At 40.0% G+C, this 144179-nt stretch overlaps 1 protein-coding gene and 1 pseudogene across 3 annotated transcripts; one reads left to right on the top strand and one right to left on the bottom strand.

Moving 5' to 3' along the window:
• Positions 1-37430: 37430 nt before the first annotated feature.
• Positions 37431-107009, top strand: CD28 (CD28 molecule). 3 transcript variants are annotated; one of them, XM_037043529.1, is made up of 4 exons: positions 37431-38096; positions 100284-100640; positions 100893-101017; positions 106243-107009. In XM_037043529.1, the coding sequence occupies exons 2-4, from the start codon at positions 100313-100315 to the stop codon at positions 106369-106371; spliced, it is 582 nt and encodes a 193-aa protein (XP_036899424.1). In that variant the 5' UTR covers positions 37431-38096; positions 100284-100312; the 3' UTR covers positions 106372-107009. The 3 variants fall into 3 exon arrangements, with proteins under 3 accessions (XP_036899424.1, XP_036899421.1, XP_036899422.1); XM_037043526.1 differs by lacking the exon at positions 37431-38096 and adding an exon at positions 70551-70727; XM_037043527.1 differs by lacking the exon at positions 37431-38096 and adding an exon at positions 87466-87690.
• On the bottom strand, positions 75584-79366 carry LOC118985806 (SWI/SNF complex subunit SMARCC1-like; annotated as a pseudogene).
• Positions 107010-144179: the final 37170 nt, after the last annotated feature.

The following is a 144179-nucleotide window of genomic DNA, read 5'->3' as shown; positions in this document are numbered from 1 at the left end:
AACCTCTGAATTAACCAGAGTAGCACAAGGGGACAGCAAGTCTGTCGTTCATTCAGAGCACATTTGGGAGGAAGGAAGAACAATGGTTTGTAAAAATGGGCCCATAAATAAATGATTTTAATAACTCTGAGTGACTTAGCTGTTCACATTGAGTGACCTCCTCAATATATTATTTATATTTTTGTGTTTTTCTAATATAGCATCTCCCCCACCCCAACCCCTGTCACAGCGTTCTGTTGCCCATTTTCTGTGTTTTAACCACAAACTTCTTGCCACTATCAGTCACGTGGCTCTACAATGAAATATAGATTATAAAAAGAAACACTTCCCACGCACTTATGAAATGATTTCCAGCTGGTCTTAAAAGTGCCTCCAATTCCCTCTGGATGTAAGTGTTTATCTGCTAATGCTCAGCATTCGGGACTTTCCCTGCCGGGTTTTGAAAGTGGGAACATGGAGATAAAGTTGTTTTAAGAGATCAGTATTTGAGGAAGATAAAATTGGATGGAATAAACATCGCACGTGTATAAGAAGAAAGTCTTAATCACTATATAGTGAAATTACATCTCCCCTACACAAACAGGAACATAAAATACCACCAATGCGAAACCACTCACTGTGTCAGAGAACACGAGACTTGGTGATTTTGTGATCAGGAGGAAGGAAGGTGGGTGTTCAGAAGGGTTGAGGTTGTAGGTGGGTGTGTTGAAGTCCCAAGCCATGTGTCAACTCATACAGTGGACCCCAGGTCACTGCGTGCGAGTCCTGTGGGACTCTGTCTGTTTGGCAGAGAGAAAAGGACCTGCCAGGCACTCTGGACACATGCCAGACGTGCTGCTGTGTTGGCAGCTGTGTGGGTTTTTCAGGCCTTGGAGGTGACTTCTTGGGGACTTGCTAACAGGAAAGGAGTCAGGGAGTCATCACTTCCAGGCAACTTTAAGGAACAGGGAGACCCTGGGCCTGAATTTATAGGATTACATAAATATTCATTTTCCCCCCTTTGACCCAACTTGTTCCTCCTGCCTGTAGTGTTAAGTTTATGTGTTACAGGGTTTGTTTAAAGCCATCCAATTTTGGACTTCAACAAGACAAATGATGGCATCTACCAGAGACATAGTGGAAAAATAATCCTCAAAAAGATAAAGTATTGAGGTATAAAGTAATAAATTCCAGAGAAACCCTCCAAACTGTAACTCTGCTTCTAAAAGTCCTCTGACTTTGATGTACCCATCAGCCAAGGGCCTACTTTTGCTTCATTTTAGCTGTTGTGGCTCAATGGGTGGAGCAGGGCCCTCTGCTTTCTATTAAAGGGCAAAGCAGTATGATTGATGTCAGAAGGACTTTCTGAAAAGGATGGAGTGTCCTCCCAGAGCCACCCAGTTTCTCAGCAATAGCGTTCCCAGCTGAAATTGGGGTGGCACTTCCCAAGTAAGATTCCCGAGAACACTAACTGCTTCAGTTGCTAGTATTTTTGTTCTATTGTTTTTTCAACCATTGTGTATGGTAAAAAAAAGAAGTGTGTGAAAAATCCTTGGTTGAATAAATTTCAATTACCTTTCTGCAGGGCATTAAAATATATTTATTGTGCTAATATGAATCACATGCTTGGAATCACTGGTTGCAGAACATAATTGGCGGATGTCAAATAGGGAGGGTACTTGTGAGGAAGTGGCCCAGGCTAGTTTGCATGACTTACTTCTTGACCACCAATGGGTAAGCAGTGTCATTGGATGTCCCCAGGTGTGACTAGGGTACAGGTGTGAAGAAGGAAGAATGAAAGCAGTATAAAATAGAGATAATGGTGGCAGAGTGATCCTGATTGACTTTGATTTCTGACCCCTGTGTATGTAGGATCAAGGGACCTTTTGGGTAATTCATTTCCACTACTCTTGCTATGGACCGGAATTTATTCAGGGAGGAAAATGATTTCCCTGGCTCTGACCAGTGTGGCTCAGTTGGTTGGGTGTTGTCTCACAAAGCAAAAGGTTGCCAGTTTGATTCCCAGTCAGGGCACATGCCTGGATTTCAGGTTTTGTTCACACGTGGGGTGCATTCAAGAGGTACCCTGACCAATGTTTCTCTCTCACATAGATGTTTCTCTCTCTCTCTTTTCCCCTCCCTTCCCTTCTCTCTAAAAATAAGTAAATAAAATCTTTTAAAAAGATTCTATTAAAAAAATCATTTTCTTGACCCTGAATGTAAAACTCGGGAAGTTCTATGAATTTTCTGATTATAATGTCTTACAATTACTTTAAGTCTCATGATCTCCATTCAGAAATTAAAATATCCAGTTGAAATAAGAAGCCACATTCTAATCATTATTTAAAAGTAAGGTGCCTTCTCTGCCCAGGTAGGCCAGTGGCAGACTCTGGTCAGTTTTTTTTCCATCTTCCTTTGCAATAGCTACTGTTTCTGACCTGGGGCAGGGAGAGGAATGAGAAATCAAGGAAATAGGATGGGTAAGTTCTGTCTCACCTGTGATTCTCATAAGATCAGTGGGCTGGCAGTTTCCAGCTCGAGAAAGTGCAGCATGAAAGGAAGAGAAATCTGGGCATGGCTGAGCGGGTGCCTCTGACTCAGGGACCGGCACAAGGCTGCAGTCAAGGTGTTGTCCAGGGCTGCAGGCATTTCAAGGGTCCACGGAGGAGTGATATGCTCCCCAGCCCGCTCACATGGCTCTGGTCCTCTCTGGCTGTTCAATGGAGACATCTGTTTCTTGGCATGTGAGCATCTCCACAGGGCTTCTTATAACCTGGAAATTTGGCTTAATTTTCCAAGGGTTCGTTAGGCCTACATGGCAGGCCCAAATAAAGCTTTGGTCTAGCGTAATGGTTCCCACAAATATGAATTCTGAGGTTTCAATTCTTCAGTTGAAGATCAACACTCCCTGTGGCCCTTTGTTTTCCACAGTCCACTCCACACACTCATTTTCTGCTGGGGTTCTGCCACTGCCAGCTGGTGGCCATGCCTCGCTTCCCTTTAACCCACCTCAGGAGTTCTGCATCTGGCTCCTGAGAGGCACAGGTGTTTAATCCATTGCATCACTTCCCAGACTAGACCCTCTCTCCTGCTGCCGGTCACTACAGCTTTCTCAAATGTGAGTTAGGAACCAGTGCCTCATGCCCTGAAATGCAGGGAGCACAGTCTAAGCTTTTTAAATGGTCCCTTTGGATTTTCTTCCTGGGATTTGAAGTGAAGGGGAAGTACCACTTACTTCCTCCATTGGTGGGGAAGAGGGACCCACCAAAAAATTCCCTCCCAAGTCACTCTGTCCAAAAACTCCTTCTCTTTACTCTCTCTCAGCCCTTTTAAATCTCCAAGGTGAGTCAGGGGCCAAAAGTGATGTAAGCTCTTTTCAGCAAAAATCTTACAAAACTCTGCAGTTGGACTCCCACTTCCTTTAAAACACAGCATATAATATACCTTCGTGCCTCAACTGAAGCTTCAGTTATTGTAATTCCTGTTAAAAGATGTTTGTGCCCATATCTGGATTTCCCTTAGGATGGTAATTTATCTTAGGTTGGTTTTCCAGAAGGGGAATCATTGACTCAGAAGATTTGGAAAGAAGGTTTTCACACTAAACTCCTGGTTGTTTTTCTCAGCCTTGACACTGAGAGGGAATGGCTGGGCTGACTCGAGGTGAAACAGGTTGTTACAGGGAAGCTAGACCCTGTGTTAAGTGGTGCCAGGGTGGGTACTGGAATTTTTCTAGGTACCTATAATTTGCTTACCTGTTTAGTGCCGATAGTTTGAGGTTCTTCTAAGCAACCCCCTGTGCAGGAATGGTTACAGAGGGACAAGGCTCACATTTGCAATGGAAATAAGAGAATCTTAGATGTCAGTGATTAGCGGAGATTTAAATAATGATAGTTAATATTTACGTAGCACTGAGCATGTACCAGGTTCTGTCTTAGCTGCATCGACATTTAGACCTCACAGTGCTATGAAGACGCACTATTTTTATTTCCGTTTTACAGATGAAAGGGCCGAGGCACAGAGCAGTTAAGCAACTGACTCAGTTAGTAGGTGGCACAGCTGGGAGTTGAACCGAAGCACTCAGGCTGTGTAGTGTGAGTCTAACCACTGCATGAGCTGCCTCTGACTAAACAAACCATGATCTGCTGTGATTTATGTTCAGAGGTTTTTGTCACATTCCCAGGAAACATTCTGAGAACTAACCTGATTTCCAAGACAGACAGGTATGAATGTGCAAAAAAATTATAAACTAGTTGGGTGGGTATAGGCTCCACCTTGGTAGTATCTGGCTTTGTTTTTCTTCCCCTTGATGGGGAAGTGAGACACAGTACAATGTGTTGATGCATAGTACATGCTCAGAAAATGTTAGTTGCATGACCGAATGAATGATACAGTCTACATACATAGTAACATAGACGTCTGCTTTCTGCATCTGTATTTTCTATCTCATTATCTTAATCATCATAGCAACAGTATAAACTAGATTATTATTTTCCCTGTATTACAATGAGAAGCTGAAGTTTAGAGTAACTATAGGCTTTATCCTATCTGAGGCCATTCAGCTAGCCAACCACAGATGCAGGTTCTAGACCGTATTGAGACCAGAAAAGTTGGCATTCGTGCTGCCTGTTACCACCAGAACCAGTACAAGGATTATATCTTCTCGGGCACTTTTTTTTTCAGAAGGCTGGCAACCTAAGATGACAGGTGAAGTACCCTCTAAAACCATCTTAACATCTGATTTCAAACTGACGTTTTGATCAGGAGAAGAAAGGGTAGGTTAAGGGTTTGGAAAAAGGGTTAATTCGATGGCAGTTGCAGTCTCCCAGCCATTTTTTCTAGTACTTCTTTATCTGTTGCTCAACAATTCTTTATCTGCGTCATAGATGATCTCTCCCCGGAACACAATAGCTCAGATACCATCTCTGTGGCTAGCAAAACCCCTGGGACATAAAGGTTGAATTGCTGGTCAGCTTGCTGGAGTCACGTGGTCATGCATTCCAGTTCCTGGAATAATAGCTTTCCACATGCATTAATCACTTAAGGCTGTCAACTACGACTGAAGCTTAAGTATTTAACTCTGGAATTCTCTTATTAGTATCAGGCATGTTTTTTTCTGTTCACCTAATGTGTGCCACTTTCTTCCTATGACCTGTTACAAGAGTAACATTAAGTATTAGCTTGTGTATGTCCCCTTAAAATGGTCTACACTTAAAAGGCCCAGCTAGTTTATCCCTATTTAGATGCCTCAAACACCATTCTTGCTATAAAAATATTTCCTTTGTCTCTCCAAACTGATTGTTTATATCCCTTTCATTAAAATTAAGCCAGAGTCATTTCTACATAATTCAGAAAATGACTGGCTTTGTTAAAAAATCCTGAACTCTTTTTTCACACATCTTTTTGAATTAATTACTCCATTATGTTATTTCCACTCTCTAAGCACACGCACAGCAGCTCTGTGAAAGCCTGGGAAGAACTTTCTTTCTCTTGCCTTCTGAAGGTGAAGATGTCCTGCCTCCCGCATTAAGGGAACAAAATCCTTGATGTGGCCTCAGAGGACCTGAGTCCTCCTGCTATCCTGCCGCTCTCTAGAGTGGGAAAGTATTTAAACTGCTCCTGACTTCAATTTCCTCCTACATGAAACGAGAAGGCGTGACTAGGTCAGAGAAAGGGTGAGGTGTGCCCAGGCCAGGCCTCACTAATTACTCCCAGAATTTCTCCTGCTGACTCTCAGTGCAGTTCCCCTGGCAGGTGTCATGGACCCACTGGAGGTGGCACCTAAGGTCAAAGTGAGAGCTAGTCACCATCTTTGGTAAATATACATATTCAGCTCCCACCCCAGCCTACTAGTTCTAACGTTTGCAATCTGGGACAAGAGTACAAACGGAGGCAACAGATTATTTGTCTAAATACTTTCAGGTTATAAATCAAGCTAATAAACTATTAAATAACATATGTTTCACTCTCTCACTATGAAAATTATAGCTTCATTACAACCTGAAATTCTCCTGCTCCTCAGAATTCTATGTTGGAATGTGGGGCGGGGTGGGGGGAATGGGAAGAAACAGTCACTGGCCCTAGCTTACCACTTCTCTCCTAATGCTTGCAAATTACAAAGGGCCTTGTGTGCAAGTGTGATGTCACCCCAACCTACATATATCTAAGCTCTGCTAACACTGCTGTGAACAGCTGCCTCCCTGCAACTCCTTAGGCCTAGGTGTGAGCACTCTGGTGGTGCAGTCCACCTTCAGGATTTGGGCAGGGGACTCTATCAGTCTTGGAAGGCTATTTGGTTAGGGTGTGCTGGGCTTCTGGTCTTGGGCAGGTTATGGCTTTCATGTTGATGCATTTCATAGGCCTTGCAGACTCCTCACCCTGTGAGAAGGGGCATTGTTGAGAGAGGGCCCGAGGGGGTTCTCTAAAGTGCAAGCGTCCTCTGACTCCAGTCTTCTACACACCACACAGTGAGCTCATCCTTTTTGCCTCTGGTCATGTATGACCACTGAAATGCTAATTACTCTGAAATTCAGATTTCCACGGAAGTCAGGGGGTAGAGAGTTTCACAAAGGCAGAGTGGTCCACAGCATCCAACGCAGCACTGAAGTCTAGTGAGCTAAAGGCTGGAGCTTGTCCACTGAGACCAGAAACATGGAGGTAGTTGGTGGCATTATATAGAAGAGATTCAAATACAAGAGAGTTGAAAGGTGAGGCAGTGGAGGTGGAGAGTGAGGATTGTAACCACTTTTTCAAGGAGCTTAGCTGAGAAGGGAAAGCAACATAAAGGGCAGTAGCTAGAATGGAATTTAGGGTCAAATATTTACATATGTATTGACATGTAAATATATATATTTAATGGAGAGAGCATCAAAGAATGTTTATAGGCCGAGAGAAGGAGCTAATAGACAGGGAAAGGTGAGAAGTTTAAGAGAGAAGGGATAAGTGATGATGTAAGCAAGGACTGGCATCAAGAGCACAGGTGGAGGGACTGACCTTGAACCAGAGGTGAGATGATGTATTAATAGTTTCTGAAGATGTAGATATTGACAAATATGGGCAAGTTTGTAATTGGGATGTTGAGGCAGGTCACAATTGCTTTAATTTTTTAACAAGATTTTATTTTATTTTTTTTTTAGAGAGAGAGGAAGGGAGGGAGAAAGAGAGGCAGAGAAACATCACTGTGTAGTTTACTCTCAGATGACCCCCACTGGGGACCTGGGCTGCAACCCAAGCCTGTGCCTAGACTGGGAATCAATCTGGTGACCCTTTGGTTCACAGCCCACACTCAATCCACTGAGCCACACTAGCCAGAGTGCTTTAATTTTTTTTCTTTAATGAGGGGATTAAACCTCATGGAAGTAAATGGAGAATAATGTGGCTTGGGATTGTAAGGAATATTGAGACTTTGGAGTAACTGGTTAGGAGAGAATGCAGACGGTTGCTGATCAATACAGTTAAAAGAATTGTCCAGTGGCACAAGAGCAAAGCTGTTTGTTGGTCATGAATGCCGAGTGGCCAAAATCTGTGAGGTTGCATGATTTATTTTTTTCTGAACAAGCTAGTAGCACAGGTAATGGGCAGAGGAGATAGTCTGTTGAAATGGCCTGGGGCCAGAGTTTTAGTTAGATAATATGCAAAATAATTAGGAGAAACAGGTGTCTATGGGAGTGAGGGGTGCAGGTAAGAGAGCAGGGTAGGTGATCCACTATGAGTGGTAGGCTTGGAGGTTGGATCAGGAGAGGAGTGAATGCCAGCAGGACTGATGGATGCTGACACCTTGAAATCATGGAAGAGCATACGGACCTGAAGTGCAGGCATGAGAGATCTGGATGACAAGGAGTATCTTGGATATAGGTGCTCAAGATTTCGGAGGTGAAGCAGCTACAAGTTGATGACAAAGCCCTGGATAAGGCCATTATAATGTGTGACTTAGGTGGAGTACAAGTGCAGAGTAGAGTGGAGATCATGGAAGTTTGCTGCCAAGTTTGATTAGATTTTATACATTGTTAAGTAAAGAATAATACAGGACTTGAATAAGAGAGAAAAGTAAATAACAACATGTCAAATTCTCTCCTTGTTTAAAACACAAGCCCTCTGGGCATGCTAGTCACTCTACCTTTTCATTTCTATCACTTACAGAAGAAGTGGAACACCATGGGGGTGTGGAGATGAGAGTACAAGGCAGAAGGAGATGGCCTGAGAGGATTACACTTTGGCTCCCGTCCCGGGCTGGCAGAGACTTGTGTAATTTTCAGATGGGATGTTGTGCGTGGCAGTACTGGTCAGGACTAGATCCCACTGGGGAAGTGGGGCCAGTAGGTTCCACACTGGCTTGGCAACTCCCTGGGAGTTGGGGATGTTGAAATGGGCAGTCTCTGAAAATTCAGCTTTGTGAGAGTGGTTCCTTGAACTGGGATAAAACAGGGAGAGGGAGGGAAATGAATTCATGTCTATTAAAGCTCCATGTAAGGCACTTCACATACTTCCATTTAATTTTCATGAATTTTTCAAAGGAAGCATGATAATCTTAATTTTTAAAAAAAATGTCAGCTTGACTTCTGCCCAGATGGAGGTGCAGGTAGTCATACTGTGCCTCCCCGCACAACCAAAATAAGAACAACAACAATTTAGAAACAAAATAACAACCAGAAATGACAGAAAATTGAACTGTATGAAAGTCTGACAACCAAGGAGTTAAAACAGACACATTCATCCAGACCAGTAGGAAGGATAGAGTCAGGTGGTGGCAAAAAAAGTGGTGACACCGGGTGTGCAAGGCAGCAGCTGACAAACCCTGGGTGCACAAGATGGCAGTGGGCAGACCCTGGGCTCACAGGCAGTGGCTGGCAGACCTCAGGAGCAGGGTGGCAACGGGCAGACCCAGAGAGGCAGCGATTGGGAAGTGGGGCACGGTGTGTGAATGGCTGGCTGACCAGGCGGTCCCACATTCGTGCACAGATAAACCCGGTGAAACTGAGGAGTGAGACAAACCGCACAACCCAGGGTCCCAGTGAGGGGAAATAAAGCCTCGAAACACCGATTGAAAACTCCTGTGGAGGTTGAGGTGCTGGGAGAAATGCCCAGCCTCACAGGAGAGTTTGTTGGAGAGACCCACAGGGTCCTAGAACGTACACAAGGCCACCCACACAAGAATCAGCACCAGAAAGGCCCAGTTTGCCTGGGAAAGTGGTGGAAGGGACTGAAATCCCACAGAGAGTGGAGCAAGCGCCATTGTTTCCTCTTGGACCCTGCCCCCACATGCAGCATCACAACCCAGTGGCTGAGTTGCCCTGCCTGGGTGAACACCTAAGGCTTTGCCTGTCTTACATAACAGGTGCGACAAAACAAAAAAATTGCCCCAAATGGAAGAACAGATTATAGGTCCACAGCAAATGCAACTAAAGGACAAAGAGATAGCCAATTTATCAGATGCACAGTTGATAGCACTGGTAATCAGGATGCTCACAGAATTGGTTGAGTATGGTCACAAATTAAATGAAAAAATGAAGGCTACACTAAGTGAAATGAAGGAAAATGCACAGGGAACCAATAGTAATGGAAACAAAACTGGGACTCAAATCAATGGAGTGGACCAGAAGGAAGAAAAAAACAACCAAACAGAAAAGAATGAAGAAACAAGAATTCAAAAAAATGAGGAGAGGCTTAGGAACCTCCAGGACATCTTTAAATGTTCCAACATCCAAAGTATAGGGGTAACAGAAGGGGAAGAGGAAGAGCAACAAGTGGAAAACTTACTTGAACAAATAGTAAAGGAGAACTCCTCCAATCTGGCGAAGGAAATAGACTTCCAGGAAGTCCAGGAAGCTCAGAGAGTCCCAAAGAAGTTGGACCCAAGGAGGAACACACCAAGGCGCATCATAATTACATTAGCCAAAATTAAAGATAAGGAGAGAATCTTAAAAGCAGCAAGATTGAAAAGGAGACAGTCACCTACAAAGGAGTACCCATAAGACTGTCAGCTGATTTCTCAAAAGAAACCTTCCAAGGAAGAAGGGGCTGGGAAGAAGTATTCCAAGTCATGAAAGGCAAGGACCTACATCCAAGATTGCTCTATCCAGCAAAGCTTTTATTTAAAATGGAAGGGCAGATAAAATGCTTCTCAGATAAAGTCAAGTTAAAGGTGTTCATCATCACCAAGCCCTTATTATATGAAATGTTTAAGGGTCTTATCTAAGAAAAAGAAGATAAAAAACACATATAGTAAAATGACAGCAAACTCACAATTATTAAGAACCACACTTAAAACGAAAACAAAAGCAAACTAAGCAAACAACTAGAAGAGAAACAGAACCACAGACATAGAGATCACATGGAGGGTTAGCAACAGGGGAGCGGGAGGGGTAGAGAGGGGAAAAGGTACAGAGAATAAGTAGCATAGACAGTAGGTAGAAAATAGGGGGAGGGCAAGAGTAGTGCAGGAAATGTAGAAGCTAAAGAACTTAAGACACATGGACATGAACTAAAGGGGGGGAATGTGGATGGGAGGGGGTGTGCAGGGTGGAGGGGAATGAAGGGGGGAAAATGGGACAACTGTAATAGCATAATCAATAAAATATATATTTTAAAAATGTCAGCTTGCCTTAACATGATGTACATTTCTATGTGAATGCAGAGTTTTCTTTTCGAGTCCCCAAACTAAACAATGCAGAAATAGAAAGTTTAATAATGCAGAGAAATAAAAAGGCAAGTCATAAGCAGTAAAGCCTTCATAGCTACCTTCTGTTTCTAGACAATATTTTCTTGTACCTTTCCTGTCGCCTTTGTTTAATCTTGGCTTCGAGGCCTATCTGTTTTATCATTTGACAGAATTCAAAGTGCTATTTCTAATCTTCCCCAACCAAATTAATCAAATTGCATGCTTTAAAGAGAAATTTACTTCAGAATCTCTCACAGTTGTGATGAACTGAGAATACTGGATTGAGAATTAGAATCATGGGTTCTGATTCTGGTCCTTGCTACTGACCAACTATGAGACTCAACCCTTTGAGTTCCTGTCTTTAAATCAGGGATAATGACACCTGTGTTGCTTACCTTCTGGGATTGATGTGTAGGTTAACTGAGATGGCATCCATGGAAGGGATATAAAGTACTGAGCAGGCGGCCTGGACTGATGTTCCAGAGCCAGGGCATTTCAGAACTGCCTATTTCATGTCATATCTCAGACAGTGTACAACACCGTGAAACAGGTCCATGAACCTTTATCTGAAAACCTTGTGGCCAAATGTATTTCAGAATGAAGCAGAGGTTTTATGATTTTGGAAAGGAAAAGCAATTCCCAATGGGCATATTAGCTAACACATTTATTGAGGTTTAGGATAGCACCTGGTAATCTCACACATGAATATTTCTTTAGCAAAACATGACTACTCATATTAGGAGGGATAAATAAAGATCATAAATAGCTTTGTCTTTATTTAAGTCAGTACGGTGGCTTGAACAATGGCCACCCTAAGATATCAGGTCCTCATCCTTAGACCCTGTAAAAGTTACCTTATAAGGAAAAAAAAGATCTTTGCAGGTGTGATTGAGTGAAGGATTTAGACATTTTTGCTGGTGTGATTGATAATGTGAGATTATCCTGGATTATATGGGTGGGATTTAAATGCCATCAGATGTATCTTTATAAGAAGATGACACTGGGAGATTTGATGCCCATGGAAGAAGAGAAGGTGAAGTGACCATGGAGGCAGAGTGTGAAGTGGTGTGGTCACAGTTAAGATAGGACAGCAGCCACCAGAAGCTAGAAGAGGCAAGAGACAGACTGCCCCTTGTAGCTTTGGAGAGTGTGGCCTTGCTGACACCTTGATTTTGGCTCAATACAAATGGTTTTGGACCGACATATGAAACTGCGAAAGAATAAATTTCTGTTTTTTTAAGCTACCAAGTTTGTGGTAATTTGTTATAGCAGCCACAGGGAACTAATACAGTCAGGTTTTGCTGCAAAATGACTTATGAAAAAAATGAGGGGTTTTTAGCTGTTTTGAATTTGGGAATTGCAGATAAGAGATTGTGGACCTGCATCTAGGACTGGTACTCAAGAGTCTTTCAACATGGTTGTTATGCTGTCTTGTCTATTCACAGCCAGTCAGAATTACTAGGGGCTAGGTGGGCCTGGAACCACTGCTGTCACTGCTCACTGACCTTGAGGTATGCTGGGGAGAAGGGCAGGGTGAGCCCATCCAATAGCAAAGTTTGAGCTGGAAAGGCAAGGTGTTTCACCTGAGGGGCACAGCAACCTCTGAATAAATCAGGCAAAGGCTGGCTTCAGGGATTCAAGTACAAGCAGGGGATCTCCACAGGCGATTCTCAAGAGTCCAGGTAAATAAACACAGGTAAGAGAATCTGGGTATCAAGGACAGCTCAGAATCAGGGCAAGGGCTAGGACATCAAGGGACATAGGTTACTATAATAGACAGTGAAACGATGCAGACCGATGCAGAAGCTCAGTTGTACATTGTGTGTGTGTGCACGCGACGCTGGCTGGGATACTTGAGGGAGAGAGACTCTTTACTAGAGAGCATCTTGTAGCAGAGTGGGAATGACGATTTGGGAAGAATATGGCCTCTGCCAGTGTCCTGGGCCAGCCTAGCAGCAAGAACAACTCGAGCGAACTCCACAGAATATGACTTGGGAGGCAAAGCAGGAGCGTGGGTTAGCACTGAAGCACACTTGTCACGGGCCAGAACAACAGGAGACTTGGTCAGTAACATCCAGCCCAGAAGAGGGGTGCTGAGGCCCCAGAGCTCTCACGCCAGGCTGGGCCAGGAAACCTGGGCAAGCAGACTATGAGGGGGGTAAAATGATTGGGCCCAACAATGGACAGCCAAAAGGCCAGTGAAGGGAAATCTGTGCTGCTGGGGGTTGGGGGTAGAAAGAACAGCCGCTGATGTTTCCTTGGGCTTTGTTTTAAAATCAACTTCCTGATGATAAAATAGCCTTGTATCATGATAGAACTGTCAGTCTATGATGAAATGACTTAAAATCTCCATTTTGAAGCTAATTAAATTTATCTGCAGGCTGTTTAAAAAGTTATGATCTAACCTAAAGGACCAACACAGGGCCTGGTTAAGTAAACCACGGGCATCACCACAGACAAACATTTTACAGCTATTAAAACTATGTTTATAAAGAGTTTCTAAAGGCCTGAAGAAATGTTTATGTTATAGTGGTGTCTGAAAAAGGCAGGATACAAGACTGTTTATAGAGTATGATGAAACAAAATAAAAACTATGCATGAAAAACAATCTAGTAGGAAATCCATCAAACTGTTAATACAATGATAGCTTCTAGAGTGTGGGGCTGAGAGTAATTTTTGAAAAACCACTTTCCTGCCCTGGATGGTCTAGCTCAGTGGATTGAGCGTGGGCTGCGAATTAAAGGGTCACTGGTTCAATTACCAGTCAGGGCACATGCCTGGGTTGCGGGCCAGGTCCCCAGTGGGGGCCACATGAGAAGCAACCACACATTGATGTTTCTCTCCTTCTCTTCCTCCATCCCTTCCCCCCTCTCTAAAAATAAATAAGATCTTTAAATAAAAAAGAAAACCCATTTTTCTAGTTTTCTATTTTACAAATTATCTGTCCATCGCTTTTTTGCTTTACTATTTTTATATACATCACTTTTTAAAAAAATACACATTTTTAAAGATTTTATTGATTTAGTTTTAGAAAAAGGGGATGGGAGGGAGGAAGAGAGGGAGAAAAACATCGATGTGAGAGAGCAGGGCATCCGACTGGCTACCCTGCACTTTGTGGGAGGGACCCCAGCCAACAGCCACAGCGGTCAGGGCTGCATGCACTACGTTTGTAACAGGGACTCAATACGCTCTCCTTCTGAAAGAGCTACCTCACTGTCTCGAACTTAATCTAAAGCATTTTGTGTTTCAGAGGGCAATAATATCTGCAAAAAAGAAATGGTATTGCATTAACATTTCCAATTATATAAAGTGGAGATACAAAATGCCAACAGATACCCCTCCCACCTCTCCCCAAATCAGGCCTAAGGAGAAACGGGCATATAATTTTCTTCTTCCATAAAACGAAACTGGCAAGAAATCTTAGGCCATGGAAAAGTACTCAGAGAGGATCACAATGTGGCACATGGCTTTCATTTTGCTATTTAAACCCTTTGGCTGCAGGAAGAGGCTGCTTTTAGAGGTGGGTGTGGTAGAGGAGAAGCTATCTTCCATTCTAGCCTGCAGATTTCCCCCAGGGAGAGAATTCTTCAAAACTTCTCAGCCATTATCTCTTCCGGGATGCCCTATCATAACCCTGAGCAGGAGAAAGTGTCTTCCCTGCTCCCTCAGAACCCTGTGCTTGTCACTTCGTTTCACTGATGAGGCTGTGTAAGGATCTCACAGGGACAGAAAATAGGTTTCACTTAACACAGTCTCCATAGCACCTAGCAGAGGCCCTGGCAGATAGGAGATGCTGAATAAATGTTTGTTAAATGAAGTGAGCCATTCTCCAAGTCTGTGAGAGAAACTCTGTTAGCTTCCCAGGACTGCCAGGACAAAGTACAACAAACCGCGTGGTTGAAAATGACAGAAGTTTATTTCCTCACAATTCTGGAAGCCAGGAATTAAAAATCAAGGTGTTGGCAAGGTTGTTTTTTTACTGCAAGGCTCTGAGGGAGGGTCTGCTCCATGCCTCTCTTCTAGGCTCTGGGGTTTGCTGGCAATCCTGGGTGTTCACTGATGCGGGGGCATCGCACCCGACCTTTGTTTCCTGTGTGTGTCTCCTCGGGGTGGCTGTGCCACCATGCCTCACCTTCCCTCTTCTTAGAAGGACATCAGTCCTATTAGATTCAGTGTGACCCGAACTCAACACGACCTCATTTTAATTTGATAACATCTGCAAAGACTCTCTTTTCAAATACGTCACATTCATGGGTCTTGGGGTTAGGACTTGAACATATCCTTTTTGGGAACATAACTCAACCCATCACAGAAGCTATAGGGAATTGGACACTGAGTGAGTGGCAATGGCGAGCTGAAGTATCCAGCGTAACAGAGGGCTGGGTAGAGAGGGTGTTCAGATGCCGTCAGCCCAGTTAGCCAGGGGCAGAGGAGCCGAGTGATCCACATGGCACAACTGGGCGGGAACATGACGGGCCGAGCAAGTGGGTACTCAAAACAAGGGGGGAAGAGCCTGAGTTTCAGAAGTTGGACATTGTTGCCAGGCGTGGGGAGACGGGAATGTTGATGTAAGAATGCCCAAACCTGTAAAGAATTTTCAATTAATTAATTAATTACCTACCTCTTTCTTTATTTTTATTGAATTTATTGGTGTGACGTTGATGAATAAAAATTATATAGGCTTTGGGTGTACAATTCTATAACATATCATCTGTACATTGTATTGTGGGCTCACTACCCCAAGTTAATCCCCCCTTTACCCTCTGCTACCTCTCCCATCCCCAAACCTGTAAAGAATTTTTATAAGGTTTTATCTGAGCTAAAACTAATAACACTTGTTGGAAACTAAGATCTTAAGTGCTCCCCAGAGTGGCGGTGTGCAGCTTCTTTCCGGCATTTGGCATTAAGGAGGGGATATAAGGAAGATCCTGTGAAGGTAGGAGGGAGCACGATGGCGACCGGACTGCAGGACAGTTAACGAGGTCATGTGCTCTCTTGAAGGTGGTCTGAAGGGTCTGAAAAGAGGCGTTTCAAAGGTGCGTTAGCCGACATGCACAGGAACAATGGAGGAGGCTTGCATAAGGCAAAGGTCAACCCTTTATTAAAGAAGTTATGTGACTGGGACATGACTAACCAGCATGACCTGCCCAGTTAGGAATTTATGAGCAGATCATCCTTAAGGCTACTTTCTGTACAACCCCTTTTTCATCCATAGGAATTTCCAGTTAGTGGGGAAGAGGAACAATTTGTTAAAGTCTACTAATGACTTCTAGTTTGCCCTAGGCTGTTTATCACAAGCATGTCTGATGTACTTTGGCTGATAGGATCTACTTGGTGTCTGGTCTCAGATACACATTAGGGGTTTGGGCATAGAACGAAGTAGGTAAGGAAAAAATCCAGCATTTTTCTCTTAGGAGTCATAAAAGAAAGAAAATGTGTTGGCTCTATGTAGCACAACAAAATATGTGGGAAACATACTGAACTACACTCTACAATTGCCCTAATCGTGTATTTTCTGACAGATAAAGCCCATAAGAATTGGTAGCATATTTGGCAGAGATTAAATTCTCATAAATGGTTCTGTGGTAAATTTTATGTGCAATGTGTACCTCTGGGGTTTAAAGAGCCAAGGAAGTTATGCTGCTGTTTCTCTTTGAAACCAGAATTTAAACCATGTTTTTTTTTATTCATTGTCAAAGAGCAATTAATAGTAACAAAACTGGAAATTATCACAGTAAATGAATACCCCAAAGTGAAATGTTTCCCATAAGCTATTCCTTTGTGAGGGTCATTTTCCCTGAAACTCCAAATGAACTGTTTGCTGTTTAACCTGAGAAAGATGTCAGACAGACCTTAACATTTCCATTTTAAGAGACTTCATCTTAGGTTTGTGATGCCTCACTATACATTTCTATGTTTGTGATGCCTCACTATACATTTCTAGTCCAACAATATCAAAACTTATGGAGATTTTCAGACTGGAGTATCAGAAGGTAAAAGGAAAAATTAATGAGTTGAAATGTTCTTGCTTTGATTAGGACCAAGTCATCTGAAGTTGAGTTTAGCTGAAGCAAACATATTACAAGCGGAGGAGAAAGACAAGAAGGAGGCCTGTGGGAATGCTGCAGCGCAAGAAGGAGAAGATCGAGGATGGACATCTATCAAAATTCCAGGAAAGGCTGTTGACGTCCCAGACTTCAGAACAGGAGGGATTTGCAAAGGCCAAAAAAGTTGAGAGCCGGGGCTTGTCAGGTGCAACCAGGGTGTTCAGTTACTTCATGCATGCTTTGCGTCTGTTTTGATAGCCAAGCGTCTCTTTTGTAACCTTGGAATAAAGGAAATATTTGTGCTACGAAAGGCACTGGACTGGATTGTGAGATAGGCCCTGAGAATTCCAGCCTCAAAGATAATTAAGACTCCAGAAGTTTTCTTCTTGAGCAAGAGTTCAAGAAAAGTTTATACTGACTTCTCAGTTGGCGCCAACCAAAAGTCTCAGCACCTTTTTATTTAAGGTATTAACTTACTTGACCCTGAGTTTGCATGCGAAAACTGGCCGAGGAGAGAGGGGGCAATGTGAAAACAGATTTTAAAAATCTGGTTTCAAACTATGCGTGGTATGCTAAAATATTTAATTCTTCAGGACTTGGCATTTAGAGAAGGGGGTGGATTTTAAATAGAGGATGACCAGCTGGCTAATTACATGTTGCCAACATTTCCCTCTGGCTACTTACTGGATGAGTCCTGTTGATGTCAAAGGCAGACTCTGTCCTTTACCCTCTTTCATGGCCAAAATAAAAAACCAAACAAAAAAAACCCCAACCCAAAACAGAATGCCATGCGTTTTATTAAATGAAATGTTCTGTGAAACCCAGAGCAACAAAGCCCATTTCGCTCTCCTGGGGGCCTGACAAGGCAGGTGGTACTAGAGGAGAAGGGTGGGAAAGTTTTGGGAGAGGCTGAAAATGATGAACAATGAAGATTCCAGCTTACCATCCTTTCCATCTTCTTTTAGAGAAGGTATTTTGTGAAGATATTTTGTGAAGCCAAAAGATACTGATGGCACATTCAAGGCTAGGTTTTTCAGCATGAAAGCAGAGACTGACTTATTGAAGTCCTGCTGCCTACGTGAGCCCTGCGGGTAAAGTGAGGGTTGAGATTAGCAGAGTTCATGAGTGTGAAGTGGGGATGGCCTCTTCCCATTGCATAATTTAAAGAAATAAGCCTCCAGGGACTGCTGAGGTATATTTAAAAAGAGGAGTCAAGTATAAAATCGATAGAGTCTTGAAGAGAATGATGCACAAAGGTAGAAGGTATATGAGGACATGTGTGAGGGGTATTTGCTGGATGTATCATCTAAGGCCATTCATAGAGGTCTTTCAAAGAGACAGACTCTAGGAGGAATAGCAAAATCAAATGCTTCTAGGCAGGGACTAGTGAATACTACAAATGTTAGAGAGTGTAAGACCATAGGGAACAGTGAGGACTGTGTCAAACTACAGAATACATATCAAGTATAAAGGCAATTCCATTTAAACAAAAATTAAAAACACAAGGTTGACCAAACAAAATGTATTTGTGAGCTGTATTTTTCCTCAAGGGCCACCAATTTGTGACAGCTGTCTAGTGAGAGCTCAACATAGAGAGTCTGAACCTTGGGGCTCTATTTTTCTGTTGAGAGTGGCTGCAAAACTGCTTTATACAAGGGAAAGCTATTGTCCAAACTTCCTGTCACAATTTAAGATCATGTCAAATTCATTTTTTCCCTGTCCTTTTTCTATGGCCATGAAATGCAGAACACGTCCTTGGAAGGAAGACGTTCATCTTGCAAATTGTCAGAGGGGCTGCCCTTCACTTCCTCAATGAATAGCTAAGAGTAAACACTCCGAATATCCCCTTCCATCCCCCACCCCAACCTCAGGGGTTATCAGCACATCGCTCTGGGCCTCTCCTTAATCTGAGGCACACTCTGCTCTCCACTATGTTCTCTCTGAACCCCAGGGGCACCATAAAGGAAGCCAGTCATCATAACCGTGAGTTTTAAGTCAGTTTTGTGAATGGGGCCAGAAGTTTTTGTTGATTAGAAGGAGAGATTATTTTTTAGCTTTGTGTAAATAAATCAAAACAAATTCTTCTTAAAGAGGGTGCCCCTATGGATGGAAGCTTGAATAAACACGATTTACAGTAAGGATAATATTTAGCCATGAACACACTATGGCTTTTTCAAATCTCTAGGCCTCCAGAGACTTATATTCAGATTTCTCACCTGAGAACTCCTCTGTAAACTTCTCAATAGGGATATTATTTTTAAAAAGAGCTTTAATACATAATATGCATTTCTTCAGCACTTCTGAGGCTACACACTATGGTAGCTCTATGCTACTGGCCTTAGCTTACCCCTGTTAATGTTGCCAGGTTTCCCAGGATGCACTGTGGTGAGGCTAGAGTTTCTGTGCAAACCTCTCTCTGGTTAGACCACAGCCTCAGGGGCCTCTGCCGCAGTCAGACATAAACATTCACAGTCCAGGCTGCCGGAACAAAAATAAGGCTGACAACCAGTTACCAAGCACATGTTGTATACTTAGGAGTGTGTGCATGAAAAGTGAAATAGAAATATGTACCAGATGGCCGATGCCAATGACAGAGCCAGTCTAGCTGGAGTAGGTTAGTAAAGCAGGTTGGAACCAGACTGCATAGGTAGCTTTGCTACTAGACCGAGGACTTCAGACATTTCGTTGGATGTAGGAAGTCCATGAAAGTTTTTGAGCAGGAAAGTGAAATGGTGGAAGAGACTTTCTGGAAGGCTTAACTTGCCTCATCTGCAAGGTGGTTCAGAGAGGGGAGAGACTAAAGGCTTGGAAATCAAGCATAATAACTTGAAGTATTAAACTATCTAGAGAGGTAAAATTCCAATGAGGCACTTAGTTATAATGATGAATAACTAATATTAACTTCATGTATTATTTTTTTAAAGATTTTATTTATTTATTTATCTTTAGAGGGTAAAGAGAGAGGGAGAGAAACATCAATGTATGGTTGCCTTTCATGCGTCCCCTGCTGGAGGCTCGCCTACAGGGAACCAGCCTGCAACCCAGGCATGCCCTGACTGGGAATCGAACCGCGATCCTCAGGCTCGCAGGCCTGTGCTTAATTCACTGAGCTACACCAGCCAGGGCTAACTTCATGTATTATTAACTCTCCATGTGCAAACTACTATTGTACATGCTTTTTAAAAAAAGATCTTATTTATTTATCTTTCGAGGGGAAGAGAAGGAGAGAGGGAGAGAATATCAGTGCATGGTTGCCTCTCGTGGATCTCCTGCTGGGAACTGGCCTGCAAGCCAGGCACGTGCCCTGACTGGGAATCAAACCTCAATCCTCTGATTCTCAGGCTCGTGCTCCATCCACTGAGCTACACCAGCCAGGGCCTATTGTACATGCTTTATAAGCATTAATATTTGCGACAATACTTTGAGATGAATGTTATTAAATATCACTCTTTTCAGATGAGAAAACTGAGGAATAAAGAAAATTGCTCAGAAAATAGGGTAAGAAAATGTCAGCTGAGATACAAATGAGCTGGCTGCAAAGCCCTCACCTTCAACCAGGTTCTACACTGCCATCTAGTCATTGTAGCCGAGCTTCTTGGTCACTGGCCTTGCCCTGCCATTGCAGCGAGCCTGGGACACAGCCTGGGACCATTGTCTGATAGGTTTGCACACAGACCTCTCTGCCCCAGGTGGCACACTTGTCTGGGTGTTGACTTGAAGACACTCCAAACACTTGCTGATGCTTGTATCTATCTCAGAGGATACCTGTGAGCCCAGAAGGGGAAGATAAGGTACACATACTTAAAAATATACTCCCCATGACTCTTCATCACATTCTAGCAGAGGGAGGAAGGAAATTCAGTTCTTTCCTCCCTGTTGCTTTCCATTAGATGTTAATGAAGTCACTTGCCAGGCCTCTTTGGCCTTGGTTCAGTGGTTCTAGGATGCATTTAATTTCAGAATGGGAGTTTTGGAACCCACCTGATGTCCAATTGTTCGGTGTTTTACTGGCATCCTTCAGTCACCATCAGATAAAGAAAATTTATTGTAACTCACACTGACTGCATGTTTTTCTCAAAACTCTTGTGGAAGGTCCCCAGGCATTGCGAGCCTGTCGATAATCCAGACCAATACAACCTTGTAAGAACAAAAGCTGGAATAGATGCTTGCCATTTCAGTTTCTTCTAACACCACCCCTACAAATTAAAAACCTGACGCAGAGTCATCTAGAAAGGGGTCTAATTAGATCATGTTTAAATTAAGGTAATCCCATACAGGCTGTACAGAACAATTTATATAGATATTTCTCACTATGAAACTGTCCTATGTGGAGGTAGCCATCAACTCAGAGGACATTAATTTTAGCTAAGGCTCTACATTTATATATTCATATTTACTTTTTAAATATTGCCTAATAATAAATCATACAGTGTTAAAAGGATTCTGTTATGGAAAAACAGACCATACCTTAATTGTGACTAAATTATTTATAAATGACTATTATCATATTGTATAATGAAGGAACTTACCAATTTGATTCCATATCAATTTCAACAAACATTTATTGGGGACATGCAAATTACCTCACTCATATGACATCGTTTTTTTGCTAGGTTGGATTCTCTGTACTGAATTGTATCAGGAACACGTTGTTTACCATTTAAGCAGGATGCCCTCTGGTCAGGCCTAGCTACATTGTACTGCATCAGCAGGCCAACCCTTTGATGAACTGTGGGTCTATTTTTAAGTTTAAACTTTGGCCAGGCAGTGATTGAAATGGATTTATTTTTGTACATAAGCAAATTACAAAGGCAAGCAGATTTAGGAGTATGGAGGAGTCCTGAAACCACTTTGTTTAGGAAGTTCAACAAACTTATTGATTCAAAGAGAGAAACACCTAAGTCAGAACAGCTGCACAATAGAAGTTCTTTGATTGTCAACCCTTAAATATGCACTGATAAACTCATCATATATCTGTAAAAATGTGTTACTGAGAGAGCTAAGGTTAAGGTTAGGAAACTCATGCAGGTAGTGTTAAATTTTTGAAGTAATTCTTATTTGACTTAGTATGGGTCCAACTTTAGTCAGAAATGGTATTTAAAAAGCAGGACTTTTTTTTAACATTAGAGAAAGTTTATCACATTCTTGAGGAAAAGCTTAACATTTAAGTCACTCTTCCTAATAATTTTGGGTTTGTAGAATTGATATTGATCGAGAACTAAAAATTCCATTTCTGCTTAGGAGCTTTAAAAATTGATTTCAGAGAATCAATTTTAAAAAGATAACCTTCCTCACACCCACATATCTTATTAAATTTTCCTTTACATTATTTTACTGTATTTTATTTAATATTTGGCCCAAAGAACTGAGGGTTTTTTCCTATGTAAACAATAAAATTCCTTAAAATGGGTTTAGGGCAGATGACAGGTTAAATACGATCGATTTTAAAAAGATTCAATCTATATCATATGCAAACATCTTGCAGTGAAACACTCCGATGGTATTGTTTGAAAGACCCCCACTCCTTCCCCACACTGCTCTGGCTGCCTTTCTGCAGTGGAGCCTGGCTCTCAACCCCTTTTCAGGTGTTCGCACACATGTACAGCTGTATCAGCAAACAGACAAACGACTTTCCAGTTTTCCCCTCACATTTAAATTCCATTTTCATAAAATCCATTTTGTAGGTAAAGCAGTAACAGACTTAATAGGACAAATCATGTTTATCTCTTCCAAATAGTTAGTAGTAAATTAAGTTGAAAGAACCAATTAAATAAAGGCATCTCAGTAGGGAAATGCAGAGATGTACCACACTGTCAGGATGAATGACCTTCCACTATGCCCCCCTTTCTTTTGCATTCTGTCTTGCCTTCTCTTTTACTTTTATCCTTTCCTAAAGTCTCCCAGGCACTCATGCTTGTTGATTTTCAGGATAAACCATACATGTATTTTACAAGCAGAGTCATACTTGCTTAGTGGGTTACACCCAAATGCCAGTGAGCGCCGGCTTCCTGGCATTGTGGCACAGAGAATTCTGGGGTCAGAGAGAACCACGTTGGAATCCAGCTCTCACTGGCTCTGTGGCCAAATTCCTTAATTTAGCTAACCTTAGGTTCCTCTTTNTAGGGAAATGCAGAGATGTGCCACACTGTCAGGACGATTAAGCCATTTGCTTCTGGCCCACATTACTCCTTTTATGATCAGAAAGAGGTGAGGTGCTGGAAAGCCTCACCTGATGACCTTCCACTATGCCCCCCTTTCTTTTGAATTCTGTCTTGCCTTCTCTTTTACTTTTATCCTTTCCTAAAGTCTCCCAGGCACTCATGCTTGTTGATTTGCAGGATAAACCATACATGTATTTTACAAGCAGAGTCATACTTGCTTAGTGGGTTACACCCAAATGCCAGTGAGCGCCGGCTTCCTGGCATTGTGGCACAGAGAATTCTGGGGTCAGAGAGAACCACGTTGGAATCCAGCTCTCACTGGCTCTGTGGCCAAATTCCTTAATTTAGCTAACCTTAGGTTCCTCTTTGATAAAATGGGGGTAATCTGCCTCATGTGGCTGTTGTGAGGAAATAATTAAATAATGTATGTAAAATGTCCTAGTATAATCTCTCAATAACTGGTGGTTATTAGTACCCCAATGTCAGCGCTTGCCTTGTGAATGGCTGGGGAAAATAGGGAATCATGATCAACGGCTTCGCTTCTGGGAAGGCAATTCCTGAATTTGCAACATCTTTTGTCAGGAAGTAAGAAAATAGAGATGCAATTTAAAGCGACCTCAAAAATTTGAACGGTAAGATATTTTGAATCAGATCAAGTTCAAAGGGGTAAGTGCAAAAAGTTTACAGGACAATATCAAAATGCTGCCAGGCAGGGTGGGGAAAGGTGGACTTTAAGCCAGTATGACAGCCCTGTTACAAATATCTAAATAAGTGCTGTTTATTTATAAACCAATAAGATAGTGAGATGCTTGTAAGGCAAAGGTCAGGAAGTGGCCTGTCAGCTTTTCCTAGCCCTGGTCTACCCCCAACTGTGGCTACTTTGGGTCTCCCCTTCAAGGAGGATGTGGGGAACTGGCAGAACTCCAGAGAAGAGCGAAAATGTAATTAAAGCTTAGAAAATAAGGACTAAGAAGAAAGGCCAAAAAGCTGTGGGGTTATTTAGCTTAGAGAATAAAGGTCTAACAGATTTGAAGGGTCATTATAAAAAATACATTGGTTGTTTCCCATCTCCTTAAGTAACAGGACAAGAGGCAAGAAGCTTACGTTGCACTCTGGAAGGTTTGGGGCAGTGAAAATTAGTAATAAGGAGGCTTTCCAGGCTCTTACTGGTAATTGTAGAGAAAAAGATTGATGTACACCTATGGGTGTGTCCACTAATTCACATTTCCCTGCAGAGGAAGAATAAAGGTGCTTTTCAAATACTAGCTTTTGAGTTGTTTTGGAAACACACCAGATCTTTTTTGTTTGAAGGCATTTAATTATTGACTATCTAAATCCAGTTGTTAACAAATAAGTTAATAAGTTTGAAGGTATAGAAGCAAATTAGATAGGTTCAGGATGTTATATGACAAGGTCTTGCTCCATTATATTGGTTTTGGCTGACACCAGCTAAAATGCTCTATAAGGCTAGGTTTATTCACCACATCTTGGAAGAACCTACTTTGGTTGTGACTTTTAGGAAGAGTTTGGTAAACCCCAGTGGGGTGTTCATATTATTGCACAAGAAGAAAGCAACGAAGGGTTCCCTGCCTTTCATTTACCCTCTTTAGATGGAGATAGAGAAGGTGGGGCCTGGCAAGTACTGTGAGAAGGAGTCTCAGCTCAGGGTGTGGTGGTGTCCAAGTCAGAGGGAGAGGAGGACATTTGCTTCAGTAAATACACACTCTGACAGTGCTCCCTGCTGTCTTCCAATTTAGGTGGTTGGTGGCTGGCTTCAGTTTGGATACTTCCTCTGCTGAGGCCACACATGGTAAGGATTTAAAAAAACTTAAAATAGCTTTATTTGTAATAGTCCTTTTCTCCTTTCCACCTAGCATTCTTTCTATCATCACTTTTGTTATTAATTTTCAGTCACATCAGTAATATAGCACAATATGTTTGGGGATCTTCCCACCTTAGGATATATGAATGACTGCTTTTTGTTGTTGTCGTTGAAAATCCCTGGGTATAGATATATTGTCACTTGTTTTTTCTATTTAAACATATTTAAGATTAGTGATAATTGTGGAAGTCAGATTAATTGTTATTACCTCTGGACAAGTATTGATTGGCGGTGGCACGTGGGAATGTTCTGGAGTCTGTAAAAGTTCCATGTTTGGTTCTGGTGCTGATTACATGGGCATATACATATAAAAATTGTCTCATTTGTGTACTTTATTGTATATAAATTATACCTCAATGAAAAGTTTTATTTTTTAAAAAAATTATTTTTTAATAAACTTTTAATTTTTGTTCAAGTACAGTTGTCTCCATTTTCCCCACATCATGCCCTCCTGCCCTAACCATCCTCACTCCCACTCTTGAACCTACCTCCTTTGGCTTTGTCCTTGTGTCCTTTATAGATGTTCCTTGATGGCCCTTCCCCTATTTTGCCTCCTCCCCCCACTATCTCCTCCTACCTTCCTTCTGGTTACTGTCAGTTCTTTCTTTCAATGCCTTTGGTTATATTTTACTTGCTTGTTTGTTTTGTTGATTAGGTTCTACTTATAGGAGAGATCATTTGGTATTTGTCTTTCACTGCCTGGCTTATTTCACTTAGCATAATACTCTCCAGATCCATCCATGCTGTTGCAAAGGGTAGGAGCTCCTTCTATCTTTCTGCTGCATTGTGCTAGAATTCCACTGTGCAAACGTACCATAGTTTCTTTATCATTCATTTACTGATGAACACTTAGGTTGCTTCCAGCACTCAGCTATTGTAAATTGTACTACTACAAACACTGGGGTGCACAGGTTCTTTTGAATTGGTGTTGCAGGATTCTTAGGGTATAACCTCAGCAGTGGAACTGTCAGGTCAAAAGGCATTTCCATTTTTAGTTTTCTGAGAAAATTCCACTTTGTTTTCCACAGTGGCTGTACCAGTCTACATCCCTACCAACAGTTTACTAGGGTTCCCTTTTCTCCACAACCTCTCCAACACTTGCTATTTGTTAATTTGTTAATGATTTGTTAATAATTTGTTCATTGTGAAGTGGTATCTCATTGTGGTTTTAGGTTGCATCTCTCTGATGGCTAGTGATGATGCCTTGGCATCCTTTTATATGTCTCTGGGCCTTTTGTGTGTCTTTGGAGAAGTGTCTATTCAGGTCCTTTGCCCATTTTTTAATTGGATTGTTTTCTTGTAGTGGAGTCATGTGAGTTCTTTATATATTTTGGAGATCAAACCCTTGTCTGAGGTGTCATTGACAAATATATTTTCTGATATGTTTGGTTCCCTTTTCATTTTACTGCTGTTTTCTTTAGCTGTGCAGAAGTTTTTTATTTTGATGAGGTCCCATTTGTTTATTCTTTCCTTTATGTCCCTTGCTATAGGGAACACATGGTTGGAAATATTGCTGTGTGGAATATCTGAGATTTTCCTGCTATGTTCTCCTCTAGGACTTTTATGATGTGACTGAAAGACTGTATTTAAGTCTTTCATCCGCCTTGAATTTATTTTTGTGTATGGTACAAGTTGGTGGTCAAGTATCATTTTTTTCCATGTAACTGTCCAGTTCTCCCAACACCATTTGTTAAAGAAGCTATTTTCACTCCATTTTATGCTTCTGCCTGCTTTGTCAAATATTAATTGACCATAGAGACATGGGTTTATTTCTGGGCTCTCTATTCTGTTCCATTGGTCTATGTCTCTGTTCTTACGCCAGTACCATACTGTTTTGATCACAGTGACCTTGTAATATCGTTTGATATCAAGTATTGTGATCCCTCCTACTTTGTTCTTCTTTCTCAAAATTGCTGTAACTATTTGGGGTTGTTTATGATTCCATATAAATTGACAAGTTTTAAAATGTGATTAAAGTCATTAGACTTTAAATATATTATAAAGTATTAAATTATATTTCTGAAGAAATAAGACAAAGATATAGAAGAGTTGAGAAAGAAGTGTGCTAATATTTAAATTACCTTCTATCTTATAAGCATATTACATAATTTCTCCTTTAATTATCAACAACAACTCTGTGAACAGGGTATTCTTTTTTTAATTTAATTCTTGTTCAAGTACAGTTTTCTGTCTTATTTCCCAGCCCTGCCCCCCTCAGTGCTCCCCACCTCCCTCCTATTTCTGACCCCCACCTTAGTTATTGTCCATGTGTCCTTTATACTTGTTCATGTGAGTCCATCCCCTTTTCCCCTATGATTCTCTCCCCTCTCCCATCTGGACCCTGAACAGGGTATTCTTATTCCATTTTTGTAAACGAGGAAACAGACTCAAAGGGTAAGGAAATTGCCCAAATTCACATGTACCAGGGTCAGAAAAGAAAATTATCTTATTTGCGGGAGAGGGGAATGTATCTTCTTCTAGGCTTACACATCATAAAATGATGCAACATAATATATTCCAAAAATAACTTTCCAAATATCGTTATTGAAGTAGTCATAATTCACCTTTAACAAAACATTTTCTCACTCTGGCTGGGTGGCTCAGTTGGTTGGAGCATTATCCCCTACACCAAAAGGTTTTGGGTTTGATCCCTGGTTGGGCACATATGGGAGGAAACGGATCTATGTTTCTCTCTCTCTGTCTCAAAATAACAACCACAAAGACAAAAAAGCTTTTTCTCTGTCAGATCATAGATTGGAACTTGCTTGGTGGATTTGCCATAATCAGAAAATCGTGATGTGTCAAACACAGTGAGCATGAGGTTGGTCTTGGCTGTCTTGTTCCTCAATGTGGAAATAGTAAAAAACAGCCATACACGTACGATGTATATTCTAGCAGGGAAAACAGGTCTATAACTTTTATTCATGTCTACTTTGAAGCACCAAGGAATCATATGTTATTCACTTGGATGACATTTCTAAGGTGATTCTATTATCCTATAATCCAGCTTCATGTGGAAGAATCCAAGTCGCTGGAAAAAAAACATTGTACATTTGTTCTTCTTTTCTTCATTCTTCTTCCTCTTTTACTCCTCCTCCTTCTTTCCCCTTCTTCCTCTCTTCCTCTTCCTTCCCTTCCTCTTTTTCCCAGTGATTATATGCTTATAAACTAAGGAACAAATACACACCTATAAAACCAAATCAACTAAGGAAGCACACAATACTCATTTAATCAATGATATAAAGAAATCACATCATTTACTTTGGGTTATACGAGTCAGATTACTGGCTGATGGAAGAAACCAATTTGTATAAAGATCTCTGGGATTTTGTTTCCTCATGTGCAAAATTAAGTCTCTTCCATGGCTAAAGAGGCTCTAAGATTCCATTGTTTATAGCTCTAGCAAATGTGTTCTTTAGGGTTTAAAAGTTCTCTGGTTCTCAATAGATAACATTTCAAAATAGAATCTTTTCCACTTATGGGAATAAACAGATTATAGGAGGAGTGTGCATTCTTGCTGCATACCTGTCATTACTAAAAGAGCACAATTATCAACCTCTGAAGCATGGGTAAGTGGGTTTGATGTAAGCAACCTCATGCCAAGTGCTGAGGTGTAATGAAACATTGCATAACTCAGTAATGAGAAGAGGAAAAAATTATCAATGGGAGGAGAATGAAAAAATCCTGTTTTTAATAATAAAAATTATAGGAAATGGAGCTTTAAAAAAGTTTAATGAACTAAATTGAAGGGAAATATCCAGAAAACATAAAGCTAGTTTCTATAACAAAAATGATATGGACATTTATTTTATTTTATTTTATTTATTTCTAGTGAGAGGGGAAGGAAGGGAGAAAGAGAGGGAGAGAAACATCCATGTGTGGTTGCCTTTCACGCACCTTCTACTGGGGACCTGGCCCACAACTGGGGCATGTGTCCTGACTAGAGATCGAACCAGCGACCCTTTGGTTCTCAGCCTGCACTCAATCCACTGAGCTATACCAGCCAGGGCTGATATAGCAATTTATATAATTTATACTCTTATATGAATATTACTAAAGTGTCCCAGATCATCTTCTTTACCATTTAAACTATTCTCACCACTTTTAAGGAAATGATGTATATCACCCACAAATTCCAAAACGAACAAACAAAAAATCTTTAACTCTCAAACACATTTCTGAGGTTAAAAACCAAATAATTTTCTACAAAAATGTGTAATTTTCAAGTTTTCCCAGGACCCAAATGAAAGTTTTCAGACACTCAAGTGGCTTAGGTTATTCTTTCATAATGTTTAAATATTTGCATCTTTGATTGCGAGAAATTCCTAAAAGTTTCTCCATCAGTAAATCCTCACCTAGTACATTTCCTTACAGCATATTAAAAAGAATAATGCTGTTTGACACTTTGAAAATTGAACAAAGAGGAAGTAAGTAATTGCATGAAAGAGCAGTGGGCTTAGAGGCCAGTGGATTTGCCCATGGCCTTAGTTCAGGTAGTTTGCTCAGCCCCTGAGTTTTACCTTCAAGATCATGATCTGTCTGTTTCTTCTTTGTAAATTTTACCAATTTTCATTGCTACCAAAAAATTTAAGAATATAGAAGCAGAGTTTTTTAAATATATATATAGTTTACAGACTTGAAAGTCTTCAAATATTCATTAATTTTGGCAAACATGTGTCAAATGTTCTTAATGAGAACATATGTGATATTAATGATTAGTAGGCAAAACAAGTCTTTCCAACTGTTTGCCAAGCCGTCAAAAAAACTCCCTTCTTCCTCCACCCTCTTACATACAATAATTTGTGTATGACTCTATTGTAGCACTTATTTGGCTTTGATTTATATTCTTAGGTGTCTTTCCAGTTAAAATGTTTGCACCCTGAGGGCAGGACCTGTACTGCAGCCTTGTAAAGATCTCTTAAAGTGTGTCTGTCCTTGGTAAACCTTGTGGGTGAATAAACAGCACAAAAATTTCCATTTGCTTCTCTCCCATTTAGCAACTTCCACCTCCCTCTTTTTCCTTGTCTTTGAAATGTAAGTGTAATATTTGCCCAGGGCAAACAGACTTGGGAGGCAACATTGCATAATGAACTTAAAAGTCAGCCTGGTTTTTAACTCTTTGCTCTCTGATTTATTAGCGCTCTGACCCTGGGAAAATTGCTTAGCTCCTTTAATTTCTTCTCTGTAATATGAAGATAATAGGTTCTACTTTATGAAGTGTGCAGATGAAAGGAGATCATGTTTTAAAGACTTAAGCAGGAGATCATGTTTTAAAGACTCGAGGCAGTCTCTAGCCTAAAGCACCAACCACATTATACAACTCCAGGGGATGAATGATAGTGACCTTTGTTCTTTCCTAACTAGCAAGCAACCATTCAGAATAACAACCTACTGAAGCTGTTTTGCCCTAGGACCATTACTGGTTTTCACCAGGGTTGCCTTGCTGTATGTACTTGAGCACATGTGCTTGAGTTTATTTTCCATGTAACGACTGAGTCTTAAAAGCGGGGGAACCTCTTGTCGACCTGCTCACTCAATTTCCCTCAGGTTTCTGCATTTGCTGCTGGAGAGATGGCTCAGGGAAATAGGGCGTCACCCATGTCTTGTATTTCCAATACTTCCTCCCTCCACCTGGATTTCTTGTATATTAAGCCAGTTATAAACAGCAAACACACTTCTAAAAATCTATAAAGCAAAAGATGGCAACATCTTCTGCACATGATCAGCACTTTCAAATCAGGTCAAATATAGCTCCCGTTGAGAGGCAGAATTTAAAAAGTGATGAGCAAAATGCATACTTCATGAGGCCAAGTGAATGTCCTCTTTTGTGGAAGCAAATACACACTTCTTCCTTTTCCTTTAAGGAAGCCAGATTCTGATTCATTTTTTTTGTTTGAGACTCAGCAGAAACACAATGCTTTATTATTTTATAGAGGCTTATTACAACACGATGACAGCAACTATAATTTCCTTCAGGGGGAAGTGCGCCACTTGGCGTTAGGCCAGCCAGGCCCAGCGTCATTTAGCAGTTCTGTGCCTTCTGAGACAGGCAAATACTTTTACGTTTAGGTATTTTGTATTCTTTTAGGAAGAATGGATTTTTTAAAACATTGTTTTAACAGCACCTAAGTAGAAGCAGCAGGTGGATTTTGCATGTGAACCTGGTGTAGACATTCACATAGTCTGTAAGTGATTGCCAGTGACTGTACTACCCACTTTTCCTGAGCCCGACCCAGTCATAAAATCAGTTTGGTGTGCAGAGGGCCTTGTGGTTCTTTTGTCAAAGGAAACCTGTCATTGTAACATTCCTCCTGGATTTCATCATTTACATAGACCTAAAAAATATTTCCTTGTCTTTTTTTTTTCAGGTATGTGGTCATTCTTGCTGTTTACTTTGATGTTATAGGCAGGTAAGTGAAGATCCGAGGGAACTAGCTAAGATCTAAAGCTAGGAATACTTCATACTTTTGCCCATTAAAAAAAAAGAGATGAAGATTTTTCAGAAGCCTTCTGCCCTGCCCTCTACTCCTGTTTCTCGTTATCACTGTGGACTTCTGCCCCAGGGGACTGTGTCTCTACGTCGGAGTTGTGTAATCCTTACTTCCTAGAACTACCTGAGTGCTTACACATAATGCTCACTTCCTTTGTGGACAGGCCCAGTAGCTGCTGTGTGACTGGTCCTGCAGTCCAACAGGAGACACGATGGAGAGGGTGAGAGGAGGAATACTCGGTGGCAAGCACAGCTGGGTAGCAGGGCTTTGATCCAGCAGCAAAGCAAGGGTCGAGCATATTGGAGTCATCTCACTCGCCTTTAGCGATCTGACATGACTTGCTGTAACTACTTCCAAAAACGTCCTGTTTTCTGCTTAGATTGGTGTTGGCATGTGGATAGAAAATGAGAGGTCTACAAGAAAAAACAAAGCATTTGTTTCTTCATCCATTTATTAACTATAAATGCAAATATTTAGTACCTGCTCTTTATGGGTCAGTCACTGTGCTCAATGTGTTACATGCATTCCCTCTCTTAATTCTTACAATAATCATCAAGTAGGTAAAATTCAATCTTTGTTTAGCAGTTGAGGAAATGGAGCCTTTGGAGAGGTTAAGAAACTTGCCCAAGGTCGCACAGTAAGAGGCAAAGCTGGGGGCTTTATTCTGGTGTGATGTCAAGGCTGTGCTCTTAACCACTGTGCTATACTGCCTCCCTGTGTTAACGTGCTTTATCTTTTCTACCCAGCACCCTGGAAGATAAACAGCAGATAAGAAACCAGCTAGATGAGCGGAGGTACTCTGATATGCATTTGTCATTGCATTAATACTCTATCACTATGGAATGGTATGTTAAATTGTTAGGTTTACATGAAACTACTGGGAAACTTAAGTAGGCTTCAGAACAAATGTAATTCAAGCTGTTTGATCTTTAAAATATGATTATAATGATCTCTTTCTGTTGGACTCTGTCTGTCTGTCTCTGGTGTTCTGAAGTGATCTTTTGTTTTGCATGAACAGTTGTTACTGAGCAATACCAGCTGCAGGAAAACAATTCATGGCATTACCGCTCCCCCTCCCTTTCCTCCCCACAACCTCCGGTCCTGGCATGCGCTAATATTTTGAATGAATGTGATTGACAGAGACGGGAAGCTCTCACATTTATTTCTCTTATAAAATTTACTGAAGCAAAAGCTTCTCCAAGAGAAGTACCAGCATTGTATCTGGTTCAGACACAAACCTTCAGGGAGAAAAAGGCTGCCAATAGAATTTGGAAGCTAGAAAGGCAGAAGGAGGAGGAACACATTTGGGAATTTTGAGCACTCTCCTATTTTTGGTGCCCTGAGGGATAGTTACATCTCAAAGCACAAATTAGAGGAAGGACAACTTCTTCGATTATATAATGCCCTCTGTTAGACACATCAGATTTAGGGTTGGTCTAATTTACTCTGACTACTCATTTCTGAAAATTGCCTCCGGGATGCAGAGTCTGTCCTTAAATTAAGCCTTTCCCTTAGTCCACATTCTGTGTGAGAGAGTATGTTTGGATAACCAAAATCTGTATGTGTTCTCCAGAGCTGGAGGTTCTCAGTCTTCTGTGTTCCTAGTCTGCTTTAAAGCAGTAGAATCACTGGCAACCTCAACGAAGGGCTTCAAAGAACCAAAGCACACCACCATCCCCGTTACAATGAAACAGTGTCTCTTGGTGCCCATACAGGTAGCTACAACAAGGGCAGGGCTTATACGCTTATCTTTCCATGCCCTGCCTGGTGTGAGGACAGCTATTTATTACCCTCCCCTTGATGTCTTGTATGTCTACGCATTTCAGAAAACACACAGTCTTCCTGTGTTGCTGGTCCTCGCTTATGCCACAGCTTTTATCTCTGAAAGATGAATCCTGCAGACCGCAGTAACAGTATGTATACTCATTTGAGGCAAAGATGCATTTTGCAAAATTTGGTAAAGGGTTGAGATGCTGGGGTGCGACAGCAAACTGTTAGAAAACCACTGTCTCATGTACCTCAAAATTAAATCACAATAAAAGGAAGAGCAGATGGCCCTACATCTGCTGTCTGAAAGCAGACCATTAGCCTTCTCCTAGTGGGGTAACAATGCTAGGTTGCTTTTTTGATTGAGTGACGTTCTGAGTTGGCTGCCTTGGGGAACATATGGACATGAGGTAGGTTGGTGAAGTCTGGACAGTGAGTCAAGAATTTCAATGGGTTCTTATAGTTTGACAGTTTAGAGGTAGACACATGGGAAATAACATTAAGTACATGTACTTAAAAGTTGGCACTAGTTCAGTATGAAAGTATCAGATTGGCAATTGCCTGATATGCACTTAAAGAAGCTTGTGGAATTATCACTCTGTGTTCAGAATTACCCAAGTGATGTAAGAAAGATTAGGCAAGTTTGTTTTATTCCTATGCACATTAACTTAGGAATTTGACTGGGAAACTTTACTTTTTTCTTAAAACAAATATCTAAAGTTGATATTATTTAAATATGGCAGAGGTCATTCTCCTCAGCTTTCTTATATCGTAGCCAAATTAAATCCTGGGTAGTTTTGAGAAATTGGGTCAAAAGAGAAGGGATGCATAAAACCCAACAAAGTTCATTCAGAGTGAATGATGCACTTAATGCTAATATGCAGCATGACTAGGTTCAAATATTCACTGATGGTCTATTAGGTACCAAGTCTATATTTTAGGCTCTAGGGGTAAAACATTGAGCCAGACAGATGTTCTGCTGTTGTTGATCTTAAATTTTTGTAGGAGAGGCAAATGATAAACAAGTGTACAAATAAATATTAATATATAAGAAATTAGGGAAGAAAAGAGAGTGATGGGGTAGGAAGGGAGCTATGAGTGCCAATTCATAATGGGTAATTAGGGAAGAACTTCTGATAAGGTGACATTCTAACAGAGCACCGATGAGCCATCTAGTTGCCTGTGGCAACCATATTCTAGGCTGGAGGATATGAAAGACACAGAACCTGAGGCAAGCTCCCATTCTGACTCTGGGTTCACCCATGTGACTTGCTTTTGCCCATGGAATGTTAGCAAACATGAAGGCAAGCAGAGGCTTGAAAAGTACGTGTGTTTCCTCCTTGTGCTTTGCATGATTGGTTGTATCCTCTCTTTCATCTCTGCCTGTCATGACGGCATGCCCAGGCTAACCTACTTCAGATGTGTGAGAAAAATGTGGAGAAGAACCAAGACCGTTTAAGCCAGCTGAGGGCCAGCCAACTCCCAAACACGTGAGAATGCTCAGCTAAGATCAGCTGAAGTGCCTCCCTGATGCACATTTCTGACTCCAGACATATCAGTGACCCCAGCTGGGATCAGGAGAGCCACCCTGCTGACCTGTAGACTTAAGAGCAATTATAAATGGCTGTTGTTCTAAGCCTCACAGTTTAGGGATGATCTGTTATGTAGCCTCATTGTGGCATAGTGTATGTTACAGACACTAGTGGTTCTTCCCAGTGTGGCCTGCCTACCTCATTAGCTTCATGTCCTGCCACCCCAAAGCACTTTAGGCTCCAGGTACTTGATATACTTGAAATCCTTAAAGGGGACATGGTGTCTTATGCCTTTTGATATGCTATTCTCTATTTCTGAAATGCACTTCATGACCAGACCTCCTGGACTACCCAGCTCAGGTGCTGCTCCTCTGGAAAGTCACCCTGCTGCCCCAGGCTGGGTTAAGAGCTCCATCCTCCTGCCTGTGAGAGCATCTCTAGCACAGAAAGGCACACACATAGGCTAAGTTTTCTCTCTCCCCCATTAGCAGAAGCTTCCCAAGGCAGAAACTCTGTATTCTCTGTATCCTGAATACAGTGTTTGGCACAAAATAGAATCTCCACACAAACTTGTAAGCTTAGTAAACACATGTATTTACCTTAACGTAACAGAGTTGTAAGTATCATAAAGGAGAAATTACTAAGAGAACAGGGAAGGTTTCTGAGAAAAGGCAGAATTTGAAATGCCTTTTAGATTTATTGGTCGAGATGGTTTGGGAGGTGAAGAACATTTCAGCAGAAGAAACAGCCATGAACAATGAAATGGCAAAGTGGGCCACTGGTGGTTGGCATGTCCGGTATTATTAGAGTGGAGGATTCATGAGCAGGCATGATAAGGGATGGAACCATTTTGTGGGGCTTGAATAACATAGTAAGGTATTTGGGCTTCATTTTGCAGGGGAGTGATTCCATAAGAACCATATTTTGATGGGTTACCTTGGAAGCAAAGTGTAAGGTACACTGAGGGTCAGAATAGAAAGAGACTGGTTATGTGGAATCATCTCTTTGCTTTTGGAACAATTCAGACAAAAGATAATGGTGATAGTGGGAATGTGTAAGAATATACAGGACATAGAAAATATGTGTGGGGGTTGGGAGAGGGGAGATAATTGAAGATGGCTTCTAGATTCCTCTTCTAATGCTGGGAAAAGGAACAGACTTGGCAGGAATGTTAAATCCAGTTTGGACATACTGGGTTTGAGATGTATATGGGTGGAGATCTCCAGCAAGCCATGAGAAGTGTGGACCTGGAGCTCAGATCAGAACTGGTACGTGTGGGGATCTTTTGTCTGCAAAAGAACATAGTCCAGGGAGATGAGAAGGTCAAGAACAGATCAATGCATAATGCCTGTGTTTCTAGGACAAGAGAAAGTGGAGTCAGCATGGAAGACAGAGTTAGAAGGAGAAACTAGAGTCAGGTAGGAGAGATGGTCAACAGTGCAAAGGAGGAGACTAACTGGACGAAGTACCAGTTTCAGAGATAGAAAGATAAACCAATAGAAATGAGGGCTGAGAAGGGACTAGTGAATTTGATCATTAGATGCTATGATGGTATCTTTGAGAAAATAATGCTTTGGTATATTGTTAATGGGGTTTGAGGTCAAATTGCAAAAACTGAGTTGGATCAAATGAGGAAGTGGAGGCAAAAAGTATAGATTCCAAGAGGTTTGTTAAAGAGAGATGAAATAGTAGCTGAGGGTTGAGAGAAGACATTTATATGACTTGGGCATTTGTGTAGATAAATGGGTGGGGGTGGGTGACGTTGGCATAAGGGGTGGCTCAAAAGCTTCCAGAGAAAGTGGGAAAAAGTAGAAATGAGAGCCCATAAAGGAAGGTTTGCCTTTAGCAGGGAACTACTTTTTTTCTGAGATAGAAAATACAAGGGGAACATTCCCCTCCACATTATGAGGGGTAGCCATGGCTGCACACAGTCCATTTCTAGGCCACGCTCAGAGGTAGAATATCACTCTACATGATCAGCCACAGGACATGGTATGACATGTTCATTGACTTCTTATCTTAGAGGTCAAAGCATTAAAAAAACTAAATGTTAGTATTTTAATCTCTGCAACAATCTACTTGTTCATATGACCAAGAAAGGTCAGACTGCTAAGAGATTAAAAAAAAACCCAAACAAAAGAACTCTTCAAAGTACATGGTTTTCTAAAGGGTGGGAAATGAAGCGTGTGATATTTATCAAATACTTATTAGTCCATTATTAACCAGTTTTTTTATGTCTACAAAATTTGGGGGTAATCAGAGTAGGTAGTAATTTTGGTGTAATGTAGATATGACTTTTATATGCTCTTTAAGCTAATCATCCCTTTATTTGGCTTTAGCACTTCATAAAATAGAAAAACATTTTCCCAGTAGTTTCAAAAATAGATCCATAACTGTGTATGTAAATACTCACTTGCTCGTATAATTGAGCCTGAAGAAAATATGTGCACATGAATGTATTTGTACTAAAATTGTAGAAATTTTTAGGTAATTTAAAAGCTTATCCATCAAAATTCTCTTCAATGTGGTTAATGCTTTTATGATATAAAAAGAATATCAAGAGTTGATGTTTGAATCAAGGTTTCGTCTAAAGAGCAATTGAAGTGGGGTTTCTCATTGTGACATTCATTTGGTTTAAGGTAGTTCCATTACTCTGCTCTTAGAAAATATATTTTTTTAGATTTTTTATTTATTTATCTTTAGAGGGGAAGGGAAGGAGAGAAGGAGATATCAATGTATGGTTGCCTCTCATGAGTACCCTGCTGAGAAACGGCCTGCAACCCAGGCATGTGCTCTGCCTGGGAATTGAACCGCGATCGTGTGGTTTGCAGGCCGGCGCTCAATCCACTGAGCTACACCAGCTAGGGCCAGAAAATATTTTATTAAAATATTTGGGTGACCTTTTTCATGGCAGATGCCAAGATAAGGATGAAAAAAAGACTAAGGGAAAATAAAGCTGTTGCAGGTGGGTGGACATTCTTTCTAGTTGCTTTCATGTTATTTGGCAGGAAGTGAACTGGCCATTTCCTGCCTCGTCCCTTGCCTCCTTTCCTTTTGCCCTGACACAGGCTGTAGCTGATGTTCTGTAAGGACAGGCTAGGGAGCTGAGAGGTCCCTCAGAAGGAGGGCTGCTTTGATCTCTGCTGGACCTACAAGTGACCCTGACCTCTTGGGTCATTTCTGTCTTTTAGGGGGAAGGTCATGTCTCTTTTCGAGGCTTCGTAGTTCTGATGGTGTCTGGACAGGGAGAAGACTGTCCCTGCACTCCTGACTGTGGGGTGCTTGGCCTCAAATATCAGTTCAGATTCCAACACACCCTATTGAAGAGGAAGCCTAAAAAGTCTGAATGTTAGTTTGGGCAATGAGAATTGCCCAAATGAGAATTTTCTTTTGTGCTTTACAAAACACCTCAGGGAAGTGCCTTTAATACTGGAGTCCCAATTAAGAACATAGAAAAATTTGGTTTCTTTGATTAAGAAAAACCCAGATGCATACAACAGATAATATAAGTAACTCAGTCTCCTTAAATGCTGTTACTTCATCTATTTAATACATTGAGAATTGTTTGGAGATAAAGCAAGATGTAAGGAAAAATTGGAGAGAAAGGAAAACAATAGTTTTTTTTTGGTCATTACTAGTAGAGACACTAAGATATGAAAATTATTCCTGGGATGTCTATAATTCCTAATAAAATTCCAAGAAAATCTATTTAAAAATTTCAAACAAAGCAAAAGAGGAGAAGAAGTCCACTTCCCAGGGAATTCTCAGGGGCTGACATCTTAATGGGGTGTCACTTAGCTGTCAAAGAGAAAACTAGTATGTCACTCAAATTGAGCTCTCCTACTTCTATTTTCTATAACTCTAAGAGCTGATGCTGAAACTAATGAAGAGCTTCCCATTTTCTTTTTTCTGATGGTTCCCAGGTCAAGTCTCTGTTTCCTCCAATTTATTTTGGTCCTTCTCCTTCCTGTAGACAACTAAGGGTATGAAGCCCTTTCTCTTCATTCCCATCAATAGGGAGGCAAGACCTCAATTAGAAACTACACATTCCTACCCTCTGACAGGATATAATCACTAGTAAGCTAAATCCTAAGGTTTAGTTTTAGACTTCAAGATCTGATGGCTTTGGGGGCTTCATTCTTGATATTTTGCATTTATTATGTATAGCTACTTATATGTGTTCAGACATATCAATTGAAGTCCATTTCTCTCCCTGAAATACTTCAGTGAATTTCAACATCCTGATATAAAGCCCAAGCTCTTAGCGTGCCTGGAATCTTCTACTCTCATTGGTTGTCTGGTTGACCCTTGTTCTCTTTATGTGTTCAGCTCAACATACATCATTTACAGGAAATGTTTCAATAACTGGGATGTGTGTACAGGTGCCTCATCTTTGCTCCTGTATTACTTTGCATATGATAATAAAGTAATTCACTGATTGATTGGTTCAGTAAATATTTATTGAGCACTTATTCTCATTGGCCTAGTATTATAAGCTCTACCAGGTTAAGGTGGCTTGTTATAAAATAGACTTTAATAAATATTTATTAAAATAAAATGGATATATATTATTTTTAGTTTTAGGAAAATGTTTAATTGGTTACTCATGAATGAAATTCCCATTTTGAGGTAATGTGATATGGTTAAAAAAAAAGAGCCCACTGGAGTTACAAGTAGAATAGTAGTTATTGGTGGTGCCTAAGAGCCTAGATTTCAGAGCCAAATGACCTGTGTTTAAATCCTGGCTCTTCTGCTTGCTGGCTTTGTGACATCGGGTCCATCATCCCGTCTCCTGCATCTCACATGTAAGATGGAAGTCATGACAATACCTGGTCCACCAGATTATTGAGAGCAGTAAGTGGGGAAGGTACAATTAAATAAGGTAGAAGTGCATTATAAACTTCATAGTAGTTATTTATTTTATTTATTTATTCAGATTTTTACTTTTCTTAATTTCATCCTTGGTGGTTCTCCTCAAGCTTTAATGTATACATACAAATCACTTGGACATCTTGTTAAAATGTAGTTTCTGATTCAGTATGGCTGTGGGGCCTGAGAGTCCGCCTTTCTAACAAGCTTCCAGGGGATGCTGATGCCCTGCTCCACGGATCACGCCTTGGTCTAGTCTAGAGCTGTGATTCCAGCAAATGTTACTTTGCACCAGCATCTCCTGGAGGGCTTTCGAAAACATGATTGCTGGGACCCACCCCCAGGTTCTGTATCAGTAGGTCTTGGATGGGACCTGATTTGCATTTCTAACCAGTTCCTATGTGATGCTAATGCTGCTAATCTGGGAATGCCTTACTTTGAGAATCACTGATTTATTACAGAAAACAGAAGACTGTTTTACTTGGAGAGTAAATTACTTTGCTATGTTACAGGAAACAGGAATTGGAGATGTAAGACTTACGTAGATTCTGACTCTTAAATTTTAGTTCTGGTGCCTGAACAGATTTAGTACTATTTGAAAAAAAATTGGCACAAATCAGTCCCTTTGGCTTTGTATTTTCTAAACTGTAGCTGTAGCAGTAATAATCTATCCCCAACCTGGGACCTCTGACAAGGATCGCTCTGAGAGCCAATGGGATTTTGGCTCTTGACCAGGTGTCCTCTGACACGAAGGAGCAAAAGAGAGGAAAATATTTTAGTAAGGTTCTCATTAGGCATTGTGAACACTGGCTCATGTTTGGATAGCCTTTGCCATAATAAATAAGTACAGTAGGATAATGGATTCTCTTCCTGGACTTCATGGAACAGTTGGTGCACTTGAAGGACAGCATGAGTTATGTGCCTCTTCAAGGATTTACTCACAGCAAATTATTAACAAAGAGTGGGGAGTGGTCAAATCTGTCTCTAATTAAAGCAAAAATTAGATTTATACAATATCAAAATATACTGAACCGAATCATTCTATGTTCGTTGGTATTGTAGCTCTTTAGAGTAGAGAGATTTTGCTTGCATATTCTAGATCAATTGTCCTCCTGGGTCAGCCTGGTACTGTTAAGCCAATCAATGCCTTTAATTTAAAGAAGAAAACTAAAATGCCCATGGAACAAAATCATACTTCCTTTTCCTGAAAATGGATCAACTATGTATAGTTAACATTTACTATTCCCTCTTCTGTACAGAATAGAGCACTGTGTTCTGGGAGTGAGCTCAAGAGTGGATCTTGTCCCCAAGATTTTTATAATCTTAAAAGAGATGAGGACTTTTGTTAATAATTACACTATAAGTAGAATGGAATACCTGGTATATTAACCACACTACCAATGTGAGGAGGGAATGCAGAGGAATCCATGATGAATTCTGCTTGAGGAAGTTGGAAAAAGTTTAAGGAAGATGTAACATGTTGGGTGAAATTTTGAAACTTAAAAGCATTTCAGTAGACAGAGGCCTGTTCAGGGATTTATAGCAATACAATTACCGAACTTAGAACTGAAGTGTGTACTTATTGCGTCTTGCAAACATTGTAAGGGTTATTTTTCCTCACCTCAGTGGTGCATAAGGCAGAAAAAATGTAAGCGACCTTTACCAAAGGAAATGTGTGTTGCATTTTGTTACGTGAAAAGTCAGTGGTTGCTTAGATATTTTTTTAGATTTCTGTGCCCTGATTACCCTGAGAGCCAATGAGGTTTGGGCTGTTGACCAGAAGGCTGGTTTTTCTATTGGCCTCATGTGCACAACTCTCCAACAGAATTCAAAGCTGACTCTGGTTTAAAGGCTGGTAACTTCCTAAGACACACTTCAACTTTGGGGAACATAGGTGCAAATTTTTCTTTACATCTTTCAGAGTTCTATAGAATATTTGTAGTAAAAAAGTTGGACAGTTAGGAAAAAATGAATGGCCTGTTTAGATATAAATTTTCACTTGATGAAAAATCAAACTTGTCTTTTTGCTCTGTGCCATCACAATTGCTGTGAAATCCCACTAGACTAATATTTTCTTGGCTATTCTATTTCCTCAACCGTTACATTTCCTCCCTATCAGCAGTCTTCGGGTATCATTTCTTTATGCTAGTCAAGACTCTGTACCCTATTGCTCTGACCACTCTCATCATTTTATTGTACTTTTTCTGCCACTTTGTCCTTCTATTGCCTTCCCCATCAAATCCTCAACTCTAGACTAATCAAACATCTGACTAGACATCTTTATCCTTTTACTTTAAACTTGTGTTACTATGTTTAGGTATGTTTCTTGTAGTATACTGACACCTGCATTTTGTTTTTGTATAATCTGAGAATACCTATTTTAAATTGGGGGAGTTTGACTTGCTTATACTTATTGCAATTACTGACTTTTGGGGCACCTTTATATCACTTTTATTGGAAATTTTATAATGCTTTTTCTTCTTTTCCCCATTTCTTTTTTTAGCATCAATTAATTTTTTCTCTAGAAGTATTTCTTCCCTCTCTATTAAAAGCTTACATTATTTTCTTATACTTTAGTGGTTACCTTTATATATTTAACAGGTTTACTTTGCAGGGCCTAACATTAATAAATATTTCTTTTCTTCCTCAAAACAACATCAGCACTAGAGAATATTTGAACACTGACACTCTTGTCTCCCTACTTTATGTTATTGGAATCTAGAATTTTCCACTTTTTTCTTTTTTAAGATTTTATTTACTTATTTCAGACAGAGGAAAAGGGAGGGAGAAAGAGAGGGAGAGAAACATCAATGTGTGGTTGTTTCTCACCCCCCCCCCCCCAAATGGAGACCTGACCCGGCCTGCAACATACCCATGTGCCCTGACTGGGAGTTGAACCGATGACCCTTTGGTTTGCAGGCTGGTGCTCAATCCACTGAGATACACCTGCCAAGGCTAGTTCCACATTTTTTTTGTAGTTCCTTCAACTAGTCATTACTATTTTAATAAAATTTATATATTTCATATAAATATATAAAGACTATACCTCTGTTTAAAAGTATGTCAGTCATAACTAGACAACGTGATGCATTTTCACAAAGGAATTAGCTCATGTAACAACCACCCAGATCAAGGACTAGAATATGACTAGCACCCCAGTAGCACCATTTACTCACCCTTCTCAGTCACCACTTTCCCCAAATAATCATTATCTTAACTTGATCATTATTGATTAGTTTGTCTGAACTGGTGTCAGGATGGCCGAGTAGTCTAAGTTGCCAGACTCAAGGTAATTCCTTGATTAGTTTGTCTGTTTTGAGCTTATATGGACTCCATGTTTGCCTTATTGCCCTCACTATTATTTTTGTAAGATTCATTCATGTTGTTGGGTGTAGTTTGTTTCTATTACTGTAAAATATTCTATTACATGAGTCTGTACCCTTATATATCCTTTCTTGTACTGATAGACATTTAGGTTGTCTTTAGTTTGTTTATCACAAATGTCTGTTATGAGCATCTTTTTATGTGTCTTTTGTATATTTTTTGTGACACCTGCTTTTAGTATACATTCATAGGTTCCCATTTCTGTTGGGTACAGCCAGGAGAGGAATTGCTGGGCTACAAGTGAGTCGATTTACTCTCACCAATAGTGTACGAGAATGCTAGTTGTTCCACATTCTAACCAATACTTGGTGGGGTTAGTCTTAAATTTTAGCCATCCTGGAGGCTGTGAAAGGGTATCTCATGGATATTTTTAAAAATTATTAGGTAGTTGCTGATGGCTAATGAAGTTGATCACCTTCTCATATTTATTGGTCATTTGGATATTTGTTTTTGTGAAGTACCTGTTCAAATTCTTTCTGTAGTTTGTAGTTGTTAATAATGAGCTCATTTTTAGATTGGATTGCTTTTTCCTGTGGAGGTCTGTGTGTCTTAGCTTCTGAATAAGCACTATACAGTGTTTCACGAATGTGCTGTGCTTGCTTCTGCTGAGATTGCAATGGAAAGATTTTTGACTTGGGATTCCAGCTTTTCTGGATAGTAGAAATTTGGACCTCTTACCTGGAATGTGCACATATTTGGTATATCAATTTCTCATAAGGAGAGTTGCTTTTTTTTTTGCCTGCATCCAAAGATTGAGGCAGACAGCATATTTCTTTTCTGCTTCTTTGGGATGGTGTCCAGAGATTTTCTACATTATCGCTGTCCAACAGAACTTTCTGTGACAATAGAAGTGTTTGATACCAGTGTCTTCCAATATGGTAGTCACTGTCTGCCAGGAGTTATTAAGTACTTAAAATGTGTGACTGAGGAATCGAATTGTATATTTTATTTAATTTTACTTAATTTAAATTTAAATAATCATATATGGTGAGTAGCTACCACCCTAGATAGTGTGGTTCTAGACCAATTTGTATAGGCTGGGCTACCCTTTGAGGATCTTGGATATGTGAACTTTCAAATCTTCTCTTTATGCAGAACCTAGAGCACATTTCCTGTTCTTACCCTCCTGACCCCAGTCCCAGCACCTAGGTCATACTCTTGGGCCATCGTAGCATTGATTGGAGTTGGCTTTACTTTCTTTCACTGGTTAAGCTCAGCCATGTACTAGATATTTTTGCAACATTGTATTTGAATGTTCATAATGGTGAGAGGGATACACAAGAGCTCAATCTGCATCTCCAGCTTTCATGCACTTCCTATGCCACTTGCCAGTTATACTTTGCTACCACCACCCTGTGGAAACGTCCATCGCTAAGGGAAGCTCCATAGTGTTCTATGTAATGACTTAATCCTAGCCTACATGATTTGTGAGAAGCTTTGACTTTGTTGGCCTCTGATTCCTCCTTAAAGCAATCTCTTCCCTTGGCTTCTTTACAAAGCACCATAGTTTTCTTTCTACCTATATTGATTCTCCTTTTCAGGCTTTTTCTAGGACTTCTTTTCTTATGCTCTCCCCACCCCATTCCTATTATTAAGGTGAATCAGTCCTCAGTTTTATTTATTTTTTCTCACTCTACATATCTTTTCATGCTTATTTTATTCAAATTTCTGGCTTCATTTATATTTTATAAGCTTATGACTCCCAAATTTATTGCCATTTTTGAAACATTAGCTGATATATCTCAGTATTTCTTGTACCATCTTTGTTTACCACTCATTCTTGCAAAAACAAAATTAAACGATGGACTATAAAGTAGCAGGTTTTCCTAGGCTCACAAGGCTCAGGAGAAAGTGACAGGAGTCCAGTAATGAGACAGTTGTATGGTCTGTCTAGGCAGACATGGCTCGGACCCTAACCTAGTGCTCCCTCGATTTGTTTCCTGAGATAATTGTGGGGGGCTGGGAAATTGTGGGATATTGGCATGAGGAAGATTTTAGACATATTCTTTGGTCTATTTTCCGGGTGAGTAATAAGTGGCCGAGATGATTTTAGAACCCAGGTCTCCTGGAGAGGACCCACTACCCACTACCATCTCAGAATCTAATAAGGTGGTGCTCTTCCTCTAAATTTGAGTTTGGGTGATTTAAGGAAACTAAGGGAAATCCCTATTTTTTGATGGGATAATAAGTAATAGAAAACACCAGGAGATTTCTGTTATATTAATTGTTAAAATTGGTATATAATTGTATAACATCTTCTCATATGTTGTAACTGAAATACAAAAAAAAATTAAATATACTTTTTCCTGTTTCCTCCAAGGGTCATGTGGAAGACTATATAATTCAGAAGACATATTTCTGCAGTGAATAAAAACTTTCTGTATTTAAACCAATTCAAATCTCTTCCTGCCATCTAGGCTATATCTAGGACACATCTGGACATTTGAAAACACCCAAATTGGACTTTTCCAGTTTTTAGCAGAACATTTAGTGAATACAAATACAAAAAACTTACTAATCATCTAATCATTTTAAAAAAAGGCAACAGCACTTCAGTGGGACCTGTATCGCCATAGCACAGCCTTTATTTCTTGCACCGTGTCTGACTTGCCCCGTGTTGGTGGAGGAAGCTGATGTTCATAGGGTGTGGTTTTTGAGGTTGCCACATGGCCTTGCCGTGACTTAAAATATCCCTTTCTGGCAGCCAGATGGCCCGGAGAGGCACGAAACGCAGGGTTCACTGACCTCAGAACTTGATGCCTTAGGACTGGAGGCTCTTTCATGATACCTAACTTTCTGTTTCTAAATATCTGGAACACTCTCAGCCTTAACCTGGGATCTTGCTCATTTTCTCCTTCCTCCCTTCAGTGAAAGTAGAAGGTAAGGACTAATTTTAGGCAGAGAAAGTGAATGCTGACCTTTTATCATTTCCCTGAGAACACTAATCTTTTACTACTTTCCAGAAGAAAGTCTCCCTTCTTCAGCCTAAATCCCTTGGAAATGGCGTGAATAGGAGGCATGGAGAAACCTAGTCTGGGAGTCTGCAAATAGACAAACAACCTCAGATATACTATTTAGGTTAAATTCTCCACTGTGTGTAGATGCATAAAATGCCATTTTCTTCTAGGTATTCAATGATAATGTCTTGAATAATTAGAGAAACATCTCTAATTCCTTCATCTTGAAGGAAAAGGCAGAGAACATTACTTGGAGAGGAGAATTTTTTTTTTCTCTTTGTAGAACGGAAAAATGAGAAAAATTGGTTTAAAAAGAGAAAAATATATTGCTGGGCAGATTTTATTCACCAAAAATCTATTTAACACCTACTACATGCCAGAGATGGCTCTAGGTTCTAGAAATATAATAACCAGTAGACTAGATAGACAGGCTGCTTGGCCCTGTGGATTCCCACTCTAGTGGAAGGCACATGGCAGAAGTCCCAGCCCCGTGAGCGTGTCAACAGGGATCAGAGATTTCTCTGAAGGAGTGGTGTTTAAGCCAGGAACTGAAAGTGGTTAGATGGACAAAGTCCTCCATTTAGTTTGGCTTCACTTTCAGTGGTCTCATTCCAAAATGAAACAAAACAAAAATTCAGTTTTAAATATTTTATTTTTTTCTATGCTTCTATGATTGCCTGTCTGAGAGAAAATTCTGATTTCAGTAGAAAGCAATTGGATTGCTCCTTCTTTCTCTGCCTCTCGCACAGATACTTATTAGTTCTCATATCTTGGTATGTTATGATCAGGTCTGTCACTCCCTCTAGACTGAGAACCTCTTAAGGTCAGGGATATATTAATCATTTCTGTTCTGGCATATTAGGGCTCTGTGATGAGTAAAGAGCAACATCAAGATGGGTGAATAAAGGAAATAGATGCTTTCATAGCATCATTGTTCATTGTTGAGAAAAGTCATATATCAAAATATACTCTCTTCTATCTAGTTTAATCTTTAATACCTTTTTGACCACCTACCATGCGCATGCCCAGTGTGTGTCCTGAGGATATAGTAGTGACCAGAGTGGGCACGACACCAGTTCTCGTGGAATATCTCATTTCACCTCATCTCATCTCATACAGTCAGATGGAAGAAGACAGACTATGTATGAATAGTCACTCCAGTATGTAATTCCTAACTCTATCAAAAGAGACAACGGAGGTAAAAATATTGAAATAAAAGATTTTGGCTGAAAATGGTAGGAAAATTTAAACTTTCATCAGATTTTTAGATGCCTATAAGAATTATAACTCATATTTTCTCTCCTTCTATTCTCTACAATAATTAACTTTTTAAACTTATGATGCAGAATTTCTGTAGGGAAAAGGACATGAATTAATACTTGTTTCAACTATTTTAGCTGCTTGGTTTGGCTTGGCTCAAGTGTTTATGGAAAAACACTTCTTTTGGGGGGTTGGTAAACACCAATCTAATTTTCCCCCAAATTATTTCCCGATGGTCTTGATATTTAGTGAGTCAGAACCTGACTTTGCATGAAAGTTTTGGAATTCTAAAAAATTTCCAAACGTTATAATCAGGGGTGAATGTTCTTGCACATGAAGAATATGGAACGACAAGTAGAAGCAGGAGGCAGAAAATATGAGGAGCGTCATTTGCATTCTCCTCCAAACATCAGGAAGACTACTCACAGAAGCTTATGAAATAATTGCACACAGAATAATCTGTTTTTTCTGGTTTCAGATCTAAGAAAATAACTTAAAGTAACTTTTCAGTATTAGAAATTGAACACTGGAGGAGCAAGCTAACCTCTTTAATATAGCAGGACAACACATTTTATTAAGTTGGTGTTTCATAGTTCCCTTGAAAGTTATGGGTATATATATTAGAAGAAACCCTTCAGCATTTTGTCCTTTGTGTTCTTCTCTGGTTTACCTTTTTGTCCTTTCTTTTATTTGTCTCAGTTTTCCCTGAATGATGAACCTCTGTGAACCATGTGAACCTCTGAGCTTTGTTGCTAATATTAATAATACATGTGCTATTGATGGTAAAAAATGTGCAGAGGTGAGAGGGCCCATGAATGGTATGATAGTGATGAAGAATACTTTTCACAGGTTTTTTATTTCTTAGGTCAAGGAAACTGCTAATACTCTGTAAAGGAAAAGCTAATTTGCTACTGTAGATTAATATTGTGCTATTCTTGATGAAAATCTTTAGTCCTAATCTGGTGTTTAATTGCTTACCATTTTAATAAAAACATGAAAGTTGAATTGGTGAGAATAAAGATAGCACATTAAGAAAGACAGAATAAAAGAAATAAAAAAGGGAGAATTGTGAACCACTAGTGACAGCCTCACCACTAAGGTAGGCCACTTCCCCAAATCAATGTCCTGGGTTCCGCTTGTCAGACACAGATAACAGCCAAGTAGGAACCGTGTAACAGAAGCAGAGAGCAGAGTGGTGGTTACCAGGCCAAGGAAGTGGGGAGATGTTAGTCAAAGTGTGTACATTTCAGTTATGTACAATGAGTAAGTCTAGAGAGATCTAATTTACAGCATGATGACTCTAGTTGATAACACTCTTTTGAGTATTGAAAATTTGCTCCAACAATGCATTTCAGGTGCTCTTACCAGACACAGACGGAAGCTAACTATGGAGTGTGATGCTGTGTTAATTAGCTGGACTGCAGCAGTCTTTTCAAAATGTATATCAAATGTCATGTTGTACACCTTAAACATATGTAATTTTAATTAAAAAGGAATCATGTACAAGACACCCTAAATCATATGCCCTAAATCATGCAGTCTGAACAGGATAATTGTCTCCAAGGAGGTGACAATTACTTTCTTAATGTATTAAGCATAGATATAGAGTATAGAAACAGTTATACAGTACATCTATGATATTAACATTTCTTGGTGGGGGAGCAATTAGAAAAAATATTTAAAAATGTTCCTTAGGGGGAAGGCAGTAATGAGAACAAATGGTGGAGAAACATTGCTTTTGATGGTATCTTTGTGCAATACATAGAGGAGATACCGTATTTTGCCATGTATAATAAGCGCTTTTTTGCCCAAATTTTTGAGGGAAGAATAAGGATGGGTATTATACATGAGTATTACTAATTCCATATCTCTATAAATGTTTCTAATTCTCTAATTTATGCTTATGCATTAAAAGTGTAACTCTAGAAAGCAATAATGATATCCATGTGCAAAACAACACCTGGAATATGATAAGTTGTTTCATTTCTAAATATAAATAAATAAAATATTTAATCAAAAAATTAAAGGAAAGACTTTTTTCTGGAAAGATTTTTTCTTGAAAGTTTGGGCCAAAAATGTGGATGCACATTATACACAACAAAATATCTTGATTTTCTTCTGGGTGAAGCAACTTAATCTTAAAGAATTTGATATTTGTGTTATAGCACAATTAGGAAATGACCATGATAACATAAAGCCAAAATGGTAGTGTGGCTAATAAATGATGAAAGAGCCTGAGGCAAAATGACAGGTTTCTTTCTCCATAGCCTCCCTATAAATCAATGACCCTGAACCAAAACTGACTCTATATCATCAGTAAAGAAGTAGTAGGAGGTAAATTCTCTTTTGCTTATTTATAAATGCCATGTACAGAATACACAGTTTTTCTGTATACATGTATGATAGACATTCTCTTAACTGACTCCCTCTTGACTAACTTGGCAGATTAACAGAGGTTCTCCATGCCTCCTGTGTTGCATTCTGGTAGAGGTCCATGGTACTAGTACCTCCATGGTACTTTGACCCCCCCGGGCTAGTGGGCCGCACATGCTTCTCTTCTCCCCAGGTGAGTTAAATGCTTACCAAGAGTTGGTTTGGTTTATTCCCAAACTTGTTAATTGCACTTCTTACTATATTTTATTTTATTTAGTGAAACAGCAGGTAAGTCAACTGCAAAAAGGAAGAGGATTATTGTTTCTACAAAACCCAAGTTGAGTGCTTCAAAAAGAGTCAATAAGGAGAGTTATACTTCAAATTGAGAACAAGGGGGTTGTATGCTTGTCCTGAGCCATGTTCAAGTACAGGTACAAAGATGTTAGAGCTTTGGATTTAGCCAGGCTTGGGGTTTGCCAGGGAAGCATGACAGACAAGATTCAGGGAGTTAAAGGTATATGTGCGTTAGCAAGTATAGTGATGGATCTTAGACTTTAGACTGCACAAGGAAGGCAAATAAGCCATGAAGAGTGTGAGAGAAAAGATGGTAGGCTTGGTCAACTAGAGGGGGTTGAAATAATAGGGAGAATCATCTGAAAAAAATTAGGTATTGTAATCGGAGAGTGGAATGTTAAAATTGAGATTACAGCGGGAGTGCAGTTACTGGTTATGACAAATAGGACTGGTTGGCTGAAGTGTTGTAGATAACAATCCAATGGGGTAAATAGAAAAGATATGAGAGAAGGTGGATTCAGGATGGCAGCAGAGTAAGTGGTAGCTCTCCACCTCCTACCAGGATCAAACTTGAATTACAACTAAAATATAGACCAGTCAACCTAAATTACCAACTGAAGACTAGTTGAAGAGATGCCTTATAACCAAGGATTTACCACACACTGAGACTTGTAGAACAGAGACACCAAATAGGTGGCCCCACTCCCATGGGCAGCATCTGAGATTCTGGAAAGGTCTCTTAGTTGCAAAGGTTCTCCCGGAGAAGAGTGGGATCTTAACCCCAGCCCAGACCACCAGAACTAGGAAGAGGCACCCACATAAAAACTGGCTGTGAAAATTGGCAGGGATTCTGTCCACCAGAAAGAGACAGGAGTCCACTATAGGTACGGGTGCCTTCTTAAAGGGCCAATGCACAAAATCTCATTCACAGCCACTCACCCTGGACTTCTGTGGAGGGAGGACGGAGCGCACTCGAGTTGTGTGAGGAGAGACTGGGCTTTGTGGCTGTGGGAAGAGAGCTATGGGAACAGTCATTAGGATGCATGTCACTTTTTCACACCGAAGTTACCATCTTTTTGGAGTGCACACAGCATCAGCCTGGGAGAATGCAATAGTCCCACCCTCTGGACTTCTTGTCACCCCACCCTGCTTGTGCCCTGCTGAGGAGTTAGCTGCCTGGGCTGGGTTGTAGAGGTCTGGGCAGAATCAGTGGGTGTCAGTGACTAAGTTGTGTGGCTTTGGGGTTAGGGCTGTTCCCCTTCACTTTCTTGTAAATGTGACTGGTGCCTCTCCCTCACAGGAGATTCACTAGAACCATCCTTTGGGCTTCTGCCAGCCTCATCATCCTAACTCCTGGTGGTTTCACCACGTTGAGGTCTGGGCAGAATCTGGAACAGATTGTGTGGATCTGGGAGGAGGCTACTCCTCTTACCTTCCCTTAAATCTGACCAGCACCTCTACATTAAAGGAGATTCATTAACCTCATTCTTCTATGTCCCAATGGTCCCACTCTGCTGAGATGGGGCTCTGGGTAGATTCTGAAACAGATTGAGTTCTGTGACTCTAGGATGGGGGCCATTTTTCCCTTGTATGGCCAACTAAATCTTGGTCTATTTGAGCCTGATAAACTCTGCTCACCTCAACCTGATGACTCCCTGAGACCCCACCCCACCACAAAGGTATGTAAGCACCCAGCAAGTTGCAGCTAGATTTGGTATACCCTGGGGCATTTGCTGAATGTCCTTAGACCCAGCACTGGCACCAAGTTTGAACTTGTATCAATCTGTTGAATACCACTTGCCCTTACTGGTGACTCACTGATAACCTACCTTATACAACTCAAATACCATCAGAGGCTCTTTCAGTGGCTTAGCCTAACAGGCAGCTGGCAAGTGGAAGCAGGTGAAGGTGGATCTTGGGATTCCTTGGGAGTTTTGTTGACTTGCTCCTAGGCCTGTTGCTTATAAAAGTCAGCTTTGATGTGCAGGTTGGTCCTTCCTGTGTACACCTGGCCCAGCAGAGACAGACACAAACTGGATCACTTTGTAGCTCTAAACAGGTTTCCCTGGGCCAATCACAGGCAGCATCTCACACTGGCCTGCACCAGAGTCCCTTCCAAGAAGCCCCAGAACAAACATACCCAGTGGCCAGCTTGAGACAAAATCAGAGCAAGATCCTATTAGATTCACAAGCAGCATATCCAAAAGTAGATCTCAGCAGGCACCAGGCTCTGCTGAAGTGAATTCTGCTTTGTGTGGTCAGTACCTGCACAGCAGCTTGTGCACTGTGGTTGGGGTCAATCCTCACTGTCAGCCAGCCTGAGGTGAGGATCACCAATGGGCCAATAACAATATAGACTCAATTACAATAGTAGGGCCCACGTAACCCACACAAGGGACACACCTGGAGCCTCCAGCTCAAGTGATCCAGGAGACGGCACCCCTGGGTCCCACAGGGCATCTACTATATAAAGCCGCCCTACCAAGACTGGGAGTATAGCAGATCTCCATAATATAAAGAAGTAAACAAAAAGAGGTAGCCAAAATAGGGAACAAAGAAACATACCCTGAATGAAATAACAAAAAAATCTCCAGAATGAGAGCTAACTAAAAAGGAGGTCAACAACTCATCAGATATAAAATTCAAATAAATGGTTGTAAGGATGTCCAAAAAATTAGTGAGAACTACAATAGCGTGAAAAAGGACATGGAAATTATATAAAAGAACCAGTCAGAAAATGAAGGATACAATATCTGAAATGAAGAATACACCAGAGGGTATAAGCAGTAGCTTGGATGAAGCTGAGGATTGAATCAGAGATGTGGAAGACAAGGTAGCAGAAAACACCCAATCAGAACAGCAAAAAGAAAAATATGAGGATAGTTTAAGGGATTTTGGGGGCAACATGAGGCATGACAACATCCGCATCATAGGGGTACCAAAAAGAAAAGTGATAGCAACAATTTGAGGACCTATTTGAGGAAATAATGGCTGAAAACTTCCTTAACCTGATGAAGAAAAAAGACACACGAGTCCAGGGAGCACATGGAGTCCTAGTCAAGGTAAACCCAAAGGATCCACACCAAGGAATATAATAATTAAAATAGCAAGGGTTAAAGACAAAGAGAGAATCTTAAAAGCTGCAAGAGAAAGATAGTTACCTACAAGTGACCTCCCATAATTTAACCAAGGATGTAAAAGACCTATACTCAGAAAATTGTAAGATACTGAAGAAAGAAATCAAAGAAGATACAAGTAAGTAGAAGTACAGACCATGTTCATGGATAGGAAGAATTCACATAATTAAAATGTCCATACTACACAAAGCAATCTCTAGATTCAGTGCAATTCCTATCAAGGTGTCAATGGTGTATTTCATAAAACCAGAACAAATATTCCAACAATTTATATGGACACAATGTAATACTACTCAGCTGTAAAAAAGAAGGAACTATTACCTTTCATGACAGCTTGGATGGACTTGGGAAGTATTATGCTAGGTGGAATAAGCCAGTGAGAGAAGGACAAGTAGCATATGACTTCACTTACATGTGGAATCCGATGAACAAAATAAACTAACAAAATAGAAACACACTCATAGATACAGAGAACAAATGGACAACTGTTGGAGGGGAGGTGCATTGGGAGGCTGGGAGAAAAAGGTGCAGAGATTAAGCAATAATAAAAACCAACTAATAGACACTGACAAAAGTACAGTGATTATCAGAGGGAAGATGGGTAGGGGAGGTAGAAGAGGATTGTAGGGGGCATAAATGGTGATGGAAGGAGATTTGACTTGGTGTTGTGAACACACAACACAATACACTGATGATGTATTATAGAATTATATGCCTGAAATCTATATAATTTTATTAAGCAATGTCACTCTAATAAATTCAGTAAAAATCCAGCCAATTAAAATATTAAAATACTCCCCCCACCCCAGAAAGCCTCCAATTTACTTTGAAAAAATGCTATATGAGGCCAGGTTTTATTGGAAGGATGTTGAAATCACCAAGAACTCACCCCAGAAATAAGCTTGGAGGAAGACAGTGAGAAGGCTCAGGGAATAAAGAGTGACGTGTGATTCAGTAAGTGACAAGTCAGTAAGTGCCAAAGGTGCTCAGAGGACAGACAATATGGTGAGCTTGTGTGGCTGGAAAAAGTGTTGTGGAAGACTGGGATTATGTTGGGGTGTTCAAGGCTAAAGAGTCACATTGGGATAGACAGAAGACAGGGGAAGGTGTTTCAGGGTGTGGGTCGTAGAATACGCGAAGGCCAAATGACAGGAAGGAGTGTGGTATTTCCGCCGTTTTGGATTTATGAGGTGTGGTGGTCTGGATTGTGAAAACTTACAAATGCTGGACTGGGGATTTTTGTTTTTGTGCTTACTTTTTCTGTAAAGAAATAAAAATTGCTTGGCTACTGCGTTTTAGAATTTTCTCACAGCACTAATTTCTACTGATGTTATTCTGTGAGCCAGAAGTCTTTCTTACATTGGGGTTTTGAGGCTGTGAGAAATTGCCTACACTTGTAAACTTTAGTAAATAGTCAAGCGCATTAAAATATAAAAGGGTAGATGGAAGTAGATTAGAAAATTAGCAAACAGAGTTTGTGTTTGCCCCCGAGTTTACTTGGGGGCTGCATTTTCAGAAGCTTGTGTCTGGTAAACCTCAGAGTCCTTATCTCTGAACCCCGATCTTAGGGCTCTTTATCTTACAATGTCAGCCCTTCAAATTTGTGATTTTTTTCCATACGAGTAAAAGTAAACTAAGTTAATTCTACCACTTCCACTTCCTTTTGACTTTCCATGCACTATTTTTGTAGAGCACAACAATAATTTACTGATTTGAGATGAGATATTGAACAGTTATGAGAACCAGTCTGACCAGCATCTTCTAATTTCTTCAGCTAGAACAACATGGGAAGCCAAGTTATCAGAAAGATTCTAGGTGAGGAATAATCAGAATAAAGGTAATTCTTTCTGGATGATGCAAATGTTTAGTGATATCAATCTATGCATGCTCAATGTGTCCATCTCCAAAAGGGTCTTTTCTTTAGTTCATCACTTATTTTAATCAGGGTCCTAATGGAAATCAGAGTCCAATCAGGGAAAGAGATGGCACACGCAAAGGTTTACTTGAAGAGCCTTTAACCAAAGGGCTCTTAAAAGGGGCGTGTGCAGGGAGAAGGGAACTGAGAAAGATGAGGAAGCACTGAGGGGACTAGTGATGTTGGGATGCTGTTACTGCCCCTCGGCCTGAAGGGATAAGGAGAGTGAGTGGAGTTAGAGAACCCAGCATGAGCTACAGTCATGAAAGAGAAATATCCAGCAGGAGCTGGGGCTATCAGTAGAGGAATAAGACTGCAGTCAGGGGGGCAGCAGACAAAATAAAACCCAGGTCTCTCTCTCTTCTCACCCTTCAGTCTTCTCCAATTGGTAGAACCCACTTGCAAGCCAGAGGGCAAGAGAGCCCAGATGATGGAACCAAAGAGGTCAACCTCTTGAGGTACAGCAGGGAAGAGAAGGGCCAAGAATGAGTCTGGAGAGGACAATGGAGAACAGGCAACACCCAGTTATTCAACTCTGCAGTTCTTCAGAAATTCATGTACTTCCAGTCCCTTTCGAGAGAAGCACTTTATTAAAATGTAAAAAATTAGAAATCTATTTTTTTTGAAAAATTAAGCTACTGTTAGGGTTTTGGAGCAGACTCAATGCATACAACAGACTGGGGGATAATATAAGTAATGGGTGGTAGCTAATATGCCGTGCTTGTGATTGGTTGAGTTAGGTTGGAGGGAATAGCTTTGTGGGAGCAGCTATGAATCTACCAACTGAGCCCAGAAAACTGAATTTGTTTTGTGTAATCAGCACAGTTTCTCAGTCTTCTCCACCTGGTCTCATAGGGCACCAAACCATGTGCGGGAGAGTCTGTTCCTAGAGAAGAGTAGAGAATGTGTGCTTCCACTGGCTGTGTGGCCACCCCACCCCTTTCAGAGGAAGATGGGTAAAAAGGGCAGGCCTACCCACCAGGGCAAAGCTGGAAGTGTAACGTCCAGGATATGCCCTTTGAGATCAGCTCATGTTCAGAGGAAAGTGAGGCTGGACCACACATGCCTCAGTGTTCTTCCCAAACTTATCAGGCAAAGAAGTTTCTCTGCTGCCTTGGGGCAGAGTGAATGAAGGAAATGGGAGGGTCCTGCCTTTTCCCCACTCCATTTTCTCTTTCACTGGTTCATTCAACTTACATACTTTACAGCTGCTGGGAATAAGAGGATGAATGGGATGCGATTCATCCCTAGATGGTAATGAAAGAACAGCATACAGTTACTGAGGATGTTCCTGAAGGCAAGACATGTTTTCACTCATTTTCCACAAAATATTCACAGCTACCAGAGAGACAGATACTATCACTGCTCTTATTTCACAGTGGAAGAAACTAAGGCCTGGCAAGGTTGAAGGATTTGCTCTAAGTCACAGAAATTCGCTAGTGGCAGAACCAGGGTTGAAATCTAGGCAGAGCCTAGGGTTCTTAATTCCTTCCCATGCCATAGGCCAGCAGGGGAGAGAGGCCTGTGAACAAATAATTACAATGTAATGAATGAGGTAAGTGCTAATGGAGGGATGCACGGAGCACAGAGGAAGGACTGAGTAAACAGCCTACATGAGGGACATTTGTGCAATTTCCTCCGTCTGTTGCCAGAAATTAACATACTGAAGTCTTTTGGGGTCTTGATTTATTATTACTCTACATGGATGCAGATACAGAGCTCAGTTCATGGTGCTCTGCTGCCCCTCCCAAATGTAACAGCACTTAAAATAATTTCTTCCTGACATCCTGGACCCTCTCCAAGATTCTGTTCTAGCTTTTGGACAAGGCAGAAACAGGAAGAGGATGTCCTAATGTTCCCTGACTAGAGACCTGAACTGGAATTTGGAATCATTTTCTGATTAAAAATCACTGTTAAAACTCTATCATCCTGTTATGTGTGTGTGTGTATGCATCCATGTGTGTGTGCATGTGTGTCAGTGTCAACTGTATTATGCATCAGGGACAAGAAATGTGCTACATAAAATCACTAAAATCAGCTGTGACATTGGTTGAGTTTCTACACTTCTATAGTTTATAGGTCTTATATCAAATGAAGACAATTTTCTCTACATAAAGTAAAATTTTCTCACCTCAAAAATTCTTTGGCTATAATTTTATCATAATTTAGCAGTAATATATTATAATTTCTGCGAATCACACAAAGCCAGTTATGATTCTGTTTCATTCCTTAATTAGGAATGGTTTCAATTTGGCCCCTTTCTGGCAGCTTACCTTGGAGATACTGAACATCCATGCATTTGGTTTTTATACCACTTGAATCTAGAGTAGGTACCACTGAGTTTATACGGCCAGATTGGGCACTGTAAACAGTTGTCTGCTGCTGCCAAGTGATGGCCTATGCATGCCAGGATATTAAGCACATCCTGTCATTTGGTGTAAACAGCAGGTGGAGTTTGAATCCAGTGAGCACAGAGACCCTCACTCTTTCCTCCTTAATAAATGAAAATCTCTGGGAAGTCCCCGCTCAGGAATTCTCTATTCCTTCTGAAGTCTGTGAGTCTCACTCCGAAACAAACCAAGAAGAGGACTGGATAAATTACTACTCCTCAGCTCCCTCTATTCACAGCGTATTTCTTAGAGTGACCTCAGGAACTCACAGAGAAGTTCCAAGTTAACCTATAGCCCCTTCTTGTACGAGGTTATTCTTTCAGGGCTTCAGGGTTGGAGAAATCCTTCCTCCTGTCCAAAGCTGAAATTGCAGGGGAGCTTTGCAGCCCTGTCCCATTGCTATACCGTTCTCCTGTTGGCACTGTAGAAAGGACAAAGTGAAACAAGGCAATCTTCACAACCACACGGTAACCTCTGGGTCTCAAGGTCATCAAAATCCGTGTCTTTGACCTATGGGATAACTGGTGACACTATTCAGACCCAATCAGATCCATCATCAGGGGAGATTCCCAGGAGGAGGTATAGCCCTGCTTATTGCTGATGTTACCACAGAAAGGCCCATGGGCAATGTAGCTTTATTTCAGTGGCCTTTCACTCCTTAGGCATACCAGGGTATCATACTGGCATAGATGGGCTGAGAAGTGGAGTATATTTGGAGGAGGGCACGTGCAATAGGCAGGAAAAGAAGCTGTGTCTTCTGATAACTCATCCATTATCAAAGGAGTAATCTGAAAATTGACAATTGTGGCAAACCACTGGTCAAGTCTCAATATCAATTCTCTCTTTTTTCTATAATAACACAATCTCCAACATGTAGCTGGAAACAGCCTTGCAGCTCTGTTTGTCATGTGACTAAGTTTGGCCAATGGGATACAAGCAGAGGTGATGCCATTTCTGGGTTGCGCTATTAAAGTGAAGGGCAGGCCCTCCTTTTTTCCACCTTCCCTCTGGTTGGCTAGAATGGGAATGTGAGGGTGATCCATCCTGGACTCTGTGGGTCCAGGGATGGAAGAGCTATACGATAGAAGGCACCTGGGCCTCTGAGCCTCCAGCTGCAACACTAGACCTGGACTGCTTATTTCCAGACTGTTGGGTGAGAGAGGAAAAATCCTCTATTATGTTGAAACCACTGTTAGTCTGGGTCCCTCTCAAAGCCGCCAAGACTTTATCCTAAGTCAGTGACTGGATTTCAGAAGCATAAAGTCAATTTTAGTTGAGAACATTGCCTTTTAATGCAACTCATCTATTCCAACAGGTGATGTTACTTCTCTCAGAGCTCTGTAGCTTTCATTTATGGTGCTGCCTTTTGGGGGCTATCCAGAAAAACAAAGTGCTCTGAAATTAGGCCCAGCTAGAATAGGGAGTGGAGTCTAGACTTTTCTCTTTGACTCAAAAATTCTGCCTAGAACAGTCATTTACTCCAAACATTGCCCTATTTCTCTGGCATTCCTCGTGATTGACACCTGTAAGAGCGGGAGTACTTGATCAGACGTAAGTCCAGTGTTTGAACTTGTTGCTAGGACATCTATGGACTTTCCATATTCTATCCTGGGAAAGAAATATAACTTTTCTTTGATGCCACATTCTTCTTTAGCTAGAAATACAAGGAAACCACTGTTTGCTGTGGGGTTTTGGCAGAATGCTGAAGTGTGGCCTGGATCGGGGAACCCATAATCCAAGAATAAGGCACCATTTATGTACAAAATTGTTGAATTTGGGTAGAAACTAGGTTCAGCTATGTTTGTGAAGCCACTGTCTTGCAGAGTCAAAAAGAGCTTATTTTTTAAGTAAGTGTGTTTCACTGTTTACTGGCGACTCTACCAAAATAATTATTTCCTGTGTGGGTCACTGGGAGTGAGGTAATCCCAAGGAAAATGTTCCATTGTGCTTACTGGGCTGGGCAGTGTGGCAACTTCAGATCTTCTCTTAAAGCAACAGTAATCATGCTGAGTGGTCAAGTCTGGTTTACATGCCCCTGGGAGGGAGATTCATTTTCCAATTGATACTTTCAGGATCTTGTGAGATATGGCAAATGTGAAGGTACACATGCACATATACATGTCTGTGAGTGTCAGGTTGGTTCATTTAAATAGTTTTATAGATATTTTGGAAAGACAATGTATATATGAGCCAAGATAATGCTTTCTGTTCCTGTCAATGTAAAAACAGAACTTACTTCGTACAAGTTACTCATTTGCTTATCTGTCTTGGGCCACTTGAGGGCATGCTTTATTTGCCTTTGCCTCCCAGCCCATAGTAATGAGCCTGTTGCCGAGTGTAATGCTATTAATTAGCTGAGGATGAATAGATGGATTGCAAAGGAAATGAATTTCAGGGAGGGAAATAATACCTCAGAACTGGTTTCCCTGGTATGATGACATCAAGATGAGAGAGATTTCCAGAAAGAGTGCCTGGCCAGCCAGGACTAGAGCATTCCTGAGGTGCAAAACTCCATGGTTCTAGAGAATAAACAACTGTACTTCTTACTGCCATCCTCTGAGGAGTCAGAGAAGTAGGTGTAGAGTTATCTATACCAGTTGTTAGAGACTGGCAAAGCAAGTGTCTGTGGCAGCTGGGTCAACAGGTGACAGACAGTTGAACTAGGCCAAATAGGATACCACTTCCGGTCCACAGAACAGAGGAAGGCTTTTGAATATACATCATCTGGTACTTTGCCTACTTTCCATTGTTATTCTGATATAGGAGCTTAGTATGTACATTACAGATTATAGAGCTTTATATTATAAGAAAGAATGTTTATTACTGATGAATCCACTCACCAAATTTTTATTAAGTGCCTACTTTATGCCAGGCATTGCACTGACACTGAGATACAGAGGTAACCAGCCAGATATGGGGGTCCCTTTCCTTAAAAACTTTAGCCTCTAGTAAGAGATGGACAAAAGCACAAACATATGTATAGAATAAGTAGCAAGTTGCGGTCATTTACTTTTATCTTTTCATTGATTTTTTTGAGTGCACATACAAGAGAGGAAGAAACATCAATTGATTGCTTCCCATTGCACCTTGATGGAGGACAGAACCCACAACCTAGGTATGTGTCCTGATCAGGAATCAAACCTGCAACCTTTTGGTGTATGAGATGATGCTCCAACCAACTGGATGACCTGGCCAGGGTAAATCGTGGTCATTTAAGAAAAATTACCTGGATATTGAAGTAGGGAATAAAAGAAGTATCTAACTTGCATAAGGTGGCCAGAAATGACTGTCAGGTGTAGGCATGACCTTTGGAAGGATTGAAAGGGAGGAATATTCCAGATGGAGGAAAGAGCTCTTGTGAAGGACCTGACACATAAAAGAAACTGGTGTTTTAGAGCATAAAAAACAGTGCTTATGCGTCTGCAGTAGGGTGAATGATGGGGAACGTATGCCCTAAGTGGCAGAAATCCTCTAAGGATTTTTGGATCTACTGTCAAGGACATAATAGCACATGGAGGATGTGGAGTGCTTGCAGAGTCATCAGGGGGCTTGGCATCATTACCCAGAGCAAGGAGTCTGGGCTTGAGTGTGGTCCTCCCACTCTACGTTGGGTCTCATCTCAGCACTGTATGCCCCACCTGGCTGAGTACAGTGAGCATAGTAGAAATGGGAAGTTCACCTAAAATGAGGGAACAAAACAAGTGCCAGTGGAACTACAAATCTTATGATTCTGGCCCAAGTTTCAGGCCCAAGTGAGCAAGCAAATCATGGTTGGGAGTTGCCATCCACACCCACTAGGTACTTGGAACTGGAGACTAAAGAGAATACTGATGTTGAAGTGATCTTTCTGCTCCTGATCTTTCAAGATAGAAGACATCTGAGAAGTGTCCTTTATGAGTGTCATTAAGAGGCTATCAAATTCTAGTTCAGACTGTAGGGCACGCAGTGCTTGCGTGTGTGTGTGTGTGTGTGTGTGTGTGTGTGTCTGTGTGTGTGTGTGCATGCTGATGATCACCAAACGTATTGGCTTATTCGGGGTTTCTTTAAGCAGGGGTCTGACATAATCTTGAGCAGGAAAAAACTTGTATCTTTACTTTTGCTAACATCTCTATCTGAAAGTTAGCATTTCAATGATATATTTAGGCAATAAACCATAGTAATTTTAGCATCAGTAGGAACCACAGATATTTTTGTATCACATTATAGTTGTTTCAGGTATCTCAAAATATCACTTATGCTTATCAGTACTTCAAAATTATAGTAGTTATCACATCATAGCTAGGTCTTGTTACGTAATGTGCTAATAAAGCTCATCTATTACTACTCATGCTTTTAAAAAGGTTTGAAAATTGCATTTCAGTACTCTGGTTTTCTTTGCAGTCCTATGCATTTTATTGTTTGCATTTCAAAACATGGCTATGGGAAAGTTTTGTAGGCTCCCAGACCCCCAAACAGGTCCTTGACATAAAAATTTAAGAGCTGCCACACTTAATGGACAGTCTTGCTGGTTCGATGTACCACAATAGGAATGTTGGGGACAGGCTAGCCACACGTCCACCCTCATCTGAGTCGTGTTTGCACTCTGGCTGAGTAGAAAAAGTGAAGAGGCAGTGAGTACTTGCCAACCCCATGTTTGTGAAGAAACATACATATTTTTATCCACCTTGTAAATCAACTCAGAGGCTGAATTTCTGAGAAACAAAAAGATTGATAAATTAAGACAGACAAGAGAGAGCTTTGAGAGAAAGTACCCATAATCTTGGGTACAAAGAGTACATTTCCACCCACCTTCGCTAAGTAAGTAGAGATCTGGGAGAAGAACAAACATAATTTTCTTCAAACTTGAACCCCCAGGGTCTGGGGAAAGTCCATCAGCCAGCCCCAGCCTTCCCCATTCCTTGGGCTTTAGCTTCGGGGTCCTCAGAGGGACCTCTGTAAGCACAAGGCAGATCATTAGCCAGTCTGCCACCTCCCATGGCTTAGCCACTGGAGGGATGCTATTTTTAGAAAATCTAATTTCTGGTGGAGACATAGCACCCAGCAAGCCCTTTGAGAAGTCAGCCTGGTTTCCCAGAGGTCTGAGGCAGCACCCAGGGATAAGAGACGCCTTCATGCCCCTCTGCTGAAAGAGATGTTTGTTCACTTTTTCAGAGCTATGAGAAATAGGATTCAAAGCTCAAGGGGCCGCTCACTCCACACCATCCTCCATTCTCCACCACACAAACTGAATAATGTTTTCTGAAGGTGCCCCTCCCTTTGGTTCACATCTTCTAGTGGAAGGAAGCTCATTCGGAAGCAATAGTTTAACAAAATGATGGTTTAATGGCAAACAGCAAGGGATCAGGGAAATCTTCGACTCCCCCAAGATCACAGTCTCAGAGCTGGAAGAAGTGTGCTTCTTCCCTTTTCTGCTGTGAAGTAGGTCTTCTCATCTATAACATGTCCTAGTAAGAATGGCTCTCACACAGGGATTATACGAGATAATGTGAGCGAGTGGAAAGTGCCTGGTCAGTGCTCATTAATTTCTAGCTGCTATCACTTCTATTTTCCTAGACAGGTGTGATAGTCTCAAAGGGGTTTTCTCCTTTTTAATTAATAGTGAGGTATTAGTTCATGCCCAGGCCTCTTTATTATCGACTCCTTTCTTTCCCTACAGATTATTTTCTCTCGTGTCTCTTCGGTCTTTCTCTCTGTGATGCCTTCCTTGCTGGAGCATGAAAACATGCTCACTTGACCTGACATGTCCCTCTGTCCCCTGCTGCCTTCTGTCCCAAGCTTTGGGACCTGTCTTCTTACAGAGAGCTGGTGTTCTGCTCTGGGCCCAGGGGTAGCTTAGTGGTGAAGACTCTGCCCTCGTAGGTGGGGCCTGTGTTTTTCTGACAATGTCTGTGACTGATGGGTAAATATGCCTAATCCTGAGGTGCTTACTGTGGGCACAGATCTTAACCACATTATCTGGTAGAACTCTACCAGTAATATTTGCATCTTTATCAGCATGACTCCTTTCTTTCTTAGTCCCCTTTATCCAATTTAGAACTGAATTAGCAGGTAGAAGGAAGTAATCTGTTGGCCTCCTCAGACCCTGACTGTGGAAAAAATGTCATAACGTAAGAGACAGGTGGGGGGAAAGTAGCTTGCATTTCTGATCTGTGTTTATGGCTTGTTTATAGTCCTGGCGAGGGAGCAACAGAGAGCCATGCCTATCCACCCCCATCATTTACCCCTTCCCATGCTCCCATTGAATCAGTTTGAGGTCTCAGAAGTCCCATTCAACACTGTGATTCAGGCAGCTGACATCAATCAACTGGAGTTGATGTAAGAGATTAAACCTTTTTGAAAGGCTGGATCTGATATGCTGATGCCTTCTAACTCTGTAACTGCAGCCCAGACCTGGGTGCTGACCCATATTGTGGAAGTGCCTCATTGTTCTCAGTACAAAGAGCAAACTTCTTGCCCTGGCCCGATTTCTCCTGAATGCCTGTCATCACCCTTGCCTTTGCTCGGAGTTCCTTCTGCTCCAGCCACACTAAGCTCCTCAAAGTTCTCTCAGCAAGCCATGTACGTTTAAACTTTTGCAATATAGTATATCCTTTGCTGGAAGGAAATTCCCTTTCTTCCCCACTACTGGTCTGGCCAATTTTGCTTATTTTCCAAATCATAGCCTCCCTGCCCTGAAAGCCTGTCCAGGCAAGGTAGGGGCTTCTTTCTCAGTGTTTCTTACGGAATGGAATTCTCTGGGAACAAGGGGACAGCCTTGATTTCCCTGGATGCTCAGAGTATATAGAACAGGCCTTCTCCGTTGTGGGCACCGAACGTATGTTTGTTGAGTGAATGAGTGCGTTTTCCAGTTGCTGTATATAGACTTTCTTACTCTTGTTTGTTCTGCATGGAAGCCAGCTAAATGATTCCAGTTTTTTAGAAGAGTGTTAGGACAATTTGGCAAAGCTGGGTAGATTTCATACAATGAACAACAGCATGAGAAATCAGCACAGATTAGATTCCCGATAACAATGAGATTTTCTTGTGTTTCAGTGTTGAGTTTGGCCCCTCACTAAATGGAATGATGACTTAGTCACTCCAGTCACTCCAACACTGAGCACCTGTGGTATAAAGGGAGCTGAGTGCTGTGAGAACAAGTGTAGTCTGGAGTTTTCCTCAAGATCGCGTATAAAAGGCATCACATGCACTGTGGTGTTAATCGCTCTTTCTGGATGGATTCTTAGACAAATACTAGATTTTTCTGGACCTTGCCTCAGGAAATAGCCTCTTATTCCTGCTCCTTATTGTTACTATTGAAGAGGGCTTCTTGTAACATCTGTTACAGCTTCCCCACACCCCTGTCAATATTTCTGGGAGAAAACAGAGAATCTATAGTTTTATCACCTGTACTCACAGGAGACTAGAGAAGGTTGTTAGTGCATGTGTATATGTGTGTGTGTGTATCAAGATGTAGAAGTGTAGTGACTTAGAGAGGAAAAAGAGTGCTGCGTTTTCCAGAACATAAAGAAAACCTTCAGACTTAGAAACTTGGCATGTTTTAGGTTTGTACTATATCTGGCACATAGCAATGCGTAAATGAATTTTAGCTGCAGTTGTTATTACAATTAGCAGTAATAGGATCCAGAACTTAAAAGCAGGTCATTTTATACCCAAGCGAGTGTGGGGAATATGCTCTCCTGGCTCTGCACTCTCTATAGGAAGTAGAGATTGTGTGTATTAGCTGGAGTTCACCCAAGCTACTTTTGGGACAAACAGGATCATGAGTTTGGAACAGAGGTCAACAGCTGTTACTCCTCTGTGGCATTCCGGAGATGTGGACAGATGTATTCAGATTGACCTTCCTTATTCAGTGAGTGTGGGAACCGGGGGTAAGGGGGAAGGGGGAGGGAGCCACAGCCATGGAGAGGGTGAGAAGGCTCCCATGGGGCTCAGTAACGTGAGAGACCATTGAAAGCAACATTGAAGTTAACAGTTTTATTTCCTGGAGTTTCTATACTAAAAAAAAAAACATGTTAGGGGATAAGGGCCTTTAAAATTTTTCTGAAGGGAGGAAAACCAGGCATGACAGTTTTCCCAAGGCCAGGACAAGATTGCACTTCCTGAAGAGGTCAGAGGTTGCTTCTTTACCATTCCACTGATTGCACAGCAGGGAATAGAAGAGAGTCAAATCAGGTTCCATACAAGATGTGGAGTGAAGTACATTCCTCACCTTGCCCTCTCAACCCCAGTCATATTTAATTAACATTCCTGTTTGTAGAAAACATCCAAATGTCTCAGTGGCTTCAAAAAATTAAGAATTCAGCCTGACACAGGGCCCTTGGTACATGAAATAACATCAGCAATAAGGCAGGCAGCTGGTCTTGCATAAGACCAAAGAACATGGCTCTACAAGACCATTCAATTTCAGAATAATAAGGTTTGAGAACAGTGTAGTAGACTTTTCTGATAACAGTATCTTTGGGCCCTAAGACTTGTAAGTTTAGACTGCCACAGTGGCTTAGCCAGCACCGGCATGTTAATAATAGTCTTTCTGGGTCTTTAATATGGTGATTGATGTTTTCAGTATCTGCTACGCCCCTTCTGTTTTTTTCAGATTACCACGTGAATGAATCTGCTGTCCAGGAACTATCCCAGAGCCAGATCAGCACTGATTGCCAGGGCACGTGATGGACCCTTGCTGACAGTGCACGGATTCCTCTAGGATCTCATCAGTATTGATTCCTTAGGATGACGCCAAAGTTACACAACTTTTGCTTCATCCTCTTGATGGGGGTCTGCACGAGTATAGATAGGGTCAGCAGAAAAGCAATGAGCACTGCAACCTCCAGACTGAAGGAAAATGTTGCAAGTCATGTGAAGAATTCTTGCTGAATTTTTTGAAGTTGGTGCTGAAGTTCAGATGTACCTATCAAGAAGATACATTCCTCTTTAAAAATCTTGTTCCTAAGCACTACATTATCAATCACATATTCTAGCTGTTGATTGATCAGAGTTGCATTTCCTTCTGCCATGATGCTTGAATCTAAAGTTTACTTTTTAAGTCAGAACCAATCAAGTTTAAATCTCTGCTTTCCTATTTGCTGTGTTATTGTGGGTAAAATATGTAACCTCTCTAAGCTTCTGTTTTCTTAACTATAAGATGGAGATATTAATGGTACCAGCTTCCTAGGGTTGTTGCAGAGATTAAATGAGATGATGTGTGCATAATGCTTAGCACAATGCCTGCTTGCGGGAAGCCTCCAGGAAACGTTAGCTACTGCTTTAACCACTTGGAGCCATAGGCCTGCCTCTCTCTGTAAGGGGTCAAAGGTTTTAGGTAACCATTTTAAGCTACTTTTCACCATATTCTTCTCATGTGACCTTTGATAAAGCCTCCTAGATTGTTCCTGCAAATATATCTTTCTGTAATATTTGTTTACTCAGTGGGATTAGTTGATAATATGGTAGTTATTTCTTGCTTTTTTCATTTCTTTCAGGTGTAATGTAATATTTTCAGGCTTTGATCCTGCTGGTGTGTGATAATATGCATGGCTTTCTTAATCATCTTCGTGTATTTTTTTAGTAAGTTTTCCATACCAACAGCTGGGGTAACACCAATAGCTCAAAGAAAGAATCTCAGATTTTGTTGTTTTCCCACAATCACCATATGAGCATTTAAATCTCTGTATGACAGAGCTGGAAGGAAAATGAGAAATTAAAATAAAGGTAATTTTCTAGCTGGAATTTAGATCAAAGAAGATATTATCCTGGTAGGTCACTCAATAACAGTTAGAGAGAGTCCTGTCATGGACTACTTGACATTTGTAATTCTTATAGGATGTTGAGTGATACTTTATAGTTTATACTGGTATATGTTATAATAAAAGAGCATGCACCAAGGAGGTATACTATGCTAATTTCTAAAACAGAGTTCTCGTGGTACTCATGCTATGAAGTAAAGTCAATCCACATAAACATATTGAATATATATTCAATGATCCATTTTTGTTGATCCAACAAAATTTTACTCAGCCCCTTATAATAAGTGTGACATGAAGATTTATTAAGTCATTTCTGTCCTAAGAGTGTGGAAATTTATACATCATGTGGGATATGAACAACTTAATGTGTGAGTTATTTTCATCACACATTACATGTGAGGAATTGAGGCTATGGCTTTCTAAGATCATACAGCTACAAAGTGGCCCAACTGGGATTTGCCCCCAAGCCTGTGGGACTTCAAGTCCTGTGCTTTTAGCCCCTAGAATTCCCCAAAGTGTTTTTCCCCCACACCAACTAATTCTTTCACACCAATTGGTTGTCCTACAACTTAATTCATTTCTGACCCCCATCCTGAAGCTGTTCAGGAACCCAACAAGAATCACCTCATTAGAAGAAAAGATGCTCCACTACCCAGGGAATTCCGAGGCATTGAGGAGCTCTGTGTCAGGAACTGAGGCCAAAGACTAAATATCAAAACAAAATGCTCCTACAACTTTTATTGATTAGGGAATTGCAAAGGTTTTAGGAGCTCTTGCCAGGAGCCAAGGATGAGAACAACAATATTATATCACAGTATTACATGCGCTGAGATTTTTTTCCTTCAGGGTCTTAGCCCCAGGCTTAGTTCCTATTATGTTTCAACCGTCTGTAGAATTTGATCATTTGCATTATATTTTTCTCTGACAAGCCATGTGGTCAGGACTTCAGTATACTTGTAGATTGATAAAGGTCATTTGTTTCATCACAATGCACATGTCCTTGAGTTTCAAAATCGTGTGAATTTAAAAAATATGGAATTTCTCCAGAAATATCCAGGTGTGTTTTTATGAAACATAGTTTGATTATGTCTTTCCAGCATCTTGGGTCACTAGCCCTTCTCCTCTCCACACTCTAGTCACACAGGCTAGGTGCTAGATGCTTCTCAAGGGCATGATAATGCACATTTCTTATTCTTTTGTCCAGAAGGAATTTGCAATACTGGGGTGGCCTAGAAGTAAGGAGGCAGGGCAGTGCTGTGAGTCTGGCATAGCAGTTCAAGTTAGAAAGATCTAGATTCTAATGCTGGCTCCACTGAGACTTCACAACTCTCTCTTGGAGTCACTCTTGTCATCTGTAAGATGGGGATAATAATAGCATGTTCCTTATGGGTTGTATGAGTATCAAATTAGACCAAGTGTGTTAAGAGCTCAGTACATAAATTCCAGCTATTGTTTTTAATGGGGAATGCAGTAGAGTCTCAGTACTCAGTGCATTGACGGCTTTAAAGACCTTTATTTAATCTTTATTGTCTCTATTTCTTAGTATATGTGAATGCCATTGAATTTCAAAAGCAAATGTGAAAGGACCCTAATGAAATGATTGGCTTCTTTAGTGTGACATATATTTATAAAAAAAAGGAAGGCAAATGTCAACATTTGTGTTTTCTTTTACTCTAAAGAATGAAAGCCAGATAAGGTTAGTTAAGTAATAAAAATCAGGTACATTTAATTATTGTTTTGTGAGTTTGTATAAATTAGCTAACCTCCCTGGGCTTCAGCTTCGTCCTCTGCAAAATAAAGGAGTTAGACCTTTAATTGCCCTGTTTCTTTCCACTTAAGTTTGATCACCATGTACATAATATTAACAAGAAGTTATACAGTAATCTTTTATATACTCAGAGACAGTTATTCATTTTCTTCTTAGTCTTTTGTTATTAATCATAAGGAAATTTGGAAAGTCTTTCTTTTCACTGTACATATTCTTAATCTCTATAATGAATTCCAGAGCTTCTCTTTCTAGATCTGTGTGGACTGGTTGCTCCAGAATAGGGGTAACCTTTTAGAGAAGGGCCCTATGCCTTCTTTTGATTGTCCCCGCAGGACACCAGGCCCTGGATAAGATATAGGTCCCCCTACCTGGATAAGGGGTCAGAGCCAGGAATACTGGTCAAGTTCTAGAAGTGAATCTTCTCCGGGACTAGGGGCATAACTTCACTATTTACCTTTAGTTTAGAAGTCTGAGTGAATAATTTTCAAGGACAAATTCCTCCAAAGGACAGGAAAATCTTTCAATATGGGAGGTTCACAAAGACTGTGTTAGTGAGAAAATTGAAATGTGGACCAAAGGGGTCTATCAGGAGAGGAAATGTTTTTTGTCTGTCATTCAGCAGATGAGGAGGGAAGGACTTACAGCTGGGTCATCAAAGATATTCACTGTAGTGTTTTAAAATAATAAAAAATTGGTAACAATACTAGGGGATTCTTGAACAATTTATGATATTATTATAGGATAGAGTATTATGTATGAATTACAAATGGTGCTTATAAAGAACACTTCTGTGTTATGGGAAAGTGATTGAAATATAACAGATAAGGGTATATATCTGTTGGAAATTATGAATAAGACATGATGCTAAATATGTAAAAATCTTAATAGAAAAACACATGGAAGTCAATGGACCAGAATATTAAAAGCATTTCTATCAGGATGATAAGTTTATGAGAGAATTTTGTTTTAATGATTATTTTTAACATTTAAAAAGGTAAATGTATCTTTTTCTAAATTTTCTATATGAAATATATCTAACTTTTATAGTCAGAAGAGAAATCAATACAAATTATCTTTTAAAAGACCTACATATACAAACCAAAAACTAGAGTTATCATATAAAACTCAGATTTTCAGGAAGGCAGAAAAAATTACTGGCAGAGTTTTGAGCCAAGTGCCAGACGATGCGAGCAGAGTTGGCCACGTCAGTGGGGTGACCCCAGACCTGAAGGCCTGGCCTGCGGAGGGGCTGCAGAGGTGTGGTGACAAGCCTTGCCGAGTCTGCTCTGGAGTCTCTCTTGCCTATCACGTTCAATGATTCTTGAGGGACATAGAGAACATGTGATACCAAAGGGCTTTTGGTCATCTTACTGCCCCACTAAGGAGAAATGAGGCTATTTGACACTCCCTTTGCTTAGGAGACTTCCTTTTCTCAGTAGGTTGGCTGCTTGCGAGTAGGGCGTGTTTCTCAAAGTTCCTAGAAGTGAGCTGGGGAGGAGGCTTGGTACAAACTAAGGGAGGTATGTTAAATGCTGCATAGGGTTACCTATGTCCAACACAAAGGTTCAGTTCCTAGGATTTATGATTCCTTTCAACACTGATATGGATGTTCCCCAAATCCTCAATCTAATTCTCGCTGTTGTCTTTTTGACACAGTCTATCCCCACCCTGTGAAAATTCCTCCTCTCTGCGAGGCCTTATTCATCATCCTTTAGAATACCTTGTGTGTCTGGATTCCAAGTCCCAATTTTTCACAGCTCTGACCCCTGACTGTAAAGAGTGATTCTAATGAGACCATTATAGAGTGACTGACATTCTTTTTCTGTGACAAGAAAAGGGTGCCTTTAAAAGAAAAGTCTAAAGTCATCAAAACAAAGTATATCCTGTGTGAAATGCTGCTTTGTGGTTTGAGTCTGTGCGGTTTGGTCATGTGCCCTGAGAGAAATAAGTTGGAGGTGGCCGTGGATGGCGGAGACGCTGGGGCCTTGGCAAGCACGTACGTCCTCAGCCCACCTCACACTCTGGGCTCCTTGGGGGAGGAGGGGCTGCAGCCCTGACCCTCCGTCAGCACCATGATCCTCAGGCTGCTCCTGGCTCTCAACCTCTTCCCTTCCATTCAAGTAGCAGGTAAACAATTTTGACTTCTTTCTTCCCCTGGGTTCTACTTTTGAGGCTTTCATTTGGTTTGATTCATTTTGAATCTCAAGCAACTTGTGAAATTTGGGCATTTGAGGTACAATTTTGCTCTAAAATGGTCACCTATTATTTAGAAGCTCTCAGTTCTTAGACTACATGATAATATTTTAATGAATCTCTTTTAAAATTAAATAAAATTCATTTAGCTCTTAGTTGAAAATGTCACATATATGAGCTTTTTTTTTAAGTTATGAGAACTACTATAAGCAGTTTAGTTACGAAAGCTCTGGAATTAGACTGCCTGCCTGGGTTCGTATCACAGATCCTTTTCTTACTAGCTAAGCCCAGCCTAGTGTTTAAACTCTCTAAGCCTCAGTTTCCTTATGTAAAATGGGGATGATAATAACCCTATCTCAAGGTCATGGTGAGGATAAAATGGTATAATCCATGTGAAATGTCTAGTGCAGACAACTCTTGTCTAGCAAGGTAAGTGGTGCTTGTAATTACCATGTCTGCCAGAGTTGAATTGGTATCAAAATGAATTCTGGAGTCATCGCAGAAAATGGAATGATACAAATGCTAATACATTTCTTTCTTTCTTTCTTTCTTTCTTTCTTTCTTTCTTTCTTTCTTTCTTTCTTTCTTTCTCTCTTTCTTTTTCTTTCTTTCTTTCTTTCCTTTCCTCTCCTTTCCTCTCCTTTCCTCTCCTTCCCTTCCTTCCTTCTTCCTTCCTTCCTTTTTTGATAATTGGCTGAAATAGTTTTTTTAGATTAAAATCCTTTAAGTGCCCAGTGCTGATGATGATGAGGATGACATATGTAACACTATTAGAGAACCCTGTTTCAGACGAAGAGATGGAAGAGTAGGAGTGCTAATCGGCCCAAGGATACGCAGGTACTAGTTGCTGGCACCAGGGTCTGAGGCTAGAGCCTGTGCCCTTGAGCGTTGTGCTAGCTTACCTAGCATGATGTGGTTTATAATTTCATAGCTCCAGATACATCCAAGTCTAAATCATCTTTAGAAAATCACAATTCCAAACAGAATGAACTTGTTGCTTTGGTGGGCTAGAGTAAGGTGTCTGTTTAACTTATTCTCAGAGTTAGGAAAGGGTCCTGCTTGGCTCAAAAATTGGGCTGATAAGGGTTGATGGGCATATTTAAATATGGTTATTTTTTTCCTTGAAGATACTTTGAAAAGACAGCATCTTTGGCTCTCTTTCTCATTTATTTGGGTGTGTGAAAACTGCCTTATTTGTTGTTCTTACACATCATGTGCATGTGCTTCAAAGGGTACGATTTCCCAACCTGCACAAGTACAATAGTTACATGTATACCCAACTGTTTTGTTGTCTGATGTGCCAGCGAGAACATTTACAAAATGTGTGTGTATTTATAAAAGCTACTCATATAATGAAAGGCTGGTGTTGAGACAAGTTTTGCCCCAGCATCTACTACCAAGCATTTAGAGATACTGAATTCATTTAAAAAGTATCTTTCAATTTATTTTTAAAAATATTTTTAAACTCTATTTTTAAGAGATCTTTAAAATTTATTATAAAATAATATTTAAAATGTCTTAATTTATTAGTCAGTAAAGAACAGGAAGAAAGAAAAGAGAAGGCTCACGCTGACAGAAAATTTAAATGGATAATTGTACACAAAATATTGTTCTGATGTGTTTTGTGAACAACCATCTGTCATCAGGTCATCCACTGTCCTTTGAAGATATTTTTTGTAAGACTCAAAGATCTCTATTTTTTTTCTTTAGAACATCTATTCAAGGGGGGGGGCAGTAGCTAAAAAAGCAGTTGGAGGGTTCATACACACAGAACCTTTAAACTTTTCAACTTAAAGATACATCTACCTTCCAAACACCAAATCACTCTCCTAATAACTTTTCATATTGGATACTGAGTGGTCATTTAATGAAGCAGGACATGGGTTGGCCTAGAGAGGGCACTTTTGAAATGCTTCTTCCAATAAGAGAACTTATGAGAAAAGACAATGAATGACAATGTAGGATCCATTCTAATCAATGGTGCAAAACCTTTCATGTGCTCTTTGTTTCTCTGTACTTACCCTCTATGAAGAAATTGGAAAGATAAGAAAATTCTCTGGTCAAAGTGTAATTGTCCTCCCTAGGATTATGAAAGACTGTGTTGAGGTGTGTGTGTGTGTGTGTGTGTGTGTGTAAAGAATGGTTGTTTTTTCCCACTAATTTAATAATCCTAACTCATTGGCTCATAGCACAGCTTAGAATTCTAAGCAGTTTAAACCTAGTCCAATTCTTAAGATTTTAATGACACTGTAGAAAGATCTTTATGGCTAAATTAAAGAAGTATGTCTTAGGGAGTGTGAGATCTTAATTTAGACATTTCCTTTACTAAAGTTACATGTTTTCTACCAGATTTGGATAACTGTGCAACTGAGAACCATAATAGAGGACTCTTTTGGACTTCAGAATATGAGTCCAATTTACTGCAGCAGGCCCTTGAAAGGGCCAGTGACTGATGATGGGAGGAGTGTGCATATGATACATAGCGCTGTTCACAGATTTGCAGCCAATATTGGTTTTTTTCCAGCAAGCTAATTATTCAGCATGAAGGCAAAATCAGGACCACACCACTTTTGTTTTCCATGAGAGTATTTATTTTCATTTCTCCCCAAGCCATAGCAAATTTACTGTCAAAATGGCCAGTTTGAACAGTATCGATTTCTTCAAATGCTGGCACACATCTCTCAGCCTTTCTTTTTCTGGGAGAGGCATGGAAGGTAGAAAAACGGTATTTAATTATTTAAGTTATTAGCAAACACAGTAATTTCAAACTTTATTTTTAGTTCAACAAATGACCCTGCTGAGGTAGCTGTACATAAAAGGAAGTGACTTCTCATAAGCAAGTGTTGCTCTGAGGCTGGACTTGGGAAAGTAACATACAAAGATGAACATCAAAAATGCACTGTAATCAACAGATTGCTGTAGCTACATGACAGTCAATACACTGCAGCCAGTTTGACTGATAAAATAATGTTTGGGCAGCTTGTTATTTCAAGTGATCTTGATGGATATTTCAGAAGTATAGATGTTGCTCGAGAATTTTGTTTTCTCTACTACCATACCCTACAAGATACTACTTTTTATTTTCTAAAGGTAACCATTCAGAAAGGCCTTTTAAAGCCAGGGCTGTACAATTAATATCAATATATCGATATCAGGAAGTAGAATGAGTCATTTTCACAGACAGACTAGAAACAGAAATGAATCTGTGGTCCTAACTTCGAAGCTCTCACATGTGAGCCTCTGCGCGGGGCAGGGCGGGATCTCACCGTTTCTCTCTCTTTAGACATAGACCATCCTCCTTCCAAGTGTCTTTGTTCTGTTATCACGATGTAGAAATTCCACATGGCTACTGCTCAGCTGTAATCCTGTGTGAATGTCTGCCTTGGAGTAGTTCCTGTGTGCGGAGTGCACTAAAATCCATCACCCTGCCAGATGCAGTGTGGGGACCTGCACTCCAGCCATCCTAACCAAGTTCCGTGAGCTAAAATGTTCAGCACTATCTACTTACTTTCCCCTCTCTTTTTAAAGTTTATTTTATTTCACTTTTTAAGAGGGAGCAAAAGAATGCACACAGGCAGTGAACAGTGGGGTTGATTCATTGGGTGGCCATTACCTTTGGTCCCTAAAACTTTCCTGGTTAGTGCCAGGAACTAAGGACAAAGCTCACAGCACCTTCAGAAAAACAAAAGCACCCACCCCAATCCAACAACCTGCATGGGAAAGCAGACCTGTGGGCCTGGGGAGGGAATGGACCTGTGNGGGGATGCACAAAAGGCAACCATACATTGATGTTTCTCTCCCTCTCTCCTTCCCCTCTAAAGATAAATAAATAAATAAATAAAATTTTTTTAAAAAAAAAAAGAGGGAGCAAAAGAATGCACACAGGCAGTGAACAGTGGGGTTGATTCATTGGGTGGCCATTACCTTTGGTACCTAAAACTTTCCTGGTTAGTGCCAGGAACTAAGGACAAAGCTCACAGCACCTTCAGAAAAACAAAAGCACCCACCCCAATCCAACAACCTGCATGGGAAAGCAGACCTGTGGGCCTGGGGAGGGAATGGACCTGTGCCGATGCTTGTTGTCCGCCACCGCCCCCCCCCCCTCCCCCCCCCAGTGCTCAAGGCCAGGCTTATGTTCTGTCACTCAGGGTGGACGGCCTCACGGTTCTCACCAGGGAGAAAAAGCAGTGGAGGCCCTTCCCCCACTGCTTTGAATTTTGGTGCATCTGCTTGTGGTAAAAGCCTCCTGAAACTTCACCATCAGCACCATTCTTAGCTTGGATAAGCAGAAATAAGTCTCTTATAATACCTTAAGGTTTGTTCCCATTGGCTATCCCCTCTGCCCATCATCATTTTTTGGTGTCTATTAGCTTCAGATGTTCTCCTTTAAAGCAAAACTTAGGAGAGAGGGGAGAGAGGAGAGAGGGGAGAGAGAGAGAGGGAGAAGAGGATGAACACATTATGCAGAGAGGCATAAGACAAAGCAAAAACTGCAGGAGAGCAAAGATAATAAAGACATAGAATACACACACCAGGACGGGGAAGATGCAGGTTGTTTTTAGGATAATAACCAGGATCACTGTCACCAAGATTTCCTCTGAGTGTTAGCTAAGGACCTAACACAAGGGGAGTCAGGACATGGACAGGGGTGGCGTGGGGAATGGGGAGTGACAAGATCTGTGAGTAGAAAAATCCTGAAAGAAACCCAAGGAAGCAGAGGAACGTAAGTCTTGTCATCTCCACTTCAGCTGGTTTGGCGCTGAGCGTGGATGTTCCCAGCATTTTCCAGGTTAGGGCACCTCAGGGGCGGGTGGGCCTGGAGAGGAGGCAGAGGGACTCCACCTGCAGGTGGCTGCAGCTGCTGTGGTTGCAGCTGCTGTTGCTGCAGTGGCGGCGGAGAGCATACATCCTCTTAGGTGCTGTGAGGATTACCCTGGGTCCTAAAATGTTACCCAGGCATTGGCGGCATACCAGGAGGGGTAGGGCCACTCCCACCCAGGCAGTGGATGTTGGCCGCAAGTGGGGGCGGGGGGGGGGGGCGGTTGCGGGGGTTGGGGGGNTGGAATCAGGTGGCGGGGTGGGGGGGCGGTTGCGGGGGTTGGGGGTGGAATCAGGTGGCTTGGCATGGGCAGTCCAGGCATCCTGGAACCTGGACCTGGTATCTGACCTGGCTGTGGTGGGTGGGGCGGTGGCATCCGGTGCTGCGTCAGAGCGTAGGGAGGGGCTGCCGGTGAGGCACCGTGCTGTGGTGCTTCGTTGCTGCAGGCAGCACCAGGCCAGACCCGCCTGAGTGCTGCTGTCCCCGGGGAGGGTTCTGCGCATGCTGCTGCTCCACGTAGTTCAGCTGCTCCGTGCGGAACTTCTGGCGTTCAGCAAGCAACTGCTGCCTCTGTTCTTGCAAAGCCTCTTTCTCTCTGCCCATGATCATTTCCAGTTCCTCCAAATGCAGCCAGGGGCTTGACTTTGGTTGCAGCAGAAGCAAGAGTAGCTGTTGCCACGGTGGCTACCTTTCCTTCAGAAATTTCATGTTCTATGACTATCTTGTTTCCAATATCACTTCCTTTTTTTTTTTTTTTTACAAGTGCCAGCGAGTTCCTTGTTCTCTTTAGTCTCCTTTTCCTCTGATTTGGTATCCTCACTAACTTCACTACCCTGTTCCTTCTCACTATTTCCTTTCATTGTCTCTGTCTTGTGCTTTATCATCATTTCATTCCCTCCTTTGTTTTCTGCCTTCAGCTCCTTCAAGCTTTTCTGGCTCACGGGGGCTGTGCCTGAGATGCAGTTGCTCTTCAGGCCCTAGGTGGGATCCACTTTCCCAGAGGCTCGAGCAGCTTCTTGTACTTTCTTGACATGAGTTTCAACCAATTCCAATGGTCTCTCCTCCTGGACCCTAAGAAAGTCCTCCAAAGTTGATTTTGCTGCTGCAGATGCCACACGGGGGTCCACCACGGATGTCAAAAAGGCCACAGTGCTCATTGCTGGGTTCCTTGACTGACAAAGGGGACAGGCTGGTAGGTACAGATACGGATCCTCCATGGGAAGCCTCAAAAGCGTGGAGGATGGGTTCAGCCTGAGCATGAACTCCAGCATGGCCTGACACTTGGTTCCAATCATCCTTGCACACCTCCAGGATCTCCAGGCATAGCAGGGTCTCCTGCTCCGTCCAATCTTTTCCAGCACTGGCACCTTTACTCTTTGCTAAGGTTTTCTTGGAGTAAATGTCAGTACGGAGACCAAAGTTCTACAAATCCTACACTTTCCTTGTTCTCAGGAAAATGTAACACCTGTTGAGCAGCAGGGACCTGAAGTGATCAAAGACAGAGGCACAAGCCCAGAGGGGTAACAGCAAATACATTGAAATGAAGTGTAGGAAGAGGACCCACTGCCATGGGTCAACTTTCTGGGTCCACTCAGTAGTGAATAAGCCCCCACTGCTCGGAGAAGGTGTGAACCCTCATTGTAGCACTCACATCTCCAGTCAAGTTCCCCCGACAGGCAGTACTGGTCAAACCTTCTTGGGGTTTAGGCAATATGTGCCAATCATAAATTTTGGTATGCCAGGTATATCTCTGGAGTCTTGGAATTGTTTTTCCCATTGAAAAACTCAGGAAGAGCACACTGTTCGATCACATGAATACAGTTGTAATCAAACCACGATGCGTAGCTAGGAATGATGATGTGATTGGTCTTCTCTGTCACACTGTCTTTACCAGGGTCTGCTGACTGACTGTGATCACCTTTGCTGGGATCTTCATCTTCCTTTCCTTCTGCTGAGACTATTTCTTCATCCTGCTCATCTAGATCGGCTGTAGTTCCTCCTTCAACAGGTGTATTTTCACTATCTTTCTTTGGATTTACATTTTTTTGGAAGTACCACTTTCTCTATGTTGGGTACAGTTGTTAGGTCTTCCATATCCTTGGTGAGATCTTGCTCATCTTCCTCTTTCTGACTTCTGTGCTTCCCATAAGGACTAGCTTGGCCGTTGATTCTGTGGGTGTGAAAGGTGGAGGAGAAGGCAAGTGTTTCCTCTTTTGAGCATTAGCTGATGCTTTTCTATCACTTCTCTCTGGACTTCTGACTAGGTCTTCATTGTTTGTTGAAATTCTTAATTGAAAACCCACAGGCTTCCTGTTCTTGTCTACCTCATAATCCTCCTCATTCATCCATTCACTGAAAACATCAGTGTCTCCAATCCATTTTGCGCGAGTCTCCATGCCGTTTCTGGAATTAGTGGATCTTCAATTTCCACATCAGCATCATTACTATGGACCCAAGTGTTGTGACTATTCTGGTAAAACCCCCAATGTCTTTTTTTCATCATGGGCCTCAGCTGCTCTTCATCTTCATGCAAGGAAGGATACAGATAAGTGTGGTGGAAAGCTCTGGACTCCTTATCAGTAAATGTCCCTTGATGTCTTTTGATGATAGCTTTCAATTTGTTAGCCAACTTCAGATCCATGTCTGGAATGAGGTAGATGTTGGGTCTGGTCAGACAATTCCTCCACAACAGTGTTTTCAATGTTCATAAACATCTCAATGTTATGGTCTATTCAGGATGGATTCAGTAGATCAAACCTCAACCATTCCTATTCATTTTTTACACTTGTAAGCAGCTCCAGGAATGTGACACAAGGTGCCTCCAGTTTGTTGGGTGAAGGCCAGGTAGGTGACCTGCTGCCCAAAGGTGTCTTCCTGGAACTGGAGAAACTGCACCACCAGCACAGCCAGTATTTTATTGGCAGGCGCCTCCGTATGAACATACTTCTTGTAGTGCTTGCCCAGCCAGACCCTCACCAAATCCATCTGGGACACCATTCCTGGGCTCTTCTCAAACTTGCTGGCCAGGCCCTGTCTTTCCTGCAATAAATGACCAGGTCCGTGGCCACTGCCTTGCCTTTTGCACCTGTGCTGCTCACCTCTGGTTACTGCTGCAGCCATCATTGGTGTCTCAGGTCCCCACCACCACGCTTGCCCTGGCCATCGAGGCGTTTCCTATTTGTATCCACACGAATGTGCAGCACCAATGTATGGCTCTTACGGTGATTTCTTTGAGTCTTTTTGGTCAAGGACATGCTGTTGTCATTAAAAAATAAATGTACCCAGAGCTTTCAGTCTGAGAATAGTTGCCTAAGAACTGGTTTCCCAAGCTGGAGGGAAGGTAACCCAGGCTCAGTTGAGAAGTGGTTGGAAAGTAGGTGTCTAACTTCTCGCTCATTACTCTTATTTTGATGACTCCAGAAGAGAGATGTGCAAGGTGGGATCAACTGCTACTCGGTCGCTCATTACAAGATGTGAAAAAGAGATTTGAGAGTTCTTGAGCCTTAGTATTTCAGTGCTAATTTCAGAGGCATTTTAATGTAGTCTGTGCATGTCACCGTTCAGGTAATGTGTGTTTATACCTTCATTCCTGGAATAGAAACGGCACAGTGGGAGAATTTCTTATAACTTTGAGCTGCAACTTTATCTCTGCATCACCACAACTGTCACCTTTTTCATTCGTCATCATCTTCGTTACCTTGGGGACTGTGGCTGCCAAGGTAACCAGGTTAATGGTTCCTGATGGTGTCATCATAGTCACCCACTCACTGTTCACTCTGACCTCTGATCTAATTGTGAGTCCCTTTCTGTAGTATCTGTGTCACTTTTTTGACTCAAATTCTTAAAGTAATGTACTGATTACAGCAGCAACTCCTATTCATTACTCACTCATTCACACAAGAATCTGAATTGTTAAAATGTCTCACATTTTAACAATGACATAGATTTCCTTCTGAAGAACTTAGGTGGCTGTTTGACTTCTTTTTTTAACTTGTGGAGAAGGCAAAGCATTGTGCTTTTAATTGCTGATGGGTACTTGACACATGAAGTGTGAGATCATCACTGTGGCTGTATTTGTAACTTCCATTTGACCAGATGACTGGTCTTGAGCACTACTAATAATCAGGGTACATAGTTAAGATCAACTTTAGGAATATCGGATCCAGGAGGGTTCCATTTCGGAGCCACAGACTATCCCATAGAAGGGGAGAATGGGCACATATGAGGAGACTGTTTCCTTCTACTATGAGGCTCCTTTGGGAACTAAAGCAGGATGTTAGTAAGCGATAGGTCTCGAAAGTGTTAGATTCTTTTCTAATGTGCTTGCTCCTTCTCTGATGCTTTGGTAAGACAGGTCTTCATTCATGTGCTCATTCAGGTATTTACCAAAATCTTCCATGTGTTTTTGTAGGTTCTGTGACAGGTACAAGCACCCACTTTGAGCTTCAAGGATGTAAAAATGAGAATTGTGAAATCTTTCTACAATTTTTTCCTTAATGCACTTCCATAATGATACTCTATTTAGCTTATTTACTTTGTGGAAACCAGTTATAAGCAGAAGCACCCATTTCGTTGTTGAATTTAATCACAGACGTGTAGAGATGGGAGGAGACTTAGACATCGTCTCAAAGTATAGAAAAGGAAGTTTGTTGATAGTTCCTAGAAGATGCTTATGGAAAGATGACATTGCAATGTTTCTGGCATTTTTGGATGATTTAGGCTGGACACGTCTTACTTAGCCAAGCTGTCTCCCTTCATACTCTAATGTAAGATTCTAAACCTTAATATTGCAGCTTCCTACATCTGCATCCTGCATTTATGACCTCCTTGATACTCTTTCCCTCTTGAAATTTCCCTTCTCCCCCTTTCCATCCATCTAAATCCTAATTCTCTTTCACTTCATGTCCTTAATATAAGATTCACCTTCTTGAAGAAGCTTTCTCTGGGTGTTTAGCCTTCATTACAAACTTGTAAGAGGCATTTAAATGGGAGCATAATTTAATGTAACAAATAATTATTAAATCTGTTGTATTTCAACCTGTATCAGGTCTGAAGGAATATAAAAAGAGGGAAAGAAATATAAAGACTTAATTAGCACACAGGAACTGCTTGTGTAATGAATCAATTTCTCTCTGCTTTCATGGACTTTATGATCTAGTTGAGGAGACTATGTATAATAGGACATGATAGCTGGAAAGAGATAACACTTGGAAGTCCCCAGCTCACAGGCCATTTGATGTTTTAATCACTTTGCATGTATTATTCTTGTAATCTGGAATGTCCCCCATGCTTTTCAACTGAAGAAGCCTTTCTGGGACCTCAAATGGCAAAACAATGAGTTTGTTTGCTTCTCAGGATTCCCCAAACTATTGTTATTGTGTTGAGACATTTGTTTTTTTCCTCTAGACTGTGAGCTCCCTGTGGGCAGGATCATGTCTTATTTATCCTTGTAACCTCAGTACTCTGCAAAAGTGCTGGGGCACTGTAGGTGTTCAACAAATATTTGTTGATGGAGGAAATAAATTCCTACTAAGGTGAGGAAACATAAAATAACACTTCAGTGAGATTAACATAGAATAGTAAGCCTTTATGAAGGGTTGGGGATTGAGCTAGACTTTAAAGAAAGTCAGGATTTAAATGAATGATTTTTTAAATAGTAATTGGGGGCTAACATTTATTTTGCACTCATAATCCACCAGGCACTGTTCTACATGGCTTTCCCTGTACCAAAACATTTCTTCTTGCCCTAAATCCTATGAGGTAGTTTCTATCCTTAACCCCATTTTCCATGGGGAAACTGAAGCATGGAACAGATACAGCAACTTGTCTGTGGTCACACAGCTAGTAAGCTAGTAAATCCAGACAGTTTCTCCAGGGTTCATGTCTTACCAGTGCTATGTTGCATGAGGAAGGAGACACATGCAAATAAAGAAATTAAACCAGGCATATTGTTTTATGTTCTTGGAACCAATGGCCAGTCTGAATGTGTGCAGATCTGGAAAGGCAGGGTAGAATCAGGTCGAACAAAGGATTCAATATTAATAACAGAAGTTCACATTTCATTTTAAGGCATTGTGAAGAAGATGAAAGTTTTCAGAAGCAGAAGGGTCTAGAATACATATGGCTTTGGAGACTAGTATCAAGGAGATGTTATAACACTCTGTTGCTTTGCCAAGATGAGAGTAGTAGATACGGATTGGGTGGTGAAGTGGGACTAGAAAGAAGTGATTATTATGAGAGATGTTTTGAAAGCAGAAATTTCAGGACTAAGGGCCTAGTTTTGGATGAAGGCAAAAGAGAGGGAAGGATCAAGAATAATGCCAGGGTTTTTGGTTTAACAGAGGAATGGTGGTATCACCACTTGAAATCAAGATGTTGTGACACTGAGTTTTGGAGGAAAATAGTATTTAGTTTTAGACATGTTCAATTTGAGGTGTCAGAAAAATGTCTGGCACAAAGTTGATGATATGGGAACTAGGTAGGAAGAAAAAGAGTTCTGGTTAGGAGTCATGGTTAAGAAGAGAATGATGGGCTAGTGAAAGAAACAGAGAATGTGTTTGGAGACGCAAGAGGAATAAGGCTAATGAAGTATCATTAAAGTCAAAGGAGAAAAGAATTAAAACAAAAACCAGTGGCTAATAGCATTAATTGGATAAGGGAAGGAGAAGTGAATAATAACTTGGAAAGGTCACTAGTTTGGCTAAAAGGAGGCCACTCAGGACTTTTGAGTTTAGGCAGAATGGTAAGGGAAATAAGACTTCAAAGGATTAAGAAAAAGAGCAGGAAATTACTAACGTGGAAACAATTAAGAACCTTTGTCACCTATGCTGTTTACCATAATATTTTGTACACAGCAAGTATGTAATAAAAGTTTGCAAACTGATAGACTTTATTATGCTTTATCATTCTGTGGAAGGAACAGATGCTGGTCTTGAGTGTGTGCGCGCACATGTGTACTATTGCAGGTTGGAGGGAAAAGAGAGCTATTAGGGAAGAAAGGAGGAGGGAGGAAGTTTCCTCCAGAAGATGAGGAAGGAGATGATTTGGAGCATGGGAGGTTAGAGAGAGGAGGACAAATATCTGAGAAAAATGATGAAGAATGGAGATTATAGGAACAGAGATGTGTTAGGTTGCTGTGTTAAACTTACATTAAAAAGGGCTAGTAGGTTAGTACATACCTTGAGTTTGACACCCATGCAAACTTTAAATTTGCTTGAGCCTTCAAAAACACACACTGTGATTGGGCATGGCTTCAGCTCATGGCTGAGATAACAAGGTTACAAGGTTCAGACCAACCCTGCCTAACGTCATGGGCAGGGCTCCATTTTCCAGTTGGGAAAGTTAATCTCCCAGTGTTTTTTTGAAACAAGGATGTGGCTGCTTGCTCTTGGCTTAGGAAAGGCCATGTCCATCATGTTTTTTACTTTTCTTTTTTCAAACTCAAAAGCTAAAGCTAAAAATTTTCAGTGTAGGGAGATGTGATCGGGAGTTTTAGTCTGTCACACTGTGGCACAGATTTTCTATGTCTTGGTTTTCTCATCTGATGGGGGTTGGGCTTGGAGACATCTCAGGTCTGTTTCTGGCTTAAAAAATGCTTCTTTAGTGGAATAGAAAAGCTCTGGCTTTTATGAGCTCTAATGAGGCAACTCAACCACCCCATCCCTTTGTAGATGCTCTTATGATCTAATAGAGAAAATACAAAGAATTGCAAACCAGCCAACCAGGAAATCTCCTGGAGAGATTGCAAACCAGGATTTTTAGATACTAATGCTTAGAAATGACTACAGGAGTTTAAGGGACGATATTATCTTTGCTCTCTCTCCCCATTTTTTTCTGTGTGATGTTAAGGTTCAATGCAGCAATTATTTTCAAACTTCCAGGCCATGACACTTACCTGAAAGATTCTGTAGTGCCAAGGTGATCCTGATTAGGCTCCTTGGAAATGGAAAATTTAGGGAGAATGAAACATAGAGAGAATAATTGTACTCTCATCTTTTTTACAGAGTTGTTTCAAATGAAGGCTCAGAATTATTGGTGACTGAGGAGGAAAATGTGGTTCCAAATTTGGTTACTGGATTAAAATATTCATTTGAAAATTAATATATTAACATAGGAAGTTCCTTAATACTGCGAGGTTTCTTTCTATCTGTTAGCTCAATTACTATCATAATATTTATGTGGAAAACTAGAAAACCCTGGTTACTTACTATTTGGACTATAGGCATCTTTCTAGGATAATAAAATTTGATTTTTGGAAGTAGTTTTATGGCTATGGGTGTGGGTACCTTTTCATACAAGTTAAGGTGATCTGCCATGGTGTTCTCTTAGACTGTCTGTCTACCTTTAGAAGCGAGAAGACAATTGCAGCCTTTTGAATGACAGGGGCTGGGTCACATTGCACCCCAGACTGTGTTGCTTTGTGTTTAGGAAGTTTCAGTCCTAGTCTGCTCACACCCTGCATTGCTGGGCAGTGTTTCTGAGTGGTAGGGATGATCTATAGTGTAGGCAATGGCTTTTAGCAGGTTTAATGTTAACTGTTGTCTTATTATAGATGGCATCCCAATATACATATCTCCCTTCAACTTTCTTGAACTCTAGTTTGAGATATCTAACTCTTGGACCTTTTCTCTAGGCTGCCTTGCCTGCCACTCAAAACTAACATATCAAAAACTGAACTCAAAAGCTCTTTTTTCCAAATAAATTTCCTCACTTCATTTATCTCATTTTGTCAACAAGTATCTCTACTTTTGTTCTCATCATCTATGTCATTTTTGATTCCTGTTCTTTATCATTGAGCACAGCTGAGCACCAATGACTTGTCCATCATATCTGTCCCCGCTGCCTCCTCTGCAGCTCACACCAGCACTCTTGCAACAGCCTCCAGTGGGTTTCTGCCTTCACTCTAGCTTCATTCCAAGTCCTTGCATTCTGCACTGACGTGCAAACATCCCAAGGTGGCACTTACTTAAGTGAGATGTCTTCAGTGTCTTCCGTTGCCTTGCTAGTAAAATACATGTGCCTTTTCTTGGCATTAGAGGCCCTCCCTGATCGATACCAGTCATCGTCTACTTTCCTATTAAGTAAATGGGATGCCCTGCTTGTCTCCAGTAAGCTCTTAAAGCAAAAGTCCTTTCCTTTACTTTAGCCTATGTAAACTTGCCTCAAACTTCATACCCCAGCTAAATGCCAAAATATTCCAGGATCATGTTGCCTGGCAACAAAGTCTCTTTCATATGACTGTCAGTGAATCTCTATAGAGCTCATGTACCATACATGGCTTTGGAATGTAGCTAATTGTGTACCTGCCTTAAGATTTCTCCTAGATAGCTACATCTTTTACATCTTCCCATCCCCCATGAATCTAGTACATAAGGTCCCATCATTTATTTGCTGAATGAATGCATGACTTTGTCATGATAGTAGTTAGAATACCAAAGAACAATTTTGTGACAAATCAAAATTTATTTGTAGAAAATACTTATTGATTTTTTTGATATTTTTTTTTCACTTAAAAATGAATGTCTAAAAGACAGAAAACTGTACTTGAACAATAATTAAATTAAAAAAAAAGAATGGCCCTGGCTGGTGTAGCTCAGTGGATTGAGCAAGGGCCTGTGAAGCAAAAGGTTGCTGGTTCAATTCCCAGTCAGGGCACATGCCTGGGTTGCAGGCCAGTTCCCAGCAGGGGATGCTTGAGAGGCAAGCACACATTGATGTTTCTCTCCCACTCTTTCTCCTTCCCTTCCCCTCTTTCTAAAAATAAATAAATAAAATATTAAAAGAAAAAAGAATGAATGACTTAGATTTAGATGCTCAGATGGGACTTTTTTGCTAATGAGCTATTTGACCTTTAAGTTATTTTCTGAGAGTTTCATGTAGCACAGTAATTTTTTGAAAATAATAGTTGACATGCATTATATTAGTTTCAGGTGTACAACATAATGATTCCACATTTATATACCTTAAGAAGTGATTACCACAATAAATCTAGTAACCACCTGTCACTGTACAGAGTTATTGTGATATTATTGACTATATTCCTTATGCTGTACATTATATCCTTATTTTATAACTGCAAGTTTGTACTTCTTAATCCTCTTCACCTTTTCCACCCATTCCCCTGCCTCCCCTCTGGCAAACATCAGTTTGTGCTCTGTGTCTATGAGTCTGTTTTTTTTTGTTGTTGTTAGAAGTATATTAACTTTATAGATAGAATAGGTAAAAGTAATTGACATTGTTATTATATTGATTATTCTTTTTTATGAACATAGACCATGTCTGTATTAATTTTAAGTTCTTCATAAATATTCATTTTCTAAAATATCTTTTTTTGATTCTTGCTCAATTTTAATTGTTCCCATCCCCCCCATTTCTCTCCCTGCCCTACCCACCTCCACCTCCCACATTCTTGTTTGTTTGTTTTGTTAGATTCCACATATAATTGAAATCCTATGGTGTTTGTCTTTCTTTGTCTGACTTATTTCACTTAGTAAAATACTCTCTAGGTCCATTTATCTCATTGCAAATGAGAATGATTTCATTCTGTTTTATGGCTGAGTAATGATCTATTTACTCATTCATGGACATTTAGGTTGCTTCCTGATCTATAGTGCTGCAGTGAACATAGGGGTTCACATATATTTTTCAATTGATGTTTTCATTAAAAGGACAATATTGCAATGTTTACCTGTGTAAAAACGCAGATCAGGGTAAAATATGGAGCTCAGATTAGTGCTGACCAACAGCAGTTTGTTCAGTGAATGTATTAATTAGGCTTCTATTTTTATTTTTTCTGTAATCAGTTGTACTTGTTAAAAGTAAGATCTCTTTAGATTTTGTTTAAAATCACACTTTCTGTTAATAGGAGTTAATGTGCTTGGTCTGATTGTTTCTCTTGATAGAGCCACTGCTTCTGTCATGGCCTCTTCTACACAATTTTCTTTCCACGTGCTTCTCATGACTTCCCTCTCCATTGGTCCCTTTATACCTAAGGGTGGTCATAACTCTGCTGCTATGAGTTACAGCTTCTAGCACTACCCCTTGTGGCTCCATATCTTTTCCAACAATCTTTGATAATAAAACTCTCCTCCTGCTACCTAATTTTGATGACTGTTTTGTACTCATCTTTCTCACATCTCTAAGGGTTCAAACCACCAGCTAGAGTTACCACAGCCAGAGATGGCGGAGTCTCTCCTTCCTCCCAGAAAGCATTGGTTTGTCTTTCCAGAGCAAATCCTGGACTGGCCTGTAGGGTAGCCTGCTTCTTACAGGGGCTGAAAGGTGAAAATAGTCAGACTGCCACATGTTGAAGGGTATCCTGGGCCTGAACAGAAAGTTTACGCAAAGGGAAGTTACGGTAACTTTACCAACTCTGTGGTCAGGAGGGAGGTGTTCTTCTGTGTCAGGGAAACCAGTGTCACCTTCACAAAACGTTCACAAACATCATAGGGCAAGATGGGTGAAAACAGAGAGCTTTCATTTTTTTCAGTTCCTGCCTAACATGTTAAATTCTGTTCACTCAGGACTTAGCAATGATTAGGATTTTCCAACCTGATTTTTTAAACTGCGAAAGAAACTCTGATTGAAATGTGCAGAGATGGAACCCAATAAAGTTCTTAAGCGGTTCTGAAGGGAAGTCACTTTGCTAACCAAATATCTATTATACTCTTTCTATTGCTTCCTTAACTTTCCAATGCAGATTTCAGTGTTGAGTGCTGCCTGCTCTACTCTATGTTCAACAGCCTCTATGTGGCATTTTACTTATTTATGGTGCAATGATAAAGAAAAAGAAACACAACATATGTTAAATTAAACATGACAAATAAATGCAATTCACAAAGACCATGAAGTTACGGATTTCCCCAAATGAGGTTTAGACTTAACAAATGACTTTATACATTGACTAATGTTTATGTTCAAATTCTTTTGTATACTTAAGCAAGCTGAAATGAAAGAGGTACCATAGTATAATTATTGCTTATGGGACTAAAATAATTTATAAGAGACATTTCATGTGAACATATTATCTGTAGGCCTTATCTGGGATCCATCTATGACCTTCAGGAAGTCTTTGAAATGGTAAGCAAAATGTTTTATGTATGCACATTAGAGGCAGAGACTGTTTGAAAACGTACTTTCTAAATGTGACCATAAAAATCAAGTCAATTTTGCTGAATTCACAAACTTGGTTTTCTAGTCACTCATGATTTAAGACATTACATCTAAAATCATAAAAATAAATAAACAAACAAAACCTTGGCTTTTTCCACCATTTGACTGATTTTACTTAGAAAATTATTTACTTCATTTGTCTTCAGTTGCTCCTTCTATAAAATGAGGGATTGGCTTAGAATCATCTCCAGCCTTCTTTGTAGCTGAGTAGTTTTTGCAAGATGGAAATCCAGCAAAATGGTAGAGAAAATGGAATCTGTCTTGCTCCTGTCTTTTCCCACTCCATCGACTTCCCTGTTCAATGGTATCTTCCTCCTTAACTCTCACTTCAGACATGTAGTCCCATCCAACTATCAAGCCCTACTTTGAGAGGATATAAAATCAATCACAGAAATTGTGTTGAAATTTTAATGCAACTTGGCAGAGAGAAAAGTGCAGTAAATTAGAAGTCATGGGCTGTGAGCTGAGTCTTAAGGCTCACTAACTGGTCTTATAATATTGGACAAGTCACTTGACCTAACTGACCTCAGTTTCCCACCTGTAAATTGGCCATAAAGATGAACAACTTGCCTATTTACTTTACATATTAATATGGAGTTCACATGAGATAAAACAGGAGAAAATGCTTTGTAGCCTTATATACGTAGGCCATAATTACTAATTTAAATCAACATGTCTCCCACATTACATTTTAGGCTTTATCTTCTTGGAAATCTAAGCATTGACTGAGCTGGTGAACAGGGTCTTTTCAGGGTCAGGGTTCCTTCTCTGGTACATGGAGCCACACCTCACAGATGGTTATTCACTCTACCTGTGCAGAGAGTTGACTTGCTTATTAATACAGTAATTAACTCATCTACAATAGGCAAAAAGGGAAAGATTTTTTTGTTGTAACCAAGCTTCCTCTCCCACTTCATTCTCATGGAAGTACAAGCAAGTTTTAGTTTTCCAGAAGTCAACTATAGCACAAGATTCATAGATTATCTGTGAGAAATCTTTTAGCTCCCACTGCCTAGCTCATAAGCAGCAGATAAGTACCTTCTCACCTCCAATCTTACTCTTCATGTTGTCTGTTGTCAAGGAGGAGTTGTGAGGGAAAGAGTTTTGAGGTTACTGCTTCCTGTCTCCACACTTTTAGCTGGTTTAGCTGCTAGGAAAGGCTTTGAAAAGCAAAGCACTAAATTCATCATCAAAACAACTTGTCAATTCAGTTATAGAAATGTCAGTCAAGACAATTTTTTGATACCGTAAGCAAAAACAGTAGAAGGATTGACAATGTTTCTCTTTTAACCTTATAAGTTAAAAGAGGTTTGACCTACGTAGACTGTGCCTAACTACTCAGAAGAGGGAAAATCAAATACTTATGGGAAAAGGCTAGGTCTACTAAGACCAAATTAGCCTGCAAAGGATGCTTTCCACTCCCAGTACTAACTGGAAAGCATATGGAATCAAACAGAAGTTCAGTATGGGGAAGCTAAATATTTGTCTACTTTCTTTTGAGTCTAGCTATGTCCTTAAGTTATCTGAGGTACTGTGGATTTTCTGAAACTCATAGAACCAAAATACATATCAAAGCCAAATATCACTTCTTGTTTTGATTAGTGATTGCTTTGGCTTATCCATGTCATTACTTCACATCATTGAGTAAGTGGTGTGTATATTCACACGTGCTTGATTCTAAGAAAATATAAGAGGAATCAGAATTCTTATGTCTACTGAAAGTCATAATAATCATAATATATTTGATATCACTTAGACTTACTGGTTCTATTTTTTCTACTACCAAAAGTGGATTTTCTTCCTTCAGTTTCTCCCCAAAGCAGATGAAGATTTTGAAACCCTATGAGGTAGTTTCTTACTGAGGTTTCTCTGGATAACTGACATGAACAAGAGGTTCTATAGGCCAATCGTAAACTCAGGTTGAATCCAAATCTAAGAGGCTGTTAGTCATACACTAACACATACTAAGCAAATTGCTTTGAACATTGTATGTATGTTTTAAGGATCAGCTAATTTGAAAAGCATATATAGAAAAGGAGTTAGTATTGACAGATAAGTTAAACATCTCTTTTTCAACAAATGGCCACACAAACAACATTTTCATGCTCTTTCTCTCCAAAAACATTAGCACAAAGAGTCACACAAAATAAAGGACTTTTTCTAAATAGAATTTCTCAATAGAAAAAAATAAAAATTCTGAGGGATCCAAGATGGCAGTAGAGTAGGTAAATGTTACACACACTTCCCCCCAGGACCAAACTGGAATTAAACTAAAATATAGAATCAACCTGAATAACAAACTGAAGACTGGCTGAAGAGAAGTCTTATAACCAAGAATTTACAAAATAGACCACAACGATACTGGCATCAAGGGCAAAGATGCCAAAGGGCTGGCCCCTGCTCCCATAGTGGCAGCCGAGATTCTGAAGGGGTATCTCAGCTGTGAAGGTTTCCCCTTAGAAGAGTGGGGTTTCAACAGCAAGCTGGGCTCCTCAGTCTAGAGCACCAGAGCCAAGAAGGGGTGCCAACATAATGACTGGCTGTGAAAATTGGTGGAAATTCTGTCCACCAGGGAGAGACAGGCACACTCTTAAAGAGACAAACCACAAAATCTCATCCACAACCACTCATTCCAAGCTCCTGTGGAGGGAGGATGGAGCAGACTAGAGTTGCATGAGGAGAATCTGGGGCTTGTGACTCTGGGGACATTTCTGAAGGGACAGCCACCAGGGTACCTGAGATGTGTTCCTCTCCCAAATGGCACACCATCTTTCTTAAGTGGAGCATATCCCTCTTTATGGTATCAGTCTAGGGACTGCAATAGCCCCATACTCTAGACTCTCTGTAGCCCCACCAAATAGAGCTTTCACCCTGCTAAGGAGTCAGCTTCTTGGGCTGGGATATAGAGGTCTGGATAGAATCAGGGAGTGTTAGTGACTGAGTTGTGTGGCTTTGGGCTGGGGGCCATCCCCACAATTTCCTGTGAACCTGACTGTGCTTCCCCCTCACAAGAGAACTGCTAGAACCACCCTCAGGGCTCCGGTTGGTCCCACCCTCCTGCTCCTTGTGGCTCCACCCTACTGGACAGTCTGAGTTATGTGGCTCTAGGATGTGGGCCATTTTTCCTTGCACTCAGAGCACTCTCTTCACATGTCCAAATCTTGGTCTATTTGGGCTTGATAAGCCCTGCTAGCTTCACTCTGATGACTCCCTGAGACCTAACCCCACCACAAAGCTGTGGAAGCAACCAGCAGATGGCAGCTAGAGTTGGTATACTATGGTATATTTGCTGAGTGGCCTCAGGCCTCAGTGGCACTGAGTTTGAACCTGCATCAATTTTGTGAACACCAGTCGCCCTTACATGGGGACTCACTAAGGATCTCCCTCATGCAACTTGAGTAATGTCAGAGGCTCTTTCAGTGACTGAGTCTAACAGGCAGCTGGCAGGTGGAGGCAGATCTTGGAAAGCCTTGGGACATTTGCTAACCTACTTCTGATGCTTGGTGCTGGTAAAAGCCAGACTCGGTGAGCAATTTGGTCCTTCCTGTGCACACCTGGGCCCAGCAGAGGCATACACAAATTGTGGATTGCTTTGTAGCTCCAAACAGGTTACCCAGACCAGTCACAGGCAGAGTCTGGCATTGACCTGCACCAGAGGCCTTTCCAAGAGGACCCCAAACCAACACATCCAGTGACCAGCTTCAGACAACATGAAGGGGGATCCAATTAGCTTTACAAAGGGCATATCCTTGGGAGATTTCAGCAGTCATCAAATGCAGCTGAAATGAATCCTGCTTTATGTGGTCAGCATCTGCACAGCATCTTACATGCTGTGGTTGGGGTACACCCTCACAGTCAGCCAGCCTGAGGGTTGGTCCTACAGACCAAAATCACAATAGCAGCCAAGACTTAATTATAATGCAATTATAACAGGAAGGCCCAAATTACTCACACAGGGAACATTGCTGGAGCTCTCAGCTCAGATGATGAAGAAGACTATGCCACTGGGTCCCACAAGACACCTACTACATCAGGCCATTCTACTAACACTGGGAGCATAGCAGACCTACCTAATACATAGACACAAACAAAAAGAGGAAGTCAAAATGGGGAGATAAAAACATGCTTTGAATTAAAAAACAGAAGAAATCTATAGAAAAAGAGCTAGATGAAATGGAGACAAGCAATTTAACAGACAGAGAGTTCAAAGAAATTATTATAAGGATGCTGAAGGAACTTAGTGAGAGCTTCAACAAAGAGATAGCAAGCATAGAAAAAGACATAAAGGCCATAAAATAACCAATCAGAAATGAAGACAATATCTGAGGTGAAGAGTACACTAGAGGAAAGGAACAGTAGGGTGAATGAAGAAGAGAATTGAATTGGTAATTTGGAAGACAAGGTAGCTGAAAGCCCACAATTAGAGCAGCCCCACCCCCCTTAAAAAAGAATTATAAATTGAGGATAGTTTAAGGGAGCTTTAGGATAACATGATGCATAACAACATCTGCATCACAGGCATACCAGAAAGAGAAGAGAGAGAGCAAAGGATTGAGAATCTATTTGTAGAAATAATGACTGAAAATTTCCCTAACCTGGTGAAGAAAAAAAAAACAACAAACACTCAAGTTCAGAAAGAATAGAGTCCCAAACAGTATAAACTCAAAGAGGCCCACAAGAAGACACATCACGATTAAAATGGCAAAGATTAAAGACAAAGAGAGAATTTTAAAAACCAGAAGGGAAAGGCAGTTACCTGCAAGGGTGCTCCCATAAGACTCTCAGCTGATTTCTCAACAGAAACATTTTAGGCAAAAAGGTATTAACATGAGTTACTCAAAGTGATGAACAGCAAGAGCTTTTAATCAAGACAACTTAACCCAGCAAGGCTATCACTGAAATTTGAAGGAGAAATAAAGAGCTTCTCAGACAAGAAAAAGCTAAAGGAGTTTATCACTACCAAATCAGGATTACAAGAAATGTTAAAGGGTCTTGAAGAAGGAGAAGAAGAAGGAGGAGGAGGAGGAGAAGGAGGAAAATAGAGGAACATAAAAGAATAAAATGGCAATAAATGTGTACCTATCAGTAGTCATTTTAAATGTAAATGGATTAGATGTTCTAATCCAATGGTATAGGGGACCTGAATGGATAAGAAAACAAGACCCATATATATGCTGTCTTCAAGAGACCCACTTCAGATAAAAGACATACACAGATAAAAAGTAAAGGGATAGAAAAAGATATTTCATGCAAATGGAAATGAAAAAAAAAACTGTGGTAGCAAGGCTTATATCTGAAAGAATTACACTTTAAAACAAAAGTTATATAGTAAGAGACAAAGAAGCACACTACATAATGGGAAATTGATCAATCCAACAGAGAATATATGATCGACACTACAAAGAAAGAAAATTACAGGCTAATATTCCTGATGAACATCGATACTAAAATCCTCAACAAAATATTACCAAACCAGATCCAGCAATACATTGAAAAGATCATACAACCAGAGGGGAGAAGGGAGGGAATTTCAGGGGGAAAAGGTGAAGGGTCTGCAGGAACAATTATAAAGGACACATGGACAATAACAGAGGAGGGGGTGGAATGGGAAAGAGGTGGGGAGGGCTGGGGTGTTGGGCTGGCATGAGAGAAAAAAGCAGAAAACTGTACTTGAACAACAATAAAAAATCATACACTACGATCAAGTGGGATTTATCCCAAGGATGCAAGATTGGTACAATATTTGCAAATCAATAAATGTGATAGACCACATAAATAAAATGAAGGGTAAAAACCACATGATTATATCAATAGATGCAGAAAAAGTATTTGATGACATCTCACATTCATTCATGATAAAAATCCTCAGCAAAGTGGGAATAAAAGGAACATACCTCAACTTATTAAAGGCCATATATGAGAAACTGTAAGTCAACATCATTTTTCAATGGACAAAATTAAAAGCATTTTTCTCAAGATTGGGAACAAGACAGGGACACTTACTTTCCCCATTCTTATTCAGCATGGTACTGGAAGTTCTAGCCACAGCAATCAGATAAGGGAAGAAATAAAAGTCATTCAAATTTGGAAGGAAGAAGTGAAACTGTCATTAGTTGCAGATTACATGACACTGTACATAGAGAATGCTAAAGATCCCACCAAAAAACTACTACTGAACTGATAAATAAATTCAGTAAAGCAGCAGGAAGCAAAATAAATGTTCAGAAATCAGTTGCATTTTATACACTAATAATAAACTGCCAGAAAAAAAACTAAAAAACAATCCCATTTATAATTGCATCAAAAATACCTAGCAATAGATTTAACCAAGGATGTAGAAAACTTGTAAAGTTATAAGACCTTGAAGAAAGGAACTGAAGGAGATACAAATAAGTGGAAGCATATACTATGTTCATGGATAGAAAAAATTAACATCATTAAGATATCCATAATGCCCAAAGCAATCTATACTTTCAACACAATACCTATCAAGATACAAAGGGCACATTTCACATAAGTGGAACAAAAATTTAAAAAATTTATATGGAATCACAAAAAACTCTCAACAGCCACAGTGATCTTGAGAAAGAAACAAAGTTGAAAGAATCATGCTACCTGATATCAAACTATACTGCAAGGCCATAGTGATCAAAACAGCATGGTATTGGCATAAAAGCCAATATACATCAATGGAATAGACTAGGGAGCCCAGAAATAATCCACACCTTATGGTCAATTAATATTTGACAAAGAAAACAAGGGGATAAATTAAAAAATGGGCAAAGAACCTGAATAGATGCTTCTGCAAGGAAGACATACCAGTGGCCAATAGACATATGAAAAGATTCTCAATGTCACTAATTATCCAAAAAATGCAAAGTAAAACCACAACGAGATATCATCTCACATCTGTCAGAATGGCTATCATCAATAAATCAACAAATAACAAGTGTTGATGAGGATGTGGGAAAAAGGCATCCCTTATGCACCATTGGTAGGAATGCAGACTGATGCAACCACTGTGGAAAGCATTATAGAGTTTCTTCAAAAAACTAAAAATGTAACCGCCTTATGATCCAGCAATTCTACTTCTGGGAATAGATCTGTAGAGACCTGAAATACTAATTCAAAAGAACTTAAGCACCCCTATGTCCATTGCAGCATTGTTTCCAATAGCCAAGATTTAGAAGCAGCCCAAGTGCCCATCAGTAGATGAATGGATAAAAGAAGCTGTGGTACATTTGAACAATGGAATACTATGACGCTGTAAAAGAAGAAACCCTTACCTTCAGCTGGGAGAAAAAAGTGAGGGAATTAATCCCCCCCCAAACCCTCATCCCCCGAAAAAACACCTCATAGACAGACAACAATTTGGTGATTACCAGAGAGAAAGGGACGTGGGGCAGATAGAAGAGGGTAATTGGGGGATAAATGGTGATGGAAGGAGATTTGACTTGGGGTGGTGAACACACAATACAGTGTACAGATAATGTATAATAGAATTGTACCCTAAAAGTAATTTAATTTTGTTAACCAATGTCATTGCAATAAATTTAATAACAAAGAAATAAATATTCTGTAACTATGTATGGTGATGGATGTTAAGTATGAGGTCTGTCCAAAAAGCATCCAGCTATGTAATATAAAAAGTACAGACATTTGTTGAAGAATATACAAGAACCATTGTACATAGGACAATGATACCTTGGTTCCTTTCAAAGTAGGCACTTTGGTACTTTACACAAGTTCTCCCAAGAGACATCAGCTGCCTCATCCATCATATATTTTCCTTAATTTCACTGATGGTCTGAAATCTCCTCCCTTTTGAAGTTGATTTTAGTTTTGGGAAAAGCCAGGAGTTGCAGTGTGCCAAATCTGGGTTGTAGAGGGGCTGAGTCACCTGGGTGATGTGATGTTTCCTCAAAAGCCTCTGAACCAGATGGGATGCGTGAGTGGACAAGCTGTGATGAAGCTGCCAATCACCAGTTGGCAAGCTGAATCATCCAAATAGTTTCCCATGGAGAAAAGTTCAAGCTTAATGCAAAACTTGATACAGATTTGTTTGCTCTACTTGCTCAGTCATTTTTTAATGTGATGGCCACACGATACACATGCTCACTCAACTGCATCTGACTAGTACAGTGAAATCCATTGTTAATACATGCACATTCTAGTCTAATTTCCTTGGCTGCCAGGTTACATCCATGTCATGCAAACTGTTCTTATTAGATTAACAATAACTCTTTCTGGACAGACCTTGTATACTTATTGTGGTGATTTTTTTACAACACATTCAAATATCAATTCATTATGTTGTGCACTTGAAACTAATATTTTATATGTCAACTATACATCAATTTAAAAAAAAGAAAGACATTTCCTTCCCTTGCTCAGCTGTTGGAGATGTCATCAACCAGGAGAAAATGAAATGTGTAACCACCAGCCTAGATACTGGGATCTTGAATTGCTCTTCCATGAGAAATTCCTCAACTTGAGAGCTGAGGTAGAATGGCCTGAAGAGAAATCTCAATCAATTTTAACATGCTGAGGTTTGAGTTGGAGGCTTTATGGTGAACTGAAGGAAAATCTATCTTTTAGTTATCTCACTATATTATGCTTTGTGAGGGGAAAATAGTTTTAGAGAGAAAGACCATCACGAAAAACAGAAAACACTGTATTAAGCTCCACAGAGTCATCTGTATTCCCAGGAACATTTTAAGTAATTCCTATTTTCTTTGCAACAATTTCTTAGGGCAGAAGAATGTCTTCTTCATATCTCAGATGTCCAAACTTCACCTCAGTTTCTGAGCCGTCTATTCTGGTTTCGTAATGAATGAAGAAGAGATGTAGGCAAAAGGAAAACAACTTTACTTACTGGTTGGTCTGTGTGGCCTGAGGACAGTCATTGTTAACTCCTTCTCCTCCTCATTTCACTGCATCTAAGCCAATATGGAGTTCTGCTAATTTAGGCTACAAATATTTCATGAATTTATTCACTTCTCTCAAATTGTAGTTCTTTCTAACCTTATCACCTCTTTCCTAGACAGTTACAATTGTATCCTAACTAGTCTCTATCTTTTCATTCTTGGACCCTTCAAATCTACTTTCCATGTTTTTGCTAAAGTAATCTATACAAAACAAAAAGTTGTACACATCACTCTTCAGGTTAAAATTCTTTAATAGATCCTCAGACCTACAGGAGAGATCCCAAGCTATAATCTATGCTGGCTTTGTCAATCTTGTCTTTTAAACTATGGTCCAGCAACAGTGAGGTGGCTGTAATTCCCTATATCAGTCATATTCTTTTGCACCTCCTTATCTTCTCTGCCTCAATTGTTCTTTTTCTCTCTTTGTTTTATTTTCTGCAGAGTTCTCTACCCCAACATACATTCTTACCTTACTCCACCTTTTAAGACTCATCTTAGCTAGGCTAACTTTATGTAATAAAAACTTGTTGAATTAACGCATGCACAATCCTTTAAGATTCAGGTCAGCAGTCACCACCTCCAGGAATCCTTAGCTGGCCCCACAGTTGCTCCCAGAAACCCTGTGTGAGCACTGTGCCACTATTTAAGTAGTTGTCTGCTTATGTCTTTCTTCCCCATCAGACTATGAACTGCCCTAGGACAGAAACTGAACTCTGCTTATCTCTGGGAAATCAATTTTTTTTCTCCTACATGTATCTTGGGAAGGTGTCACACCCTGAGCTACACAAGACATAGTAAGCACACTACTGGAATATAGATAGATGCTATGGAGTGTAGTAACATTGTTTTTCTTCCCGTACTCTCTTCAATTCCTCCACCTCACGGTGGGTGCTAGGCAAAGGACGCCAGACTGGGTAACCATCCAGAGTTTCTTTCCAGCCTTACTCAATTTCCCTGCCCAAGATCCACCAAACCCCTGCCCCCACCCTTTAAAAAAATCTCTGCAAAGAAGTCCTAGTCTCATCTTTTCTCTGATCAGCTTTCAAAGGTGGATCAGGAAGAATCTGAATGCCCGTTACAAGAGAATCCAAATAATTAGTAACAAAAATACAATTCCTGCAGAACTCAGTAAGCAGAAATACAAATACCTAACCTGAACCCCCCAAAAAGGAGGGAAGGTGCTGGCACTTCTTTCTGGGGTTGGTTCTCCCACTCAGAACCTGCCCAATGATTTCTCCTAAGTACACAAAGAAAAAGGCCAAACCAAACAACAACAACAAAAAAAAACAGTTGCATTTTCCTATCAAGACAGGTTGAATTTTTTGGTTCTTTACATGTTTACTTTTTAGTGCTTTTAGGCTATATTTGTTGAATGAAAAATAAATGAAGCTAAAGTTATTGTGGACACACCAATCTCGAATAAGGATTTAGTGAGATGATAGTTAGGCTTAGCTGCTGATAAGAATGATACAGTCAGATCACCATCTTTCATCTAATTGGATATTTATTAAGATCCTATTGTTTGTATAATATACAAAGAAGCATAACATGTGATCCTTGCTCTCAAGAGTCTTGAAAACTAGGGGTCTAGAAGAAATACACACAAATCAAAAACTGAGTGAATTGAAGCATATAAAACAAGAGGCATTCAAAATGTAGAAATTGCTGTACTTTGAAAGTACAAAAGAAACATAAATGAAAAGATTGTAGGCTGATGGCTGTTGGGTCCATTCATTTTCACTGAGATAGTATTATCCGCAATTTAAAAACTAGTGGACCCATAAGCTGGAATTAAATAATTCTGTGGCACTGTCATGAGTGAGTACTTAGAATTAAATCAATCTCATTGTCATTGTATCAATGGCCATTACCTTAGCACAGCTTGTCCAAATATAGTTAATTTACAGAAAAAATTTCTTTGAAGGTAATTAATTCCTGCAAATTTTCAGCTCACTTTTATAGATGTGATACTTTCAACTAAGCAAGATTCTCAGATAGTTGTAGTTTAATTGATCTTTGTAATATATAAAGTGGAAAACAACATTCTAGCATTTTCAAAATGGTGTTTTAAAATATATAGGCGACCCTGGAACAACATGGGTTTGAGCTGTGTGAGTCCACTTACATGCCGAGTTCTCAAATAAATACTGTAAATTATATCCTCTTCTTTGTAATTTTCTTAATAACATTTTTTCTCTAGCTTCATTTATTATAAGAATATAGTATGTAATATATAATATAAAATATATATATTAATCCATTGTTTATGTTATCTGTAAGGATTCAAGTCAATAGTAGGCTATTAGCAAAGCTTTGGGGGAGTCAAAAATTATACATGAATTTTTGACTGCACTGGGGTCGATACCCCTCAACCACACGTTGTTCAAGGGACAACTGTATTTCAACTCAGTCAGTACTGATTCTAGTGGAAATCAATGTCCACAATATTTAATATACAATAAGTAGAGAATCATATAAAACTTATAGGTTGAAATTATAAGACCAATATGTCATACAGACCAATAATCATCCAATAACCAAAAGACATCAAAAGAAATGTTGAGCCCTGGCTGGTGTAGCTCAATGGATTGAGTGTGGGCCTGTGAATCGGAGGATCATGGTTTGATTCCCAGTCAGGTCACATGCCTGTGTTGTAGGCCCAGCACGGGATGCATGAGAGGCAACCATGCATTGATATTTCTCTCCCTCTCTCCTTAAAGATAAATAAATAAAAAATCTTTAAAAAAATGTTGAACCTGACCAAATGGCAAGTGAGTGATACACATAGTAACTGTTTTGAGACCTGAAAAGGGTGAGTCACTAGGCCATGGAGTTAGTGAACAAAGTATGGAGAGAGGAATGCTCACGATGTATTCTTTGGATGCTGACTTAAAAGATCCAGCTAACTGGGAAGGTTTCCGCTTGAGGAAAGGAGGTTGGAAAAGCCTGTGAAGGCCTATGAATTGAGAATAAAAATGAGCTTTTATCTGATAAGTCACTGGTTCCTAAACTTGACTGCAAATTTGAATCTCCTGAGAAACTTTAAAACTAGTCATGCCTGAGTCCTATACCCAGAAATTCTGATTTAACTGAGGCAATTGAGGGTTTGTAGAAGTTCCCCAGGTGATTCTAAAATGTTGTCAGCTTGAGAAATCTCTTAGGCTATAGTAATTTTCAACCCTGACTGAATATTAGCATCAGCTAGGAGAATTTTTAAGATAATACCAAACACGACACACAAAATGGGAGAAAATACTTGCAAATCATATATCGGATAAGGAACTTGATTCAAAACATGTAAAAACCTCTGATAATTCAGCAATAAAAGGGCAATCCAGTTAAATTGGCAAATATCTGAATAGACATGCTCCATTGTTTCATTCAAAGGAGAATGAAAATACCAAGTGGTAAACTTTTAAACTCTTGACATAATTATCTCCAAAAGAGCTCCTGCATCTTTGTCTGCCAAGAAAAGGCCTTTACTGGGGATCTATTTTTTTAATTACTACATTTTGATTTCAGAAAAAAAAGTCTTTATAGCCTTGTTCTAAGCAATGATTGTTCCTTCTCCAGAGAACAAGATTTTGGTGAAGCAGTCGCCCATGCTTGTGGTGAACAACAACGCTGTCAACCTCAGCTGCAAATACACCTACAACCTCTTTTCCAAGGAGTTCCGGGCGTCCCTTTATAAGGGAGCCGACAGTGCTGTGGAAGTTTGTGTTGTGAATGGAAACTACTCCCATCAGCTTCAGTTTCAGTCAAAAACAGGATTCAACTGCGATGGGAAACTGGGCAACGAAACAGTGACATTCTACCTCTCGAATTTGTTTGTTAACCAAACAGACATTTACTTCTGCAAAATAGAAGTCATGTATCCGCCTCCTTACATAGACAATGAGAAGAGCAACGGGACCATTATCCATGTGAAAGGTAACATGCAACTTCAGTGTACCACTCTAAAATAATGGTTTTCAGCTGTAGCCTTGAAAACTCCATCATAATGAATGGTGGGATTGGATAAATCCCAAAGAGCATAGATCAAAGAGGAATTCTATGCATTCTAAGCTGGTGATATTTTGCATATTTTGTTCCCTTTCACATTCTTCCATAACGTTCAGAAGGAAGGAAATCTACTCAAGTGCCACTCCCATATCATTTAATCCATTTTATTCTATTTTTCAGAGAATCGGCTTTGTCCAGCTCACCAAAGTCCTGAGTCTTCTAAGCCATTTTGGGCACTGGTGGTGGTTGATGGAATCTTGGCGTTGTATAGCTTGCTAGTAACAGTGGCTCTTTTTACTTGCTGGGTAAGAGAAGCAGCACTGCTTTTATGTAACTTTTCTACTGCACATGCAATCTGATTGTATTCAAGAATTTTGTCTATGTCATTTATTTTCTGTTTAACATGTGATCTTCATTTTCTTTTTCCCTGCTAGGTTTGAGTAGGTTGTCTTTAGCCTATCCATCCTAATCTGAGGTAAAAATGTGATGGGTGTTCTATTTTCCAGAAGGCACTGGTTAGGTGGCCAGACAGAATAAGATGCCAATTGGTTAAATTAGGGCGGGGGTAGTAAGAGCAGTTACTTTTTTATCCCCATTTGCAATATAATTATGACATATAAAATAGTTTTAATATATACATATATATAAAAATCTAAGCAGCTTGGGAATCTAGACAACTGAAATCAACGAACAACTTTGCTTCAGGGTCAAAAATCATGAGAAATTTGGCTACTGAAGTTATGCATTCAAACCTAGCAAAAAAACTAGGTCTGTTTATCTGAGTCATATTTTTATTTCCTTAGAAGCAGTTGAATTTTGTGAGACCAAGTATGGTGCTGTCATTATGAAACTACAATGAGAATTAGACTTTTCTGGGCTCTCATCACTGAACTGGGGTTTACCGACTTTTGCAAATGTTCATGCAATAAACTTGGTGTATATATATATATACCTTCTTCAATGTTGAATTTTTTGCTGAGGTTTGAGGACCTCTTGATGACCATATCTACTGTTAAGGAGGCACCTCTTTATTAAGGATCTTTCCTGTTCCTTAATAAGCTTTAGAGTATAGAATACCTCATGTACTGATTCCATTTTGTCTTTGAAATTTTTTCTAAAATTTAGATGCATGTATCAGTCATTCCTTCAACAGGAAATGTACCCTTCTAATGGATATTAGTGTAAGAACTATTTATACTCACCATCTATCTAGTATTAAGTACATTTAATGCTTGATGAATGCTTAAATAATAACTTCCATAGAGGTCAAACTAAAGACTTAAGTGAACATGCCTGAAGTATAATATCCACCTTCAAGCAATAATCTATACATTTAACTAGTCTGTACATGGGTCAGATATTTCTGGAAGCCACGTCACGTGAAGCCACACTATTTAGTAAAGTTTTGGTGCTAGGAGGGGTTGGCAGGCATGGTTTTACAGTCATATCAATGCTAGATACAATGTGGGGTGCCCTTCATCTCTTGTTGTCCTGTTGCCAGAGTTTGCCTCTCAGTTGTTCTCCACATACTTCTCCCATTTCAGAAGATCATTTGGGTATTCTGGACATTGGTCATGCTGCCTGTTGCCTAATCTCTGCCTTCTACAGGGTAGGGGACAAAGTAGCTCCTTGTTCCTGGAAATTCTTTATACTAGATATCATCTTGAGAATTTGCCTGCCTTGCCTTCTTCAAGATGCCCAAGCCTGATGGGGCCTTTTTATGTAGTGAAATATTGCCCAAGTTTTTCCTCTGATGTTAGCTGAGTCCCTTTTGTCTTCGCGGATCTGCAGTCTTCATCCAAAGCACCTCCTAGCTTTGAACAACTGTGGTGTTTGCTAATGATTTTATTATTTGGGTTCTTAATTCTTATTTTTTCCTGATCTCATCGAGAATCTCAACTTCTTAAGGTAAAAGCAGTGGCTTTTGGGTTCTCTTCCAGGACAGGTGCTTCTTTGTGATATGCTGAGCTAGGTCAGTAACTGACCTAGGAAGTTGTTCTGGGAGCTGCTTTAACCTTCAGTGGCCAAAAGGGTACTAATTATCATTTACAACTTGTTGTAAATATGCATTAAAATGTCAGTTACTGTAATCAGTCACTAATTTGCTAAGTGACTCAAATCAACCAAAAGGACAAAAGTAGCTTCTCATTTTCAAGGAGTTTTAACAGTTCACTTTCAACTCAGAAACAATGTAGACATTATAAATCTTTGGTGGTATTACTAATTCCCAGTGGAAATCATCTTGCTTTGTCTTGAGAAAGCTTATTTTGGCCTTATTCTGTCTCATAGGATCCCTGTAAACTGGGAAGTTTCAATGTTCGGTGTATCTTATATTTTTGGCCTCTTGTAGTCAATTTGGTTACCTGCTAACTACCCTTTATTTGCATCTCAGACCTAGCTAGGTCTTTGTATTCTTTGACCAAAAGGGTATGAAAAAATATATATGTGTGTATGTGTATATATATGTATATATTTTTACCTTGGGCTCATCTTTTCTTGCTGCTGTTACAGTTTCAGCAACTAGCTCCTGGCTGAACTCTGCCAGTCCATTAAGGATCCCTAAAGTTTAGCCTTTTCCTGGGCACATTTTTAGGATCCTATTTTTGACTGGTCTGCACTGTGCCTTGGTGCAAGTTGCTGTTTTCTGGAACTTCCTGAGGGCTCGTGACGTGCTACCGTAGGCAGTTCTAGGCTGAGTGGGTTTCTGGGAGCAGCTGCAGATTCTATCTCAGTTCTTGACCTATTGCTGACATTTGAATAAATAAAGAGCTTCCCTAGGCCAGGCTGCCACAGATCAGCACCTGCTACTCTCACTCAATCCTCCATTCACTGAATTACCTTGTATAAACCTTGGGTCTTGCTGTTACTCTCAGGAAACAAGTGGGTAAAGGCTGTGGTGAAGGGAAGGGCAAGGGTGATGGGTCCTAAAATCATACAGGTTTAGCAGACATTGCAGAATGGTAAAGGGGCACAGTAGATGACCCAGTTACACAGACACATAAAGTAAGTAGGCTGTAAACACATGTACATATGCTAAGTGCACATAGACACTGGGGGTTCTGTGTAGTCTTCACAGTCATGCGTGTGTCACTTCCATTCTACTGTTGTGTTTAGAGTTTGGGTGGTGATGACTAAACCCACCATTCAATAACAGTGTGAGGGTAAGCATGGAAGTTGATTGCAGTAGATCTTTCATAGTCTTTGTGTGCAACCTGGAGAACCCAGAACTGAGACATCTTCATTTTGGGGCACTCTCTAACAGGTATAGTTTTATTTGGGTATCTGGAGACAAAAACTGTCACTTGGGAATCTGGCAAGGGGAGTCCTCAAGGTGGGAATAAATACTAAAATGATCCCCAGGGTATCACCAGCAGCCTTCTACATTGAGTTGGGGACAGACATTTCCACATCCTTTTTCCTGTCCAAGGGAACTCCTGTCTTTGATTTATAGAACAAACATAGAATCAAGATATTTGAAGAGCTAATTCCTTCATGCATTTGGTTTCCATGACTACATCTCTCTGAATGAATCCCCCAATTATGTGTGTTTAATGCTATTTTCTTCTTAGTTCCAGCTAAATAACCCATCCATCATCTCAAGTCCCAAATGACTAAAGCAGAATTTATAACCTCCTTCAAACACTCTTCTCCTGCTGTTTTGCCTTATGTCTATGGGTGAAACACTGTCTTTCTAGTCATCTAGGCTCAAATAGTGAATCATCTTTGGGTATGACCAAGAAGGAGAAGTCAAGTAGTCTAACAATACTCACGCTGATTTGATGATACATTTTGTAGCCATTGTTTCTTTTCATTCCATGATTTTTTCATGACCAGACTCTAGATTAGGATTTCTCAGTCTTAGCACAATAGACATACTAGGTTGGACAATTCTTTGTTGATGGGGCCTGCCCTGTGCAACATAGGACATGTAGCAACATCTCTGGCCTCTATCCACTAGATGCCAGTAGCGTTTCTCCCAGGTATGACAACCCAAAATGTCACTAGGATATTGTCAAAAGTCCCCTGGAACAGGGAATAATGGAGGTAGACGTGGCAAGACTGAGGTTTAGGAGGTCTGGCTTCACTCACAGAGATGAGAAACACTGGGAGAGGACCAGATTTTAGGGCAAGATCTTGAGTTTTGTTTTAGATATGTTGAGTTTAAAATGACTTTGAAGCCTCGTCCAGAGCTATAGGTTTAGGTAAATAGATGGTAACTGAAGCTGTGAATGTTGATGAGCATGACTAGGGAGAGTGAGGATGGAGTGAGAAGCGGAAAAGGCCTATGGCAAAGCAATGGGAAAGTCTAATACTGAATGGCTAGTTAGAGAAGGATGAGCTTTCAGAGGGGGCAGGAAAGAGTGATCAGAGAGGCAGGGTGAAAATCTGGATGATACCATCTCATGGAGAGCAAAGCGGAAGGGTGTTTCAAAAGGGAGAGAAGAATCAATAATAAAGAATGCTGCTGAGGGTTCAAGAAGATGAGGACTGAAAAAATGTTAGTCGTTTTTAGTAATGCGAAGGTCAGTGTTTTTCCAACCTTTCTTAGCACTTACTCATGCCTCTTTGACAAGGAAGTATGAAGTGCTGAGGTAGAAATACATGGAAATAAGACCAGGCTGAAGTCATTTGCTTGCTAATTTATGCAGGAGTTCGTATCATTCATGTGCAGTGTATCTACTTATGCATCAGGCCTACATGCCAAGAAATAGGCATTTTTTTCCATAATAAAAAATTCCAAATCCAAAAATCTGGATGGCTTTCTATTTAAAAAATTTTGATGGGTCTTTTATCAAATGTATAAATTTTACCATCACATTGATCTGGAGAAGGTGTTCCTTAATCAAAACCTTGCTAAGATTCAAGGAGGTGTAATTAATTCTTGCTGCAGGTTAAATATTGTCCCACTTTCCTCACCCCTGGCAGAAATTCATCCAGGGTGAGCTGAACCTGAGGAATAAAGATGAGTGGCTCTATTGTCTTTATGGAAATGGAAATACATATGAAGGAATAGGAATGTAACTAGTTGTCTAGAACTGTCTTCCCATTAATTTGGAATGCACTGCTGTGAATTTATTATTACTCCAGACCCTGAGGGGCTGAAGATCCTCTTTGGTTATAGAAAAATAGCTGGTTAAACAAATGGCTAATGTAAGAAGATTGCAGTGGGGATGTTTAACCTTTGCAAATGAGGAAGGGCCTTCAAGAGTATTTACTTATCAACAGCAGATATGTTAATTAGACACACTTCTGAAATTCAGGTTCAATGACTATGTGGAGAGTATCAGGGGTACATTTTTCTAAAATACTTTCTTTGATTCAGATTTTTCAAGTTGATTTAAAAGAGTCCAAAGTAGTTAGGTTTGATTAGTCATGATCCAAGTTCAAGGCGCTTAATGAATTCTGGTGTTCAGTTTCCTTTGACAGTCCATGGTTGGAAAAGTTGGCCCCAAAGTCTTAGAACTCCTCCCATGACATCTCCCTGCGTGTGCTTGGCCCCTTCACAGTGACATTTCCTTTTTTTTTGCAGATGAAGAATAAGAGGAACAGGATCCTTCAGAGTGACTACATGAACATGACCCCCCGGAGGCCGGGGCCCACCCGCAGACACTACCATCCCTATGCCCCAGCACGAGACTTTGCAGCCTACCGCTCCTGACACGGACGCCTATCCAGATGCCAGCCGGCTGACACCCCTTCACCTGCTCAACACCACTGCTCTGGATAGGAAAGGACTGCCTCATCTTCAGCCGGCCGTCTCAGGCCCCTGTTAGGCCACAAATGCCAAGTTTTCTTGACCAACTAGACCAAAGAACATTATTTTGAGACTCTGAAGTGAAGTTAAAGAATATTACAATGGCAGCCTAAATCTTGTAGTGTCATGACCAAAATTCAAACTTACTGTGTATTTATTGACTTGACTGAGAGATTAGGGTAGAAAATAAAGTGAGTGATTTTTGCTAGCCTTAAACTCTGCTTACAATTTTACTACTTTCTGAACCCCTGCACATGGCAGTCAAGTGAAATGTGATAATGAAGGACTTTATAGATGGAGAGGGAAGGTTAGAAAATCATTCCCTGTGCTTAAATAGGGGTTTAGGGGGATCGTTTGAAGTGAGGGTTGAAGGGTAGAGAGACTTAAACATTTTTAAGTCATGAAAACACTGCTTCAAAATTATGAAATGAGCCACTCAGTTCCTATTTAATATTTTCCTTTTAGTTTAGAAAGATATAGACATTATCTTTGGTGAATTCTGTTCATATTTAGTCATTTTGACCAATGGAATACCTTCAAAGCAATGTAAAAGCAAACGGACTTGTTTTCCTTACTCCCTGTGGTGGAAATTCAATGTAGTCTTCACAATATGAATAAAAAAATAAAGTGGTCTTTCCACACCAAGGAAGAATATGCTTGGAAATAAGGCCACTTGATATCAAAACTATTTAAATACTATGAAGGGTAATTTGTTTAGCAGCACATTACAGTCAACTCCTGTAGGGGGCTTTTCTGTTCCATATTATTTCAGGTTTGCACAGCTGGTCTCTTTATTGTCTGTGTGGAGATCTGAAGTGGAATGCTGACTGCTCATCCATAGGAGAGCTGAGGACACTGAAAAGGGGATCTTAGTATTCATTTCAGCATGGGGGATGAGTCCTGAGAAAGTTCTGAAGGAGAAAGAATAGAAGGAATAATTGGATTCTTGTCATGTGCTGAGGGGCTGGCCACTGGAAGTTTTCCAGAAGATGGCAGACAGAAGGAGCCCTGGTGAAAGCTTCCACAGAGGGACCTTATGTGCTTTGGGGCTCAGAGCTCCAGAACCTTGTGGGTGCAGGTGCCATTTTATCCTGGAGGTCCATCAACATGGAAAGTATTTTGGAATGAGTGTTTTGAGAAAGCATTGAAGTTCTCAAGATACCCTGTAAGGCCTGGAATGACCCTGGAATGACCACGGACCTTTTTCTACCTCCAGTTTGGGTCAACTGGAGTATGCCTGGGGACCTTGAAGAATGGATCTACTGCAGCCTTTACAATTGTTCAGTGCTTGAATTTATTCCAATGTCAGGGGTGTGTAGGTTTTAGGGTCAAGTAGACCTGATTCATGATCCATTGCTAGTTGGTGTCAGGCAAGTCACTGTCCTTCTAAGACTCTGATTCTCTTCAACTATAAAATGAAGATAATGATCCCAAATGTCTGTTCCTATATTGTAATCTCCTTGAGGCCATGGCCTTAGTTCATCTTTTTTTTCCTACTTGTCCCTGGCACTTAGTACCATGCCTGACATGTAATGTTAGGTATCATTATCATTGCCTATTATATAAATTATGCATAACAATTAAACTGGGCAATGATTTGAGAAAGAAGAGCATATTGTAACACAAATTTAAACCCACCACCCAGGGATGAGGTGTTATAAAATTCAAGAGCCTCCTAACTGCCACCATTTTCCTGTTTCAGATTATTTTCGCTTATCCTGAAATGTACAGCATCTCACCTCCCACTTTTATGTATATAAAGAGGTCTTCTTAATTTTTTTTATATTGTGGGGAGGGCTATGAATATTATAACTCTAGAGATAAAATATTGTACTTTGGTTGATTTTTTAGTGGTTTTCTGTTCCATGAATTTGATTGATCCAGAGATGGCCAAACCTGGTAGTATTTGAGTTACAAAGAACAGATGGATTAAGGTGGCACATTTGCCACATTGCCAGGGTCTTGGCACACAGTTCTTTAATCCAAGTTATCAGATTGGATTGGAAAATTATAGAACTATTGAATTTGTAGAAAGGGCAATGGCAAAAAGTAAATAAATATAAAATAAAAATGGAAAGATTTGATCTTTGGTAATAACTGGTTTTATTTTCTGATGGGAAAAACAGGTTTACTAAAGATGAATCACACTTTAGGTTGTTCTTACTCACTTTGAACAGAACCAAAGTAGAAACGTTAATAGGGAAGTCCTTTTTCACTATTAGTATGAACCAAGAAATGGTTTAAAAACTGTAGTTGGAGCCATGCTTTTACAGTTTCAGGTATGATAATAATGAAGAAAACAATTGCTGCTCTTATTCTAAGAGTTTTATATTTAGTGTTTCTACAAGTTTTTATTGTGAGCTTGCTTATTTTGGGCTGAGCATGCCAATTTACAGAGACGAAGTGCACACTATGTTCTGTACTTAGTGATAAAATTACCGAATTACCATGTGCCTGTTTTTAAATTTGTGCTTTAATTTTGTCTTTCAGAGCAGATAAGCTTCACTTTTAGTTAACTAACTTGAGAAAACGCTATGTTTTTGTAAAGAAAATGGATAAATACTTTTCATAAATCTTTAATTGTAACCTTTAAAAAATACAGACTTTCAAATATTTTCACTTTAAGCAAGGTACACTTATAGATTGGCTTTAATAAAAATTTCTTATCAAAACAATGTCTTACAACCCTAAGCTGTCAAGCAGGGCTTCCCCGTGTATTCTGTGTGACGTGAATCCCTCTCTCATTGGTGTATGCATTCTTTCTGAAAGATTCTTCCTCCACATCACAGGCATGTTCCTATTTCAGGGCTTTTACATATAGATATATATTTTTTCTAGAATATTCTTCTCCAGACATCTCATGGCTTGTTTCCTCATTTCCTACAGGTCCCTGCTCAAGCACCACTTTCTATGCTAGTTAAATTCCCCCAAACTCTATCTGCTTTCTTTGCTTCCCCTGCCCATAGCATTTCACCATCTCTTACTCTAGACTTTTTACTTATTTATTTATTGTTTGTTTCCTCAAACCAGAATGTTAGTTCTATGAGGGACAGAGCTTTGCTCTGTTTATTGCCATGTCCCTGGTGCCTAGAACAGTGCCTGGCATGCAGTAAATATTTATTGAGTGAGTGGATCTCACATGCCCCAATGAAGTAACAGTCAGTTTAAATGTACTAATCCCATTCTGAGAATCAGAGAGCCAGTTCTGTTTTCTAACTTTCCTATTAAAAAGTTCAAAAATTCATTTTTTAGTGAAACAGAGGCAAAAAGGTATACAGTTAAACCTGTTAAAAGAAAACTTAATGGATATAAACTAATTTATATTTTAGAAATTTTTGTGCAGTGAGGAAAACCAATTCTGCTAGAAAGAATCATCTTAAAAAGTCACGCTAAATAAGCCACAGTCAAGAGTTAAGTCGATTTCCAAATGAAGTCCCCAAATCCCTTCTTAATGGAGTATTGACAATATTTTAAACATGCTATTAGTCTAAGACTCCTGAAAATGTTGCCTTTTTAGTTAAAATCCCATTCTACTACCAAGCTGCTGCTTTTCTCTATGGAGTGATTTTGTCTCAGCAAACTCTATGAGGTGCTATAAAATGCCTTGTCTGGCTGTGACTCAAAAAGAGCTCAAAGATGGGAAAGCTGGGGATAGACAATTCCAGCTTCTTCATCTGTCATGCTCATGTCATAACTGAATACTCTAATGGCTCGCAGTAATTCAAAAATAAAGGAAAAACAACAAACAAAATTGTGGCACTTGGAACAAGTTAAAAAATTCAAATCAGACATATTAATCATCACACACACACACATACACACACACAGAGCTATCATCTTGCTGGTAGGGGAAGGCCCTGAATCGTAGACACAAGGGTGGTCGGATAACTCACGTAGCAGCTTCTATTTACTTCATAGAAAATTGTGCTTTCAGGATGGCCTGAAGTCAAATACATGTGCAATGAGTTCATCTCCACACTTTCTCTTTTTCTGTTGTTGAAATGGAGCTCATTAAACTTAATAAAGGTAATTAAGACTTGAAAAAGATGAACCTATATGTTTCCTACTCCAAGAAAGACTGAATTTAGCTAATCACTTATGAGTTCAATAGGACAGACCTAATCAATTGAAAAGGGAAAACCTTGGTAAAAAATCAGCCATTAAATGAATCTGCTTGATAAGCACTCCTTGATTGGGCTAATAATAATGCAAACTACTGTAAAAAGGTTCTAGTTCCTTGAAAGTCAAGTTCAACATGAAATAAAATGCAAACTTCATGAATTTACCTAACAGACCTGCTACTATGTTCTAGCTACATAACTATGTAAATATGTAATTGTCTGAAGCCCTGAATTAACCTTTTTCTTTCTCCAGCCTGATAAAACAGACCGCTTGCTTTTAAAGCAGTGTCTTTTCTCCTCTCTTGTCTTGTGTGGAACAGAGATAATAGATGAGTGAGAAAAATCAAAGACACTTCCGGATTCATCATAAGGGTGGCTTGACCACCACACTAAGCAGCAGCAAATGGGATGGTCTTGGAACCATACCAGACTTTGGTAACTTAACTGTCTCCAGAGCTGAAACACACTGCATGACTCCTGACCTTTCAACAGTGCTTAGAAATTTGGTTCTTTAGGAATGAATCTGAGTGGGCAGACCCCTCACCTTTCTCTGATTTGGTATCCCAAAGGAATTTGTGTTTTTCCTTCAAAGATGCATGGGCTCTGAGCACTCACCACTGTCCAGAGGAGGATGTGGGACAACTTCTCTGTGTGTCTTTCATTCATTTGAAGATGCGGACATTGGGCTCTTCACTTGAAAAATACTTGGGCTAAAATATGAGTGATCCAAGAATATTTCACCTTTTCCAAGATGACCTCATTATTGAGGCCACTCTAAGACTAGAATGCATGCTTCTCAAGACCTGTTCTTCATTGTGAAAGATTTGGGGGCTCTGGGAGTTTGAGAGAACAAAGTCACAGAAAGGTGAATTTATCTTAGAGTAGGGGTGGATTGGATTCTACTTGTACTTCATCTAGCAGAGCTATCTCAATGACAGATTCAAACACTCCTCTGGCTCCAAAGAACAAGTTGTGAGAGCTGGGTGGAAATGTCAGTTGAGAGAAGAGCAGCAAACAGCTCTGTTTTCCTATAGTTGTGGTTTTACATGGTGATGATGACACACGAAGATGAAAATGTGCAGCATGAACTCCAGTTGTTATCTGAGTGAGCATCTCTGCCAACACCGAAGGATATGTGTGGGTGTCACCTGCAAGCAAGTGAGAGAGAGAAAGAAAAAGAGGCCCTGTTTCGGAAAGAAGAGCCAGTTAATCAGAGATCAACAGTGACAAGTGGTGCTCTTTGTTTCTTGAGCTTTACGTTTGATTTCCTTCCCCTCGCTAATCTCCAAGTCTGAATTTACTCTCTGAACTAAATATATAAGTGTTTGGTGGCTGAGAAAGAGGGTGGAAAAGATGGTCTTGAATGGGCATTATAGCCGTTGCCATGGCTATTTAGTCATTTCTTTATTCTCCTGGGTGCACAGTTAGCATTTGCTATGTTAGCTTTGAAAGTGTGAATTTTTGCTACCTTTTGGGAACCTATCACATTTAAATAAGGGTAGATAAATTTGAGGGAGTTATTGGGGACTCTCGTACACTCCCAACTCTGTGCAACTTCTGTTTCAGTTGTTTTATATTTCTTTCTCCTCCCTTCCTCCTCATTCATTTAATAACTATTTAAATGAGAAACTGCCCAGCTCTAAGAAGTGGGCTAGGAACTGGAACTGCAGCAGTAAACAACAAGAACATTATCAACTGCACACCTACCAAATGTCGAGTGTCGACTTTGTGTATCCCCCCACCCCCTTTATTTAACACCCTGCTTCTCAGGGTAACCACTTAGTCTTAGTTATAGGCTCAGACCTTAATGTGGCTGTTTGATAGCCTTTGCCTTGTTTGCCTGAAATTTCTTTCTTTTTTTAATTTTTATTTATTTATCTTTAGAAGGGAAGGGAAGGAGAGAAGGAGAGAAATATCAATGTATGGTTGCCTTTCTTGGGTCCCCTGCTGGGAACTGGCCTGCAACCCAGGCATGTGCCCTGACTGGGAATCGAACTGCGATCCTCTGGTTCACAGGCCCATGCTCAATCCACTGAGCTACACCAGCCAGGGCTGAAATTTATTTCTTTGAGATGTTCTTATTTAACATCTCTAACTCATTTAATGTCTTAGATGAGGAACTGACAAGATTTTTTCCTTTTTTTAAAAAGGGCCAGACAGAAAATATTGTAGGCTTTGTGACCACTCAGTCTCTGGCAGCTGTGCAATGCTGCCATTGTCATGTAAAAGCATCTAGAGGTATGTGAAGAAATGAACATGTCTGTGTCCCTGTGAGCCATGACTTGTGGGTACAGTTTTCATGCCATCCAACATTAATATGCTTTTGATTTTTTCCTGACCATTTACACATGTAAAATCCATTCTTAGCTCATGGGCTGTTCAAAGGCAAGTCGTGGGCTGGATTTGGCCTGCAAGCTGCAGAGTGCTGACTCCTAGCTTAAATCCAAAGCCATGATTTTAGTCGCAAGCTTGTTTTTGAGTTGTAGCTGTCATCCACATTATTAAGGCTAGAAGGAATCAGTTTGGATGTGTAGAGAGGCTTAGTGGGGGTGGTAAATGTTAAGTATCTGTTTGAAAGAAAGATATGGATTAATACAGAAGAAGAAAGAAGAAACTTCATCTGAGGGAAAGTCATTTTAAGCAGGAAAAAACAGAAAATTATAAGAAAAGAGGAGAAGGAGCTGATTGAAGATAATTGCATCCCCTGTACCTTGTTTCTGAAAGCCTAAAAATCTGGGAAATTAAGGTTACTCTTCTCTTAAATCCTATTGGCCCTTTCTTCTCTTTCATAGCCACCAAATGCTTTTAATCTCCAAGGAAACAAAATAAATTTCAAGTCACAGCAGGCAGAGGATGGAAAATGGCCTCTCTTTCCCTGCAAAGCCTCCCCACACAGAACATTCAAAGCCGCCTTGGGGCTGGTGCAGTAGAGATGGGTAACAGCTATCTCTGAATTGGCCTCTCTGTTTCTGCCTATCACACTCCTTCAATCTCTACTTGGCTGCTACTTTATGGGTGACCGAGAGTGAACCCCTCTCACCCCCAATTTAAACCAAGATTAAACATTTCACAGGTGACCGCTGAAATCAGTTTTACTCAGATAAGAAAGGCACTGACATGACACTTACCATTCCTTCACCCCCATTATCCACTCCTGTCCATAGCTGCCGGTCACACCCAAGGTACAAATAGTCCCTGGAAGCTGCCCAGTGTATGTGGGTACCCTGAGCTACACACCCATTTACACCATCTGGGTAATTTAAAAATAGGACCAAATGTAGCACTTAGCCTGGTCTGCCCAGCTAAAGTCAGGAAATTACCTCTAAAAGGTCAGATGATTAATATTATTGTGCCAACATGTTGGATGTTAGTAATGGAAAAAGATTTTGGCAGGATGGATTTATCCTGACTTTGTACATGGCATTCAAGTCCTTGGGCAAACAGTCTCAGGAATTCCAAGACGTTTCATTTTTAGCATTCAAGGCCACTGTGTACATTTATGCATGTCATGCTCTGTACACAGACTCCTAGCCAAAGGGGTAGGGGGCGGCTGAAAGCCAGTCAAGGTTCCCTTATTAAGCTATGTGCCTGCAAGAGCTATGCCCACCTGGAAAGGGCACCTTTCTTTAATGTCCAGCGTGTTGGCTATTGAGGCCCTGACAAATGCTTGTCTTTTTGCCGCTTGGTTACTGGGCTCTTTATAGAATAAATTAGTTCACTATTCTCAAAATAGAAATTATCTAGATTGGACAAAAGTTAAAATAAAACAAAAAAAAAAGGAAAGATTCTTAATACCATAAAAATGTCTTTTGGGGGGGATCTTTTCTTTAGTTATGTCTTCTACTCCAAAGCCATGTACTTTGTACTTTAATTCAGTTTGTCATTTTTTTCCTGACATACCTCTGGTGGGTTTGTCCTTTAGGAGTAATGTGAGAAGAAACTACCTGGTTTGTATCTCAGAGGAAGAACAAGTTTTGTGACCTGAAGAATACTGGGCTTGGGTTAGTTCTTGAGATGTTCCTGGAACTTTTCAGTTAATGGCAGAGTCTACTCTTGTTTCCTAGTTATCAGTACTTGAGAAGGTAGATTAAATTCCCTCAAGTCTAATACCTATAATAGTTGTTACACTCCTAATTAGAACTATCCCAGAATAAATTTTCCAAAATAAATGCCATTGTTTTTTTCCATTATCACATGCCCAAGTGTTACAGATAAATATATTTATGTTTGATATTTGTCATCCAGAATTATTCGAACTAATCTATATTTTTTATAACTTAAACTTAGCATTAATACATTTAGTAATTTATTAAAATTGTATTTAGCACTTTCTTGTAGGAAAATAATGAATTTTACTTGTAAGTTTAGGTTAGGAATCTTGAAAATTTTGTGTAACTTATGGCTTTAATTTGGAAAGCACCTTTACATGATAGAATGAGAAACTATTACATCATTTTCTAAGTTTGGTATTTTCTGAATAATAAACTTCTTGATGACATAAACTTTACATTATGGAATCCTCCATAGTAAACCATACGTTGAATATGACAGTTGCTTAGAAAATCTGAACTGAATGAATAAATGGATGGATGAATTAATGACTATCTTTCATTTGATTATCTGCAAGCTGTTTTGGTCTTTCACAGATTAGATGAACTAGGGGCTAGAAAAGATGGGAATATTGAGGACTACTGAGAAAGATTTATCATTTCTTAAATTGTTAAATGTATTTTATTAATACACATTTTAAGATATTATTCAGATATTCAGAAGCAAAAACTATTTACTCTTTCTTGGCAACAAATGGAATTCTAATACATTCTGGTATCTACGCTCCATGTGCTTCCCGGACATGTCAGGGAGTGGATAACGATTGGTTTAAACCAGAATAGTGGTCCTACTCTATCAGTCATTGTTTTAGGACAAATGACAAAATACTGACCCATAGCCAGGACAGTGTGTTCTGAGAGGGCCTCTGGGAAAGTTTCTCCTTCCTCTTAAAAAGAAATCTGTGGAAATAAATAGTCTTTTTTCTGCCTCAATCATTTTAGTACCAAGAGGAGAGTTAGCCTGAGATAAACATGCTGAGGTAGGCAGAGCAGAAACAGGGAAGGAACCTGGGTCTTTCTGTCATTGTTAAGCTACAGATTGAACCACTACCGAAACTGTTTACTTCAACTTCTTGTCATATGAGACAATAAATAGATTTATTACTTAAGATTTTTTAATTGCATGAAGCTTAAAGTATTCTTTAAATCCTTCAAATTTATTGATGTGCATTAATATTCACAGATTATATTCCTTAGGAATACAAAGAACATGACTCATTATCTTGTCCTATAAACATGCTCAATTATTAGTCTCCGATAACTGTCAATAACTACATGCTGTTCCCACACTCAGGGCAGTGTCCATGTATTTGACACATTAAATTTGGGCAGGTTGCCTCTTTGAACACATTGCCTTTGGGGAGTGTTATAGATTGCAGAATAGCAGAAGATACAAGGCCTCCACAAGAGATCCTTAGGTCTTTCTCCTTCTCTTCCATTATATGAATTAATGAGAAGGAGCACTTACTGGGAGGAGCCTGGGGAATTTATTGTCATATTTTGAATTAAAATGTATGTGAAAAATGGGAACATTGACTTGTTTCTTTACAGTATAGGATAACACACACCAGTAAGTTTTTTCAAGATCTTTAGTTAAATGGTCTCTTTCTCCCACTGTGTTTCTTCATATTAGTCTAAAGTCTGGGGGCCAATAGAAGAGATAACTCTTAGTAGATATAAAACAATAAATATTTAAATAATATATTAAAGTTAAATTAATACTTCAAAATGTATATACGTTTCAAATATAAAGCTAAAACATTACATTGGCAATTTTGGTCAGTGGCTTAAAATTTTTTTTCTAAATGGTAGAATCTTCTCCATTTTTCTTCTAATGAAATCTTACTAGAAGGTTAAAATAGGTGCACTGGGCCTGGACACTCACCCTTCCAGTCTTTCTTAGCTTTTGGCAGTGGCTCCTTAGGCAATACTGATCTTCCTTGGGGTTCCTAGGGTGACATATTAAATTCTCGAGAGGCTTTGGGACTTCCCCGAGAAAGGCTTGTGTTCTGTGAAAAGGACACAAACTGAGCACAAAATGTTTTCTATAGAGCCATGGATACTTAGAGGACAAACAGAGATATAAGCCATAGTCCTGACCTCAGAAATGTATAATCTAGTGGGGAAAAAACTGTTCACAAAGGAAGTATATACTAAGTTCCAAATAAGTGATACATAGATCATGTTCAGAGGTGAACGATTATTGTGGATTGGAATTCCAGATCTCACTCTGAACTGCTCTGAATGGTATTGTACATATATTCCTCCAAAGTTGTGTAGAGTAGATCTGCCTTAAGGAGGACTATTTGAATTTTTAATTTTTGGATATATTGTCAATTTGCTTTGCAGTGAGTTAATACTGATGTATACTCCCATTAGTCATATACAAGAGAGCCATTGCCCTATTTAGTCTCAATAACATAGTGTTATCACACTTGATCTTTGTGAATTTGATAAAGTGATATCTCATCATTGAGTTCATTTGAGTTTCATTCTTTTAATGAATGAGATTCACTATCTTTTAATATGATTAAGAACAATTTGTATCTCTTTTTCTGTGAACTGTCTATTCATATTTTTTATCATTGTTTTCAGTTGTATTGTTGACTTTTTAATGTAGGACCTCTTTAAGAAAACTAGCCTTTGTTTTTAATTCCTTCATTTTAGAGATGAGCAGATGTAAGCTTTGTGTTTCATCCTTTATGCATCAGCATTATTAAGTACCCATTCCATACCAGGCACTGAACTTGGTGTTAGCTATAGCCCCTATCCTCAGGAAGCTTCCAGGCTATAAAAGATGTACTTTTCCCAAGTTTCTTTTGTGTGTGTGTCCATTACAGAGCCATACATAGAGAGTTGCTGGAGGTCAAAGGCCTTTTGTTAATGAGCTGAGATGATTGGATGAACAATAAAATTAAGACAGATATAACGTTCACTTTCTTCAACTGGTTGCTTTATTACCCTTCATGCTGAAAATTCACTGAACGGTGCATGCATGATTTGTGTGCTTTTCCACATTGTTATACTTCAGCAGAAAGTTTTAAAAATTATCAGGTACTTATGCCATAAAATTTATCTTTCCTGCTTTTATTTCACCACAAATTATGTTATAATCAAGAATTTTTAACATAATTGGTGTAGTCTCAGTTGAGATTGTGCCTTGATTTTAAATGGTGAGAAAATAGTCTATAGAGAAATTGGTTTCAGGATTATTTATAGGAAAATCTTCACATCCATGCAAACAACATTTTTTTTGTTGTAATTTATTTATTAAAACTCCACTTTTGTTGCATTTTTGCATGTAGTTTCATTTGGAAACATACTTTATTCTAAATTTCTTTTAAAAATAAAACATCTATACTCAGATCTGTTTATTTTTATAATAAATAACAAATAATAGCTCATACCAAATAGAAGCAGCCAGAACAAATACAGAAGAAATTTAATTTTCTAACAAAGGCCACAATTTGTTCTTTTTTGGAAGTCTTCTGTTGCTTCACTAATTCTTCTAATGTAGTATTTATCTTGTCTTTGTCAAGTCTAATCGCTTTAATAGCATTTAGTTGGCTTTCCCATCATGTATTCAGAACTTGTAAGGTCAAATTTGCTATGTCTGTGTTTCATTAAGATTTTTATCTTTTGGCAGATCCATAAAATACTGTGTATAATCTTTTAATTTTTCCAAAAAATATCATCACCCTCAGCACACATGAAATCATAGTCTCCTGGTGCCAATACAAATAATGAGTCATATGTGAATTCTGTATTTTTGACCAAAATTCTGGCTTGTATACATTTTTGTCCCAATCATGTTAGCATCATTCTCATAGACTTTCCTTTGACCATTGAAAAAGAAAACTCCATTAAAATAAAACCAAAACTGGTTTCTTTAATTTTTAAAAATTGGTTCCTTTAATTTTTGAAGTCTTAGATAAATGATATACTTATAAATATTACAGAATTTGCAATCTACAATGTAATGTCCATTCAGTTGCCCACGTAAATGTTACATACACTCTTAAGTGCCGTCCCAATCCCCCACATGTACAAGTTCTTATTTCTGCAGCTGCTAGAGTGTTTGCTTCTGTTGGCTCCCTCTCCAGGAACTGCTGTCTGCTGAAGGGAGATGCCTAACTCAGGGTTAAGAAGGCTTAAGCCTTCTCCCTGGCAACAGCCTTCCTTCAATTGTGGGTCATTGGAGGTACCTCTACTGGGACAATTATGAAGGGCCAAATCCCTGCTTCAGAATTTCTAGTAGTATTGGCTGAGGCTTCCTTCACTGCCCCTTTCCACTGAGTGATTTTTTTTCTTGTAAAAACTCAAACAAATTTAAAGTCTCAGAGTTTGGTCTCAGAAAACCTAACCTATGATGGTAAAAAACCAGCATCGATATTCATGCATGTTGTCTAGGCTTACAGATAAATTTTGGAGTCATTTAAAATTGTTTAATAGTGTAAAATGTTCTAAAATATGTGGAGCTGTTGCAAATATTGTGCTAATTTGTGAGTACTGCTGGAGCCACAAATTGGAACTCAAAGAGAAGCAAGGAAAAGGATGTGTGGTGGTCATGGGGAGTGATACCTCATTGTATAAGAATCTAAAGCATGCATACCATCTGAAAGGAGGAACTTAAAAAGTTCATTTTTCTTTTCCTTTGATGAAAAGTTTCTGGCACTCAGTCTTACCCAAACTTGGGAGCAGTGTCATCTGAGGTGCATCCTCCAACCTCACTGGCATGTGGAGGCAGTTGCCCAGTGGTTCCAGGCCACAGAACAAGAAACATGGAAGGGTGTTTCCAGAAGTTGCAAATGTCTACAACCCTTTTCCCATGGGGTTTGTGGAGTGAGAAGGAAACACAGGACCCTGAAGACCACCAACAGCTAAAGAAAACCACTAAGGGAGGTAAACTTGGGGAGACCTAGAAGGAGTTGTCAGAGAGGAGGAGAACAGAACTGTTAGGGTGAACTGTGTAAAATTGTTGAGATTTCATCTTAGAAAAAGATTAGTAGACAATTTGTAGAGAGCAGTTTTAGGTTCACTGCAAAATTGAGTGAAAAGTACAGAAAATTTCCCTATACTCCCCTGCCTCAACCAGCCTCCCCCACCATCAAGACCTCCTACCAGAGTGGAACATTTATGACAATTTGTGAACCACCACTGACATGTCATTACCAGTCAAATCCATAGTTCACAAATGGGATTCTCTATGGGTGTTGTACATTCCATGGGTTTTGACAAGTATATAGTGGCATGTATTCCTTGTTATACTATCATGCTGAATTGTTTTGTGGCCCTAAACATTTCGTATGTTCCACCGTCTCTTCCTTTCCTCCCTGAAACTCCTGGCTATTTTACTATTTTTGACTTATAAAAACTGCTACTTTGCATGGTCCAATGCAAAGAAGAAAAAGATCACATTTACTCTAAAAAAGAAGAAAAGTCAAAGTCTGAGAGTGTGGTCAACAGTGTTCATTAAGTTGAGGGATGAAATTGGCTCTTTGGATTAGTCAACAAGGGCCTTGGCAAGACTAGTTGTAGTGGGATAGTAGGGCTGGAAGTGAGGTCCTCGCAGAGAAAACTGTGATCCGAGTGAAGAACAGGACATCAGGAGAGTAAAACTTAGGGTAAAAAGTTTATTTGTGAAGAGAGAAGCTCCCTGGCCCATGCATTCCTTTTTGGTCTGGGAACTCCTTGATGGAATCTTAAAGTCCAGCAAACTATGAAGCAACTGGGCTGTGGTAGGCTCTCAAATGTTTGTTGATTGGAGAGCAAGAGGAAGACGGTTGTTATAGGAAAATTTTGTTGCTGTTAGAAGGCAAAGATTTAAGCCATTTAAGAAAGAACAGCTAGTAAAAACAGAAAAATGAAAGCTGAAGGAATAAAAGGAAATAATAGATGGTGAAACATCCTTGAGCAATGAGACAGAGTGATAGGGTTGGCGAGAGGAGAGTGGAGGGTTGGAGAGGAATCTAGGGTAGGGGGAGCAGTGAATTCTCAGCTTGAGAAGCATGTTTGTCTCCTTCTCACACACATGCGCACAGAGTGCACTGAGCATCCCTTATTTGTAGAGTGTGGGGCAAGGCTGTTTTGATCATCTACTCCTGAACTTTTTTCTGGATTATGCACTGAATAAAAAGAAATGGACTATGAGGAATTTATTTTCTGTAAAGCAAACTCTTCTATTTTTTTCTTGGTACACAATGCACAGGATGGCTTAATATTATCAGAGCTTGCACTATATTCCTTTTATGTGTGGAGTGAGCTTTTTTAAAAAATTAATTTATTTAATTGTTGTTCAAGTACAGTTTTCTGTCTTTCACTCCGATCCCAGCCCACCCTTCCCAGTGCTCCCCACCTCCCTCCCATTTCCACCCCGTCTTAGTTTTTGTCGGTGTGCCCTTTTTACTAGTTCCTGTAAATCCTTCCCCTTTTCCCCTGAAATTCCTTCCCCTCTACCCTCTGGTCATTGTCAGCTTTGTTCTCTATTTCAGTGTCTTTGGTTACATTTTGCTTGCTTGGTTTTTTTTTTTTTTTTGTTATTTAGGTTCCTGTTAAAAGTGAGATCATATGGTATTTGTGTTTCACCACCTGGCTTATTTCACTCAGCATAATGCTTTCCAGTTCCATCCATGCTGTTTCAAAGGGTAGAAGCTCCTTCTTTCTTTCTGCTGCATAGAATTCTATTGTGTAAATGTACCATAGTTTTTTGATCCATTCATTTACTGCTGGGCACCTAGGTTGCTTCCAACTCCTGGCTATTGTAAATTGTGCTGCTATGAACATTGGAGTGCATAGGTTCTTTTGGATTGGTTTTTCAGGGTTCTTAGGATCCCTGCATGGGATCAGTTGGTCCTGTGAGTGTTGTTACCTACACCTACAAATAGTATCCAAAGGTGGAGTACTCTCTCTTCCCTCTGTATTTCTGCTCCCAATTTCTTATTTGCTGATGTGTAACAAACCATTCCAAACTTAATAGCAGGGTGGGGAGATGATGATTCCTTTCTTTAATTCACACTGTCTATTTTCTTTCTTTCCACAAGGAAAGGCAGGAGAGTGAATTCTCAGTAGGGTTGGCACTTCTTACATACCATGATGAGGTAATTATTCTCATCATGTTATAAAACTCGATTGGATATCAGAGTTGACTATATGGATTGAATATCTTTTATGTATTATTTCAAACCTTTTCAATCTTGCCTGTTTCCCCACACCCCCTCCTGTTGAAGCAGCCAGCTTCATGCACTTTCAACCGGACAGTACCTCATTTCATATGACCTCTGAGTGCATCTCATCTGCTGTGGGGATACTAAGGTATCTGCTGATACCTTTGTGTAGAATCCTCAGGAAAACACTTAGTGCCCAGATGGGCTTGGTAGATTAGATTATGGCTCCCAATCTTTATTCCCTTTCTGTAATAGAATTACACACCAAAAACATTGGCAAGTGTTTTTATTTTAATTGCCCTCAGCAAAATAGAAGGATATTTTACTTCTGTGCATTGATTTTGCCGTGTAGCTTGCTTTAGCCAATGGCTTTTGAGTGAATGGGATGCAGGCAGAGGCTTTAAATGTGCTCTTGTGGTTTGACTTTTCCCATGTTTCTGCCATTCACCATAAGAGAACCTGCGCCAGGAAGTTTATGGTCCAAGAGAGACAGTGAGGCAGATTTGAATCCAACCCATTCATAGCCTGAAACAGAGCATGGCCAGTTGACTCACATGCAAGAGAAAGAAATCTTATTATTATTTTTGGGGGGTAAACCACTGAAATTGTGGAGCTTTTTTGGTTTATGTGTGTATGCAGCACTGTTCCAGCAATATAGCCAATATATTTGTGCAACCAGGAAGTGTAGGCTGTCAATGTCCATAGGAGGAACTTTTAACCACTGGGGTTTGGAAATCAGTAGTTAAATGTTTCCCCCTTTCCACTCCCAGATTGTGTACAGTGTTCTATATAGTCCTATGGAATGGAGCAACCAGTCACACATAGTTGTGACTAATTTAACAACTCATCCTTGAATTGGGTCTTCCTCTTTCCTGGCTTTTGTCACCTGGCCACCACTCCTGCTTCCTGGGTCCCACTCTCCAATAAAGCATTCATATAGAAGTCTTTGCTATAGTCCTTTTTTCTCCCTGAGAAACCCAAGCTAAGACACAACACATTTATTTTTAATTTTCATTGGTTACAAGTTTATATACATTGTTCAGATATTGGGAATTCCAAAGTGCTCACTGTCCCCCAACCCCTTCACAGTTTTGCTGGCAACTAGATGGTCAAATTCTTTCAACCTTCTTTGAACAAGTTTAGGGAGCTTAGGCATACGGTATACATGTGTAGAAGGGCTAGTGAGTACATGTTGACTTGATTGAACCTGAACTTTTATTTTCCCTTTCTAGCTATCTGAATCCACAGCCTCCTCTGTTAATCTTTAATATAGGCCTCAGTACCATCTACCCCTAGCTTCTGCCTCCTTGGGCAGTCGGCAATTCCAACAATAAGGACACACTTAGTAACTCTCAGAGGACTTTTCAAAGATAAAATGGCCTAACTGGAGAAGCAATGAGTTTCTCTCATCACTGAAGAGGAGTTAACTGGATGATCATTTGTTAACTACGTAGGAATTAAATAAGTAAGTAAATAAATAAAGATTACAGGTACCATTTGTTTGGCACTAGACACAATCTTAAGCATCTTAAATACATAACTTTATATTTTCATAATAGCCCTGCATATTGTCCATTTTCTTTATTTTTCAGGGAATTGAGACTCAGGTTAAGTAACTTGTTTAAAGCCATGTGACTAGGAGGTAGCAAAGCCAAACACTTTGTCCAACTTCAAAGCCTACTCTCTTGTCACTAGTTTGCATGTCAGTTTCATTGTGGTCCAAGTGCTCAAACCATCTTGGCTTTAAGATCCCTTCTAAATGAGAGATTCTATAGGTTTATGAACTTTTGTTTCAAGGCATAGTAGGAAAAGGCAGTGAAATTATACAGTATGAGATTTCCTTCCCACTTGTTTTTCCTTTCTTCACTTTTTTTTTGTGGGGGAACAGAAATGGAAGTGATTAACACATCTTTGTAACTCTTTTAACAAACAAGTGAGTACAGTGGTTTTCACACTCAAATCAAACCCAAGGTTGTTTTCTGACTCCAGATGGGCCTTTGTAGAATCTAGTCATTTATAAATTAGGTGAAGCTTGTGCCTGGCTGCCCCAACTGGAGTGGAGAGAATGAGCCATGGATGTCTGTGGGAGGGTGGGGACCATGCTGGGGGAGGTGTAGGTAATGTTTACAGAGACAATTACCACAGTTAGAGGTATCTTATACCTGTGTGGCATCTGAGTGTTGGGGAAGAATTATAAGTACTAAATATAATATGAAAGGGAAAAAAAGAGGTGTAGGGGACTTGGGTTTGGTCTTAGAACATGTGATCTGACTCATAGAGACATAAAAACATTTGAGAGAAGGGGAAAAATGTGTGTGCTTTAGGTAGGAATGAGTGCACATAAACAAGACAGCATACTTGTGATTTTGAGCATGTGTTGGAACTTCTTTATGCCCCAAATGAGGAAGTGAGTGTCACTTAGGCCATGCTAAGAATTAAAATGTACTCAGTGAAAAAACTTCCTATGCATTCTGTTTGTATCACCACACATACACATGCCTGCTGAACCTATATATTAGAGTACAGGCACCTAAAACTACTATGCAAATTAAAACTACCATATGAGTTAAAAAAACTGACATCTTGGGTCTTGAAAATCTATACTAAAAGGTCCTGTGATTAAGACTTTATATCATAATATTATTTCATAAGAAAGAGTAATTAAATATAAATTATGATGAATGCTTAACTACCTTTATGAAAACCTGCTTTGTAGGTCAGGAAGGAGTGAATATTGTTGCAGTATAATTTACACTTCTGTTTTTATAGATTCCTGGTAATATATTGTTCCCTTGAGTTCCTATATACTATATTTTATTGTATAAAGTGGATTTAGCCATGTAGTTTTTGCTCTAATAAAATACTGTTTTGGAAAATTTTTTATTTCTTGCTTGTTAACAGAACTTCCATATAATAAAAATTAGGGTGCTGTAGAATTAGGTACCAAAAATAGGAGCATAGAAATGAAAGAGAGTGCAAAAAGATAAAACTGTATTTTGCAAAAAGAAAACAGAGGAGGGTCAAAAGATTTGGGGAACACTGCAGATGATATTCCTTTCAGAGAGTCACAGTGTATATTAGCATTAAATGTTCTGAGAAGTCCTGTTACAAAAAATAATTTACCTTAAAAATGTTTATTTATTTAAGAGAAAGAGAGAAACATTGCTGTGATAGAGTAAGATTGATTGGTTGCCTCCTGTATATGCCCCAACCAGGAACCAAACCTGCAACATAGGCGTTGAATGGGAATTGAACCCCCAGTCTTTTGGTGTATGAGATGATGCTCCAATGTACTGAGTCACACTGGCCAGGGCAATAATTTACCTTTTAAACAAATGCTTCCCAACTAATTTTTATGTTTCAATTTTTTATAAAAAGCACACAGCATCTATTAATAATGCATAGAACTAGTGTTTTGTGCCACATTTTGGGATGTTGGTCTAGAGCCCTCCTTGGTTCTACCTTTGTTCTCTACAGAAGCTTGCTAATACTTGCCTGAATCAGTTTAAAGCTGAGCATTAAAATAATGATAATAACAATAGTAACAGTAACAAGCAACTTAAAATCATACAGCATTTTTATATATAACATACACACAAAAAAGTCTGAGTAATGTCTGTCCAGTGTGTGTATGTGCATACACAGGTACATGTGGTGGAAAGTAAAATATTGTAATAACACCTCTGCACATCTGCCCTCACATAAGGCACAGAAGATAATCAGTATCCTGGAAGCTTCCTATATCACTCTTTTATTCCATCTCCCTCCCTCTCTTCTTACCAGAGAAAAATATTGATGTGTATTTTGTTGTTTTCTAACTTTGCTATAATTTTATCATGGATATATGCATCTTTCAGCAATATATTTTTTAGTTGTGTGCTTTTAAAACTTTATGTTAGGAAACATTTTTTGTTTTCTTCTCAAATTGACATTTTTGTTTACTATGAGATTTGAGCTATTAGTCCACTTTTATGCTATTCATTTTCACCGAATGATGGTTTACTGTTTGACTATATGTCAGATCTATTCTCCAATTTAAAGTTGTTTTCTGTTCCCCTCCACTTGATCCTGTTTTAAAGGATGAGGCTATTATCAACTTGTGTATGTATGGAAGACCTTCTTTAATGGAAATATTTACCTACCAGTGGAATTGCTATTCTAGGTTATGTTAATTTTCAAGTTTTCTAGATAATGGTAAATTGTTTTCAGTTGTTGTATCAATTTTCCCCCCACTGGCAGTGTTTTAAATTTCTGTCTCTCCACATCATAGCCAACACCCTGCAATTTAATTTTTGCTAGTTTCATGGGTGTAAAGAAACCTCTCATGCATTTTACGTATATCTTTTAGATTTCTAATGAATATATTTTCTTCAAGTTTTTGGTTGTGAAGTGCCTGTGCAAGGCTTTTATCTATTTTTCTATTGTTTTGGGGGGGGCACTGATTTCTCATATATATATTTTAAGGAATTCTTTATATTTTTGGAATTTCAATTCTCTGTTATTTCCATGTGTTACAAATATATTTTCTCATCCTGCAACTAACCTTAACCTAATCTTTGGCATCTTCTAATAAACCTGGCTAAAATGCAATCAACAATTTATGTTAATAGGTCTTGCCTTTTGGTTATGTGCTTTGTGTGTCATTAAAAAAATACTTTTCTCCCTGATATTATAACATAATTTCTTCTAAATGTTTTTAAGTTTGCTTTTCACATTGAAGTCTACAACCTATTTGAAATTGATTTTTGAATATAGTATGAGGTTGGGGTACAGTTTTATTTTTTTCCATTTAGATCCCCATTTGTCCCATTACTGCACTAAGTTTGAAGATACCTTTTTATCAAGTTGCCATGGGATTATGGACGTATTACTAAGCTCTCTATTTTGTGCTGGTTGAATAGGTGTCTATTTAACTGAGCTACAGAACTCCCCTTCCTTAATTACAGTGGCTTTATAATCTTGATTTTTGGCCTTCATCAGGAATACTATTTGGTCTTTCACATAAATCTTACCTTGTTGAGATCCATGAAAAATCCTGTTGAAATTTGAATTGAAGTTTCATTGAACTGGTCAACTGGGGAGAATTAACATATTTGTAAAATTTTTTGCCTTCTAAACACGTGATATATGACTTCTAGTCAAGATAATGGCATAGGTAAACATGGCTCGCCTCCTTGCACAACCACATCAAAATTACAACAAAGTTATAAAACAACCACCACTCAGAACTGCCAAAAATAAAGTTGAATGGAAGTATGTCAACTACGGAATTAAAAAAACCACATCCATCCAGACCGATAGGAGGGGTGGAGACACAGAACAGCTGGTCTCACATTCATGTCTGGAGGATAAAAATTAAGAAGGAATATTTTGGAAGTGAGGAGTCCAAGCCCCATGTGAAGACCCCCAGCCCAAGGTTTCAGTGCTAGGAAGATAAGTCCCCATAACTTCTGGCTGCAAAAACCAGTGGGGACTGAGTCAGTGAAAGAAACTTTTGGAGTCCCAAGCAGTTTCTCTTAAAGAATCCACACACAGACTTACTCAGACTCACTCCCTTTGAGCTCCAGCACCAGGGTAGTAGCATGAAAGGCACTGGTCGCATACAGAGAGGAACTGAAATGTATGGCATCAAGGCAAGAGCTGGGCGATAGCTTTCTCTCAGACAGAAAGGCAAGAAGATGCCATTGTCCCTTTTTTGAATTTTCCCCTCACAGAGTCATAGAACCAGCAGGTGGGTGCCATATCTGAAACTCCATAAGCCTGGCTAACACTGTTTGCCTTGCCCAGGAGATCCCCTGAGACTCTGTCCCATCCAATTTATAGGCCCAACCAAGCTGTTAACCAGGACTTTTCCATGTGAATGGCTGGTTTTGGCTCATGCTTCACAACTTCCTAAATCTTCTCAAACAGACAACATCCAGCTTCAGTGAGCTCCCGGCCCCTGTACCTCTTGCTAAGTGGCCCCAGGCCTGGCATTAGCAACAGCTAGCCTAGATTTGAAGTTTGGTTTCCCCAATAATCTCCAAGTCCAGTACTAGCAGCAGCCATCCAAGATTGCTTTATAGCATAGGCAGAGTGTCCCTGGGCAAAACACAAGTGGGGCTGACCTTGGCCTATACTACCCAGGATACCTCAGAGCCTGTACACCCAGTGGATAGCTACGGATCACACTGTAGCACCTCCACCCTGCCCCTGCATAGTTGATCCTCTACAGAGGACAGAGATTGGTGGTCAGTGCTCACAGCCAATCCTTGTAGCTGACTGGCCTGAGTAAATCTGTCCCTCCCATTGACCTGCCAACAGCAATCAAGCCTCAACTACAAGAGGAGGGTGTACTCAACCCACACCACAGGTGTGCCTTGAGTACCCAGCTTGGGTGAAAGGGGAGGTTGTGCCACTGCACTGTCTACAGGACACCTACTAGATTAGGATACACAACCAAGACAGGGAGTCATAGCAGCTCTACCTAGTATGTAGAAACAAACATAAGGAGGCTGCCAAAACAAGGAGACAAAGAAACATAGCTGAAGTGAAAAAATGGATCAAAACGCCAGAAAAAGAACTAAATGAAATGGAGATAAGCAATCTGTCAGATGCAGATTTCAAAACTCTGGTTACGAGGATGCTCAAGGAACTTAGTGAGGACCTCAAGAGCATAAGAAAGATCCAATCAGAAATGAAGGATTCAGTAGTTGAAATAAAGAACAATCTACAGAGAAAGGGCAGTAAAGTGTATATAGTTGAGAATCAAAACAATGATTTGGAATGCAAGGAAGCAAAAACCAAGCAATTAAAACAATAAAAAGAAAAAGAATCCCCCAAAAATGAGGATAGTGTAAGCAGCTTCTGAGACAACTTCAATCATTCCAACATTTGCATTATAGGGATGCCAGAAGGAGAAGAGAAAGAGCAAGAAATTGGAAATCTATTAGAAAAAATAATAAAACTTCCATAATTTGGTGAAGGAAATAGACATGTAAGTCCAGGAAGCACAGAGAGTCCCAAACAAGATGGATGCAAAGAAGCCCTTCTCAAGACACATCCTAAGTAGAACACCAAAGTTAAAGGATACAGAGAGGATCTTAAAGAAGCAAGAGAAAAGCAGTTAGTTACTTACAGGGAAGTTCCCATAAGACCATCAGCTAATTTCTCAAAAGAAAGTTTGCAAGCTAGAAGGGATTGGCAAAAAATATTCAAAGTTGTAAAAAGCAGGAACCTAAGCCCAGATTGCTCTGCCCAGCAAAGCTATCATTTAGAATCAAAGGACAGATAAAGAACTTCTCAGATAGGAAAAAATTAAAGGAGTTCATCATCATCAAACCTTTATTATATATGTTAAAGGGACTTATTTAAGAAAAATGAAGATCAAAACTATGAAAAATAAAATTGCAAAAATACATATCTGCCAACAATTTAATCTAAAACAAACTAAGCAAACAAAAACAGAGACAGAATCATGGACACAGAGAGCATTTTGATGGTTACCAGATGGAAGGGGGTGTGGGGCAATAGGTGAAGAGGTGAGGGGATTAAGAAGTACAAACAGGTAGTTACAGAATAGCCATGGGGATGTAAAGTACAGTATAGGAAATGGAGTAGCCAAAGAATTTATATGCATGACCCGTGGACACAAACAATGGTGTGGAGATTGCTTGAAGGCATGGGGGGTGCTGGGTGGAAGGGGGCAAAAAGGGGAAAAATTGGACAACTGTAATAACATAATTAATAAAATTAAAAATAAATACATGCTCTATCATTGCATGTAGTCTCCTAAAAATACATAATTTAAATAATAAAATATGGTATCTAAGAATAAATCTAGAAAATACATTAATAACTTAAAGGAGAAAACACAGTACTGAAGATATATTTTCTAAAGTTTTGTTATTGGTATACATTGATTTTTACATTGATGTTTTACCAATTACCTTGTCAAACCCTCTTTTTAATTTTAATACTTTTCCTGGCTATTCTCTTGTGTTATATATCTTTATGTGTTATATATTCACATATGAATAATGATAGCCCCTTTTCCTTTCCAATCCTAATGCTGTTTATTTCTTTTTCCTGCTTTTTGTTATAGTTACAAGCTTCAATGCAATGTTTAATCAAGGTGGTGAGAGCAAGTATTCCTATATGGATCTTTATTGAAAACAGAATGATTTTAAAATAGACCGTTAAATGTGAAATTTGCACGGGTTTTTTTTCTTTAATTTTTTTCCAGTTAAATGTGTTCACTTCTAGTCCTATTTGTCAAGGATTCTTTTAAAGCCACAAATGGACTTTAATCTAAAACAAGTATTTTTCCTACATAGTTTAAAGCTAATCTTCCAGCTTTTCTAGTCTTAATTTGGGGTGTTGCTCATAAAAATGGGTCACTCAGCTTTCTTGCTGCTGGAAGTATAATTGACTGTGGCACCAGCTATTCCACACTGCACCCCCCACCTCTGCCCCCAACCCCGACCCAGATCCAACGTGGTGTTCACACTGAAGTCCAAGCTTCCTATGGGATGTTCTCAGCAAAAAGCTAAACAGGGTATGAATGCCAATGCAGCTATTTCCATAACATGTAGGACTCCCTAGTGAATTACTGTGGCTTGAGAACTGAACATCAGTGTTTATTATGCTGATGTTTATTACCAGGTATATGAGTATATGAAGTTTGTTTATTTGTATGCACAGAATAGCACACTAGCTTATTGCTGGAAGTCTCAGTCTTCTAAACAAAACAACTGATACATATTTTCTTTTTTGAAACATGGATTACCAGTGAGCCAATCCTTCAGGATACAGAAGATGAAATAAGAACCATAACTGATCATCAATTGGTTATAATCAGAAATATTTACACTGAAAGTTAAGCCAACATTCGGGAATAGAAGCAACTAAACCCCATTTTAGAGCTCATAAAGTTGTCAATGAGAACAATATTGGATTTAGTCCGATCAACAAAACCTGATTTCAGAATGTCCTGGTGGTTTTTCTCGTTGCCAAAGACTTTAACAAGGAATGTAACTCAAAGTGGAATATGGATGGTGTGATGGAAAAAATGAGAAAGGACTCATGGGCATAGATGACAGTGTGGGAGGAGGGTGTAAGGGGGCTAAACGGTAATGGGAAAAATACAATAAAAATTAAAAGGTAAATAAAATGATTATCAAGAGAAAAAAAATAGAAACAACGGACAGAACCGGTGAGCATCAGGAGGGTTTGCCAGTGAGCTCAGCATTTAAAAGACCACATCTAAACATGGAAGATGAGAAAGTAGCCAAAAGTCACCAGGTTATAGTAGAGATATCAATTCTTATGTTACTTTTTTTTGTCCCTGTGTTTTATCTTTTCACCCTACTTTCTTCTCTATTCAAGTAAGAAAGTGACTCTTAATTTCATTGTCTCAGAAGAGATTTTTGGAACATCTAAAAGACTTTCTAGCTTTTATTTCCAAGAATTTAAGCCCTTAGGCATCCTTAAGCAAAAAGAAGGGCTTTCTTAGGTTGGGGCAAAGTGTCTCGGAAGGGCAGACTTTCCGATGATGGGAAGAGATTGACCTTCAGATAGGAGACAGAGTGGTCTGTAGATGCTTTGAGTAGAGGTGATTTGTGCACTGCTCTTTGTCTGTCCTTGTTCATGGCCATATCTTGGGATTCTCTAGCACAGGTTCATTGCAACACAGAGACTCATAAATATTTGTTAAATGTATGTTAGTCTAAACCCCAGAATGAAATGACTTGTGAGAAATTCTAAGGGTAACAAGAAGAACTTTTCAAGAGCTTCCTGATAGAAAGGAGAAAAAGGAAGGAAGAGCTGACTTAGTATTTGGACAGGATGGTATATCAAATGACACCAAGACAACAGAATCACTAAACTCTTATTTCATTTCCTTGTTTTCTAGAATGGGAAATTATGTTTTAAATGGGATATGTAAAACAAACATGGTGAAGAGAATTTCTCGTGGTCAATGTGCCAGTCCATCTCTAGCTCTGTCCTTTTCTGCCCCGTTCCACGTCCTTGGGGCAGCCCCAGATGCATCCTATCACACAGGCTCCTTTGCTACTTGGGTTTGGACAATGGGAGGTAGAATGAGAAGTTGAGAGCTGGGTAAGAGAGAGAGGGTGGGGTGTTTCCCTCCACCCTCTCCTGCTTTGGTGCCTCATTTCTTCACACCCACAGCTCTCTACCAGATGGCCCCTCCTTCTGTGCCAGTTCTAGTTGGCACAGATGTTACCTTCTGTAACATTTCTTCCTCTTGTCCCTCTGGGGCTGTGCTGCCTATTCTTTCCCCTTCTGGGTCTAATTATTTCCATCTTCCATTTGGCTCTGTCCCTAGCAGAGTACCCTGTAGGGGCTCCCTTTTCTCAGGCTTCCAAGTAGGTTCAGCCAGCAGGCAGCATTGATGGGATTTTTGAGTGTGGGATGGGGAGGATGAAGTTAGACTATTTATTCTCCTGTCCTCCATCCCCCTCCATTCTTTTCCCCCTGCCATGCTGGGTTGGCTGTGGGCTGTGGGCTGTGGGCATTGGGCCTCTACCAAAGACCACATGCACCTTCAGGTCTATCCTATGCTACCATCTCTTTGGATCCTAGAACAGTTTCCTCTACTTACTCACACAGGCTCAGGGGATATTTGTCTCCCTGTTCTTACTAGCTCTGGGATACTATCACTGCTTGTTGATCCTGCTTATCCTAAACATTGCCCACAGCTTTCTAAGTGGCCCCTTTCCTCAATTACCCAGTTTAAGCAGGTCATCTATTTCTTGCTGGTCTCCTGGTTGATTCAGGGTCTTACCAGTTTCCCATCATCTCTAGCATTTCACTGTCCATGTTTGTTTTGTAACTCTGCCCATATTCTTATAAATAGTACATTTACTAATGCCTCCTCATGTTATCCCTCTGGGGGTGAGGAGGGAGTTCTGTGTCCTGCCAGGCCCCTGACTTACACACTAAGTGAGGGTACAGTAAGACATCTCTGTGTTAAGGGCACTTTCATTCTCAGGTATGGAAAGACTGTGACCCATGGCACTGAAATCACTTGCATTGGTACTCTCAGAATTATTGTCAATAATTTTTAAAAATTTGTGGAGGATAGGAGTCATGACAGGAAACTAGAGATGAAAAGTGGTGGTCCTTAAAGTTCCAAACAAAAAGAGGAAAAAGTGGCTTCCAGAAGATTCATATCCACGAAAACATAAGCTCTCAGAAAAATGCCAGAATAAAATATGAAAGTATTTTATTTTAAAATATGAAATAACTTCCCTAAGAAGTTATTTTACTTCTTAGTCATCACTAAGAAGCTAGTATAAGTTTATTAAGAGAAAGGAGTACATAAGCTTTTACATTTTATATAAGCTCTTCAGTCTAAAGAGATAAAGAATTGTTGGTCCATAGTATATATGAATTTCAAGTAAAATTTGACCAAATATCTTGTGATATTCTAGTGAAAGAATGGTTGCTGGCTGAGAAATATTTAGGTGGAACAAGTGATAGTTGAACCCTTGACTCCAAAGAGTACTAATTAATAATTAGTTTCAACTTGGGTATTCTCCATGCCTTTGTCTCAGGCTTTTCTTCTTTAAAAAATTGTTTTGGGACTTCCGACCAAAATGGAGGTGTAGGTGGAAATACTGTACCTCCTCACACAACCAAATCTAAGGACAACAAAGATTTAGAAACAAACAAACAAAAAAAAAAACAACCAGAACTCACAGAAAATTGCACTGTACCAAAGTCTGACAACAGCGAACCATTTATCCAGACCAGTAAGAGGAGTGGTGTCCGCAGCCAGCAGAGGGGTCCCAGCAGGAAAAGGTGGTGGTTGGCGACCCAGGCTCGGGGAGGAAACCAGCAAACCCAGTAAGGTGTGCAAGGCAGTTGGCTGACTGCAGACACACATTAGTGCACAAATAAACCAGGAAAAAAATGGGCAGTGAGATGAATCGCGCAACCCAGGGCCCCAGAGATGGGAAATAAAGCCGAAAAACACCAATTGAAAAACCTTGGGAGGGGGGGGATTTGAGATGAATGGAGAGAGTCCCAGCTCCACAGAAGTGTTCATTGGGGAGACCCACAGGGTCCTAGAATGTACACAAGCCCACCCACCTGGAAACTAGCACCAGAAGAGCCCAATTTGCATGTGGGAAGTGGCAGAAGGGACTGAAATTCGAGAGAGCCCGGAACAAATGCCATTGCTTCCTCTCTGACCCCGCCCCCACATACAGCATCACAACCCAGCAACTGGGTTGCCCCACCCTGGTGAACACCTAAGGCTCTGCCACTCATCCGTAACAGACCAAAACATTATGGCTCAAACGAAAGAACGAATCAAAGCCCCAGAGCCAACATTTTAAGTGACCAAGAAATAGCCAACCTATCAGATGCACAGTTCAAAACACTGGTGATAAGGATGCTCACAGAACTCATTGATTTTAGTCTCAAATTAATTGAAAAAATGAAGGCTACACTAAGTGAAATGAAGAAAAATGCACAAAAATCCAGTAGTGATGGAAAGGAAACTGGGACTCAAATCAATGGAGTGGACCAGAAGGAAGAAAGAAACAACCAAATAGAAAAGTGTGAAGAAACAAGAATTCAAAAAAATGAAGAGAGGCTTAGGAACCTCCAGGACATCTTTAAAGGTTCCAACATCCGAATTATAGGGGTACCAGAAGGGGAAGAGGAAGAGCAACAAGCGGAAAAGTTATTTGAACAAATAAAGGAGAACTTCCTCAATCTGGCAAAGGAAATAGACTTCCAGGAAGTCCAGGAAGCTCAGAATCCCAAAGAAGTTGGACCCAAGGAGGAACACACCAAGGCACATCATAATTACATTAGCCAATATTAAAATGAAGGAGAGAATCCTAGAATCAGCTAGAGAAAAGAAGGCAGTTACCTACAAAGGAGTTCCCATCAGACTTCCAGCTGATTTCTCAAAAGAGACCTTACAGGCAAGAAGGGGCTGGAAAGAAATATTTGAAGTTATGATAGGCAAGGACATACATCCAATATTACTCTATCCAGCAAAGTTTTCATTTAGAATAGAAGGGCAGATAAAATGCTTCTCACATAAGGTCAAGTTAAGAGTTCATCATCACCAAGCCCTTATTATATGAGATGTTAAAGGGACTTATCTAAGAAAAAGAAGGTAAGAAATACGTACAGTGAAATGACAGCAAACTCACAATTATTAACAACCACACCTAAAACAAAAACAAACTAAGCAAACAACCAGAAATGGAACAGAACCACAGAAATTGAGATCACCTGGAGGGTTAGCAACAGGGAAGTGGGAGGAGGAGAGAGGGGGAAAGGGACAGAGACTGAGTGGCATAGATGGTGGGGAGAAAATAGGGGGAGGGCAAGAGTAGTGCGGGAAATGTAGAAGCTAAAGAACTTATGACACATGGACGTGAACTAAAGGTGGAAAATATAGGGGGAGGGGAATGAAGGGAGGGAATGGGATAACCGTAATGGCATAATCAAGAAAATATATTAAAAAATTGTTTTGGACACTGATTTGAATGAGCACATAGGATGCATGCTTATCATTCACAAATTTTATAAATTGTTGAGGAAGCAGATATATAATGTTCTAGGACATTTAATAATGACTTGAAATGATCACAACCAATTGGAATTTTGGACTTACAACTAAAGGATAAAGTGCAATACAGCTAAGCATAAGGACAGGATCCTGCCCTGGACCATCTGCCTGGGCAGGACAACCAGTGAAGTGAGCAAGGAAGATCTCACAGGACACATGGCCTGGCATGGAGTTGGCACACATGCCTCTGCCCTCATTTTATGGGCCAGAACCCAGTCCCATGACCCTAACCTAAGTCTTGGGAGATGGGGAAATGGGGTGTGCCTTTCTGGGTAAGAAGAGAAAATGGGGTTGGTAAACACCTAGCCAGCTCTGGCAAGATGGTGGCAGATTCAAAGGTATGCAGAAAGCAGCTGAAGGAGCTATAGAGTCAAACTGAAAATCAAAATTATAGCTGTACAAATACATGATACTTTCCTCAAATATTGAAAATGCTGTTGTATAGAAGAAGGAATACACTAGCTTCTGAAGGCAGGACTCAGAACCAAGACTGTTTTATTATGAAACAAATTTTAAAGTTTAGTGGGGGAAAGAACTTGCTACCAATAGACCCATTCCTGCCAGAACAGGTACTTTGTGAGTGCTAATAATAATAATTTATTAAGTGTCTCTAAATTGTTAAATTCTTTTTTGTGGTTTAATTGATAAATAATACTGTGTCAATTTAAGGTGTGCAGCATGTTGACTTGATACACTTATATCTTGCAAAATGATTCCCGCCATAGCATTAGCTAACACCGCCATCACGTCATATAATTACCATTTCTTTGTTGTGGGGAGAACACTGAAGATCTACTTTCTTAGCAACTTTCAAGTGTATAATGCAGCATTATTAACTATAACCACCATGCTGTACATTAGATTCTCAGAACTATTTTTGTCTAACTAGAAGTTTGTATTCGTTGACCAACATCTCCCCTATGTGCTAAATTCTTAAATCACTTCATCATAACAACCACTACTGAGATACTTTTATAAATGTCCTTACTTTGGAGATGAGGAAACCAGGTCTCACAGGGCTGAAGTAACTTGCCCAATGGCACGCAGACAGTGTACACAGGGCAGAGCCAGAATGTGAACCCTGGTCTTTTTGAACCCAAAGCCCATGCATTTAAACCCTATGCCATATGGCCCTTAGAGAATTTCGTATCAGGTAGTGTGGACAGCAGTCCAGAAGGGATATTTCAAAGAGGACTTTGTTGTTGTGTCTGAATTGGACAGACATGGAAGGTATTTCATGATAGGAATGTGGAAAAAAATTGTGGGAGCATTGAGAGCCCCTATTAAATAACTCGTGTCTTTGTATTAGAGGGTGCCGGGGAAGCTGAGGAATCATACATGGAAGTCGAGTTAAACAAAATCCATTGTTGGTCCAACCCAAACTTTGCCAGAAGTGTGTGGTTGCTGTAAGGGATGAATAATAGCATTAGGAGGTGTGAGAGATGAGGATGACCCATGGTGCTATTTCCAATGCGTGAGGGTTTGGCCAGCACCCAAGCAAACCTTGGTGTAGCCTCTGCCAGGAATGTTGTTGGGCTTTCATTGGATGCTCAATATCTCCCTCTACAGGGCATGGAGGTGCAAATTCTCTATCTTGCATTGGCTGTAGTGATTTGTTTAGTTCACACTCAGCCACGTAAGAGCAGGCTCTGGCAGTCTTAGTGCTTTTGTCAGGTAGCCATGGAGACGCTGTGTTGTTTCAGAAATTTACAGCCTACAAAGGGCGATGGATTCTGAAAGCATTGGAAATGCACCCTAGCTCCTTGTTTCTGGCTTGTATTTGTGAAAAATAGATGTATAAAACAAATACAGCTGGACCCAAGTATCCAAGCCAACTAAGAGGCTCAGCTGGACAGAATTTAGTACTGCTAGTTCTGCATCTTATAACCAGCCAGTTTTTAATATTGATTCAAGTAGCCATTCAGTCACTGCTACATGCCAAGAATTAAACACTACAGATAAATGTACACTCTCCACTTTGTAAAAATTTACACCCTGTGTAACGGGGTTCAGAGGTCACCAGAGACCACAACAGTCCAGTATGTCATTTAAATGTAAAACAAAACAGGGTCCACCTACAAGGAGGAGAAAGAGGAAACACATTGAGACCACAGAGTAGAGCAGATTGTCACACTTAGACAAGAAAATTGCTGCATGATTTCTGGTGGCTAAAACTACAAGGGAAACCCTGAGTTACATATTTTTCATTTTCTGACAACAGGAAGCAAATACATCCATAATCAGACAGATATTTCTCGCCCCCCCCCCATCACAACTAAATAAAATCATGAATGAACGGCATGGGAGCCTTCCATAAAACACAGAGATGTGTGGAGTGAACAGAATCTTAACTTCTGTAGTTCAGAAGATACTGGGACAAACCTCAGGTGGCTGTTGGATCAACCATCCATAAAGACAGAGGGCATGACTTTAAGAAGTAACAATGAAGTCGTTTTTTGCAACAGACTGTGTTGGCACAGAGCAAAAATTCTTTTTCCAGGGTCTAAGTTAATAGAGGGATAGAATTGTAAAGCTCTTCTCGGTCAGGGACTCTCCAGCTTTAATGAACCCCTTTGAGAGCTGGATAAACGAGTGGATTCCTGGGACCTTTTCCCAGAGATTGATTTCACTCGGGCTATGACAGGACCCAGAAATCTGCATAGAGATGAAGATTGTCTGTGAATGCAATTTTGAGAAACACAGATGGGATGACATTAGTGGATTTGGGACCGGCGCTGCATCACGTTTACAGTGGGTGGAAAATGAATGGGAGACATTTCACAGCCTCTGCAGAGCTGAAGTTTATCTGACTCTTTTAAAGAACCAAGGAGCAGCAGGCATTATTTCTCTTCACAACACATTAGATTAAATGTCTCTTTAAAGTATCTGTCATGAATTGCTCACAGCAAAAAGGCTACTATATCATTCTAGTTACAGAATTATGTGAACTTGGTGTTGTATCCAGAGTCCCAAGAATGTGAAGTGTATCCTTAAATGGTTCTGATTTTTTTCTTTTGCTCACAGTTATGAAACATAGCAATTCATAGGCTGTGTCTGCATGAAAGGAATTCATGCTTTGAAGTTCTTTCTACATCTGAGAAATCTGAACATGCCAGTGGTCATCGTGAACTAACCCCGTGGACTTGGGGAAGCAGGGCAGGGATGTTGCGGGCAAGGTCAGAGAGTTCCTTCAACTGTTCCCATTGGGGCCACCACAGATTTTTGGGCTTGTTGTTGTTGTACATCTTTATTCATGATGGGGTGCAGGTCAGAGAGCTTGCATGGGAAAGTGAAAAATCCATGACTGCTCCTGGAGTCTGACCCACGCTCTAGCCATGGTGGTACAACATGAAATCTTTGAAGATCTGAATGAGAGATTTCCAAGTTATGAATTGTCTTTTCAAAAAAATTCATCAGAAACCTGTACTTGAACAAGAATTAAATAAAAATTATATTAAAAAAAATTCATCATATCAGCACAGAATGCTGAACTGAGGGCAAAATTATGGGAAATAAGGAAAAGTCTCATCTTTTGGGTTCAGATCAAAGACTAGACAATGGCAGTGTAAGCACAATACGACCCCTATACCAAATGGAAAGTTAGAAATCTCATCAGATGTTTGTTTTGTCTTTACAACCTAAGACAGTTAATTGCACCCATGTCCCCCCTCTATTAAATGACTGGTTAAACAGCTGTTTCAGCTCGACACTCAGATATTCATTATTTATTTTTTAACATTTGGCCCTAAATAAAAAGATCAATTCTGAGTGCTAAGAATATTGGACCAACTAAAATATTTTTGTTATGTTTTATATAGAAGATTTTTTTCCTCTGTTTTGTCTTCTGACCTCTTAAAGCAGGCAGCCAACTTATTAGTTCATCTATTTTGGCACAATAAAATGATGACTGGTTTTAGAAGCTTGGAAAACGTAAAACGGCAGAGAAATCACAGCACTCTCCAGCTTATAGTGCTGTTTATGTACTTTTTTTGGGATGCGTGCTTCATCCTGCGGAAGGGCTTCCTTCATTCTGCAGCCCCCAAGGTCTCTGGCTGATTTCCCTCTTTGTCTGGCACTGTTTGTGTTTAAGAAATAATGCCCAGGAGAAAGATAACCATCTTGCTGTTGCTTTGTGGAAACATATGTGTTCTCATACAATTTCTATTCCCTCTTCCTCGCAAGTAATGAGACGAAGAACTAAGTTTAAGCACATCATCAAAATTGCACAGTAAGTGGCCAGAAGTCTTTCAAAAGAAGCTGAATTACCAGAGGAGGAATGTGCAGCTGGAAGTTAGATATTGCATCATCTGGCCTTCTCCTGCTGAACAAAGAAAATTATTTTTTAAAGTATTTACAGATGCTCTTATTCCAAGTGACACAGCGCATTTGTTTCAATGGAGGTTTTCAATGAGCAACTTGGAAATTTTCCTTACTATTAGGAAACCCCATAGCAATTCATTGTACACTGGAGTATATTTGAGGGAAAGTAGTTGAATCTTAAAGCTAAACTAGCAATTTCAATAACTTTGGAAGCTGATTTTTTTCTGGGATGTTTACATTTTCTATTACAGCACAGAAATTCTGCCTTTGTGTCAAAAAAGAACACTTAGCAAGAGGCTTGCTGTAGCCAAGACACAGGCTGTGCTGTGCAATTTCATCTCTGCAGTGTGAGGGCTCAAACTCATGTTCTTAGGAAGTGTGAATTTGTTCAGGAAATCAAGAATCAAGATAGGCTTCTCAGATTAAAGCTTTAGGTTATTAGTTTATTGGGTTGAAGCTTCCTTCAAAAAATCCTATTTTATGCAGAACAACAGAGACAGATGAAAAAAATGTGAATATTTTCATATTTGATCTAAAGATTAGTGGCAAATGTTGCTTATTTTATGACCATAGATCAAAGTTCAAGAAATAGCCCTCGGATTTAATAAAGGAAAAGAGGAGGTCCCCCATTAGCCAGTTCAAATTATGAATATGCCACTAATTACCTTTTTCCTATCATGTAGGAAAGTACCTCATGGAGAGGAGAGACATACAATTAATCCCCCTCCCCCTCTGTCTAAAAATAAAGAACATCTTTTAAAAAAATCCAAACTGTTTAAGCAGTCATAGGAACTGAAAAAGTGAAAAAGGAGAAGGTCATCTTAAATTAAGTCACCTGTATCTTTCTGACTCAGAGTCTTCAGGGAGTTTGTGTATCCCTGGGTCTCTACTTGACAGACCAAAATAAACAGGTCCACCAGGAAGAATTTGCTCAGATACTTTAGTTCTGGTTTCCCAGATCTCAGAATTGATGGCCAGCAATGCTGCTGCCTCATGACAATTTGTCCTTCCAACCCCTTCATGTTTCTTTAGCCTCATTTCTTATTTTTTAAGGTCTGCGTTTGTCTTGTTATGAATCAGTCTAAAAGTGTGCCGTACAACTCCACTAAATCCCAACAACTGATATTTTAAAGCAGTGCTTCCCAGTCGGAGGGCTAAAAACTATAGAGCTCTGAGAAGCATGTCAATGGGCGCCCACACCCACAGATTGAAGAACATGCAATGTGAAAGCTATCATACACATGGCTGCAGAAGTGACACAGAACAGCCAAAGTGGGATGAGTCTCACCTGTAAATGCTTTTTGAAATAACTAAATTTTGAGCTGTTCTTGAAGGATGTGAACTGCAAGAATGATGTGGACAAGAAATTTCGGATGGAAAGTGCAGGCAACTGTCCAGAAGAAGAATTTAAGTCCTGTGTATGGTCAGCAAGTGAGCTGACTCTGCTAGAGAAGAATACAAGCGAAGGATGCCAACATCTAGTTTCCTTACTGAAAAGGACTGTAGCTTGTACTTCCATGTAATTCTGACACAGAACCCAGCACGACATTTTCTGAGTAGATAATGAACACATTCTTGTTACCTGATTGATTTGACCTGACTCCTATAAAATATGCAACACAGTTTATCCAGCACTTTATTCCAACATGATGACCACAACTTATTCATTTTTGTGTCCTTAGTGCCAAAGGAAAGCCCATAAGAAGGTCAGTAACATTGATAGCCACATACCTTTGTTTATTTTCAGTGAAAGGATTGATCTGAAAACCCAGCCTGCCATTATTAGAAAGAGAAGCACAAATCTCTTTTAGAGTATTGATCTCCTTATCACCTTTTCCACATAATAGTATCTTTTACTTGAGGAAATAATGACGAGAAGCATCTAAGAATTTGGTAATACTTTTAAACAAATTTGTTTATTATTGATATATATATATGAATCTGAATATAACCCTTAATCACATATTTTCATTGCTGCGTAAAGATAAAAAAGACCATACTAGGATCTATGAATTTGTGAACACACTGACATAATTCCCAGAGCTCTAGAGTTTTCTACCCTCTGTCTAGGAAGCACTGGTTTAAAGTACCAATTGTTTGACTAAACTTTGTGGAGGTGCATGGCACAATTTTAGACTAATAAGAAGACAAATGCAGAACTTATCAGATAACCTTTTAACTTTAAATTTAGGCTCTGGATTCTGTTTCCTTATTTACTTTCTCATTTTTGTTTTTATTTCCTTCTTTCTTCCCCCCGCCCCCTTCCATCCTTTCTCTTATTTGCTAGACTGGATATCTTGACCCTTTAAATGAAGTATTAAGTCCAGTTCATTTTGGTCAATACTAAAGGGAGACTTTAACCTTATAGTTAATAATAATAATCATTTACACTTCCAGCCAAGATGGAGGCATAGGTGGAAACACTGTGCCTCCTCGCACAACCAAGTTTAAAGACAACAAAGTTTTAGTAACAAAAATGGAACCAGAACACAGAAAATTGAACTGTGAGGAAGTCCGACAACAATGAACCATTCAGCCAGACTGGTAGGAGGGGCGGAGTCAGCAGCTGGTGGAGCAGAGTCGGGCAGGCAAAAGTGGCCTGACTGACCCAGGAGTGCAGGTGGCAGTTGGCAGATCCCAGGTGCGGGGTGGTGGTGGGCAGACCCAGTGGGGGCGCAAGATGGCTGGCTGACCACGGTCACACATTCGCATGCAGATAAACCAGGTGAAGGAGTGAGCTGTGAGACGGACTGCATAGGCTAGGGCCCCAGCACTGGGAGTTAAAGCCTGAAAGCACCAAATGGAGAAACTTTTGGGGTCGAGGTGCTGGGAGAAGCTCCCAGGCTGATGGAGAGTTTGTTGGAAAGACTCACAGGGTCCTGGAGGGTGCACAGGCCCACATGCCCAGGAGCCAGCACTGGAGTGGGGCCCGGTTTGCTTGCGGGAAGTAGCAGAGGGGACTGAAATCCGAGAGAGAGCAGAACGAATGCCATTGCCCTTCTCTGACCCCACCCCCAAATACAGCATCACAACCCAGCAACTGGGTTGCCCCACCCTGGTGAACACCTAAGGCTCTGCCACTCATACATAACAGGTGCAAACATGCCAAAACATTATGGTTCAAGCAGAAAAAGATCAAAGCCCCAGAGCCAATACTTTTAAGTGACCAAGAAATAGCCAACCTATCAGATGCACAATTCAAAACACTGGTGATCAGAATGCTCACAGAACTGGTTGATTTTAGTCACAAGTTAGAGGAACAAATGAAGGCTAAACTGATTGAAATGAAGGGAAATGCACAAGAAACCAATAGTGATGGAAAGGAAACTGGGACTTAAATCAAGGGAGTGGACCAGAAGGAAGAAAGAAACAACCAAACAGAAAAGAAGGAAGAAACAAGAATTCAAAAAAATGAGGAGAGGCTTAGGAACCTCCAGGACATCTTTAAATGTTCCAACATCGAATTATAGGGGTACCAGAAGGGGAAGGGAAAGAGGAAGATCAAGAAGTAGAAACCTTATTTGAACAAATAGTAAAGGAGAACTTCCCCAATCTGGCAAAGGCAATAGACTTCCAGGAAATCCAGGAAGCTCAGAGAGTCCCAAGGAAGTGGGACCCAAGGAGGAACACACCAAGACACATCATAATTACATTAGCCAAGATTAAAATGAAGGAGAGAATCCTAGAAGCAGCAAGAGATAAGGAGACAGTCACCTACAAAGGGGTTCCCATCAGACTGTCAGCTGATTTCTCAAAAGAGACTTTACAGGCAAGAAGGGGCTGGAAAGAAATATTCCAAGTCATGAAATCCAAAGACCTACAGCCAAGATTGCTCTATCCAGCAAAGCTTTCATTTAGAATGGAAGGGCAGATTAAGTGCTTCTCAGATAAGGTCAAATTCAAGGAGTTCATCGTCACCAAGCCCTTATTAGATGAAATGTTAAAGGGACTTATATAAGAAAAAGAAGCTTAAAAATATCAACAGTGAAAGGACAGCAAACTCACAGTTATTAACAAACACACCTAAAACAAAAGCAAACTAAGCAGACAGCTAGATCAGGAGTGGAACCATAGAAATGGAGATCATATGGAGGGTTAGTAACAGGGGAGTAGGAGGAGGAGAAGGGGGGAGAAGGTACAGAGAATAAGTAGCATAGATGGTAGGTAGAAAATAGACAGGGGGAGGGCAGGAATACTATGGGAAATATAGAATCTAAAGAACTTGTGACACATGAACATAAACTAAAGGGGGTTCATGGTGGGAGGGGGGTCTGTAGGGTGGAGGGAAATGAAGGGGGGAATGGGACAACTGTAATGGCATAATCAATAAAATATATTTAAAAAAGAAAAATAATCATCATTTAAACAAGTTTTACCATGTGTTAGGCAAAGGCTTAACATG

Source organism: Sturnira hondurensis, unplaced genomic scaffold, assembly GCF_014824575.4.
Source record: "Sturnira hondurensis isolate 20B ecotype Veracruz unplaced genomic scaffold, ASM1482457v3 Scaffold0004136, whole genome shotgun sequence".
Taxonomy (NCBI): domain Eukaryota; kingdom Metazoa; phylum Chordata; class Mammalia; order Chiroptera; family Phyllostomidae; genus Sturnira; species Sturnira hondurensis.
This window is presented reverse-complemented; position numbering and strand designations above follow the sequence as displayed.

What these genes read in the sequence shown, in the direction of transcription:
- CD28 (XM_037043526.1), top strand. Translation starts at nt 70,673, where the DNA reads ATGATCCTCAGGCTGCTCCTGGCTCTCAACCTCTTCCCTTCCATTCAA. An exon ending in CCCTTCCATTCAAGTAGCAG is followed by an intron (nt 70,728 to 100,283) that starts GTAAACAATTTT and finishes TTCCTTCTCCAG; the next exon opens with AGAACAAGATTTTGGTGAAG. An exon ending in TGGCTCTTTTTACTTGCTGG is followed by an intron (nt 101,018 to 106,242) that starts GTAAGAGAAGCA and finishes TTTTTTTTGCAG; the next exon opens with ATGAAGAATAAGAGGAACAG.